This window comes from Nycticebus coucang, chromosome Y (assembly GCF_027406575.1).
Source record: "Nycticebus coucang isolate mNycCou1 chromosome Y, mNycCou1.pri, whole genome shotgun sequence".
Taxonomy (NCBI): domain Eukaryota; kingdom Metazoa; phylum Chordata; class Mammalia; order Primates; family Lorisidae; genus Nycticebus; species Nycticebus coucang.
In genome coordinates, this window is record NC_069805.1 from 22,015,092 (window position 1) to 22,159,270 (window position 144,179).

Below are 144,179 nucleotides of genomic sequence, written 5' to 3' on the forward strand. Positions count from 1 at the left end.
TACCCCCAACATAACTCTTCTACTTCTTATGTGATCAAGAGAAGCCAAAAATTTGGACACCCCTTCCACTGAGGTCAGAAATGTTACAAGTTTCCAGATAGTATGATATTTCCAATGGTATTCATAAATAACTGGAGCTTTGAGTACATATGTGGACACAGTGCCTATCCTGAGGTTAAGAGAAGATGTTCAGAGAGACACGTACATTTCATTTTTTTTTAATTTTTTTTATTAAATAATAGCTGTGTACATCAATATGATCATGGGGCACCAAACTACTTGGTTCATAGACCATTTGACACATTTTAATCACATTAGTTGACATAGCCCTCCTGGCATTTTCTTAGTTACTTTGCTAAGACATTTACATTCCACATTTACCAAGCTTAATCAAGGTTATTCTTGAGAAAGAAGAAAAACACCATGAAAGTAGAACTTAGAATTTTGTGACATAACTATCAGGTCTGTGAAATCACTGTCTGAACTGTGGGCTTGGGTTCTTTGGGCAGCAGTCATCCTAGGGCAGCATTAGGTTTAAACCACACTCTTCCATTTGCTTACAAATCCATGACTTGAAAAGGAAAGGAAGGGTTGTTGAATCCCTTGGACACAGATAGAAACTTTAGAAAGCAGGAATTAAGTGTGAAGAAAAGAATCCCACTGTTTTGTAAAAGTTTGAGACACAATAACAGAAACAATAACAACAAATGTGGACAGCCACTACATATGCTTAGCAGGAATAAGGTTAAGCTTGAAGATGGTAACCCAGGACAACACACATTGTGATATCATCCACGGTGAGCATGTAGTGACTTCATCCTGTAATGTCCTTGGACCCAGGACTCTGGTCAAAGATACTAAGTGGCTTTTTCTGCTCACTCCAGCTGGATGCCCCTCAAGTGTTTGGACCAGGACGCTTCTTATCCCTCCATCCACAGACAGAATGTTCTCACATTTGTGCATCATTGATTCTAATGACCGTTGAGTTTCCCAGCACTAGGCTGACACGACAGTTGAAATTTTGTATAGCAGTGTGACTCAAGCTTCACCACAGCTGACAAAACTGGATGGAATCACATAAGTGGGACTCTGTTTCAAGGACATGTTTTGACACCTACCCCAAATTTGGTCAATTTGGTCAAAGCTTCACAGGTCTTAAGCATGTTTACTTTGCTTGAACCATCAAGGTAATTCTGGTCTTTTCAGATGATAAAAATATTTGTGGGTTGGTTTCTTGGTTTGTTTGTACATGTGTGTGTGTATGGGTATTTTTGAGGTGCGGTTTCCATATGTGTCCCAGGCTAGTCTTTCATAGCTTGGACGATATAGCAACCTCAAATACCAGGATTCAAGAAATCCTCCTACCTCAGACACCCATGCGGTTAGGACTGCAGTTGGCTGTCTCAATTCCTAAATAATTTTTTACTTTTTAGTTGAGACAGGGTCTAACTCTTTCTCAGTTGGTTCTGAGAACCCCCTTGTTTAAGAACTCCACTCATATAAGCCTGCCAGATGGCTAGGATTAAAGGCATGTGCCAGCAAATTCGGTCATTTTCTTTTTCTTTCTTTTCCTCACTCCGTCCCTCCATTTGCCCCTCCCTCTCTTTCTCCTTCCTTCCTCCAATTCTCTCTTTCTAATTTATTTTCTTCATTCTTTTATTTCCTTCACCCTCGATTGCCACTCTCTCACTTTCTCTCTTCTATTCCTTAAAAGAAACTTCTCTCGTTACAAACAAACAAACTATACAAGTGATCCCTGAATGTGTCATAATGAACTCCATAATTGAAATGGGTGAATTGTGGAGTGTGTGAATTATATCTGAATAGAGTTGTTATCTTTTAATGTATGGGCTATTATCTATGATGCAAGTAGAGAAAAAACTTCACCAAAACATAAAGATGAATGAGCACCATAGATCACATGTATAATTCTAGCACTTTCAGAAACCGAGGCAGAAAGATCACTGGATGTTAGGGGTTTCATACCAGACTGAGCAACATAATGTGACCCTACCTGTCTATGAAATACGTGCAAAAGGTAACCAGCAGTGTTGGCATGAGCCTGTACTCTCAACTCCTGAGAAGGATAATTTCAGGGGGATCACTGGATGTCAGTATTTTGCATTGCCTTGAGCTATAATGGTGCCACTGTACTTTTCTTGGAGAAAGAGGGAAACACAGTCTCAAATTTATAAGAGATATAGTGTATAGGTGAGGAATATTCCAGTAGCATACATAATAGTTCATACGTGTATCACAAATGGGATTTATGACCAGGAATGCCTGTCTAGCTCACTATGGGAAAATAAACTAATAGAATACACTACATTAATAGAATCAATAAGAAAAACCACATGGTCACATCAACAGACTCAGAAGAGGCATTTTACAGAGGCAACATATCTTTTTGATGAAATTTTTTAAAAATGTTAGATGAGAAGGGCATGTCTTCAGTACTATTAATGGGATCTACAGATGACGGGATACATATAACGTGTTATATTCACATGATGGCATATTTTTCAACAATCAAAAGGACTGAGTGCACATAGATGTTACAATAGAAATGAACCTTACTATTATTATTTGTTTTTGTTTGTTTGTTTGTTTGTTTTTTAGCCGAGCCTGGGTTTGAACCCGCCACCTCTGGCATATGGGACTGGCGCCCTACCCCTTTGAGCCAGGGGCACTGCCCAGTAATGAACCCTGAAAACATTATGGTAAGGGAAAAGGCCAGTTACAAAGGGCCACATAGAGTGTGACTATACTTAGAAGAAAACATCAAGACAAGGCTAATTGTTTGCTAGGAGTAGGGGACAGGTGGGAGACAGTTGAGAGAAATATGAAAGTGACTACTAATAGTGTTTACTTACATTAGGTAGGGAAGAAGTAAAAGTTCTATAATTAGATTGTGATGATAGCTGTACTATTATGTGAATATACTAAGAAACACAGAATTGTACACTTTCTAAAAGTGAACTACTTATTTCAATGAAGCTACTTAACCATGTTTTCCAAAATATGAGGTGCTCAAAAGGCTCACAGCATAAGAAGTACCCCGATATTGACAGTGCCTGAGAGATAGTTAACCCTATCTCCCTACTCAAACACAGGCTACCATGAATTGACTTGGGAAGGCACATTGTTCCACACTACAGAATTTGTCATTTTCTTTTTCTTTGAGACAGAGTCTGACTCCTTCCCCCTGGGTAGAGTGCCCTGATGTCATCATAGCTAACCGCAATCTCAAACTCCTGGGCTCAACAGATCCTATCGCCTTAGCCTCCTGAACACCTGGGAGGAAAGGTGCTCCACCACAGTGCCCAGTTACTTTGAAAACACCCTCCTCTGCCTCCCAGAGTGTTAAGATTACAAGTGTGAGCCACAACTCCGCACCTTGAAGTTGGTATATTTTAAAAGTATGGTTTGTGGTCATCCGTGGTGCTTCATGCCTGTCATTTTGGCACTTCGGAAGGAACAGTCAGTTAGATTGTCTGAGCTTCTGAATTGGAAACCAGCTTGAGAGAGAGTGAAAGCCCCACCTGTGAAGAATAAAAATACAACTGGCCGTTGTGTGGGTGCCTGTAGTCCCAGCTGAGGAAATAGTTTCACTTGATGACAACACTTGAAGATTGCTGTGAGCTATGATAGCAGGGCACTCTACTGAGGGCAACTAAATGAGACTGTCTTAATACATAAATGGAGAAAACTGTTCTTAGGTGACTTAGCCCTCATTTTTACTTTTTACCACAGATGTGGTTTCAAAATTTTACCTCTAGATCAGTTGTCAATTAGAGACATTATTACCTCATAGGGAAATTGTTTTCCTAAAACCGGTACTAATCAAGCCTTTGGAATTTATGTAACTCTGACCCCTCTGATCCATTCTTATAGCCCTCTGGAAACTGCCCCTACAGTCAATTCTTGCCTAAAACCAGGCTTTTCATATGCACACTAAAAAATTCAGAGTATGACCTCCACCTCCATCTCCACTGTAGGGCTCTTTCTTCATTTTTTTTTTCTTTTTGCAGTTTTTGGCCTGGGCTGGGTTTGAACACACCACCTCTGACATATGGGACCATTGCCCTACTCCTTTGAGCCACAGGCACTGCCCACTCTAGGGCTCTTTCAATCTGGGCCAATATTTCTTTGCCCCAGTCATTCCAAGTCCAGAGACAAGACATCTCTGGACAACATCTACCCTTCACATCAATTGATAATATCCCAAGGAACTGATCCAAAACCTGCTTGTTCTGACTCACTTGTTCTTCCCCCACAGAGGCCACAATAAACTCTTCCTTTTTATAGTCCCCTATACCATCTGCCTACTGAACTATCCTTGAACGTTTTCTCTGGAAACTGTGCGTATTTTTTTTTCTTTCTTTTTTTTTTCCATGAGACAGACTCTCACTATTTGCCCAAGCATGCTATTGTGTAATGGCCTCAGCCTCTCACACTGTGACGTGCAACTCTTCGATTGAAGGACTCATGCTGCCTCAGCCTGTGAAGTAGCTGGAACTACAGGCAAGTAACACAAGGCTTGGCTATTTTTTCACATATCTGGGGTGAAGATTTCTCACTATTGCTCAGCCTTGCCTTCAACACGTGAGCTCAATAGATCAGCCCACCTTGGCCTGCCATAGCCTACAAACATTGTAGTCATGTGAGGCAAAAGCCGTTGAGCTCTACTTAAGAAATGACCTTATCAGGGGCATTAAAGAGTGTCCAATCCTGAGGTCCCTGTTACATAGGGATTTTGTCAGAACTGTTTTGCATATCTGTGGTGGCAGATATCACCACAATTATGCAGGGATCTCTCCTTTGCTTATCAGGTTTTATTAGTGTTTGTATATTGAATGTGTGGCCCAAAATAACTGTTCTACTTCCTATGTGGCAAGAGAAGCCAGAAGGTTGGACACTCCTGGCCCTGAGGTCAGGAATATAGGAACTTTCCAGATAGGCTGGTATTTCCCATGATCACCATAAATAACTGGAGATATGGAGTTCACTACTGGACACAGTGCCTAACCAGATGTCGAGAGGACTTTCAGTGAGACACCTACCTTGCCAAACATCCCTATTCTAAAGAAGGAAGTAAAAACCACGGAAGTAGAAACTAAGAACTGGGTGATTTACTTTGTCAGGTTTGTGAAATCACTGTCTCAAGTTTGGGCTCGGGTTCTTGGTCTACAACATCCCAGGGCAGCAGTAGGTGTCAACCACTCTCTTCCATTTGCTTACAAATCCATGACTTGAAAAGGAAAGGAAGGGTTGTTGAATCCACAGATACAAAGAAACCTCAGGAAGAAGGAATTGAGAGTGGAGAAAAAAAAAATCCCACTATTTGGTAACAGTTTGAGACCCTACAACAATAACAACAACAAAAAGAAAAACAACAATAAATTTTGACAGCCCTTACACATGCTTAGTACAAATAAGTCTAAGCTTGAAGTTGGTAACCAAGGGCAATATCCATTGCGATGTCATCGGTGACGATGTAGTGACTTCATCTTGTAATGTCCTGGGATCCAGCCTTCTTGTCAAAAATACTAAGTGGCCTTTTCTGCTCACAATAGCTTGTGTCTCTCAAGTGTTTAGACCAGGAAATTTTTTAGCCCTCCATCCACAGAGAAAAAATAGCTGTACCTTTTGTGTCTCTTTTCTTTCTTTCTTTCTTTCTTTCTTTCTTTCTTTCTTTCTTTCTTTCTTTCTTTCTTTCTTTCTTTCTTTCTTTCTTTCTTTCTTTCTTTCTTTCTTTCTTTCCTTCCTTCCTTCCTTCCTTCTTCCTTCCTTCCTTCCTTCCTTCCTTCCTTCCTTCCTTCCTTCCTTCCTTCCTTCCTTCCTTCCTTCCTTCCTTCCTTCCTTCCTTCCTTTCTTTCTTTCTTTCTTTCTTTCTTTCTTTCTTTCTTTCTTTCTTTCTTTCTTTTCTTCCTTCCTTCCTTCCTTCTTTCCTTTTTTCCTTCCTTCCCTCCCTCTCTCCCTCCTTTCTTTAATTCTTTCCTTCTTTCTTTATTCCTTCCCATTGTTTCCCATTAAAACATAGTTGTGTACATTAAAGCAATTATGGGGTACAATGTGATCGTTTTATGTACAATTTGAAATACTTTTGTCAAACTGGCTATCATAGCCTTCACTGCTGTTTCTTAGTTATTATGTTAAGAAATATGTATACTATACTTTGCAGTTTTAACATGAACCCATATAAAATGCACAATCAGTGTGCTTCCAAGAAGTACCTTCCCTACATTCATCCTCCCACTTCCTTCCCTCTCCTCGGGTTGTTGTTGGGTTAACCTTCCATATGGAAGTGTGGGTCCTTATATTTTGGTTTCACAGAACGGTTGAGTACATCGGATATTTTTCTTCCATTCTTGGGGTACTTTGATAAGAGGAATATGTTCCAAACTCATGTAGGTCTTTCTCCCTTCCTCTCTCCCTCCCTTTTTTCTTTCTTTCTTCCTTCCTTTCCTTCTTTCTTTCTTTAATTATTTTTCATGAGGCAGAATTTCACTATGTTGCCCAGGCTAGAGTGTCATGCATCAGCCTTGCACACAGCAACATCCAACTCGTGGAATGAAGCGATCTTCCTGCCTCAGCCTCTGGAGTAGCAGGAAATAAAGGCAAGGGCCACACCCTTGCCAATATTTTCTATTTATTACAAACCACGTGTGTTATTGGGGCTCAGAATATCTTTCTATGTTCAGTATTGTCTCCAACCCCTGAGCTCAGGGTATCAGCCCACATTGGCCTCCCTCAGCAACAAAATATTGTAGTCATGTGTGGCCAAGGTCTTTGAACTCTACATAAGAAATCACCATATCAGTTGCTTATATTATTGTCCAATACTCCGGCCCCGGTGACACATAGGGAATATGTCAGGACTATTTTGCATATCCATGGTGGCAGATATCAGAAGAATTATGCCCACATCTCTTTTTAGCTTGTAAAGTTTCTTTTATTTTTTTTTTGTAGAGACAGAGTTTCACTTTATTGCCCTCGGTAGAGTGCCGTGGCGTCACACAGCTCACAGCAACCTCCAACTCCTGGGCTTAGGCGATTCTCCTGCCTCAGCCTCCCGAGTAGCTGGGACTACAGGCGCTCGCCAGAACGCTCGGCTATTTTTTTTTTTTTGCAGTTTGGCCGGGGCCGGGTTTGAACCCGCCACCCTCAGTATATGGGGCCGGCGCCCTGCTCACTGAGCCACAGGTGCCGCCCATTAGCTTGTAAAGTTTCATTAGTGATTGTGTATTGAATGTGTGGCCCTAAACAACTCTTCTACTTCTTTTGTGTCCAATTAGCCAAAAGTTTGGACACACCTGGCCAGGAGGTCAGGAATGTTGGAACATTCTAGATGAGCTAATAATTCCCAGGATCAGAGAAAATAACTGCAGGTATGGTGAACACTACCTGACACATGGCCTAACAAGGTTTCGAGAGAGGACGTTCAGTAAGACACCTAACATCCAAAACAAGCCTATTCTATAGAAAGAAATAAAATCTCAGGAAAAGTAGAACTAAGAATTCTAAGACACACCTGTCGGGTCTCTGAAATCACTGTCTATATTTGGCCTTGGGTTCTTGGTGTGTAACATCCAAGGGGAACAGTAGGTAATACAGCGTACTCTTCCACTTGCTTACAAATCCATGACGTGAAAAGGGAAGGAAGGGCTGTTGAATCCCTTGGCCCGATATACAAACTTTTGAAAGCAGGAATTGAGTGTGGAGAACAGAACCCCACCCTTTTCTAACAGTTTGAACCCAACAACAAAACCGGATACCACTACACATGATTAGAAGGAATAAGGTTAAGCATAAACATGATAACACAAGGCAACAATCATTGTGATGTCATCCATGTTGACCATGTAGTGACTTCATCCTGTAATGTACTGGGATCCAGGCTTCTGTTCAAAAATACTAAGTGAATTTTTCTGGTCATTTCAGCTGGTAACCCTCAAGGGATTGAACCAGAACACTTCTTAGGCCTCCATCCAAAGACACAGAAGTGATCTCCCATTGGTGCCTTATTGATTCTATTGATGGTTGAGATTCTTGGCACTAGAGTCACACAACATTTGAGATTTTGTACTGCAGTTTGACTCAGGCAGCATCACAGCTGATATAATGTTATGGAATCACTTAAGTTGGACGCTTTGGTTATTTGCTTTTTTTTAAATTTTCTTTCTTAGACACAGGGTTTTGCTTTATCACCCTCAGCATAATGCCATGGCATCATAACTCACAGCAAGCTCCTAATACTGAGCTTAGGTGATTCATTTGCCTCAGCCTCCTGAGTAGCTGGGACTACAGGAGCTCACCACAACACCTGTGTATTTGTTTTTAAAGTTTGGCTGGGGCCCAGTTTGTAGTCACCACCCTCATCATATGGGGCCAGTGTCCTACCCACTTTGCCAAAATGTCCCTGGAAATCTATTTCAAAGACCTGGTTGACACATACCCCAAAACATCCATTTGAGAGAATCTTACAAGTTTACTATACCTGACTACAGCCTCAATTTTGTCACAAGTCTTAAGCATGTCTACTTTTCTTGAACCATCAAGATAATTCTGGTCTTTTTAGATGATGAAAATCTTTGTTTGTTGGTTTGTTGGTTTGTCTGTGACTGAATGTGTATCAGTACTTTTGAGATATGGTTTTTGTATGTGGACCAGGCTAGTTTTTTGTGGCCTCAGCCTAGATCATAGCAACCTCAAACTCCAGGATTAAGGCAATCCTCCTCCATGAGAATCCCATGTGGATATAACTATAGGTGCCTGTCACAAGGCCTAGAAGATTTTTCTCTTTTTAGTAGAGACAGAGTCAAATTGCTGCTCAGTCCATTCTCAGCAATCAGTCTTTAAGAACTCCACTCATCTCAGTATGCCAGATGGCTGGGATTATAGATTTGAGCCACCAAGTTTGGACATTTCTCTTTCTTTGTTTCCCTTCATCCATAGTTCCCTTCAAACCTCCCTCACTTTATTCTTCCTACCTCCAATTGTCTCTGTCTCATTCACTTGCTCTCCCCATTCCTTTCTTTACTTCATTCCTTTCTTTCCTGTATCTTTCTCCTCTACAACTTAAGGGAAAATTCTCCAGTGACAAATAAACAAACTATACAAGTGATCCCTGAATGTATAATCTTGAACTCTATACTTCACATGAGTGAAATGTCATATGTGTAAATTATGTCTAAATCGAATTGTTATTTTTTAATCTATGGGCTGTTATCTATGAGGATTATTGAGAAAAAACTTCATCAAAACATAAGCATGGATGAGCACGATAACTCACACCTACAATCCCAGCAATTTCAGGAATTAAAGCAGAAAGAACTCTGGATGATAAGGGGTTGCAGATAAGGCTCAGGGATACAGCAAGACATCACATGACAAAAAATAAGGGCAAAACTGCCCCAGCAGTGGTGGCTTGGGCCTATACTCTCAAATGCTCACAAGCATAAATTCAGGAGAATCACTTGAGCTTAGAATCTTGCATTTCATTGAGCTATCATGGTACCAATGTAGTTTTCTGCTGCAAAGGGGGAAATGAAATATCCAATTCAAAAGGAAGATAGTATATAGGAGCAGGAAAACTCCTCATACAAAATATTTTATACATGTATCCCAAAGGGATTTATTACCAAGATGGACAGTCCTGCTCAATATGGGAAAATCAAATAATAGAACACACTACATTAATGTAAGAAATAAGGAAAACTGCATGGTTGCCACAAGAGGAACAGAAAAGGCTTTTCACAGATGCAACATATATTTTTAATAACATTTAAAAAATATTAGCTGAGGGGAGGCACCTGTTGCTCAGGGAGTAGTGTGCCAGCCCTATATACCGAGGATGGTGGGTTTCAACTTTGCTCCAGCCAATCTGGAACAACAAGAAAAAAAATCTTAGATGAGGGGGAACGTCTTCAGGAATACTAATGGCATTTACAGTTGTGTGGATACATATAAGTTGCTATATTCACAGGATGGAATATTTTTCAGCAATCAAAAGGAATGAAGTGCACATTTTTTTTACAATATGAATGAACCTTAAAATCTATATGATAAGGGAACGCGGCCATATACAGAAGACCACACCTAGCATGACTGAACTCAGAAGAAAACATCAAGAGAAGGCCAATTGTCTGCTAGGAGAGAGGGCAGGTGGGGTGTGGTGGTGAGGAAGTGAAAGTGACTGATAGGAGAGGTTGACATTCTTTGTGTGGGGTGAGATGACAAAGCTCTAAAATAGATTGCGAACATAGCTTTACAATTCTGTGACTATACTAAGACACAGAATTGTATATATTTAAAAGTGGGAACTACTTGTTTCAATGAAGCTAATTGAAGATGTTTTTCAAAACATGAGGTGCTCAAAGGGCTCACAGCATAAAAAATACCCAGGTCGTGAGAGTACTTGAGAGACAGTCAATCCTACTTCCATGCTCACATACCGGTTACTATGAATTTACATGAAAGGCACTTAGTTCCATCCTACCAAAGTTGTCATTTTCTTTTCCCTTGAGACAGCCTCTGACAACTTTTCCCTTGGTATAGTGTCCTGAAGTTATCATAGCTAAACCGCAATCTCAAACTCTTGTGACAACAGATCCTATTACGTAAGGCCCCTGAGCATCTAGAGTTTAAGTGCTCCCTCACAGTGCGCAGTTACTTTGGATGACCCACTTCAGCCTCCCAGAGTGTTAGCATTGCAGGTGTGAGTCACCAGTCCAGACCTTGAATTGGAATATTTTTCAAACTATTTTTGATGTCAGTGGTGGTGCTTCATGCCTGTCATCTTGGCACTTTTGTAGACCCCATTTGTTGGATTGTCTGAGTTTGTGAATTTGAGATCAGCCTGACCAGTAATGAGACCCCTTGTCTGAAGAATAAACAATGTCCGGATATTATGCAGGGCCCAGAGTCCCAGCTGAAGGAATAGGTTCGATTGATGACAACACTTGAAGCTTGCTGTGAGCTATGATACCAGAGCACACTACTGTGGGATACAAAATGAACCTCTGTCTCAATACAGAAATGGAGAAAAGCATTGCTAGGGAACTTACCACTCATTTTCACTTTGACCAGAAATATAGTGTTGAAATTTATCCCCTAGATTAGACGTCAACTAGAGAAGCAATTCTCACATTGGGAATTAGTTTTTTGACGGCCTTTAGGAATCAAACATTTGGATTTTACATAACTCTGACCCTTTGATATCCTAGACTCTTGTAGTCACTAGAAACTTCCCACACAATGATTTTTTTTTTTCCTGTAGAGACAGAGTCTCACTTTTTTGCTCTAGATAGAGTGTCTTGGCCTCACCCAGCTCGCAGCAACCTCCAACTTCTCCAATGCTCTTCCCTCAGCCTCCTGAGTAGCTGGGCCTACAGGTGCTGGCCATATTGGCTGTCTATTCCTATGCTGCGGTTTGAATGTGGCTGGGCTTATAATTGCCACCCTCGTTATACGAACTGGTGCCCTACCTACTGCACCACAGGTACTGCCACATCACACAGTGAATTCTTGACTCAAATAAGGCTTTTTATATGCACACTAAAGGATCCAGAGTACACCCTCAACCTCTTGTGGTGGACTCCTTCAATCTTGGCCAATATTCCCTTTCCCAATCAGTTCGAGTCAAGAAACCAGACATCTCTAGAGAACTCCGACCGGTCAGATTACCTGGCAAAATTCTAATGAACCTGTTCCAAACAAGCTTGTCATGACACATTTCATACCCCCAGGGCCAAAATAAATGTCCTCCTTTATATAGTCCCATATTTCATCTGCCTACTGACCTCTCCTCCTATTTGGCTCTTGGACATGAGCCTAGCAAATTTTGTTTCTTCTTTCTTTTTTTAAATGATTTTTCATGAGACTGACTCTTACTATGTTGTCCAGGCTGGAGTTTCATGGCATCTGCCTAGGCTGCAGCAACATCCAAACCATGGGTTGAAAGAATCCTCCTGCCTCGGCCTCTAGAGTAGCTGGAACAAAAGGCAAGTGCCACAACCCTTGATAACCATTTCTATTTTAGTACAAACCACGTGTGTGATCGGGGCTGAGGGTATCTTGCTGTTGCTCAACGTTGTCTCCAAATCCTGAGCACAATAATTCAGCCCACCTTGGCCATCCATAGCAACCAAATATTGTAGTCATGTGTGGCCTATTCATTTAGCTGTGCTGAAGTTAAGACCTTATCAGGGCACTTGTGCATTGTCCAATCCTCAGACCTCATGGCAGATGGGGACATTCAACTCTTGGGATGAAGGGATCCTCTTGCTTCATCCTCTGGAGTATCTGGAACTAAGGGCAAGGCCCATTACCCTTGACAACCTTTGCTATTTAAATGCAAACCGGGTGTATGATCAGAGCAGAGGGTATCTTGCTGTTACTCAGCATTGCCTCGAAACCCTGAGCTAAGGGGATCAGCTCACTTTGGCCTCCCAGAGCAGCGAAATAATGTAACCATGTGGCAAAAGTCATTGAGCTCTACTTAAGAAATAACCTTTTAAGGGTCTTTGAGGAGTGTCCAATCCTCAGGCAACGGTTACATATAGGGATTATGTCAGGACTGTTTTGGATATCAGTGGTGGCAGTTATCACCACAATTATGCCCACATCTCTCTTTTGCTTATTAGGTTTCCTTAATAATTCTGCATTGAACATGTGGCCCACAATAAATCTTCTACTTTCTATGTGACCAAGAAGCCAAAAGTTTGGAAACACATGGCCCTGAGGTCAAGAATTTTGGAACTTTCAAATAGGCTGTCATTTCTCATGATCAGAAGAAATAACTGCAGATATGGAGTACACTACTGGACACATTGCCTTACCAGATTTTGAGCTAGGACCTTCAGTAGAACACCTATTGTCTAAAACAAGCCTATTCTAGAGAAATAAATAAAATCTCAGGAAAAGTAGAACTGAGAATTCTGTGATGTACCTGTCAGGTCTGAGAAATCACTGTCTGATCTTTGGGCTTGGGTTCTTGGTGTGTAACATCCCAGGGCAACAGGAGGTATACAGCATACTCTTCCACTTGCTTACAAAGTCATGACATGAAAAGGAAAGAAGGGTTGTTGAATACCTTGGCAGGATATACAAACACATTTTGGAAGAAGAAACTGTGTGTTGAGAACAGCAATCCACTCTCTTATAACAGTTTGAACCCAATAACACACCTGAATAGCCAGTACACATACTTAGCAGGAATAAGATCAAACATAAATATGGTAGCCCAGGACAACACACATTGTGATGTCATGCACAGTGACCATGTAGTGACTTCACTCTATAGTGTCCTGGGATCTAGGCTTCTGGTCAAAGATACTAAGTGGCCTTTTTTGCTCACATCAACTGGCACCCCTCAAAAGTTTGAACCAGGACACTTCTTAGCATTCCATCAACACACAGAGAAGTGCTTTATTGATTCTATTGATGGTTTAGATTCCTGGCACAAAGCTGACACAATACTTGAGATATTGTAGTGCAGTGTGACTCAGGATGCATAACAGCTGATATAACTTCATGGAGTCACTTAAGTAGGATGCTAATTGCTTTTTTCTTTTTTTTCTTTCTTGGAGACAGTTTTACTTTGTGACACTCGGTAGAGGGCCATGGAATCACAGCTCACACCAAGCTCATACTCCTGAGCTTAGGCGATTCTTGTGCCTCTGCCTTCTGAGTAGCTGGGACTACAGGGGCCCACATGACTATTTTTTTTTTTTTTTTGCAGTTTTGCGGGGGCTGGGTTAGGACTCACCACACTTGTTATATGAGACACACGCCCTATCCACTTTACCACAGGTAATGCTCCTGGAACCCTATTCAAGGACCTGTTTGACACCTACCACAAAATTTTCATTTGAGAGAAGCTTACATGTTTATTATGCTTGGCCACAACCTCAATTTGGTTATACTTTCACAGACCTAAAGCATGTCTATTTGCTTATACCATCAAGGTAATTCTGGTGTTTTAAGATGATGAAAATCTTTGTTGGTTTTTTGGTTTGTCTGTGCATGTGTGTGTGTATTGGTATTTTACGGATATGGTTTCCGTGTGTGGCCGAGGATAGTTTTTTCAGGGACTAATCCTAGATCATAGCAACTTCTAACTCTAGGATTCAGGCAATCCTCCTGCCTGAACCCCCATGTGGCTAGGACTACAGGTGCCTGTTGCAATGCCTAGATGATTTTTTCATTTTTTAGTAGAGACAGGGTCTGACACTTGCACAGACTGTTCTCAGCACCCTGTCTTTCAAAAGCTCCACTCATTTCAGCTTGCCAGTGGACTGGGGTTATAGGTGTGAGCCAGGCAGTTTCATCATTTTCTTTTTTATGCTTCCTTCCATTCCTTCCTCCCTTCCCCATCACTCACTTTATCCTTCCTTCCTCCAAATATCTCTCTCTCACTTGCTTGGTCTCTCCATTCTTTTTTTACCTTCATTCATTTCTTTCCTCTATCTCTTGCCTCTAGACATTAAGGGAAACTTCATTTGTAATAAACAAATGAACTATACAAGTTATCACTGTAATATGTAGTCTTGAACTCTATATTTGAAATGGGTGACTCGTGGAGTGTGTAAATTTTATCTGAATAGAGTTGTTAGTTTTTATTCCATTGGTTGTTATGTATGAGCAAAATAGAGGAAAACCTTCACCAAAACATAATCATGGATGAACACCATAGGTCACAACTATAATCCCAGCAATTTCAGAGGCCAATGTAGAAAGATTACTAAAAGCTAAGGGGTTTCAGACAAGATTGAGTAACAATGTAAGAATCCCATTTTCCAAAAAAAAAAAAAAAGTGGAAAATATCCCCATCAGTGGTTGCATGGGGCTGTAGTCTCTGTAACTGAGAAGCATAAACTCAACAGGATCACTTGATGTTACCAGCTTGCATTTCCTTGAGCTATCATGGTACCAATGTATTATTCTGGGGCAAAGGGGGAAACACAATATTTAATCTACAAGGTATGTAGTATACAGTACAAGTCCGGTCGCATACAAAATATTTTATCCATTTCTCCCAAATTTTATTTATTTATTCAGTTATTCTTTTTTTTTTTTTTTTGAGACAGAGCCTGAAGCTGTCACCACGGGTAGATATGCCATGGCATCAACGCTTGCAGCAAGCTCCAATTCCTGGGGTCAAGTGATTCTCCTGCCCTAGCCTCCCAAGTAGCTGGGACTACAGGCACCCACCACAATGCCTGGCTATTTTTTGGTTGCAGCCATCATTATTGTTTGGTGAGTCCAGGCTCACTCAGGTGTATGTGACTGGCGCCTAAGCCACTTGAGCCACAGGCAACACGCCTGTGGCTCAAGGATTGTAAGTCTACTTACATGTGTGATAATCAACTAATAGAACACAATACATCATTAGAACCAATAACAAAAGCGACACGGTCACCTTAAGAGACAAAGAAAAGGGTTTTGACGGAGGCAACATATCTTGTTGATAAAATCTTAGATAAAAGGTAACATCTTCAGGACTACTAATGGGATTTACAGATGATTGAATACATATAACTTGCTATATTCACGCGATGAAATATTTTTCAACAATCAAAAGGAATGAAGTGCACATTTATTTTACAATACAAATAAACTTTAAAATCATTATGATAAGGGAACAAGGCCACTTACAAAAGACAAAACAAGGGATGACTGAACTCAATACAAAACATCAAGACAAGTTCAATTGTCTGCTGCAAGTATGGGGCAGGTGGAGGAGGGTGGTGGGGAAGATGAAAGTGACTGCTAGTAGGTATTGACTTTCTTTGTGTGTGAGGAGAAGACAATGTTCTAAAATTAGATTGTGATGATAGCTGTGCAACTGTCTGACTATACTAAGAAAAACAGAATTGTACACTATGAAAGGGTGAACTGCTTATTTGAAAGAACCTACTTGATGATGTTCTCCAAAACTTGAGGCTCTTAAAAGGCACACAGCATAAGGATTACCCAGGAAATGAGAGGACTTGAGAGACAGTCAATCCTATCTTCCTGCTCACACACAGTTTACCATGAATTGACACAGAAGGCACATGGTTCCATCTTATCGAAGATGTCATTTTTTTTTCTTTTAGACAGAGTATGACTCCTTTCCCCTGGGTAGAGTGCCTTGACATCATCCTAGCTAACTGCAATTTAAAACTCCTGGGCTCAGGAGTTCCTATTGAGTCAGCCTCCTCAGCATCTGCGAGTCCAGTGGCTCCCCTACTGTGCCCAGCTTTTTGGACCAACTGCTTTTGCCTCCCAGAGTGTTAGAATAACAGATATGAGAAACCACTCCAATCTTTGAAGTTGGGATATTTTTTGAACTATGCTTGATGGCCAATGGTGTTGCTTCATGACTGTCATCTTGGCAATTTTGGAGGACCCATCTTTTGGATTCTCTGTGTTTCTGAATTGAAGACCAGCCTGAGCACTAGTGAGATCCCCATCTCTGAAGAATAAAAAACAGCAGGATGTTATGCAAGTGCTTAGAGTCCCAGCTAATGGAATAGTTTGGCATGATGACAACACTTGAAGTTTGCTGTGAGATAAGATACCAGGGCACTCTACCAAGGGCAACAAAATGAGACTCTGTCACATTACTTATATGGAGAAAACAATTGGTAGGGAAGTTACCCCTCATTGTTACTTTTGACCAAGGATCTAGTGTTGAAAATTTTCCCCTAGTTTAGACATCAACAAGAGAATTGATTCTCACATTCAGCAATGGTTTTCCTACAACCTCTATTAATCAAACATTTGGATTTTAAGTACCTCTGACCCTTTGATATCCTAGTATCTTATAGTCCCTGGAAAGTTCCCCAACAGTGAATTCTTTTGTGTGTATGTATGTGTGTGTGTGCATGTGTACACAGAGTCTCACATTATTGCCCTTGGTAGAGTGTTATGGCATCACACAGCTCACTGCAATCTCCAACTCCTGGGATTATGTCATTCTCTTCTCTCAGTCTCGAGCATAGCTGGGACTACAGCCACTGTCCAAAAAGCATAGTTTTTTTTTGTTGTGGTTTGTCCATGGCCGGCTTTGAACCCACCGCTCTTGTTATGGGGGGCCCATGCCCTACCCACTGAGCCACAGATGCCAATACATCGCATAGTAAATTCTAGACTCAACTATGGCTTTTCATATGTACACTAAAAAATTCAGAGTATACCCTTCACCTCTCCAGTCATGCTCCTTCAATTTGGGCCAAATTCCCTTCCCCCAATCAGTCTGAGCCCTGGAACCAGACATCTCTGGAAAATCCCTATGCAGCAGATAAACTGGCAATATCCTAATGAACTGATTCCACACACGCTTGGCCTGACACATTTCCCACTGCCATGGACCACAATAAATCCCCTCTTTATGTAGCCCCCTATTTTATCTGCCTGCTGATTTCTCCTCCTACTTTGGCTCTTGGACACTGTGCCTAACAAATTTTCTTTGTTCTTTCTTTTTTTATTGTTCATGAGACAGATTCTCAGTATATTGTCCTTGCTGGAGTGTCTTGGCATCAGCCTAGCACACAGCAACATCCAAAGCTCGGGTTGAAGTAATCCTCCTGCCTTGGCCTCTGGGTAGCTGTAACTAAATGGAAGGGCAACAATCATTGAGAACCTTTTTTATTATAGTAGAAACTGGGTGTGTGATCGGAGCTGGGGGTATCTTGCTGTTGCTGAGACTTGTCTCCAAACTCTGAGCACCTTGACCCACCTCGGCCTCCCAGAGAAACTAAATAGTGTAGTCATGTGTCGCTAAAGGCATTTAGTTGTGATTAAGATATTACCTTATCAGGGCATTTGAGGAGTGTCCAATCCTCAGGCCCCAGGGACACATAAGAATTGTCAGGATTGCTTTGTGTATCAGTGGTGGCAGATATTACAATTATGCACACATCTCTTTTTTGCTTATCAGGTTTCATTAGTGATTGTGTATTAAATGTGTGGCCCAAAATAACTCTTCTACTTCCACTGTGGCCAAGAAGCTAAAAGTGTGAATATACCTGGTATATAGAGGTCAGGAAAGGTGGAACTTAGAAATAGGCTGATATTTCCTATGAGCATTACAAATAATTGCAGCTATAGAATATACTACTGGACACATTGCCTGACTGGAGTTTGATAGAGGACGTTGACTGAGACACCTACTGGCCGAAACAAGCCTATTCTAGAGAACGAATTAAAATCTCATGAAAAGTACAACTGACAATTGTGTGATGTACATGTCAGGTCTGTGAAATCACTGATTTTTGGTCTCCCGTTCTTGGTCTATAACATGTCAGGGCAGCACTAGGTATAAAGCATACTCTTCCACTTTCTTAGAAATTCATGATGTGAAATGGAAAGGAAGGGTTTTTGAATCCCTTGGCCAGATATACAAACAAAGTTTTGGAAGCAGGAATTGAGTGTGGTATAAAGAACCCCACTCTTTTGCAACAGTTTGAACTGAACGACAAACCTGGACAGCCACTACACATAATTATCATGAATAAGGTGAAGCTTAAGGATGGTTACCCAGGGAAACCCCCATTGTGATGTCATCCACGGTGACCATGCAGAGACTTCATCCTGTAATGTCCTGGGATCCTGGCTTCTGGTCAAAGATACTAAGTGGCCTTTATTCTCACTGAGCTGATATTCTTCAAAGGTTCGATAAAGGACACTTCTTAGCCCTATATCCACAGACAGGGAAGTGTTCTTCCATTTGTGCCTTATTGATTCTATTAATGTTTGAGATTACTGGCACTAGGCTGACACAACAATGGAGATATTCTACAGAAGTTTGATTCAAGCTGAAACGCAACTGACAAAACTGCATGGAGTGGCTTAAGTAGGTCGCTCTTTATTTTTTTTTACTTCCTTGATGCCGAGTTTCACTTTGTCACGCTCCATAGAGTGCCATGACATCTCACAGCTCACATGAACCTCCAAGTCCTGGGCTTACGTGATTCTTTTGCCTCAGCCTCCAGAGTAGTTGGGTCTACAGGAGCCCACCACAACACCTGCAATATTTATTTGCAGTGTTTCCGGGGCCAGGTTCAAACTCACCACCCTTGTATTATGGGGACAGCACCCTACACACAGAGCCACAGTGACAGCCTGTGGGATGCTATTTCAAGGAATCTTTTGACACCTACCCCAAAACATTCCTTTGAGAGAAGCTTACAAATTCACTATGCATGAATGTAACCTCAATTTGTTCATAGCTTCATAGTTCGTAAGCATGCCTACTTTGATTGAACTATCAAGGTAATTCTGGGTCTTTTTAGATGAAAAAATGTTTCTTGGTTTATCATTTTTACGTTGCATGGGTGTGTGTATGAGTATTTTTGAGATACGGTTTCTGTATGTGGCGCAGGCTAGTCTTTCACGGCCTCAGCCTAGATCATAGTAACCTCAAACACCAGGATTCAGGCAATCCTCCTGCTTGAGACTCCCATGTGGCTAGAACTACAGGCGCTGCTGGCAATGACTAGATATTTTTTCACTTTTTATTAGAGACAGGGTCTGACACTTGTTCTCCGTTCTCAGCCCACCCTTGTTGATGAACTGCACTCATCTCAGCATTCCAGAAGGCTACGATTATACGTGTGAGTCACCAAATGTGGTCATTTTCTCTTTCTTTGTTTCCCTCCATCCCATCCGCCCTTCTATCCTCCCTCTCTTTATCCTTCCTTCCTCCAATTCTCCATCTCTCATTCACTTGCTGTCTCCTTTCTTGTAGTTCCTTCATTCCTTTCATTCCTATATCACTCCCCTCTACACCTTAAGAACTCTTCTACTTCCTATGTGGTCAAGAATCCAAAAGTTTGGACACAGCTAGCATGGAGGTCAGGAATGTTAAAACTTTCCATATGGTCTTTTATTTCTCTTGATCATCGTAAACAATGGCGGGTATGAAGTACACTACTGGACACATTGCATAACCAGATTTCGAGAGAGGAACTATAGTGAGACATCTACCCTACCAAAGAAACCTATTCCAGACAAAGAGTTTAAACACCATGAAAAGTAGAACTGAGAACTGTGTGATGTACCTGTCAGGTAGGTGAAATCACTGTCTGATCTTTGGCTTTGTGTACTTGTTCTTCAATATCCCAGGCAAGCACTAGGTATAAACCATACTCTTTTATTTGCTTACAATAGAAATAAAGGGTTTTTGAATACCGTGAGAAGAGACACAAAAAACTTTAGGAAGCAGTAATTGAGTTTGGAGAAAAGAAGCCCACTCTTTTTAACAGTTTGAACCCAATGACAAACCCAGACAGTTTGAACCTAATGACAAACCTGGATATCTCTGCTAAGCATTCCTACACATGCTTAGCAGTAATAAGGTTAATTTTAAAGAAGGTAAACCAGGGCAACACCCATTGTGATGTCATCCACGGTGACCATGTAGTGACTTCATCCTGTAATGTCCTGGGATCCAGGTTTCTGGCTAAAGATACTAAGTGGCCTTTTATGCTCAATTCAGCTCGTGTCCCTTACGATTTTGTAACCTGGACACTTCTTAGTCCTCCCTGCACAGACAGAGATGTGATATCCCTTTTTTCCTTACTGATTTTATTGATGGTTGATATTCCCAGCATAACTCTGACACAACAGTTGAGATTTTGTTCATCTGTTTGACTCAAGCTACATCACAGCTGACAAAACTGCTTGGAGTCACTTAAGTAGGACTCTATTTGTTATTTGTTTTTCTTTGAGTCAGAATTTCACTTTGTCACCCTTAGTAGAGTGCCTTGGCATCCCACCTCACAGCACCCTTCAACTCCTGGGCTTAGGTGATTCTTTTGTTTCAGCTTCCCGAGTAACTTGGACTATAGTCAACCTCCATGACACTAACTATTTTTTATTGCGTTTTTTCCCTGGCATGGTTTGAACACACCACCCTCATTATGTGGTGCTGGCACCCTAACCACTGAGGCACTGGCACAGCCCATGGGACACAATTTCAAGGACCTGTTTGACACTTACCCCAAAGTATCCACTTCAGAGAAGCTTAAAAATTTTCTATGCCTGGCTACAGCCTCAATTTCATCATAGTTTCCCAGGTCTTAAGCATGTATGCTTTGCTTCAGCAATCAAAGTAATTCTGGTCATTTGACATGATGAAAATCTTTATTGCTTAGTTTGTTGCTTTGTCCGTGCATGGGTGTTTGTATGGGTATTTTTGAGATACAGTTTCTGTATGTGGCCCAGGCTAGTCTTTGTGGCCTCAGCCTATATCACAGCAACCTCAAACTCCAGGATTCAGGAAATCCTCCTCCCTGAAATTCCCATGTGGCTAGGGTTACACCTGCCTGTCACCATGCCTAGATAATTTTTCACTTTTTATTATGGACAGGGTCTGAGTCTTGCTCTATTTGCTCTCAGCATCCCCTCCTTCAGGAACTCCACTCATCTAAGCCTTCCAGAGGTCTACGATTATAGGTGTGAGTCATCAAGTTTGGTCATTTTCTCTTCTTTGTTTCCCTTCATCCGCCCTCCCTTTGCTCCTCCCTCACTTCATCCTTCCTCCAATTCTTTCTCTCTTATTCACTTGTTTTCTCCATTCTTTTTTTGTCTTTTTTTTTTATTAAGTTATACATACATACATTTTGAATACCTTTATGTATTTGTGGGACTCAATGTGTTGATCATTTTTGTGAATTGCAGTGCTTACACCTAGTAATTCACATAGCTTTCACTTCATTTACTTAATCACCATGTTAAGATATTTGTGTACAATACTTGATATATTTGACTTGTACCCTTGTAGTAAGCTTAATAGATGAGGCCCCAACATTAAACCTCCCTTTGTAAAACCATCCTTTCCCTTGCTATAGTTGTGATTTATCTCTCATATGAAAGTGTGAGTGATTATAAATCTGTTCTATGGTAGTACTGAATATATTTGATATATTTTTCCCCATTCCTCAGATACTTTACTAAGAAGAATAGTTTCCAGTTCTATGCATGTCAACATCAAAGAGGTAAATTCTCCATTTTTTTAAAAATGCTGCATAGTGTTTTATGGTATAAATATACCACATTTTATTGATTCATTCATGGGTCCATAAGCACTTGGGCTTCTTCCAAGACTTGGCCATTATGAATAGAGCTACAATGAACAATCTGGTGCATAGGTCTCTGTTGCCAATTGATTTTTGGTCTTTTGGATATATACCTAGTAGAGGAATTGCAGGATCAAACTGCAGGCCTAAATTTAGATACCATGTACTAGTTTGCATTCCCACCAGCAGTGCAGAAATGTTTCTTTTTCTCCACATACACAGCAACATCTGTAGTTTGGGGATTTCATGATGTGGGCTACTCTCACTAGAATTAGAGGAAATCTCAATGTGGTTTTGGTTTGCATTTATCTGATGATTAAAGATGATGGGCATTTTTTCATGTGTCTTTATACCATGCCCCTGTCTTCATAAGAGAAGTTTCTGTTCATAACTCTTTCCCACAATGAAATGAGATCACTTGTTCTTTTCTTCTTCTTCTTCTTCTTCTTCTTCTTTTTTTTTTTTTTTTTTTTGGTAGAGACAGAGTCTCACTTTATGGCCTTCGGTAGAGTGCCATGGCATCACACAGCTCACAGCAACCTCCAACTCCTAGGCTAAAGCGATTCTCTTGCCTCAGCCTCCCGAGTAGCTGGGACTACAGGCGCCCACCACAACGCCCGTCTATTTTTTATTGTTGAAGTTTGGCTGGGGCCGGGTTTGAACCCGCCACCCTCGGTATATGGGGCTGGCGCCTTACAGACTGAGCCACAGGTACCGCCCTGTTCTTTTCTTATTAATAAATTTGGTTTCTCTGTGGATTCCACTTATTAGACCTTTGTCAGAAATATAACCGATAAAAATCCTCTCCTATTCTGATAGCTGTCTACTTGCTTTACTTACTGTGTTCTTGGCAATGGTGAAGCTTTTTAATTTGATCAGATCCCAGGAATGTATGTTTGATGTTGCTTCTATTGCCTGGGGATCCTTCTTATAAATTATTCTCCCAGGCCAATTTCTTCAAGTATTTCCCCTGCACTATCTCCAAGAACTTTTATAGTTTCATGTCTTAAGTCCTTTAACCAGTGTGAGTCAATTTTTGTTAGAGGAGAAAGGTGTGGGTCCAGTTTTAGTCTTCTACAACATAACAGCCAATTAACCCAGCACTATTTTTTGAATAGGGAATCTTTCCCCCAATTTGTATTTTTCATAAGCTTATTAAAGATCAAATGACAATTTGTGTCTAGATTCATCTATTGGTTTTTAATTCTGTTCCATACATCTACCTTTCTATTTTTGTGCCAGTTCCATGCTGATTTCATCACTATAAATTTATACTATTATCTGAAGTCTGGTTGTGTGATATCTCCTGTTTTGCTTTTTTATTTTTTTGTTTAATGTTTGCCTATTCGAGGGTTTTTTGTTTGTTTGTTTGTTTCCATATAAAACAAAGTACTAATTTTTTTATATCTTTAAAGTATGATGGAGGTACTTTAATAGGGATTGCAGTAGATCTGTAGATTGGGAAGCCAAGCATGATGGTGGATGGGATAGACTTTTAGCTCAGCTCTACAGGAACAACAGATGAGAGTGATTGGGCTAGATCTTTCCAAGCATGGAATATTAAAGAGGCAGTTTGGGGTAGGTAGTGTGAAGTGGTGGATTGCTGGACTGGGAATGTAATCTGGAGCTGTGAAGTCTTCCAGAAATATTTCTGGGAAGCTGATGAAACAGCAGCTGGTGGTGGCGGCTGTCAGCCCCTCCTCCATGGAGAACTACAATTCCCAGTTTATGGGGAAACTAGGTATCTTGTGGAAAGATTGCTGAAGTGTGGGCTCCTGAGGAGAAATTGGCAGCCAGAAACGGGAGCCATTTTGAGCGGCGCTGCTGGGGTTAGGCAGTCAGAAACATAATCAGGGGGAAAGGATCCACTTAGGAAGCAGACATAGTTTGCACTTTCAGAATGGCTACTGAAACAGGCAACTTTTCCTACAGGCCAGGTGTGGCAATATGAGTCTCACCTTCAGGCAGCCATCCTGAACCCAAAACTGGTCCAGGATATCCCTCACTTCATGGGAACTGCTGCAGGGAGACTTTGCGAAACCTGCCTGCGAATATTTTTTGAGATGGGTGAAACCAACACTTTGGCAGGATCTAGGAGTCAGAGCATGATAGTGGACAGAATAGACATCTAGCTCAGCTCTCCCAGAACAACAGCTTTTTGGTTTGTTTATTTATTCATTTTGTTTCAAAGTTTCTTGGGTTTTGCAAAATCCTTGGGTTGGCTATTTTCCTTAACTCCGATTTTTACATTCAATATGAAGGGGGAATGGGAGATGATTACTGACTGGAGCCAGCTTTCAACAGAAGCTCCAGTCCAGAGGGAGAGATTATGGTCAGAATGAACACAACAAAGCTGATGGTTGGGAGCGGAGTTGAGAGAAGAGATAGATAATTGCACGTCTTCTATATTGTGACAAGCTATGAGTCAAAGGAAACAAATTTCAGGTACATAACTCATCCCCCCCCCCAAAAAAAAATGTGTCCATCTCCTCCACCAAGAGAGTTGCTTGCTTGCTGTTGGATCTCTACTAGTGAACTGTGAAGTGAGGTTCTATTGCCCCACCCCACTGGAGTGACTTGCTGGAAGCTGGGACTCCAGAGAGTCCCTGCTGTGAGCCTAGGAAATCCCTTGTCTGGCAGAAGTTTGAATAAATATTTTCCCTGCCACCTTGAACTTCCACTGTACCATTCCTCCCTTGTCTAGTGGTCTAGAAGTCCAACCCCTGCAGCAACCAGAATATACACACTTCTATTCTAGGCCTGGATATTGCATAGATAGTTGCATCACAGCTACACTGTATCTGTGAAACCAGAAACAGTGCAGAAAGACACATAGAAGAAGGTGTCTAACCTGGCTCTGACAAAGTGTATCTCAGCAGAGGGCAGAGGCTTGGGACTCCACGCAATGGGTGGAGACTCAGGAATCATTGAGTTGCACGATCCAAAGTGGAGTCACCTCCCACCCAACATCAGCATTAATAGAGTCATCTTTCTGGGGTTAAAATTTGGAGAGTCACATCCCCAACTCTGTGGTCTGCCAGAGGGAATTAGACCTCATCCTATAGGGATACCAGAGCTGTAGAACTGTGGCAGAAACCATGTGGTGGCTGAGGGAGATATGTATCTTCTGTCTGGATAGCCACAGGTTTAGATTGAGCTCAGTTTGAACACTTCCCAGTTGCTATTGAGTACCTGAGGCAGGCATTCAGGTCCACCTGCCTCTAGTGACAGAGAGTGGTGGTTGAGAAGTGGAGGCATTGAATTTACTTTGACTCTGGCAGACACAAAGCCCTGGCACATTTGCTTACTTTACAGAACTGGGCACAGACTGGTTTAACGGAGATTACAGTGGAATTACTGGAGACTGGGGTTATCAGAGTTTGGTGGTGAAGGGGGAGCAAGGTTGGGAAAGAGGCTTCAGCTTCCTTATTCCAAACCTTCTACTAGATGAGCCTTTCTGACTCCTTGTACCACTGGAACGAGCCTCATTTGAGCTACAAGTAAACTGCTATTACTTGCTGGAGAAGGTTTGAATTCTCCAGCTAGGGAGTGAGTGATGATTGGGACATTGTTTTGGAATTCTTGAACAGGAAAAATCAACTGAGGACCCTCCAAGTTGGTACCCTAGTTCTGTTTTAGAGGGAAGGTTTGATTTTCTGCTTCCAACTTTTGCCTGTGGGGGGCAGATATCTTTTTTTTTTACTTTATTTATTTATTTATTTTTTATTAAACCATAGCTGTGTACATTGATATAATCATGGGGGCATCATTCACTAGCTTCACAGATCGTTTACCAAGTTTCACATATACCTTTGTAAGAGGCACTGCTGGTGTAATCCCACCAGTCCCCTTCCCTCTACCCACCTCCCCCCTCCCTCCCCTCTCTTTCCCCCTTCCCCCTATTCTTAGGTTGTAACTTGGTTATAGGTTTCATGTGAAAACTCTAAATTACTTTCATAGTAGGGCTGAGAATATCTTAATTGCTTGCATTTCTCCACTGCTGAGACATTCAACCCAGAGCCACTGGTTCCCTAGTATTGTACAGAAATCAGCTGAATATAAGAAAGAGCCACCTAGCCCCAACAATCCTAACAGATGTGTAGTGTCTCAGGCTGTAGTTCTGTAGGGGTCCTTTGAAAAGCTGTAGAGGAAAATCTGCAGTCACCAGTCTCAGCTCTTTGGTAAAGGGCTGGTCAGCCACTACCCAAGAAGCCCTCAAGCCGATTTCAAGTTACCAGCTAACCTAGCTATATGATCATTGAATAACAATCAAGAGGAAGAATATGTGTAAAAACACTGACATGAATAATGAGAACACATCAACTCTTGTATGGAATGACAAACCAGACACACCAGAGAATCTCATTCATAACAGATGGATGAGTTGTCAGAAATCGAATTTAGAATTTAGATGGCAAATAAGATTAACAGAATGGAAGTAAAGTTGGAATTGCAAATTCTAGGAATAATTCAAAAGTTGTCTCAAGAATTTAGTGTATTCAGCCCTCTCCCCTCCTCTGTTTCCATCTCTCCTTCTCTATCACTCCCCCCTCTCTCTTTCCCTCCCCCATTCTTCCCCTCTTTCCTCTCTCTCTTTTCTTTTCTCTCCTCCTTGCTGCTGCTCTGCAGCACCCTTGACTCACCAATAAAAACATTCATTAAAAAAAAATAATTCAGTGTATTCAAAAAGAAATTTGATGACTCCATACTGAACCTCAGAGTCAAGGCATTCTGTAATAGACATATTCTTATTTGACAATGTTAAGGCTTGTTTCTTTGCATTATTATTATTATTATTGCTTAATAAAAAATTATGAGATAATACTTGCCCTAAGAAAAAAAGAAGAAGAAAAAAGAAAGAAGATAGTAAAGCCAGAAAAAAAAATCTTTAAGAAAGAAAATGCTAAAACTTACATCAAGAAGTTAATAAACAAAACAAAACTGTGTACTTCAAAATTTACAAACTACTTCAACTATTCTGAATAAAAGAATGTAGTAAATGCAAAAAGCTAAGGCACAAAACTTAATAAATTTCAGTATTATGTGACATGTTAAATAGTTGTGCTGCCAAATATTGTAAAAATAAATAAGCCTTAGCTATCATAATGTACACTACATTTTTCAAAGGAACTATAATCTTCATAAGGTGGAGATTCTTATTGATCTGCTTATCTTAAAAACTCATTAAATGTCATTGGAATAAAACAAACAAACAAACAAAAAATCACCAAAGATTTTGACACATGGAGAAAAGAAGTTGCATCCTTCCAGGATATCAGACATACAGTATAATTCCTCAGTAACAGAATGGAAGAGGCAAAAGGGATGTCTGACATCAAAGAGAAAGCTTTTGAACACTCCCAAATGAACAAAGAGGAAGAGAAATTGAAAAGAAAAATGAATCAATCTCTCAGAGAGCTCTGAGATAATTCCAAGAAAACTAATATTCTCCTTATAGGAATCCCTAAAGGTGATGAAGTTGCTTTGAAAGTTACAGATGCTCTTCTCCAAGAGATAATCAAGCAGAACTTCTCAAACATGGCAAGACATGCTGAAATTCAGATGGCAGAGAATTTCCGAAGCCCAGCATGACTCAACCCAAATAAACCATCTCCCAGATACATTATAATTAACTTCACCAAAGTTAATATGAAGGAGGAAATACTGGAAGAAGTCAGATGTATGAAAACCATAACATACAAGGGGAAGAATATTAGAATGACTGCAGATCTCTCTGCTAAACTTTTTCAAGCTAGAAGTGGATGGTCATTTAGCTTCAACTTCCTAAAACAAAACAATTTTCAACCCAGGATCCTGTATCCAGCTAAACTGAGTTTCTTTGATTGAAAAATTAAATACCTTAATGATATTCACAAGAGGAAGAAATTTACCATAACTAAACCCGCTTTCTAGAATATTCTCAGACCCATCCTCCACAATGACAACCCAAATCCTTTACCACCAAAGTAAACTCACTCAGAAATTTTTGATCAAAACCCAACTTCCATAGTGGGGATAGGATGAAAAATGTCCACTGGACTTTTGAAGAATTCGACACTCAGAATAATACCAGGCTTATCAGTACTCTCAATTAGTGTGAATGGCTTGAATTTCCCTATGAAGAGGCACAGGCTATCTGACTGTATACAAAAACTCAAGCCAGATGTCCTGCTGCATACAAAAATTTCATCTTACCTTAAAAGATAAATACAGAATCATTATAAAGTGATGGTTATCTCTAATTCAGGCAAAAGGATATCAGAAAAAAGCAGGTGTTACAATTTTATTCACAGTTTCAATGGGCTTTAACCCAACAAAAGTAAGGAAAGATAAGCATGGCCACTTCATATTTGGTGTGGGTAATACTCAACATGATGAGATTTTAATTATTAATATTTATGCACCCAATCAGAATGCTCCTCAATTTATAAGGAAGACTCTAACTGACACAAGCAATTTGATTACCTCCAGCACTAGAATGCCAGAGATTTTTGTTTGATTGTTTGCTTGTTCCGTTTCTTTTTAGAGAGACAGTCTCATTTTTTCGTGCTCAGTAGAGTTCCATGGTGTCACATAGCTCACGGCAACCTCCAACTTTTGGGCTGTGGCAATTCTCTCGCCTCAGCCACCTGAGTAGCTGGGACTACAGGAGCCCACCACAATGCCCGGTTATTTTTTGTTGCAGTTTAGCCAGGACATGATTTGAACCCACGACCCTTGGTATATGGGGGTCACAGGCACCACACAAATTTCCAGAGATTTTAACATCCCTTTGGCTGTGTTGGATAGATCCTCCAATAAAAAGATAAGCAAAAAATTTTAGACTTCAAATTAACCATTTAGGGTGGCACTTGTGGCTCAAAGGAGTAGGGCGTGAGCCTCCTGTGCCATAGGTGGGGGGTTCGAACCCAGTCCTGGCTAAAAACTGAAAAAAAAAATAACCATTCAACATTTGGACTTAACAGACATATACAGAACATTTCATCCTAACAAAAATAAATACACATTATTCTCAACAGCCCATGCAGTATCTTCCAAAATTGATCTCATCTTAGGTTACAAGGCTAATCTCAACAAATTTAAAAAAATAAAAATAATTATTTGTATCTTCTGAAACCTTCATGGACTAAAGGTTGAACTCAGCAACATCGGGAATCTGCAAACTCCACAAAGACATGAAAACTAAATAATATTTTCCTAAATGATAGCTGGGTCATAGATGAGATTAAGAATGAATTTAACAAGTTTTTGGAATAGAATGATAATGAATACATGAATGAGCAAAACCTCTGGGATACTGCAAAGGCAGTCCTAAGAGGGAAATTCATAGCATTGCAAGGGTTCCTCAAGATAACTGAAATAGAGGAAATCAACAACTTAATGGAACCACTCAAGCAACTGATAAATGTAGAACATTCCACCTGCCAACCCAGAAGAAGAAAATAAATACCCCAAATTAGAGCAGAATTAAATGAAATTGAAACTAAAAGAATTATGCTATAAATCAATGAATCAAAAAGTTGGTTTTTGGAAAACATCAAAAAAATAGATAAACCTTTGGCTAACCTGACCAGAAATGAAAGAGTAAAATCTCTAATTTAAATCAATCAATAATGACAGAGATGAGAACACAACAGACATTACAGAAATTGAAATAATACTTTATGAATATTACAAAAAAATTCTATTTTCAGAAATATGAAAATCTGAAAAACATTGACCACTACTTGGAATCATGCCACCTGCATAGATTTAGCCAGGAAGAAATGGAAATGTACAACAGGCCTATATCAACTTCTAAATTAGCATCAACTATACAAAATTTTCCCAAAAAGAAAAGCCCGGGCCAGATGGCTTCACATCAGAATTCTACCAAACCTTAAAAGAGGAACTAGTATCCATATTACTTAACCTTTTCCCAAACATAGAAAAGGAAGGAATACTTCCCAAAAAATTCTGTGAAGCAAACATCACCCTGATCCCCAAACCAGGAAAAGACACAACAAGAAAAAAAAATTATAGACCAATATCTCTAATAAATATTGAAGAAAAAATATTCGATAAGATCACAGAAAATAGTATCCAGCAACACATCAAACACTTTATACACCACAACCAAGTGGGTTTTCTCCCAGACTCTCAAGGCTAGTTCAATATACGTAAATCTATAAATATAATACCTCACATAAAATAATTATTAAAAAAGACCATATGATTCTCTCAATAGATGTAGAAAATGTTTCTGATGATATCCAGCATCCTTTAATGATCAGAACACTTAAGAGCATAGGTTTAGAAGGGACATTTCTTAAACAGATAGAGGCCATCTACATCAAATCTACAGCCAATATTACATAGAATAGAGTAAAATTTAAAAACATTTCCACTCAAATCAGGAACCAGGCAAGGTTGCCCACTATCTCCACTGCTTTTTAGAATTGTAAATAAAAATCTTAGCCATTGCAATCAGGCAAGAGAAGGCAATCAAGGGTATCCAAATAGGGTCAGAGGAGATCAAGCTTTCCTCTTAGCAGATGATATGATCATATACCTGGAAAACCCCAAGGACTCAACCAAAAAACACTTAGAAGTGATCAAGGAATACAGCAGCGTCTCAGGTTTCAAAATCAATACTCACAAACCAGAAGCATTCATATATACCAACAATAGTCAAGCTGAGAAAACAGTCATGGACTCTATTCCCTTTGCAGTAGAGCTGAAGGAAATGAAATATCTGGGAGTGTATGTAACAAAGGACGTGAATGATCCCTATAAAGAGAACTACGAAACTGTGAGAAAATAAATAGCCAAAGATGTCAACAAATGGAACATACCATGCCCTTCCCAGTGGCTGAGAAGAATCACCATTGTCAAAATGTCCATACTACCCAAAGCAATCCAAAGATTTAATGCAATCCCCATTAAAGGACCTCTGTCATACTTTTAAGATCAGGAAAAACTAGTATTTCATTTTATATGGAAACAGAAAAAAACTCAAATTGCCAAGACATTACTTAGAAATAAAAACAAATCAGGTGGATTCACGCTACCAGACTTCAGACTATACTATAAATCCATAGTGATCCAAACAGTGTGGTATTGGCACAAAAATAGAGAGTTATATGTATAAAACCGAATTGAGAACCAATGAATGAATCCAGACACTTACCGTCATTTGATCTTTGATAAGCCTAACAAAAACTTAAATCGGGGGAAATACTTCCTATTTAACAAATGGGACTGGGTTAATTCGATGGCAACTTGTAGAAGACTGAAACTGGATCCACATTTTTCACCTCTAACAAAAATTGATTCTTAAACCCAAGACATGAAACCATAAAAGTTATTGGAGAGAGTGCAGGAAAACACTTGAAGATGTTGGCCTTGCAGAAAATTTATGAGGAGGACCCCCAGGGCAATTCAAGGAATAAAAAAAATACATTATTGGGATCTGATCAAACTAACATCTTCTACACTGCCAAGAACACAGTGAGTAAAGAAAGTAGACTGCCCTCAGAATGGGAGAGGATATTTGTTGTTTATATTTCCTACAAAGGTTTGATAACCAAAATCCATAGAGAACACAAACTTCTTACTAAGGAAAGAACAATTGATCTCATTTCGCTATGGGCAAGAGAACTGGACAGAAGCTTCTCTGAAGAAGACACGCGCATGGTCTACAGATACATGAAAAAAATGCTCATCATCTGTAATTGTTAGAGAAATGAAAATCAAAATGACTTTGAGACATCTTCTCACTCCAGTAAGAGTAGCCCACATAAAATCCAACAACTACAGATGTGGCCGTGGGTGTGGAGAAAATGGAACACTTCTCTACCTCTGGTTGTAATTCTAACTAATAGGCTCCTTTTGGAATGACGTTCAGAGAACACTCAGGAAACTAAAAATGGAGCTGCCATTTCATCTTGCAATTCATCTACTAGGTGTATATGCAAAAGACCAAGAATCGCTTTGCAAAAAAAGATATTTGCACCAGATTATTCAATGCAGCTTAATTCGTAAGAGCCAAGTCATGGAAGAAGCCCAAGTTCCCATGACCCATTAATGGATTAATAAATTGTGGTATATGTATACCATGGAATGCTATGAAGCCTTAAAAAAGGTGGAGACGTTACCTCTTTTATGCATGCAGGAACAGACCTGGAACATATTCTTCTGAGTAAAGTATCTCAAGAATGGGGGGGAAAGTATCATATGCACTCAGTATTTCTATAAAAAGACTTATATTTACTCACATTTTCTTATGATAGATAGAAGGCCACTATAGCCCAGGATGAAGAGAGAAATGGAGTGGGAATGGAGGGGAGGGGAAAGGCTTGGTAGAGGGAGGGTAAAAGGCAGGACCACACCTATGGACTATATTGCATGGGTCCAAGTCAAATCTGTCAAGTGTAGAAAATAAATGCCTTAACACGATAATCAAGAAAATGAGACAAAAATCTATGTTGATAGGTTTGATATAAGGAAATCAGATTGTATAAATAAATCAACACATTTTACCCCACCTATGCATAAATGTATTCATGATTTATGTGTGTATGACTTAATTAAAAAAACATAAACAAATCTGTAAATTGCTTTGGGAAGTATAGACATTTTATCAATGTTGATTCTTTCTAGCCATGAGCACGGCATATTTTTCCATTAGTTTACGTCTTCAGATATTTCTTTTTTCAGAGTTTCATATTTCTCTTCATAGAGATCTTTCACATTCTTTGTTAGATACACCCCCAGATATTTGATCTTCTTTGGCACTATTGTAAAGGGAATACAGACCCTGGGGACTCAAATACAAAACTCCTAGATGTGATCAAGGAATACCGCAGCGTCTCAGGATACAAAATCCTCATTCTTTCCTTCTTTCCTTTCTGTCTTCTATCACAGTCCTCTGAAACTTAAGGGAAACTTCTCTAGATATAAACAAACAAGCAATACAAGTGATCCCTGAATGTGTAGTCTTGAACTCTATACTTGAAATGGGTGAATTGTGGAGTGTGTGAATTATATCTGAATAGAGTAGTTATTGTTTTCTTCTTTTTTTATTAAATCATAGTTCTGTAAATTAATGCAATCATGTGATACAATGTGCTGCTTTTATATGCAATTTGAAATATTTTCATCAAACTGGTTAACATAGCCTTCATGGCATTTTCTTAGTTATTGTGTTAAGACATTTATATTCTACATTTGTTAAGTTTCACATGTACCCTTGTAAGATGCACTGTAGGTGTGGTCGCACCAATTACCCTCCCTCCACACATTCTCCACCCTCCACTCCACTCCCTTTCCCCATACCCTTTGTCTAAAATTGTGTTATATATTTTATATGAAAGGTATAAATTGGTTTCATAGTAGGGCTGAGTACATTGGATACTTTTTCTATCATTCTTGAGATACTTTGCTAAGACGAATATGTTCCAGCTTCATCCATGTAAACATGAAAGAGTTAAAGTCTCATCTTTCTTTAAGACTGCATAATATTCCATGGTTTACATATACCACAATTTATTAATCCATTCGTGGGTCAATGTGCACTTGAGTTTCTTCCATGACACAGCAATTATGAAATGGGCTTCAATAAACATTCTGGTACAAATATCTTTGCTGTAATGTGAATTTTGTTCTTGTGGTTATATAACCACTAGAGGAATTGTAAGATCTAATGGCAGGTCTATTTTTAGATCTCTAAGTGTTCTCCAAACATCTTTCCAAAAGGAATATATTTATTTGCATTCCTGCCAGCAATGTAGAAATGTTCCCTTTTCCGTACATCCATGCCAACATCTCTGGTTTTGGGATTTTGTGATGTGGGCTAATCTTACTGGAGTTAGATGATATCTCAAAAAGGTTTTGATTTTCATTTCACTGTTTATTAAAAATGATGAGCATTTTTTCATATATCTATAGGCTGTGCACCTTTCCTCAGAGAAGTGTCTCTTAAAGTCCCTTGCGCACACTCAGATGAGATCACTTACTCTTTTCTTGTTAATTTGTTTGAATTCTCTGTGGATTCTGGTCATTAAACCTTTGTCAGAGACATAACCTGGAAATATCCTCTCCCATTCCGAGGGCTTTCTGCTTGCTTTACTGTGTTCTTGGCTGTCCAGAAGCTTTTTAGTTTTATCTGGTCCCAGTAGTATATTTTTGATGCTGCTTCAATTGCCCAGAGGGTCCTTGTCATAAAATATTCATCCAGGCTGATTTCTTCAAGAGTTTTCCATGCACTTTCTTGCATATTTTTTAATGCATGTTATGTATGAGGAAAATAGAGAAAAAGCTTCACCAACATATAGACATTTATGAGCACCATCGCTCACACCTACAATCCAACCAATTTCAGAGTCCTAGGCAAATTTTCTTTTTTCTTTCTTTCTTTGTTTCTTTCTTTCTCTTCCTCTCTCTCTCTTTCTTTCTTTTTCTTTTCTTTTTTGGTTTCTTTCTCTCTTTCTTTCTTTCCTTCCTTCCTCTCCTCCTTCCTTCCTTCTTCAAGTATTTTTCATTAGACAGACTCACACTCTTTTGCCCAGGGTACAGTTTCATGGCATCAGCCTAGCACACAGAAAAATACATTGCTTGGGAAGAAGGGATCCTCCTTCCTCGGTCTCTGGAGTAGCTGGAAATAAAAGCAAGGGCCACAACACTTTACAACCTTTTCTATTTTAGTACAAAACCAGGTGTGTGAATGGTTCTGAGGGTATGTTCCTGTTGCTCAGCATGATCTCCAACCCATGAGCTCAGGTAATCAGCTCACCTTGGCTTCCCAGAGCAATGGAATGTTTTAGTCATATGTAACAAGATCATTGAGCTCTACTTAACAAATGACCTTATAAGAGGCTTGAGGAGTGTCCAATCATTAGGCAAAAATGACACAGAAAGAAGATATTTACAGGTTTATGTCTCTGACAAAGGTTTAATAACCAGAATCCACAGAGAACTCAAACACATTAGCAAGGAAAGAACAAGGGATCCCATCGAAGGCTGGGCACGGGACTTGAAGAGAAACTTCTCTGAAGAAGACAGGCGAGTGGCCTTCAGACATATGAAAAAATGCTCATCATCTTTAATCATCAGAGAAATGCAAATCAGAACTACTTTGAGATATTATCTAACTCCAGTGAGACTAGCCTATACCACAAAATCCCAAGACCAGAGATGTTGGTGTGGATGTGGAGAAAAGGGAACTCTTTTGCACTGCTGGTGGGAGTGCAAATTAATACATTCTTTTTGGAAAGATATATGGAGAACGCTGAGAGATCTAAAAATAGACCTACCATTCAATCGTGTAATTCCTCTACTGGGCATTTACTCAGAAGACCAAAAATAAAATCATAACAAAGATATTTGTACCAGAATGTTTATTGCAGCCCTATTCATAATTGCTAAGTCATGGAATAAGCCCAAATGCTCATCGATCCATGAATGGATTAATAAATTGTGGTATATGTACACCATGGAATACTATGGAGCCTTAAAGAAAGATGGAGACCTTCCCTCTTTCATGTTTACATGGATGGAGCTGGAACATATTCTTCTTAGTAAAGTGTCTCAAGAATGGAAGAAAAAGTACCCAATGTACTCACCCTTATTATGAAACTAATTTAGGACCTTCACATGAAAGCTATAATCCAGTTACAACCTAAGAATAGGGAGAAGGGGGAGAGGGAGGAGAGTGGGGGAAGGTAGGTGAAGGGAGGGGGATTAATGGGATTACACCTGCGGTGCATCTTACAAGGGTATATGTGAATCTTAGTAAATGTGGAATGTAAAGGTCTTAGCAAAATAACTAAGAAAATGCCAGGAAGGCTATGTTAACTAGTATGATGAAAATGTGTCAAACGGTCTATGAACCAAGTGTATGTTGCCCCATGATCAAACTAATATACACAGCTATGATTTAATAAAAAAAAAATAGATACCATCAATTATCATTAACAAAACAAAGAACCAATGTGCACAATGTTAGGGTGTTCTGCATGCCCCTTGGGTGAAGGGCTCAACTGTAAATGAAATTTACCTTAGAATTGAAAATAATGTAACCTAAAAATTTGTACCCTCATATTAATATGAAATAAAAAGAAAAAACAAAGAAGTATTAGTAAAGAAAAAAAAAAAAGAATATGTGAGGACTGTTTTGCATACACATTGTGGCAAATATCCCCACAGTTTTGACCCTATATCTTTTTTGCTCATCAGGTTTTATTAGTGATTGTGTATTGAACTTGTGTTCCAAAATAACTCTTCTACTTTCTATCTGACCAAGATGCCAAAAGTATGGAGACACCAGACCCAGAAGTCATATACATTGTACCTTTCAAGATAGGCTGATATTTCCCAGAATCAGAAGAAATAACTGTAGTTACGGAGTACACTACTGGACACATTGTCCTCCTCAAGAGAGGACCTTCAGGAGGACACCTACCATCTGAAACAAGGCTATTCTACAGACAGAACTAAAATCTCAGAAAAAGTAAAACTGAGAATTGTGTGACATACATGTCAGGTCTGTGAAACCACTATCTAATCTTTTGGCTTGGTTTCTTGGTGTGTAAAATTTGAGGGTAGCACTATGTATTAAACATACTATTCCACTTGCTTACAAATCCATAACATGAAAATGAAAGAAAGGGTTGTTGAATCCCTTGGTCAGATATACAAACATTTGGAAGCAGGAATTGAGTGTGGAGAAAAGAACCACAGTCTTTTGTAACAGTTTGAACCCATTAACAAAAATGGATAGCCACTACACGTGTTTAGCAGGAAAAAGGTTAACTGTAATCATGGTAACCCAGGGAAACACGCATTGTGATGTCATCCATGGTGACCATGTACTGACTTCTTCCTGTAATGTCCTGGGATCCAGTCTCCTGGTCTAAGATACTAAGTGGCCTTCTCTGCTCACTTCAGATGATATCCTTCAAGGGTTTGAATCAAGACAATTCTTAGCCCTTCTTCCAGAGACAGAAAAGTGATCTCCAATGTCTACTTATTGATTCTATTGACAGTTGAGATTCCCAGCACTAGGCTGACACAACAGTTGAGATTCTGTACTGCAGTGTACTCGGGCTACATCAAAGCTGATATAACTTCATGAAGTCCCTTAAGTGGGACGATATTTGTTTCATGGTTTTTTTTTCTTTCTTGGAGACAGGGTTTTGCTTTGTTACCCTCAGTATAATGCTGTGGCATCACAGCTCACAGCAGGCTCCTAATACTGAGCTTAGGTGATTCATTTGCCTCATCCTACTGAATAGCTGGGACTACAGGAGACCACTACAACACCTTGCATTTGTTGTTGCAGTTTGGCGGGGGCCAATTTTGAACACACCACCCTCATCTTATGGGTTCAGTGCCCTACTCACTTTGCCACAGGTAATGTAACTGGAACCCTATTTAAAGGATCCGTTTGACACCTACTCCAAAACATATATTTGAGAGTAACTCACAAGCTAGGCACAGATTTCAAGATCCGAGGTAAAAGAAGAGGTCAATATGTAGATGAAATCTAGGACTACATAAAGGAAGAGATTTATTGTTTTTTCTGGAGGATGGGGGACAATGAGTCAGGAAAAGCAGGTTAGGGATTGGTTCATTAGGATATTGGCAGTCCATCTGATGGGTAGGTGTTCTCCAGAGATGTGTGGAACCTTGTTTTGGACTGATTGGGGCAAGGGAATATTGGTGCAGATTGAAGGAGTTCAACAGAGAAGGTGGGGGGGTTTCCTTTGGATCTTGTAGTGTGCATAGGAATACCCTTAGGATTTGAGTCAAGAATTCATTGTGTGTGCAGTTTCCAGTGACTACAAGAATCTAGGATATCAAAGTGTCAGAGTTACATAAAATGCAAAGGGTTAATTAATAGAGGTTGTAGGAAGACAGTTTCCCTATGAGAGAATAATTTCTCCAGTTGATATCTAATTAGGGGAAATATTTCAACTCAAAATCCGTGGTCAAAAGGAAAAATGAGGGGTAATTCCCTACCAATGATTTTCTCCATTTACGGATTGAGCCAGAGCCTCATATTTTTGTCCCTGGTAGAGTGCCCTGGCATTGTATCTCACAGCAAACTTCAAGTGCTGTCATCAATCAAACCTATTCCTTCAGCTGGGAGCCAAGGAGCCTGCATAACATCCTACTCTTTTTCATTCTTCAGAGATGGGGAAGTCACTATTGCTTAGGTTCATCTCCAATTCAGAAATTCAGACAATCCAACTGACAGGGCCTCCCAAAGTGCCAAGATGACATACATGAAGCACCACCACTGACCTCCAATCATAGTTTAAAACATATCCCAATTGACAGTTCTGGAGTGATGGCTCACAGATATAATGCTAACATTCTGGGAAGCAGAAGTGCATGTCAAAAGTAACAAAAACTGTGGGGGAGCACCTAGACTCTCAGATGCTCAGGAGGCTGAGGCAATAGGATCTGTTCACCCACGAGTTTGAGATTGTGGTTAGCTAAGATGATTTCAGGACACTCTACCCAGAGGCAAGTATTCAGACACAGTCTCAAGGGAAAAGAAAATGACAAGTTTGCTAGGATGGAAAAATGTGCTTTCCAAGTCAATTCATGTTAACTTGTGTGTGAGCCGGGAGATAGGGTTGACTGTGTCTCAAGTACTCTCTCAATCTGGGTATTTCTCATGTTGTGAGTCTTTTGAGCACCTCACGTTATGGAAAACATCGTCAAGAATCTTCATTGAAATAAGTAGTTCACCTTTTGAATGTATACAATTCTCTGCTCCTTATTATAGTTACACAATTGTACAGCTTTCATGACAATCTAATTTTACAGCTTTGTCTTCTTCCCCCACACAAATTATGTCAATTCCTACTAGGAGTCACTTTCCCTTCCCCACCATCCTCCCCTGCCTGCCCCTTACTCCTAGCAGACGATTGGTCTTGTCTTGATATTTTTTTCTTTGTTCGGTTATGTTTGTGTGGTGTTTTGTAAGTGACCTTGTTCCCTTATAATAATTATTTTAAGGTTCATTCCTTTTGTAACATAAATGTGCACTTTATTCCTTTGATTCATGAAAAATATTCCATCATGTGCATATAGCACATTATATGTACCCACTCATCTTTAAATGCCATTAGTTGTCCTGAAGACGTTGCCTTCTCATCTAAGATATTTTTGTTGTTGTTGTTAAAGTTTGTTTTGGCTGGGGCCAAGATTAACCTGCCACCCTCAGTATATGGGTTCAGTGCCCTACTCACTGAGCAACAGGTGCCTCCTCCCCTTATGTAATATTTCTTAACGATTTTATCAAGAAGATATTTTGCCTCTATCAAAAGCCTTTTCTGTTTCACCTGAGGTGACTGTATGGTTTTCCTTATTAATTCTATTAATTTACCATTTTGTGGTGGTAGATTTTCCCATATTGAGATGGACTGGCAATCCTGATAATGAATCCATTTTGAGATACATGTACACGATATTTTGTATACTACCAGAGTTTTCCTGCACCGATACAGAATCTCCCTTTTAGATTGGATACTGCATTTCCCCTTTTGTCCCCCCAAAACTCACTGGTATCATCATGGATTAAGAAATGCAATATGCTAAGGTCAAGTGATCCTCCTGAGTTTATACTTCTGAGCAGTTGAGAGTACAGGCCTATGCCACCACTGCTGTGGAAGTTTTGGACTTATTTCTTGTAAAATAGGGTCTAACTCTGTTGCTCCTTTGGTCTGAAACCCTTTCATTTCCAGTGATCTTTCTGCCTCAGCCTCTGAAATTGCTGGGATGATAGGTTTAAGCTATGGTGCTTATCCATGCTTATGTTTTGTTGAAGGTTTCTCAGTAAACCACATAGATAACAGCCCATAGATTACAAAATAACAACTATATTCAGATATAATTTACACACTCCACAATCCACCCATTTCAAGTATAGAGTTCAAGAGTACACATTCAGAGATCACTTGTATATTTTCTTTGTTTGTTTCTAGAGAAATTTTCCTGAAGTTATATTGGAGAGAAATAGAAGAAAGTAAAGAATGAAGGAAAGAAAGGAATGGAGAAAGCAAGCAAATGAGAGAGACAATGGGAGGAAGGATAGAAAAAGTGAGGGAGGGGTGAAAAGATGGAGGAATGGAGGGGTAAAAAGAAGGAGAAAATGATGTAACTTGGTGGCTAACACCTATAATCTCAGCCCTCTTTCACGCTGAAATTAGTAAAGTTCTTCAACGAGGGGTTGCTGAGAATGGACTGAGCAAATATCAGACCCTGTCTCTACTATAAATTGAAAAATCATCTAGGCATTGCATGTGGCACCTGTAGTCCTAGCCACATGGGAGTCTCAGGTAGGAGCACTGTCTGAATCCTGGAGTTTGAGGTTGCTGTGATCTATGCTGAGGAAACAAAAAAATAGCCTGGTTCACAAATGGAAACCATATCTCAAAAATAACCATATGCACTCACATGCACAGACAAACCAACAAACCATTCAGAAAAGATTTTCATCATCTTAAAAGGCCAGAATTACCTTGATGCTTCAAGCAAAGTCGAAATGCTTAAGACCTGTGAAACTATGACTTTTTTTCTTTCTCTCTCTCTCTATCTTCCGTCTTTCATTATATTTCTTGAGGCAAAGTCTCACTATGTTTCCCCAGCTGGAGTGTCATGGCATTGGCTAGCACACAGCAACATCCAACTCTTGGGATGAAGGGTTCCTCATGCCTCAGCCTCTGGAGTAGCTGGAACTAAATGCAAGAGACATAACACTTGACAACCTTTTGTAATTTAGTACAAATTGGTTTGTGATTGGGGCTGAGGGTATCCTGGTGTTGTTCAGCCTTGTATCTAATCCCTGAGCCCAGGGGATTAGCCCACCTTGTATTCCAAGAGCAACAAAATATTGTAATCTTGTGTGCCAAAAGTCATTGATCTCTATTTAAGAAATGACCTTCTCGAGGCATTTAAGTACTGTCCAATACTCATACTCCAGTGACAAATAGGGATTGTGTCAGTCCTGTTTTGTATAACCGTGGTGGCAAATATCACAGTTATGTCCACACCTGTTTGTTGCTTCTCAATTTTCAATAGTGATTGTGCATTGAACACATGGCCCAAAACAACTTTTGTACTTCCTATGTGTCCAAGAAGCCAAAACTTTCGACACACATGGCCTGGAGGTCAGGAATTTTGGAAGTTTTCAGATGAGCTGTTATTTACCGTGAACAGAAGAAATAACTGTAGGTATGGAGTACACTACTAGACACATTGCCTAACCAGATTTCAAGAGTGGACCTTTAGTAATACACACACAAGTCTGAAACAAGCCTATTCTAGAGAAAGAAACAAAATCTCAGGAAAAGTTGAACTAAGAATTGTGTGACATACCTGTCAGATCTCTGAAATCAATCCGAGATCCTTGGGCTTGGGTTCTTGGTGTGTAACATCTCAGGGCAGTGCTAGGTAAAACCGTGTTCCTCCACTTGCTTACAAATTCATGACCTGAAAAGGAAAGGAAAGGTTGTTGAATCCCTTGGTCGCATATACAAACAAACTTTTGGAAGCAGGAATTAAGAGTGAACAACAGAACCTCACACTTTTGCAACAGTTTGAACCCACTGAAAAACCTGGATTGCCACGACACATGCTTAGCAAGAATAAGGTTAAGCATAAGCATGGTAACCCAGAGTGACACCCATTGTGTTGTCATCCACAGTGACCATGTAGTGACTTCATCCTGTAATGTCTTGGGATCCAGGCTTCTGGTCAAAGATACTAATTTGCCTTTTTAGCACACTACAGCTGCTATCCCTCAAGGGTTTGAACCAGGACACTTCTTAGCCCTCCAACCAGAGACGGAGAGGTTATCTCCCATTTGTGCCTTATTGATTATTTTGATGGTTGAGATTCCCGGCATTTGGCTCCTACAAAAGTTGAGATTTCATACAGCAGTGTGACTCAGGGTGCATCACAGCTGACATAACTTCATGGAGTCACTTAAATAGGACACTATTTGCTTTTTTTTTTTTTTCATTCTTGCAGACAGAGTTTCACTTTGTCACTCTGTGTACTGCAGTGGCATCACACCTCACAACAAGCTCCTACTCCTGAAGTTAGGCGATTCGTTTGCCTCAGCCTCAGGAGTAGTTGGGCCCACAGGCACCTAACAGAACACCCAGATTTTTTTTTTTTTGCAGTTTTGCCAGGGCCGTGTTCAAACTCACCACTGTCATTATTTGCAGCCAGTGTCCTACCCACTTTAACACAGGCAATACACCTGGAACACTATTTTAAGGAAAAGTTTGAATCCTACCACAAAACGTACATTTGAAAGAAGCTTACAAATATACTATGCCTGGCTACAGCCTCTATTTTGTCACAGTTTCACAGGTCTTAAGCATGTCTACATTACTTGAACTATCGGAGTAATTCTGGTCTTTTTAGATGATGAAAATCTTGTTGCTTGATTTGTTAGTTTGTCTGTGTATGTGTGTGTGTAGGGGTATATTTGACATACAGTTTCCTTATGTGGCCCAGGCTAGTTTTGCATGGCTTCAGCCTCCATCACAGCAACCTCAAACTCCAGGATTCATTCCTCTTGCCTGAGACTCCCATTTGCCTAGGACTATAGGTGCCTGTTTTAATGCCTAGATGATCTTTCACATTTTAGTAGAGACAGGGTCAGACACTTTGCTCAGTCCATTCTCAGCACACCCTTGTTAAGAACCTCACTCATCTCTGCATGCCAGAGGGCTGGGATTATAGGTGTGAGGCACCAAGTTTGGTCATTTTTTCTTTTGTTGTTTCCATCTGTCCTTCCCTTCCTTTGCCCCTCCTTCAATTTATCCTTCCTTCCATTGTCTCTGTCTCATTCGCTTGCTCTCTCCATTCCTTTATTTTATTTATTCCTTTCTTTCCTCTATCTTTATCCTCTACACCTTAACGTAAACTTTTCTAGTAGAAAACTAACCAACTATACAAGTGATCCTGGAATGTGTAGTCTTGAAGTCTATACTTAAATGCATGAATTGTGGAGTTTGTAAATTATGTCTGAATAGAGTTGTTATTTTGTAATCTACAGGCTGTTAGCTATATGGATTATTGATACAAAGATTCACCGAAACATAAGCCTGGATGAGCACCATAACTCACACACATAGTATCAGCAATTTTCAGAGGCTGAGGCAGAAAGATCACTGGAAGCTAAGGGGCTGCAGAACAGACTGAGCAACATAGTTAGCCCCCACTTGTACAAGAAATAAGTTAAAAACTTCCCTAGCAGTTGTGGCATTGGCCTCTACTCTCAGCTGCTGAAAAGCATAAACTCAGGATGATCACTTGAGTTTAGTACCTTGCATTTCCTTGAGCTGTTATGGTACAAATGTATTTTTCTGCAGCAAAATTGGAAAAGCAGTATCCAGTCTATAAGAGGAAAAAAAGGAAAAAAATGCAGTAACTTACAAAATACATTATACAGGTATCCAAAATGAGATTTATTACCAGGACTTATTATCAGCTTAATATGGGAAAATGAACTAACAGAACACACTACATTAACAAAATCAATAAGGAAAACAACACAGTCACCTCAAGGGACACAGAAAAAGCTTTTGAAAGAGGCAACATATCTTGTTGATAAAATCTTTAAAAAATATTTGATGAGGGGAAGCTCCTATTGCTCAGGGAGAAGGACACTGGCTCCATATACCAAGGGTGGATGGTTCATACTCGGCTCCAGATAAAATTCAATGACAACAATAACAAAAATATCTTAGATACTAAGGAACGTCTTCAGGACTACTAATTGGATTTACAGATGAGTGGATACATATAACATGTTATAGTCACACGATGGAATATTTTTAAATAATCAAAAGGAGTGAAGTGCACATCTATGTTACAATAAGAATGAACCTTAAAATAATTATCATAATGGAACAAGGACACTTACAAGAGATCACACAGTGAATGACTGAAATCAGATGAAAACATCAAGAACAGGCCAATTGTCTGCTAGGAGTAGGGGGTAAGTGGAGGATGGTGGTGGGAAAGTGAAAGTCAATGCTAGAAGGTATTGACATTGTTTGTGTGGGAGGAGCAGACAAAGTTCTAAAATTGATTGTGATAATAGCTGTACAATTGTGTGGGTATACTAAGAAACACAGAATTGTATGTATATTTTCAAAGTGTGAACTTCTTATTTCAATGAGGCTACTTGCAGATATTTGGTGCTCAAAAGGCCCACAGCATAAGAAATAACCCAGTCATGAGAGTACTTGAGAGACAGTCCACCCTATCTCCCTGCTCACACAGGTTACCATGAATTGACATGGAAGGCACATTGTTCCATCCTACCGAAGTTGTAATTTTCTTTTTCCTTCAGACAGGTCTGATAACTTCCCCGTGGGTAGAATGTCCTAAAGTCATCATAGCTAACCACAATCTCAATGTCCTGAGTGAACACATCCTATTGCCTCAACCTCCTTAACATCTGCGAGTCCATGTGCTCCACCGCAGTGGCCAGTTACTTTGGACCATCCTATTCTGCCTCACGGAGTGTTAGCATTACAGGTTTCCGCCACCACTCCACACCTTGAATTTGGGATTTTTTCAAACTATGGTTGGTGGCCATCAGTGGTGCTTCATGCCTGTCATCTTGGCAGTTTGGGAGGCCCTGTCAGTTGTATTGTCTGAGTTTCTGAAAGGAAGACCCACATGAGCACTAGTGAGATCCCCATCTCTGAAGAATAAAAAATGGCCAGATGTTCATTTGCCTAGTGTCCCAGCTGAGGGAATAGCTTTGCTTGATGTCAACACTTGAAGTTTGCTCTGAGATATGATACCAGGGCATTCTACTGAGGACAAAACAAAATGAGACTTTGTCACAATGAATAAATGGCAAAAAACATTGGTAGGTAACTTACCCCTCATTTTTATTTTGACCACAAATCTAGAGTTGAAATTTTTCCCCTAGATTAGATGTCAACTAGAGAAATTATTCTGTCATAGGAAAATTGTTTTCTTATAACCTCTACTAGTCAACCCCTTGAATTTTACATAACTCTGACACTCTGATATCCAAGATTCTTATAGTCACTGGAAAGTGCGCACACAATGAATTCTTGTCACAGATCAGGCTTATCCTATACACACTACAATATTCAGAGGATACCTTCCAAATCTTCTATTGAATATTTCAATCTTGGCCAATATGCCCTTGCTCCAGTCAGTCCGAACCCAGGGACCAGAAATCAATGGATGAAAACTACCCATCAGATCGACTGGCAATACCCTAATAAAGCAGTCACAAACCCACTTGTCCTGACTCATTTTCCCCCTTGGAGGTGCCACAGTAAATCTAATTCTTTATGTAATCCCATAATCCATCTATCTCCTGACCTCTCCTTGAACCTCAGCTCTTGGAAACTGTGCCTAGCAAATCTCATAGACAGAGAAGTGATCGTCCATTTTTGTCTTATTGATTCTATTGATAGTTGAGATTCCTGAGACTAGGCTGACACAACAGCTAACACTTGGGACAGCAGTGTGACCCAGGCTGCATCATAGCTGATATAACTTCATGGAGTCATTTAAGTAGGTCTCTCTCTCTCTCTTCCTTTCTTTCCTTATTTCTTTATTTCATTATTTTTCATGAGGTACACACTCACTATGTTGCCAGGCTAGAGTGTCACAGCATCAGACTAACACACAGCAACATCCAAATCTTGGGATAAAGGGATTTTCTTGCCTCAGCCTCTGGAGTAGTTGGAAATAAATGCAACGGCTACAGCCCTTGACAAACTTTTCTATATTAGTACAAATTGGGTGTGTGATTGGGTTGAGGGTATCTTGCTGTGTTCAGCATTGTCTCCACCCCCTAAGCTTAGGGGATCAGCCTACCTTGGCCTCCTGCAACAACCAAATATTGCAGTCAGGTGTGGCCAAATTCCTTGAGCTCTATTTAAGAAATGACTATATCAGCTGCTTAAAGTTATGTCCAATACCCAGGCTCCAGTGACACAAAGGGATTATGTCAGGACTGTTTTGCATATACATGGTGGCAGATATCAGAGCAATTATGCCCACAACCCACTTTTTCTTATCACGTTTCATTAGTGATGAACATGTTTCATTGGTGTACGGAACTTGTGGCCCCAAACAAACTATTCTGCTTCCTAGCCCCAAACAAACTATTCTGCTTCCTATGTCAGGCATCCTCAAACTTTTTAAAAAGGGGGCCAATTCACTGTCCCTCAGACCATTGGAGGGCCGGACAACAGTAAAACAAAACAAAACAAAAAAAAAACTATGAACAATTCCTATGCACACTGCACGTATCTTATTTTGAAATAAATAGCAAACGGGAACAAATACAATTCACACCGCGTCATGTGGAGTGGGGGCCACAGTTTGAGGACGCCTGTCCTATGTGGCCAAGAAGCCAAAAGGTTGGACACACCTGGCTGGAGGTCAGGAACGTTGGAAGTTTTAAACGGGCTGAATTTTCCAAGATCAGAAGAAATAACTGCAGGTATGAAGTACACTACTTGACACTTTGCCTAACCAGTTTTATAGAGAGGACCTTCAGTAGGACACCTACCATCCAAACAAGACTATTCTAGAGAAAGAAATAAAAACTCAGGAAAAGGAAAACTAAGAATAGTTTGATGTACCTTTCAGGTCTGTGAAATCACTGTCTGACCTTTGGGCTTGGGTTCTTGGCATGTAACATCCCTGGGCAGCACTATAAACCATACTCTTCCACTTACTTACAAATCCATGATGTGAAAAGGAAAGGAAGGGTTGTTGAATCCCTTGGCGGCATATACAAACTTTTGGAAGCAGGAATTAAGTGTGGACAACAGAACCCCACCCTTTTCTAACAGTTTGAACCCACCAAAAAACCTGGATAGCAACTACTCAAGATTAGCAGGAATAAGGTTAAGCATAAACATGGCAACCCAGGGTGACAACCATTGTGATGTCATCTATGGTGAACGTGTAGTGACTTCATCCTCTAATGTCCTGGGTTCCAGCCTCTGGTCAAAGATACTAAATGACCTTTTCTGCTCACTTCAGCTGGTACCCCTCAAGGGTTTGAATCAGGACACTTTTTAGCCCTCCATCAACTGACAGAGAAGTGATCTCCTATTTGTGCCCATTGATTCTATTGATGGTTAAGACTCCTGGCACTAGGCTGACACAACATTTGACATTTTTTACAGCAGTGTGACTCAGGCTGCATCACTGCTAACAAAACTTCATGGAATAAATTTAAGTAGGATGTTAATTTTTTTTTCTTTCTTAGACACAGAGTTTCACTTTCTCACATGAGGTAGAGTGCCGTGGCATCATACGTCTGAACAAGCTCCACTCATGAGCATAGGCGATTCATTTGCCTAAGCTCCCAAGTACCTGGGACTACAGAAACCCACCAAAACATCCTGCTCTTTTTTTTTTTTTGCCGTTTGCCTGGGCCAGGATCAAACTGATCACCACAGTAATTATATGAGGCCGGCGCCCTACGCACTTTGCCACAGGCAATTCCCCTGGAACACTCCATTTCAAGAACCTGTTTGACATGTACCCTAAACATCCATTTGAGAGAAGCTTACAAATTTACTATGCCTGGCACCAGCCTCAATTTGGTCATAGTTTCACAGGTTTTAAGCATGTCTACTTTGCTTGAACCATCAAGGTAATTCTTTTCTTTTTAGATGATGAAAATCTTTGCTGGTTGTGTTGTTAGTTTGTCTGTGCATGTGTGTGTGTACGGGTATTTTTGAGATACGGTTTTTGTATGTGGACCAGGGTAGTTTTTCGTGGCCTCAGCCTAGAACATAGCAACCTCAAACTGCAAGATTCAGGCAATCCTCCTGCCTGAGACTTCCATGTGGTTAGGAATACAGGCGCCTGTCTCAAGGCATAGATAATCGTTCTCTGTTTATTGGAGACAGGGTCAATTTGCTGCTCAGTCCATTCTCAGCACTTGGTTATTCAAGAACTCCACTCATCTCCGCATGCCAGAGGGCTGGGATTATAGTTGTAAGCCACCAAGTTTGGTGATTTTCTATTTCTTTATTTCCCTCCTTCTCTCACTCCCTTCAACCTTTCCTTACCTTATCATTCCTTCCTTTAATTCTCTCTCTCTCATTCACTTGCTCTCTCCATTCCTTTCTTTCTTTCATTCCTTTCTTCTATCTCTCTCGTCTACACCTTAATGGAAACTTCCCCAGTAACAATACAAGTGATCCCTGAATGTGTAGTCTTGAACTCTATACTTGAAATGGATGACTTGTGGAGTGTTTAAATTATATCTGAATAGAGTTGTTATTTTGTAATCTATAGGCTGTTTATCTAAGAGAATTATCAAGAAAAACTTTAACCAAAACATGGATGAGCACCATAGTTCACACCTATGATCCTAGCAATTTCAGAGGCTGAGGCAAAAGGATCACTGGTAGGTAATGGGATTCAGACCAGACTGATCAACATCGTAAGAACCCCTTGTCAAGTAAGTGCAAACCTTCCCCAGCAGTGGTGGCATGGGCCTGTACTCTCAGCTGTTTAGAAGCTTAAACTCAGGAGGATCACTGGAGCTTAGCATCTTGCATTTTTTTGAGCTATGGTGGTAGCAATTTAGTTTTCTGGGGTCATGAGGGGAAACGCAGTATTCAATCTATAGGAGAGATACTGTATAGGTGAGGGAAAACTCTGGTAGCACACAAAATATTTTATACGTGCAACCCAAATGGGACTTATTACCAGGATTGTCAGTCCAGCTCAATAGGAAAAAAATGAACTAATAGAACACACTACATTAATGGAATCAATAAGGAAAACTGCAGGTTCACCTCAAGAAACACAGAGAAGGCTTTAGACAGAGGCAACATATGTTGTTGATAAAATCTTGAAAAAATGTTTGATGAGGGGAGGTGCCCATTGTTCAGTGAGTAGGGCACCAGTAAATGTGCAACCACAGCAACAAAATCTTAGACGAGAAGGGAAAGTCTTCAGGATTACTAATGGGATCTACAGATGTGTGGATGCATATAACGCGCTACCTGCCTTGGTCTACCACAATTCTATGATTAAAAGCATGAGCCAAAAACCCAGTTAAATATATATATATATATATATATATTTTTTTTTTTTTTTTTGAGACACGTTCTCACTTTTTTGCTCCCGGTAGAGTGCTCTGGCATCATAGCTCACAGCAACCTCAAAATCTTGGGCTGAAATGATTCTCTTGCCTCAGCCTCCCGAGTAGCTGAGACTACAGATCCCCACCACAACCCTGGCTATAATTTTACTATTGTTTCATTATAAAGACCAACCATCTTTATAAGAACAAAGATAGGATGAAATCAATCAGCCTTTACCAGATATTAACACACCTATCTTCTCTCACACTCAACTGTACATTTGCCTTATATTATGCATAGAGTCACTGAAAACCAATCAGAATGACAAGAATGTGACTGTTGCTTGAAGGAGCTAAGGAAATTTTGCCCCCAAATGCGACTATTTGGTATAAAGAATGTTTCTAATTAAAGATCATTGGAGGCTCGTCCACTGGGGCTGAGTGGTTAGTGCACTGGGGCTGGTGGTTTCCAACCCGGCCAGGGCCTGATAAAAAACAATCACAACAATAACAAAAAAAGTAAAAACCAGGCAAGTGTTGTGGTAAGCACCTGTAGTCCCTGCTACTGGGAGGCTGAGGCATGAAAATTGCTTAAGCCCAAGAGTTTGAGGTTGCTACAAACTGTGACACCACGGTACTCTAATGAGAGCAACATAGTGAGACTCTGTCTCAAAAAAATTAAATAAATAAATAAGTAAATAAATAAATAAATATCACAGGAGATGAGAAAGCATTGGAAGGGTCTTTCCCTCTATCTAGTTAAAACCTCACTGACTGGATCAAAATATCTATGGCAGGCAACTGAATTCCTTTTCTCCCACTAAATGCTAGCAGACATGGACCAAATGATTTATTTATTTTTCTTTTTTAAAATTCAAATTAACACGAGGGTTCAATTTTTGGGCTACATTGTTCTCCCTTCCAAGGTAAAGTTCCATTTGTTAGAAGAGCCCCTTACCCATTTCTACACCCTCAAAAAGTGCACTTTAGGAGAGACCCCACCTCATGCCCTTCCTCTTTCTGCTTTACTTCCTACGCACTCCCTCTCCCAGTCCCCCAAACTGGACTATATTATATTAGTGTTTTATTGTTCCTATGAACATGTAATTGTTTATATATTGATTTCGTAATAGTATGGAGTGCATTGGATATTTATCTTTTAATTCTTTCAATCCTTTACTAAGAAGAATGTATTTCAACACCATCCAGGTAAATGTAAACAAGGTAAATTCTACATCATTTTAACTGCTAAATAATATTCCATGGTATAAATATACCACAGTTGATGGGCGCTGAGGTTGCTTCCACAACCTGGCAATTAGGACATGAGCTGCAATCAACATTTGAGTACAAATCTCTTTGTGGTAAAATAATTTTGTTCTTCTAGCTAGATACCCAGTAATGAGAATGCAGGGTCAAATGGAAGATCTACTTTTAGATCTTTGAGGATTCTCTAGACTTCTTTACAAAAAGGCTGTATTAGTTTTCAATATCACCAGTAGTGTAGAAGTGTTCCCTTCTATCCACACCCACACCAGCATCTGGTGTTTTGGGACTTTGTGATGTGGGCTAATCTTGCTGGGATTAGGTGATATTTTAGAGTGGTTTAAATTTGCATTTCTCTGATGACTAAAGATGATGAGCATTTTTTCATGTGTTTGTTCCTGGCTCAAATCATTTAAAACACAATACTGGTCTCTCTCTGACTTCATTTACAAGTCAACTTGTTTTCCACCATCTATTCATCCCCCTTAGCAAACACTTCCTGCATCTACACTTTGAGTTCTTTCCCCTCCCATCTAAAAGACATGTATAAAGTTATCTGACTATCACTGGGACATTGGTTAACCACTCTTGTGGTTCTCCATGAACATGGTATTTGGAAATAAACACTTTTCTCATTAATCTGTCTTAATTGTGAGGTGATCTTTCAGTCAACTTCTGGGGTGAAAAGGGCAAGTTTCCCTTTGTCTTTATGTGCTACCTGCTTCTCCCACCTTCTGAGCCATACATATCCCAACTCCGCTCTCCCCGACCCCCTGTTATAAAGTGGATATATACTGTGCCTCATATAACCTATTTCCAGTTACAATCTCTATCTGTACTGAGTCAATCTGTGTTCCCAGAGTTATGTTCTCAAATTTGGCTCAGAATAAGTTTACCCATGATTTCTTGAAGTTCTAGAGAATTGTTATTTCATCTTTTGGTAGACAGTCTTAAGTATCAATTCATTGAAGTTTTACTGGTATGTGAACTTGTAAACAGTTCCGAAAAGATATTTTTGAGCAAGGCTCAGGAAAGCTTTATTTCTGTTGCTTATTCCAGAATATGAATCTCGAGATTACAGATCATGCAGAGAATGTTTAGGTATGTACTTTGAAAATGCACCTTTTACCTTTTGCTCATAAGGCCGGAGGCATTGTATGAGTGTCATGGAATATTCGGTCACATCAGATTTTACTAGAGTAGAATGTGGGGTTGGAAGTGAAATTCCCATGAGGCCGGGTTCGGTGGCTCATGTCTTTAATCCCAGAGCTCTGTGAGGCTGATGGAGGATTGCTTGAGCTCAGGAGTTGTTCTCTCAGGAGAACAGCCTGAGCAAGAGTGAGATGCAGCCTCTCCTAAAAATAGAAAAATTGGCTGGATGTGGTGTCGGGAGCCTGTAGTCTAAGCAACTGGGAAGGCTGAGGCAAAAGGATCTCTTGACAACAAGAATTTGAGATTGCTGTGAGCTATAATGACAGCATGGCACTCATAGCTGGGCAAGAGTGAGATTCTGTCTCAAAAAATAATTCCCAAATGCACGCGGCAGCCATACCATAGGAGATTGCCATAGGAGAATACCTGCGGATCCTTCAGAGTTTTAGCTTATAGTCAACAGGGCTAATGGAAGTTTTTTGGGGCCTGAGAATTCCAAGGTTTTTTGAAGGATTTTTATAATTATGATATGAAAATTCTATTAATTGTTTCATGAATTTGAACATGGGAAAAATCAAGGAATTTCTGAATAAAATGTAATATACAAAAAGACTTAAAAATAATATTACAAGCAAAATGTGTGTTCATTTCTGAATCATAAAATCAAGCAATTAAAAAAATCACCTTCAGCTCTCCAGCAAGGAGAGGCCTCAACTTACCCTAATAGTGGACAATGATAACCAGAACACAGCCTTAGCCCATTTGGAGAAGTCTAAAAAGTGCCTTGAGGCTGTGGATCCTGTTCATGCCCTACTGTTAATGGAAGATAAGCCACATTCTATAGAGTAATTTTTTTTTTTGAGACAAACTCTCAATATGCGCCCCAGCTAGAGTGATGTTGCTTCAGTCTAGCTCACAACAACCTCAAATATCTGGGCTTCAGCAATCCTCTTGCCTCAGCCTCCCAAATATCTGGAACTATAGGCAGGCACCACTTTGCCAGGTTACTTTTTCTATTTTTTAGTAGAAATGGGGTCATGCTCTTGCTCAAGCTGTTCTCCAGCTCCTAAGATGACAGGATCCTCCCTCTTCATCTGTAAGCCCAACATTCTGAAGAATGTTGGGCTTACAGATAGGATCCACCATACCTGGCCCCCAGAAACATTGTGAACAAAAAGGAACATGGTTTGTGATTCTAGAATCCTGGAAAACATTTTGGCAAACAGTCATTGCGTGAGTCTTTGTGTTTAAACATGAGTATTTTTGTTGTAACTTGAAAAATATTCAACCATCGAAAGATACTTAATTACCACATTTTCTTTGTATATAACTAACTTTGGAAGTTAAACTTTAAAATATGTCAAGAATTTTATTGTCATCATCATCATTATTACCAAGTTTGTCAGACAAAAGCTCTCTCAAATGTTCGTTTTGACATAAAATTTGGAGAATCACAGGATAGAAGGGGCAAAATAAAAGAAAATAATGTAGAAATATACTTACTGTCTTTTCTAGGATTTAGGATCAAATTTTTGTGTTATTGTCTTAATGAGGGCTGCTATAACAAACTACAATGAACTGGGTCATTTATAAACAGAAGAAATTTATTTCTCACAGTTCTGGAGGTTGAGGTTCAAGATTAAGTGCTGGTATGGTTGGTTCAGGTGAAGTTTTCTGGTGTGCATTATGCTGACATATATTGTAATCACATGGCAGAAAGAGGATAAGAGAGTTCTCAGAAGGGGGAACTCTTTAATAAGGGCACATATACTTGAGGGCTCCAACCACAAGTCCAAATTCCCTATGCCATCATATTGAGGTTAGGAGTACAAAATAAAATTTGGGGGTACACAAGCATTCAGTTCACTGCTATTAGCAATTGCTGTTTTGGGAATGCCAAATATAGTTTAGTATAGGCTAGGCCAGGTGGCTAAAACCTGTAATACTAGAACTCTGGGAAGCCACGGCAGATGGATTTCTTTTTTTTTCTTTTTTTTTTTTTTTTTATTGTTGGGGATTCATTGAGGACACATTAAGCCAGGTTACACTGATTGCCTTTGTTAGGTAAAGTCCCTCTTGCAATCCTGTCTTGACCCCAAATGGTGTGGTACACACCAGGGCCCCACCTCCCTTCCTCCCTCTTTCTCTCTACTATTCCCTTCCTCACCACTCCCTCCTTCTTTCTCTCTCTGCTCTCCCCTTCACCCACCCACACTGTGACCTTAATTGTCATTAATTATCCTCATATCAAAATTGAGTACATAGGATTCATGCTTCTGATTCTTGTGATGCTTTACTAAGAATAATGTCTTCCACTTCCATCCAGGTTAATAAGAAGGATGTAATAGATTCCTTATTCAGTGTGTCTAAGTCTTTGGTGGTTTTGTCTTTAATGTAAAGTCTTCATTTTTTTAATGATTGAATAGTATTCCATGGTGTGTATATAACACAGCTTGTTAATCCATTCCCTGGTTGGTAGGCATTTAGGCTTTTTCCACATTTTCGCAATTGTACACTGAGCTGTAATAAACAGTACAAGCGTTCTTATAATAAAAGGAGTTTTTCCTTCTGGGTAGATGCTCAGTAATGGGACTGCAGGATCAAAAGGGAGGTCTAGCTTGAGTGCTTTGAGTTTTCTCCATACTTCCTTCCAAAAAGGTGTATTAGTTTGTAGTCCCACCAGCAGTGTAATAGTGTTTCCTTCTCTCCACATCCACGCCAGCTTCTGCAGTTTTGAGCTTTTGTGATGTGGGCCATTCTTCGTGGGGTTAGATGGTATCTCAGAGTGGTTTTGATTTGCATTTCTCTAATACATAGGGATGATGAACATTTTTCATATGTTTATTAGCCATTCTGTCTGTCTTCTTTAGAGAATGTTTTATTCATGTCTCTTGCCCATTGATATATGGGATTGTTGGCTTTTTTTCATGTGGATTAATCTGAGTTCTCTATAGATCCTAGTTATCAAGATTTTGTCTGATTCAAAATATGCAAATACCCTTTCCCATTAGGTAGGTTGTCTATTTGCTTTTGTTGTTGTCTCCTTAGCTGTACAGAAGCTTTTCAGTTTAATGAAGTCCCATTTGTTTATGTTTGTTGTTGTTGCAATTGCCATGGCAGTCTTCATCATGAAGTCTTTCCCCAGGCCAATATCTTCCAGTGTTATTCCTATCTTTTTTTGAGGATTTTTTTTTGTTTCATGCCTTAAATTTAAGTCCTTTATCCATCTTGAATCAATTTTCTGAGTGGAGAAAGGTGTGGGTCTAGTTTCAGTCTTTTACATGTGGATATCCAGTTCTCCCAACACCGTTTAATGCATAGGGAGTCTTTCCCCAAGGTATATTCTTGTTTGTTTTATCAAAGATTACATGGTTTTAAGATGTTATTTTCATTTCCTGCATCTCTATTCAATTCCAAGTGTCTACGTCTCTATTTTTGTGCCAGTACCATGTTGTCTTGACCACTATGGCTTTGTAGTACAGTCAAAAATCTGGTATGCTGATGCCCCCAGATTTATTTTTATTACTGAGAACTGCCTTAGTTGTAAGGGTTTTTTTCTGATTTCATACAGCATGCACAATTATTTTTATTCTAATCTTGAAAGTAAGATGTTGATATTTTAATAGGAAAGGCATTGAATAGGTAGATTGCCTTAGGAAGTATAGACATTTTAACAATGTTGATTCTTCCCAGCCATGAGCATGGTATGTTTTTCCATTTGTTAATATCCTCTGCTATTTCCTTTCTGAGGATTTCATCATTTTCGTTATAGAGGTCCTTCACCTCCTTCACTAGGTATATTCCTAGGTATTTCATTTTCTTTGAAACTATGATGAAGGGAGTTGTGTGCTTAATTAGCTTCTCATCTTGACTGTTATCGGCATATACAAAGGCTACTGACTTGTGGACATTGATTTTATATCCTGAAACATTACTGTATTTTTTGATGACTTCTAGGAGTCTTGTGGTTCAGTCTTTGGGATTCTCTAAGTATACGATCATGTTGTCAGCAAAGAGGGAGAGTTTGACCTTCTCTGCTCTCATTTGGATTTTCTTGATTTCCTTGTCTTCCCTAATTGTATTGGCTAGAACTTCCAGCACTATGTTGAATAGTAAAGGTGACAGAGGACGACCTTGTCTGGTTCCAGTTCTAAGAGGAAAAGCTTTCAGTTTTACTCCATTCAGTAAAATATTAGCTGTGGGTTTGTCATAGATAGCTTCAATCAGTTTTAGAAATGTGCCACCTATGCCTATACTCTTGAGGGTTCTAATTAGAAAAGGATGCTGGATTTTATCGAATGCTTTTACTGCGTCTATTGAGAGGATCATATGATCTTTATTTTTGCCTCTGTTAATATGATGGATAATGTTTATTGACTTGTGCATGTTAAAGCAGCCTTGCATCTCTGGAATGAATCCTACTTGATCATGATGTATGACTTTTTTAAGGATAATCCATAATATATTGGCTAGGAGTTTGTTGAGAATTCTTGCATCTATATTCATTAATGAAATTGGTCTGAAATTCTCACTTTTAGTTCGTTCTTTTCCTGGTTTTGGTATCAGGGTGATGTTTGCTTCATAGAACGTCTTGGGGAAGATTCCTTCCTCCTCAATTTTTTGGAATAATTTCTGTAGCGGGGGAATAAGCTCTTCCTTGAAGGTTTGATGGAATTCTGGTGTGAAGCCATCTGGACCAGTGCATTTTTTTGGTTGGAAGCTTTTTTTATTTTTTTCTTTAATGTTAGTGCTTTAAATTTGTCTTTTCAAGAGCTCAATTTATTTCTGGCTAAATCTAGGGAGAGGGTGTGATTCCAAATATTAATCCATTTCCTTCACATTGTCAAATTTCTGGGCATAGAGTTTCTGGTAGTATTCAGAGATGATCTCTTGTATCTCTGTGGGATCAGTTGTTATTTACCCTTTATCATTTCTGATTGAGATTACTAGAGATTTTGATTTTCTGTTTCTAGTTAGTCTGGCAAATGGTTTATCTATTTTATTTATTTTTTCAAAAAAACAGCCCCTTGTTTCATTAATTTTCTGAATGATTATTTTGTTTTTAATTTCCTTGATCTCTGATTTGATTTTGGATATTTCTTTTAGGCTTAGATCGCTCTTGTTTTTCCAATTCCATAAGATGGCTTGTGAGTTTGTCGATGCACGCTCTTTCTGGTTTTTGAATTTTGTTTTGAACTAAAGTGATCAATTTTCCTCTCAAAACTGCTTTGGCAGTATTTCATTGGTTTTGGTAGCTTGTGTCTTCACTGTTGTTACATTCAAGATAGTTAATGATTTCCTGTTTTATTTCTTTCTGCACCCATCTGTTATTCAACAGAAGGTTGTTTAATTTCTATGCCTTTGTGAGGGGTTGAACATTTTTGTTAGAGTTGAGTTCCACCTTTGTTGCCTTATGGTCTGAGAAGATACAAGGTAAAATTTCAATTCTTTTGATTCTGTTGATATTTGTTTTGTTTCCCAGGATATGATCAATTTTGGAGACTGTTCCATGGGGTAATGAGAAGAATGTATATTCTTTGTCTTTGGGATGGAGTGTTCTATATGCGTCTATCAAGCACAGTTGTTCTAGGGTCTCATGTAAATCTCTTATATCTTTGTTTAATTTCTGTTTAGAGGATCTGTCCAGCTGTGTAAGAGGAGTGTTAAATTCCCCTGGTAGTATGGTATTATTGGATATCATATTGCTCAGACTGAGTAAGGTCTGTTTCAAAAATCTGGAAGCATTTAAATTGGGTGCATAAATATTTAGAGTTGAAAGGTCTTCTTGTTGTATTTTTTCCTTGACCAATATAAAGTGACCATCTTTGTCTTTTTCAACTGTAGTTGCTTTAAATCCACATGTATTTGAAAATAAGATTGCAACTCCTTATTTCTTTTGAATTCCATTTGCCTTAAAAATTGTCTTCCAACTCTTTTCTCAGAGTTTTTTTTCCTTCATTAAATGATAGCTGTGTACATTGATATGATCATGGGGCATCATTCACTAGCTTCACAGACCATTTGACACACTTTAATCACACTAGTTAACATAGTCTTCCTGGCATTCTCTCAGTTACTGTGCCAAGACACTTACATTCCACACTTACAAAGTTTCACATATATCGTTTTGAAGCCAGGGGTGTTTTTTGCAGACAGCAAATGGATGGTTTGTGGTTTTTAATCCAGTTAGCCTATCTATGTCTCTTCAGTGAGGAATTCGAGTCATTAACATTTATTGAGATAATTGATTAGTTTTGTAGTATTCTATTCATCTTATTTTGTGAGAGTCCATTGCTTAGTTTTATCTTTTGCATCATTGTAAAAGTTAGGTTCTGTTTTTTAATTTCTGAGTTCTTACTTTGCTGCTGATCCATTGTGATGGTCAGTGTATAGAACAGGTTGAAGTATTTCCTGTAGAGCTGGTCTTGTTGTGGCGAATTTCCTCAATGTTTGTATATCCCGTAAATGATTTGATTTCTCCATCAATTTTAAAGCTTAGCTTAGCACGTATAGAATTCTGGGGAAGAAATTGTTCTGTTAAAGTAGATTAAATGTAGGTGACCATTGTCTTCTTGCTTGGACAGTTTCATTAGAGAAGTTGGTAGTCACTCTGTTGGATTTGCCCCTGGAGGTTAACTGGTGCTTACACCTAGCAGCTTACAGAATCTTTTCTTTTGTCTTGACTTTGGACAGGTTCATCACAATGTGTCTTGTAGAAGCTCGGTTAGAGTTTAGGTGACCTGAGGTATGATATCCCTCTGAAAGCAGTGTGTCAGAATCTTTGGTGATATTTGGGAATTTTTCATTTGTAATATTCTCTCGTATAGGTTCTATAACTCTGGGGTATTCTTCCCCTTCTGGGATTCCTATATCTTGTATGTTGGAATGCTTCATAAAGTCCCATAATTCTGCCAGTGAATGTTGTGCTTTCTCTCTCTTTTTTCTGCCTCTTTAATTATTTGAGTTATCTGAAGAACTTGTCCTCTAGCTCCAAACTTCTTTCTTCTGCATGGTCTAACCTGTTGCTGATACTTTCCATTGAATCTTTAAGTTCCCTAATTGACTGCTTCAGTTTCTTCCGCTCTGCAATATCCTTTCTATATTCTTCATACGGTTCATCTTTTATTTGATTCTGTTTTTTGTATTTCCTTTTGGTTATTTTCCACTTTATTAGCAGTTTCCTTCATTGTTTCCATCATTTCCTTCATTGTTTTCATTATGTGTATTCTAAATTCCCTTTTTGTCATTCCCAGTATTTCTTTATAGGTGGAATCCTCTGCAGTAGCTACCTCATGATCCCTTGGAGGGGTTACTATGGACTGGTTCTTCATGTTGCCAGGAGTTTTCTGCTGATTCTTTCTCATGAGTTATTTCTTTTATCTATTGCCTTGCCCCAATTTTTCTTTCACTTTCTCTTGCTCTTTAAGTTCCTGTGCTTGTGGACTAATGTTTCGATTAGTCCTTTTGGTACAGAACCAGAAGGATGAGAAGGTTGAAGAGCAAGACGGGATAAAAGAAAAAAAAGAAAGATAGAAAGAAAAGAAAATATAGAAAGTAGAAGGGGTGGGTAAAAAGGAATATTGACAAAAAAAAGAGAGGTATGGAAAGAGGGAGACAGAGCAATATAGGGGTACAGTAGGGTACTTTGACACAACCTTAAGAAAACCCCAACTTCTGGGAGTGCCCGGTTGGGTGGTTCCCTTGAGGTCAGTAGCTCTTTGCTAAAATGATCGAACACAGTACTCCACATTCACCAAGTAGAGAAGAAAGACAAAAATGCTGTAAATCAAACCAAAACTAGCAAACAGAAAACTTTATGGGTAAAATTGGGTGAAAAAACAAATAATAGGGGTAGAAACACTAGCAAAAATGAATTTTTAATTAGTGAAAATGGGAGCAATTGGAAATTGTATTTAAACTAAAAAATTGGAGAAAGAAAAGAAAAAATCTGTACAAAAAAGGTTCAAATTAAAAAAACAAAACAAAATAAACAAAAAACAAACAACAACAACAAAAACAAAAACAAAGCAGTATATATATCTTATTGAATATTGTGTGCACAACAGGTGGTCTTCTTGGGTATGAGATGTTAATCACAATGCTGATACAACTGGTGGCCTCCATTGAGTTTTCTAACCCCACAGGGTGTAGACCCTAAATGTCTCTTTTGCCATTTTAATAGGCACTTTAAACTTCTAAACTTGGCTAAGCAGAAGCTTTCCCAGGAAAGTCCTTGTCGCTGGGCTCACTGCTAAAGTGGCTATCCACTTAATCAGTGTGCCCAAACTGGTCTCCCTCTGCCCCTGAGGGTTAAGGCTGTAAGGTGGCTTAGACCCTGCCTTTAGGCTGCTCAGTCACTAGGTTACTAGCTCCCAACTTATACTTGCTTTGCAACCCTGAGGGCAGAGCTGGCTGGGGAAGTTCTCTCACAGTGGCTCCCTTCGGTCTACAGCCAAACACTATTAGCTCCATCTGGTTCAGTGGCTCTGTCTGGGGCCCTAGAAATGCCCAAAGTTCTCCGCCCTCCTGCTGAAGCTCTCCCTCAAGAAGTTCAACTGAGTGCCAAGTACAAAAACACCAAAACAGTTCACAGGTAAGTCCTTTTTGGTTTGCAGTCTCACTGTTGCTGTACTTACAGCTGCCGGCAGGATTAGACCGAACAAACATGCCCCACTACTTTCCAGTTTTCCACTGTTTTTGTCTTCCTCTTGGGGTTCAGAAGTCTCTCACTGAGTACCTGTGTCCTCAATGGGATGATTATAGGCAGATCCCACCAGCCACAGATGCCTGGAGTCTTATCTCCCCAGAATCATGCTGCCCAGTTGCAGGGAAGCTGTTACTCGGCTCCCATCTTGCTCCCAGAAGTCCCAAAACAGATTCTAAATTTATATGGTAAAAGAGCAGGACCCATACTTGGTGTATGAAACCTCAAAGTCCTTCTCTGGACTGTGAAACTCTGCTGAGTAAAGGCACTGACAAACATATTACAGGCCTCTTTGAAGAGAAACAGGGAAGTCTGGCAGATGGATTTCTTGAGCTCAGCAGTACAAGAACAGCCTGAGAAAAAGCCAAGCTCCATCTCTACTAAAAATAGAAGAATTAGGCATGCCCTATAATCTTACCTTCCTGGGAGGCTGAGGCAAGAGGATCACTGGCAAGCAAGAGTATGAGCTTGCTGTGAGCTCTGAAGCCAGAGCACTCTACAAGGGCGCAAGAATGATACTCTGCCTCAAACAAACAAACAAACCAAAAATAAAGTTTAGGTATAAAGATAACTTTTTCTTTTTCTTTCTTTTCTTTTCTTATCTTATCTTTTCTTTTTTTTTTTTTTTTTTGAGACAGTCTCCCTTGATCACCCTCGGTAGAGTGCTGTGGCGTTATAGCTCACAGCAACCTCCAACTCCTGGGCTTAGGCAATTCTCTTGCCTCAGCCTCCTGAGGAGTTGAGAGACTACATCCACCCACCACAACCACTGGCTATATTTGGTTGCAGGTGAGCCAGGGCCAGGATCAAACCTGACACCCTCGGTATATGGGGCCAGCACCCTACCCACTGAGCCACAGGCGCTACCCATAATAGATATCTTTGTAGTCTTATAATTCAAAATTTAGGTCCTGAATTTGGGAAAGGCAAAATCAAAAATGTGTGTCACAGTAGACATGGTATAAGTCAGAAAAGCCAGAAATTTTTAAAATCAATGCTGTAAAACCATAACAGATAACACTGAGGCTAAACCTTTACTTCACACACACACACTATAATTCAGAGGCCCACGATAAAAACAACGGTAAAAAGCAATAGCTATTACTCATATTAGCCAGGAGAGCAGGATGTTTGTTCAGTTCTGTGGCTTGGATAATGTTTGTGTTTTGTCTGTGTTCAGACCTGATAAAGCAGTGTCTTTGCTTTTTCTCTCATATAACTGTTGATGAGGGACCTTGTCAGAGTTTGGCACTCTGTGAGACAGATTGCCAGGTCAGCTCCCATGTGCCTTGGTTTATTTTTCCCTTTCTCACCACTATTACTGGGCTATGGTAGGGCAACATATTGATGATGTTTCAATAAACGTTATTGAATATACGTTATATATATATATCCAGTATAATCTGTCAGGCCTTAAAAAGAAGCCCCATCCATGAAATCTAATGAATACAGCACAATTTTAGAATTGAATTTTGAAACCAGGTAACAAACCAGCCTCAAATCTGGACATAAAGAAAAATTCTGTCTGCCCAGCTTGTTGTGTCACACCTGTAATGACAGAACCTTGGGAGGCCTAGGAGGAGGCTCACTTGAGGTCAGGAGTCCAAGACAATCCTGAAGAACATAGCAAGACCCAAATCTCTACAAAAAAATAAGAACATTTGACCAGGCCTGGCAAGGTGTCTCACACCTGTAATCTGGGAGGCCAAGGTGGGTACATTGCCTAAGCTCAGCGTTTGAGACCAGCCTGAACAAGAGTGAGACCTTCTCTCTAAAATAGCCAGGCATTGTGGTGGGCACCTGTAGTCCCAGCTATTAAGGAGGTTGAGACAATAAGATAGGTTGAGCCCAAGAGTTTGCAGTTGTTGTGATCTATGATCCCATGGAACTCTACCGAGGGCGACAAAGTAAGACACTTTCTAAACAAAAGGAAAAAAATCTAACCAAGAGTGGAGATGTGCACCTGTAGTCCCAGCTATTTGCAAGGCTGAGGTGGGAGGATCACTTGAGCCCAGGAGTTGAAGACTGCCAGGAACTATGATGATGCCACCATAATCTAGCTTGGGTTGCAGAGTGAGACCTTGCCTCAATAAATAAATAAGTCAAACAGCTGCAGGAATTGTTTCAACCTCGTTATTGGGTCTTATTAGCTCCAGTAAAAGTTGTGATATACTTAATCACCATCTAATGCAACACTTTGCATTGACAATTTTGCTAATCTCCTCTCACTTCATCCCACATACATTTTGTCTACCACTGTCAAGATCTACCCTTTCTGACTTTGTGCCCCTAACCAATACAATCCCTATTGAAAAATAATGAGTTAAGCTCCTGCCAACACACACGGCTAATTTTTCAGTTGCAGTTGTCATTGTTGTTTGGCAGACGCGGACTGGGTTCAAACCCACTAGCTGCAGTGTATGTGACTGGCTCTTTAGCCACCGAACTGCAGGCGCCAAGCCATAATCAATTAATTATTAATAAAACATGACTTAATAGAAGTGAGATCCTGACTCTACTAAAATAGAAAATCCAGCTGGGTGTTGTGGTGGATGCCTGAAGTCCAAGCTACTTAGGAGGCTGAGGCAAGACAATCAATTGAGCCCAAGAGTTTGAGGTTGCTGTGAGCCATGATATCACAACACTGTACCCCACGTGACTGAATGAGACTCTGTCTGAACTACAAAAAATAAGTAAAAAGAAAATTTCTTCATCCACATGAAATATGTTAAATAAAAAATGGCAAGAGAGGAAGAAGACGGAAGTCATGAGTTCTTCACTTACAAACATTTTATAAAATGAACAAAAGTTGATAAATTTCTCATGAGTCATAGCAAAATTCCAGATCTGATATTTAAAAGATTAATTAAAATGAAAATTTAATTAATTAGTATGATTAGTATGAAAATTTATCACAAACGCTTTGTTTTCCAGTAAGTGATTTTCATTTCATTTTTTTGCCTCCACTCTCCTCTTTTTGTGAGACAGGTTTGCACTCACTCTGTCACTCACCTGGAGTGCAGTGTCCCAATCATAGCAAACTGCAAACTTAATCTTCAGTGTTCAAGTTATCCTCTAGCCTTAGCCTCCCAAGTAGCTGGGACTACAGATATGCACCACCATATCTGGTTAATTTTTAAAAATTTTTGTAGAGACAAGTTCTCACTATATTGCTCAGGCTGGTCTTGAACGGTCTCAGCCTCCCAAAGTGCTGAGATTACAGGTGTGAGCATTTGGCCTGGACCCATTTTCTATACCTTTGCCTGCTGTCTTTCCAGGAAGGTACATACAAATATATAAAGGACAGAGGACCAATTTCCATTTACACAACCAATGATTACTTTTGTTCTATTGCTAATAGGCTGAATATATTTTCTTACTCTTGAAAAAGTATAACTTTTAAAAAGATCTCTCACTCCATCACTTGGAAGTAACTAATAGAGATATTTTGGTTTATCTTCTTCCTGGCCTTTCTTCCTGGCCATGTACCCGAAGACATACACAGACTTATAGCAAAACCTCTTTTCTCATTCAGTTGGCCATGGCCATAAGAACACTTGTTCTATTCTAAGTGGAACCCTCATCATTCACAGCAAATGCTAGTAAGTGTTCACTCAGGGATTTCTTCTGTGATTCCAGCTACTAAAGCCATAAAGAAGAGGAATGTAGAGTTCAAATCCACCTCAGGGGCGCAGGAATATTAAAAGCAAAGAAGGGAAGATAAATGGAAATTTAATTCAGCTGGTTACTAGCCCCAAATCAAATGTCTTATAGATCTTTGGGTACCGTTTGAATTATTTCAACACATATTTATTACTATGTGGGTAGTATTTATTTATTTTTTTTCAGAGGGGGGGTCTCACTATATTGCACTGGCTGGAGTGCAGTGTTGATTCACAGTCATAATCATAGCACACTGCAGCCTCAAGCTTCTAAACCCAAGTGATCTTCCCCCACCTCAGTCTCCTGTGTATCTTGGACTACAGGCATGTGCCACTGTGCCTGGCTTAAATTTCTAGTATTTCCTTTTATGAACTTCCTGAATGATAAAATTAGTTCTATAAGAAAATTTTAAGTCAGCTGAAAACGTGGCATGTCTCAAAAGATGCCCCTAAAGGTGCCTTTCATAGAAAAATGGGTAATTGTTGCTAAATATACCTTCATTTGCAAAGTATTCATTACAACATTTTACAAAATATTCTCTGTGTATTGGCCACTTTTTTGCAAAATTTCCTGAAGAAAGGGAAACAAATATATGAAAATATATCTGAGGGTGGATTCTGGGTGGAGGGAGGGTAATTCGTGGGACCTCAGCTATTGTACATATTGCAAGGGTACATGTCAAATCTATTAAGAGCATCTCTCTCTTTTTTTTTTTCTTGCCCTTGGTACAGTGCTGTGATATCACAGCTCACAGCAACCTCAAACTCTTGGGCTTAAGCAATTCTCTTCCCTCAGCCTAGAATGGTGGGTCAGGAGGTTTGGACTTGGCTGCTTGGCAGAGGTGCTGAGTTGCTGAGCTGCTAGCTGGCCCCAGGTGGGCAGCAGACATCAAAGTTTTGTCTTTATTTGATGTGCGACATTAACTTCCGTTGAATAACAATAGGTCCTCTCTCTTAATCTTTTGGAGACAGAGATTCACTTTGTCTCCTTGGTACAGTGCTTTGGCGTCATAGCTCACAGCAACCTCAAACTCCTGAACTCAAGTGATTCCTTTCCTCAGCCTCCCAATTAGCTGGGACTACAGGAGTGTGCACAAAGCACAGTTATTTTTTAGAGATAATGTCTCTCTCTGGCTCAGATTGGTCTAGAACCTGTGAGTTCAGGAAATCCACCCACCTCAGCCTCCCAGAGGTAAGATTACAAACATGAGCCACCTCACTTGGTCCTGGACTTCTCTTAAAAGGTCTGTGATGCTGGACTTGGTGGCTCATGCCTGTGATCCTAGCACATAGGGAGGTCAAGGAGGGTGAATTACTTGAGCCCCAGAGTTTGAGACAAGCCTGAGCAAGAGTAAGACTCTATTTCTACTAAAATTATAGAAAATAAGCTGGTTGTTGTGGTGGGTGTATAGTAAGGAAGGATGGAAGGAAGGAAGGAACGAAGGAAAAAAGAAAGAAAGAAAGAAAGAAAGAAAGAAAGAAAGAAAGAAAGAAAGAAAGAAAGAAAGAAAGAAAGAAAGAAAGAAAGAAAGAAGAGAGAGAGAGAGAGAGAGAGAGAGAGAGAGAGAGGGAGGGAGGGAGGGAGGGAGGGAGGGAGGGAGGGAGGGAGGGAGGAAGGAAGGAAGGAAGGAAGGAAGAAAGAGAAAGAAAGGAAGAAAGAAAGAAGAAAGAAAAGAAAAGAAAAAGACAAGGAGGTAGAATGTAGTCTTCTCAGCAAAGTATCTCAATAATGGAAGAAAATATCCAGTGTACTCAGCCCTATTGTAAAACCAACATATAAGCACCTACACTTGAATATGAATACTGTAACCCGACAACAGCCCCACATGAAGAGAAAAGAGGAACAGGAAGGTACTGGGGAAGATGGGTAAAGGGAGGTTAATTTGTGGCACCACATTGATGGTGCATTTTACAAGGATACATGTTAAAGATGCGAATTGTAGAATATGAATGTCTTATCACAAAAACTAAGAAACAGTGGTGAAGAGTTTGATGTATTTCAATACATCAAATATAAAACCAGCATATTGTACCTCATAATTGCATTAATGTACACACCTGCCTTTAAGATAAACAGAAAGAATGAAAGAAAGAAATGATGAAAGAGAGCGAGAGAGAGAAGGAAAGAATGAAGGAAAGAGAGAAAGAAAGAAGGAAAAAAAGAAGGAAAGAAATAAAGAAACAAGGACATACATTGAGTTGGAACATATTCCTCTTATCAAAGTACCACAAGAATAGAAGAAAAATGTCCAATGTACTCAGCCCTTCTGTGAAACAAAGATACAAAGACCTACACTTTTATATGGAAGGTATAACCCAACAACAACCCAAGGTGAAAGGGGAAAGAGGAAAGGGAGGGGAGGAGAACATGGGTGGAGGGAGGATACTTTGTGGAAGCACACTGATGGTGTATTTTACATGAGTACGTGTTAAATCTGTGAAGTGTAGGATATAAATTTCTTAACACAATGACTAAGAAACAGCAGTGAAGGCCATGTTAATCAGTTCGATGAAAGTATTTCAAATTATATATAAAACCACCATATTGTACCCCATAATCACTTTAATGTACACAGCTATGAATGAATGAAAAATAAGGAAAGGAAGAAAGAAATAAGAAAAGAAATAAAGTAGGGAAGGAGGGAGGGAGGAAAGAGGGAGGGAAGAAAGGAGGAAGGTAGAAAGGAAGAAGGGAGGAAGGAAGGAAGGAAGGGGAAAGAAGGAAGGAAAGGAAAGGAAAGAAAGGAGAGAGAGAGAGAGAAAGAGAAAGAGAGAGAGAGAAAGAAAGAAAAGGCACAAATGGGACAAGTTTTTTCTCTCTGTGGATGGAAGGCTAAGAAGTTTCCTGGTCCAAACCCTTGAGGAAAACCAGCTGAAGTGAGTAGAAAAGGCCACTTAGTAGCTTTGACCACAAGCCTGGATCCCAGGACATTACAAGATAAAGTCACTACATTGTCACCGATGGCACTGCAATGGTGTTGCCCTTGGTTACTAACTTCAAGGTTAGCCTTATTCGTGCTAAGCATGTGTAGGGGTTGTCAAAATTTATTGTTGTTTTTGTGCTTCTTGTTGTTGTAGGGTCTCAAACTGTTACCAAATAATGGAATTTTTTTCTCCACTCTCAATTCCTTCTTCCTGAAGTTTCTTTGTATCTGTGGCCAAGATACAACCCTTTCTTTCCAAGTCATGGGTATGTAAGCAAATGGAGGAGTGTGGTTTACATCTACTGCTGCCCTGGGATGTTGTAGATAAAGAATCAGAACTCAAACATGAGACAGACCTGACAGGTAGGTCACCCAGTACTTAGTTTCTACTTTTGTGGTTTTTACTTCTTTCTTTAGAATAGGCATGTTTGGCAAGATAGGTGTCTCGCTGAACGTTCTCTCTCCACATCAGGTTACATACTGTGTCAAGTAGTGAACTCCATAGCTCCAGTTCTTTGTGGTGATCATGGGAAATATCTGCCTATCTGGAAAGTTCCAATATTCCTGACCGCTGTTCCCGCAGTGTCCAACCTTTTGGGTTCTCTTGCCACACAGGAAGTAGAAGAGTTATGTTGGGCCACACATTCAATATACAAACACTAATGAAACCTGATAAGCAAAAGAGAAATTAGTGCATAATTGTGGTTATATCTTCCACCACAGATATGCAAAACAGTTCTGACATAATGTCTATGTGTAACAGGGACCTCAGGATTGAACATTCTTTAATGCCCCTGATAAGGTCCTTTCTTAAGTAGAGCTTGATGACTTTTGCATCGCGTGACTACAGTATTTGTAGGTTCTGGCAGGCCAAGGTGGGCTGATCCATTGAGCTCAGGTGTTGAAGGCAAGGCTGAGCAACAGTGAGACACCGTCACCCTAGATATCCCACCGGGTTTATACGAAAATAGAAAAAGTAGCCAAGCCTTGTGTTACTTGCCTGTAGTTTCAGCTACTTCACAGGCTGAGGCAGGAGGATCCCTTCAATCCAAGAGTTGCATGTCACTGAGTGCCAGGCTGAGGCCATTACACTCTAGCCTGGGCAAAATAGTGGGAAACTGACTCATAAAAAAAAAAGAAAGAAAGGTAATTAGGCACAGTTTCCAGGAGCCAAAGTACAAGGACGGGTCAGTAGACAGATGGTATAGGGGACTACATAAAGGAGGAGCTATATTGTGGCCTCTGTGTGGAAGAACAAATGAGTCAGGACAAGCGGGTTTGGGATTGGTGCTTGGGATATTATCAATTGATCTGAAAGGTAGGGGTTTTCCAGAGATGTCTTGTCTCTGGACTTGGAATGCCTGGGGCAAAGGAATATTGGCCCAGATTGAAAGAGCCCTACAGTGGGCAGCCACTGTGGCTCAAAGGAGTAGGACACCAGCACCATATGTGGAGGTGGTGGGTTCAAACCCAGCTCCAGCCAAAAATGGTGAAAAGAAAAGAAAGAAAGAAAGAAAGAAAGAAAGAAAGAAAGAAAGAAAGAAAGAAAGAAAGAAAGAAAGAAAGAAAGAAAGAAAGAAAGAAAGAAAGAAAGAAAGAAAGAGCCCTATAGTGAAGGTGTAGGGTATACTCTGGATATTTTAGTGTGCATATGAAAAGTCTGATTTTACGCAAGAATTCACTGTGGGGCAGTTTCCAGGGAACTATAAAAATCTAATTTGTCAATGTGCAAGTCTTACGTCAAATCAAAAGGCTTGATTAATATAGGTTTTAGGGAAACAATTCCCTTATATACAATTTTGTCTAATTGACATTCAGTCTAGGGCTAAAATTTCCAAACTAGATCCATAGAAAAAAGTAAAAATGAAGGTGAAGTCCCATCAAAATGGTTTTCTTCATTTCTATATTGAGACAGTGTCTCATTTTGTTTCCCTCATTAGAGTGTTCTGGTATCACAGCTCACAGCGAACTGATTTTTTTTTGTCTTTTTTGAAACAGAGTTTCTCTATGTCACCCTCGGTAGAGTGCCATAGCATCAAAGCTCACAGCAACCTTAAACCCTTGGGCTCAAGTGATTCTCTTGCATCAGCCACCCAAGTAGCTGGGACTATAGGCACCCAACACAACACCCAGCTATTTTTTGTTGCAGTTGTCATTGCTGTTTAGCTGACCTGGGCTGGTTTGTAACCTGCAACCCTCAGTGTATGTGGCTATTTTTTGTTGCAGTTGTCATTGCTGTTTAGCTGACCTGGGCTGGTTTCTAACCTGCAACCCTCAATGTATGTGGCAATGGGTGCCAAGCCAACTTGCAGAAATCTTCAAGTGCTGTCATCAAGTGAACCTATTCCTTCAGCTGGGAGTACAGGTGCATATAGGTGCTGAACCAATGAGTGGAATTCTTGAAATAGGGGGAGCTGAGGACCAACTGTCCAAGAGTCAGACCCTGTCTCTACTACAAAATTGAAAAATTATATAGGCATTGTGGCAAGCACCTGTAGTCCTAGCTACTTGGGATCCTGAGGCAGGAATATTCATTGAATCCTAGGGTTTGAGGTTGCTATTATCTAGGCTGAGGCCACATAAGTCTAGGCTGGGCAACATAAGAAAACACATTTGAAAAATAACCATGTACATGCATGCGTGCGCACACACACACTCATAGACAAACAAACAAACAAACATTTTCATCATCTATAAAAACAAGAAGTATCTTGGTGGTTCAATCAAAGTAGACACGTTTTAAGACCTATGAAGCTTTGACCAAATGTAGACCATTGCCAGGCATGGTAATTTTGTAGGCTTCTATAAAATGGACCTTTTTGATATGTGTCAAAATGGGTCCTTGAAATAGCTTTTCACTTATGTGATGCCATCCACTTTTGTCAAGTCTGTTGCTGCTTGAGTCACAGTGCTGTACAAAATCTCAACTCTTGTGTCAACCCAGTGCTGGGAAACCCATCTGTGATTAGAATCAACAAGACACAAATGGGAGAACATTTGTACTTTTTTGGATGGAGGGCTAACAATTTTCCTGCACAAAACACTTCCTGGACACCAGCTGAAGTGAGCTTAAAAGGCCAGTTAGTATCTTTGACCACAAGTCTGGATCCCAGGCCATTACAGGATGAAGTTACTACATGGTCATAGTTGATGACATCACAATGGGTGTTGTCCTGTGAGGTCCAGACCATCCTGAAGCTTAGCCTTGTTCCTGCTAATCATGGGTAGTGACTGCCAGGGTTTCTTATTGTTCTTCTTGTGTTTCTAATTGTTTCAAAAGAGGGGGTTATTTTTTCCACACTCAATTTCTGCTTCCTAAAGTTTATCTGTATCTGTGGCAAAGGTATGCAACAAACCTTTCTTTCCTTTTCAAGTCATGGTTTTGGAAGAAAATGGAAGAGTGCAGTTTGCACCTACTGCTTCCCTGGAATTTTGTAGACCAAGAACACAAGCACAAATATAATACAGTGATTTCAAAGACCTGACAGGTATGTCACACAAACCAATTTCTACTTTCGTGGTGATTGAGGTTCCTTTATAAGAGGCTCGTTTGGGAAGGTAGGGGTCTGACTTATTGTTCTCTCTTAACATCCGATTAGGCAGTGTGTCAAGTGGTTTACTCAATAGCTCCAGTTATTTATGATTAACATGGGGAATATCAGCCTATTTTCACAGTTCCAACATTCCTGACCTCAGTACCTGGAGTGTCCAATAGCTGGGTGTTGTTTCTGGTGAGTGTAGTCCCAACATTTGAGGAGGGTGAGACAAGAAAATCACCTGAGCATACCAGTTTTATGTTGCTGTGAGCTGTGATGCCAGAGAACTCTACAGAGGGCAAGAAGGGAGACTCTGTCTCTAAAAAAAGACTCAGCTTGATGCTCAGAGGTGAGGACTCTTGCCACATACCAGGGCTTCCAGGTTTGAACCTGGTCTGGGCCTGCCAACCAATGACAACTACAACCTAAAAAAAAAAAAAAAAAGAAAAATATAGCCAGGTGTTGCGTTGGGTGACTGTATTCTTAGCTAGTTGGGGTGCTGGGGCAAGAGAATTGCTTAAGCCCAACTTTTTTTTTTTTCAGGTTGCTGTGAGTTATGACACCATGCTACTCTACCGAGGACATAGTGAGACTCTGTCTATATATATATATATAACTTCCCACGCCTCTTTTGCAGGTGTGATTCTGTGACAGAGCCCTGGGCTATGAATGTCAACTGCCCCTTTCTGAATTCATCCCTTTTTTTCTCTTCCTTCACTTCAGGGAGTATGGCCATTCCTTCTTGGAGAGAACCAATTCACAGCCTTTTTTGTGTCCCTTCCCTAGACAGACACAGATTCAGTCAGTACTCATTGTGCCAGGAATCTGAGGTCCACAGAGGATAAATGGCTTTGCCAAAGAGGACCAGGGTAGCCCAGATGGAAGTCACATATGCAGGGATCTCATACTGTAAATCCTTTTCTCTCTGTCCATGCTATAAGTGATTTTATAATTCTCCCTTAGCCTGGCACTCTGGGAGGCGAAAGTGGGAAGATCACTAGAGTTCAGGAATTCAATACTAGGCCTAGCAAAAGGGAGAGCCTATCTCTACTAAAAACAGGAAAACTAGCTGGGTGCTGTGGTGGGCCCCTCTAATAACAGCTACTCACGAGGCTGATGCAGGAGCATCATTTGAACCCAGGAATTTGAGTTTGCTGTGAGCTGGGTTGAAGACATAGCACTGTTGCCTGATGAACAGAATCACACACACACACACACACACACACACACACACACACACACACTTTACCTTAGAATGATATCTTCATTTGTTTTATGCTGCTTTAAACATATATCATCCAGGGGTCCTCATACTATTTAAACAGGGGGCCAGTTCACTGTCCCTCAGTCAGTTGTAAGGCCAGACTATAGTTTAAAAAAAAAAAAACTGTGAACAAATTCCTATGCACACTTCACATATATTATTTTGAAGTAAAAAAACAAAATGGGAACAAATAAAACCACACGGCCTCATGTGGCCCATTGGCCGTAGTTTGAGGACCCCTGCTAGACTGTTATCAATGAAAAAGAAGTGATATTCTGTGTAATATCAATAATTTAAAGAGTTTTATTCTCTTTCAAATTTGAGGACCATGGCCCAGAGGCACACCTGAGAAGCCTTGAGCAAGCCTTGTGAGGTAAGTTTACAGGTTTTTTTTTTTTTTTTTTTTTTTGAGGAAGAGTCTCACTCTGTTTCCTAGGCTAGAGTATAATACCGACATAGCTTACAGCACCTCAAACTCCTGGGTTCAGAAGATCCTTCTGCCTCAGCCTCTCAAATAGCTGGAACTACATGTGTGCACCACAATGCCCAGCTAATTTGTCTATTCATAGTTCAAACAAAGTCTCACTCTTACTCTGCCTCTGTCTCCCAGAATGCTTGGATTACAGGCACAGTCTACAGTTTGGTTTTGTACATTTCAAAAAGACAGGAATTAAAGGTAAAGTAATAATCAATACATGTAAGACATACGTTTGTTTGGCTCAAAAAAGTGGGACACCTCAAAGCAGACGCCCAGGAGTTATACACCAGTTTAAAGATTCTTTAGCTGACAATTGGCTAAAAGAGTTAGGCTCTGTGTAATATAACAGTGTTACCAGACAAAGAGGGTCTGGCTGCCTGTCACTGTTAGGCAATATGCAGAGATGGGATAGGTCCACCAATCTTCATGCAGAAGGCTGGCAATTTTAGAAATGTTGGAGAACAGGGAAAATAGTCTCTCTAAGATCGTTCTGTTCTGGCATTTTCAAAATTACAGTCTTATGCATAAAAATTCAAAGTAAAAATCATGTCAATCTTTATCCTTTTTTTTTGCATTAAGTTCATCTTTATTATGTAACATAAACTATATCCTGGTATTAATATTTAGGCTTAGAGTTATAAACACGTTAGGAATGACTGAACAAGAATTTTTCAGGTAATTTCAAACTATTTTTTGTTCATGGGATAATTATTCTTGGAATGTTTTGCAATGTTCTCTGGAGATCACCAGCAGTTAGAGGTGTCCAACCTTTTGGCTTCTCTGCATTATGTTGGAGATGGAAGAGTTGTCTTGTGTATTAAATACACAAAACTAGCAAAGGCTGGTAACAACAACAATAACACCAAAAAGTCCATACACTTCATCTGCCACCATAGATAATCAAAACAGTCCTCACATAATCCACATGCAGTCCCCAGACTCTGGTTTAGACATGCACTAAAATAAACATATTCAGCAATGTGAAAAAATGCTATTGTACTACACAATTGCTCACTTTTAATCAACAAGATTCTCAAATTTTTCGTTGTGCTATATTCTCCTTTGGACAAGTTTATATCAAGTGCAAATGAACATCATTAGAAAATTCAAAATTTGCAATACTTCTGAAATACATTCAACACATGAGAAAAGAAATTAACTCATATCAAATTACATTTTAACATAACCTTCTAAATCCATGGAAATGCCCATTAACAAGCACTCATTAAAAATACAAAATCCAGGTATGAAGAATAAAGTAAAATAAAGACCCAAACTCAATTTTTTTTTTTTTTTTAATTTGGAGGAGACAAGGTCTTGCTGTGTTGCCCAGGCTGGTTTTAAATTCCTGGTGCAAGCAATCCTCCCAAATCAGTCTGCCAAAGTGCTTGGTGTTTCAAGTGTGAGCCACTGCTAAAGGCAAGAAATCTAAACCCATTTAAATATCCTATATGCAAAAGTATCAAACTCATTGTTTCTGGGTAAAAATACCATGAGAATTTGTCTTTAACAATCAAGTATAAATAATCATATTTATCTAAGTATTAGATTAGCACCCTCTACACACTGTCAGTGCCTACAGTATAAAGCGGTAGCAAATTGAAAATATTATCCGTAATGAGGTTAAAAAATAGTTGTGACAGTTTAATTATTAATTATTGCTCTCAACATAGTTCTTTGAAAAATTATATCATTTCCAATGGTCAGAGTTTTTTTTATAAATTATTAAATGTCCTTACTATGGATGGCTAGTGAAGTAATGTATATTCACAAGGTTGTTAATTTTTTTAAAATAAATAACCATAGGAAATAGTACTAATGAAGATAGAAATATTTGTGATATACCATTTGAAAATAAATGTGGCTCTGACCCTTAAACAATTAAAACACTCTTAGCTACTATTCCAATTCCTCAGACTTCACAAAACGGCTTTTCTTAAATATTATTATTTTTCTTCTTTTTAAATTTTGATTGTTGAGGATTCATCAAGGGTACAAAGAAACAGGTTACAATGATTGCTTGTCTTATATAAAGAACCTCTTACAATAGTGTTCCTCCCCCAAAATGTGAACTACCTCCTGTAATCCTCCCACCCCTTCCTGCCTTCCCTCTCTCTGCTCTGCCCATCCCCCACCCCCACAGTGTGCTAGGTTATTCATTGTCCTCATATCAGAATTGAATATGTAGGATGCTTGTTTCTCCATTCTTGTGATGCTTTGCTAAGAATAATGTGTTCCAATAGCCGGGCATTGTGCTGGGCACCTATAGTCCCAGCTACTTGGGAGACAGAGGCAGGATAATCTCTTTAGCCCAGGAGTTGGAGGTTGCTGTGAACTGTGATGCCACAGCACTCTACCCAGAACATCAGCTTGAGCCTCTGTCTCAAAAAAAAAAAAAAAAAAAAAAAGAATAATGTGTTCGACGTCCATCCAGGTTAATACAAAAGATGTAAAGTCTCCATCTTTTTTAGTGACTGAATCATATTCCACACATACCTCAGCTCATTAAGCCATTCCTGGGTTAATGGGCATTCGTCTGCTTCCACATTTTGGCGATTGTAAATTGAACTGTGATAAACAGTCTAGTGAAAGTGTTTCTATGGTAAAAGGGATTTTTATTTTCTTCTGGGTAGATGCCCAGTAATGGGTTTGCCGGATCAAACAGCAGTCTTGTTTCAGTTCTTTGAGGGTTCTCCATACTTTTCTCCAAAAAGGTTGTACTACTCTGCATTCCCACGAGCAGTGTAAAAGTGTTCCCTTCTCTCCACATCCATGCCAGCATTTGCAGTTTTGAGACATTTTGATGTGAGGCATTCTCACTAGGGTTAGATGATATCTCAGGGTAGTTTTGATTTGCATTTCTCTAATAATTAGGGATGATGAACATTTTTTGTTATGTTTGTTAGCCATAGTTCTGTCTTTAGATAAGGTTCTATTCATCTCTGTTGCCCAGTGGTATAAGGGATTTTTGCCCTTTTTTATGTTGCTTAATTTGATTTCTCTGTAGATCCTAGTTATCAAGCTTTGGTCTGATTTAAAATATGCAAATATCCTTTCCCATTGGGTAGGTTGTCCATTTGCTCTGGTTGTTTTCCCCTTAGCTGTACAGAAGCTTTTAAGTTTCATTAAGTCCTATTTGTTTATTTTTGTTGTCGCAATTGCCATGGGAGTCTTCCTCACAAAGTCTTTCCCCAGGCTGAAAGCTTCAAGCATTTTCTGCACACTTTCTTTGAGGATTTTCATGGTTTTGTACCTTAAAAGTCTTTTATCCATCTTGAATCAATTTTATTGAGTGGAGAAAGGTGTGGGTCCAGTTTCAATTTTTTACATGTGGATATCCAGTTTTTCTAGCACATTTATTGAATGGGAATTCTTTCCCCCAGTGTATGTTCGGGATTGGTTTATCAAAAATAATTTGGCTGTAAGATTTCCGTTTCATATCCTTGTTTTCTATGAGGTTCCAGTTTTCCATGTCTCTATTTTTGTGTCAATACCATACTGTTTGAATCACTATGGCTTTGTAGTACAGCTTAAAATCTAGCAGGCTGACACCTCCAGCTTTTTTCTTTCTTTCTTTTCTTCTTCTTCTTTTTTTTTTTTTTTCTGACAGGTAGTCTGATTATGTCATCCTCCATAGAGTGACCTGGAGTCACTGCACAGCAACCTTGAACTCTTGATCTTAAGTGAGTCTTTTGCCTCAGCCTCCCAAGTAGCTGGGACTGCAGGTGCCCACCACAATGACTGGCTATATTTTGGTTGTAGTATTGTACCTGTTGCAGCCTGTAAAGATAGACTCAGACCCCACTTATGTAAAATCAAATGGTGAGCAGGGGATCACTGCTGTCAAAGGCAGGCGGCCCCAAAGTGAGGAGCAGGCAGATTTTTATACCTCCTTTTGTGCTGCGTGGCAAGCAAGCAAGTACAGAAGCAGAACGTGAGGGTTATCTTGGGGCGGGGTTATAGTGTGGTGGTTGCTTAGGTGGTTAGAGCATGGCATTTGGCACAGGGACAGCTTGAGGAAGTTTTCAGTATTGTTTGTTCACCGAGAACTGGGGGGTTGGGATTGGGAACTTGGGGTTTGGGAATTTTCCGTGCTTTCTCATTCTGAAGCCGTTTCTCAGAATCTACCTGGGGCAGGGGACTGGGGTTTGGGGAGCTAACAGGCTTTTCCAGTAGTTGTTTTTGCTGTTTGGCAGGTCCAGGGTGGATTTGAATCCGTCAGTGTTGGTGTATGTGGCTGGCACCCTAGCTGCTGAGCAAGTAGCACTAGGCCAACCCCCACCTTTGTTTTTATTATGAAGAACTGCCTTGGCTATATGGGGTCTTTTCTGATTCCATACAAAATAAAGAATTATTTTTTTCTAAGACTTGAAAGTGTAAGTATGATATTGGCATTTGAAAATGGATGGCATTTAATCTGTAGATTGCTCTGGGAAGTATAGACATTTTAACAATATTGATTCTTCCCAGGCATGAGCATGGGATGTTCTTCCATTTGTTAATATCTTCTGCTATTTCTTTTCTTAGGGGTGCATAGTTTTGTGGACAGAGGTTCTTAACTTCTTTTGTGCAGTATATTCCTGGGTATTTCATTTTCTTTGGAGCTGCTGATAAGGGACTTGTTCGCTTGATTACATCCTCATCTTGCTTGTTATTGGTATATACCAAGACTACTTGTTTTCTTTTTCTTTTCTTTTTTTTTTTTCTTTTTTCCAGTTTTTGGCCAAGGCTTGGTTTGAACCCACCCCTGCAGAATATGGGGGCCAGCATCTTACTCCATTGAGCCACAGGAGGGTGGCTACTGTTTTTTTGACATTGATTTTATATCTTCGGATGTTATGGTATTTTTTCATTGCTTCCAGGCATCCTGTGGTTGAGTCTTTGGGGTTCTCTAAGTGTAAGATCATATCATCAGCAAAGAGGGTGAGTTTCACTTCCCCTGCCCCCAAATGGATGCCCTTTATTTTCTTCTCTTGCCTGATTATATGGGCTATAATTTCCAGCACTATGTTGAATAGCAGTGGTGATAGAGGACAGCCGTGTCTTATTCCAGATCTGCATGGAAAAGGTTTCACTTTTACTCAATTCACTTTAATATTAGCTGTGTGTTTCTCATACATGGCTTAAATCAGTGTGAGAAATGTGCCACAATTCTATATTCTTCAGAATTCTAATTAGAAAGGGATGCTGAATTTTATCGAATGCTTTTTCTGCATCTATTGAGAGGATCATATGGTACTGTTGATATGGTGAATTAGGATTACAGATTTGCATATGTTAAACCAACCTCACATCTCTGGGAGAAAACCTACTTGGTGGTTGTCTATGACTTTTTTAATGATGAGCTGTAATCTACTGGCTAGATTTTATTGAGTATTTTTGTATGTATGTTCATTAGTGAAATTGGTCTGTACTTCTCCTTTTCTAGTTGGACGTTTTCCTGGTTTTGGTATCATAGTGCCTTTACCTTCATAGAACATGTTTGGGAAGATTACTTCCTCCTAAATTTTTTGAAATAATTTCTGGCCATATGGAAATATGCTCTGTCTTGAAGTTTTCATAGAATTCTTGTATGAAGCCATCTGGACCAGGGATTTTTTGTTGTTGTTGATGGGAGGTTTTTAAATATTTTTAAAATATTATTCCTTGAAATTGGTCTATTCAGATTTATTTCTTCTTTATTAAGATTAGATAGAGGGTGTAATTCCAAGTATTGATCAATTTCTTCTATATAGTCAAATATCTGCGTGTAGAATTTCTTGCTATATTCAGAGAAAATTATTGAATCTCTGTGGTATCTGTTATGTCCCCATTAGCATTCCTGATTGAAGTGACTAGAGCTTTTACTTTTCTGTTTCTACATAGTTTGGCCAAAAGTTTATCTATTTTATTTACTTTTTCAAAACACCAACTTTTTGTTCCATTAATTTTCTGAATGATGTAGCATAAGAGGTTCAGAGACAAGATGGCGGACTGAAGCCAGCTTTCCACAGAGGCTCGATCCAGAAGGAGAATTAAGGCATGAAAATTTAGCAAGAAACCTGGTGGATTTGAGCTGCACCAAGAGAGAAGTTTGAAGAATGCACATCAACCCCGCTGAGGTGAGCTGTGACCACAAGGATGCAAACAAAAGGTACAAAATCCATCACCAAGTGGGATACCCCCCCCACAGAACCAGTTCAAGAGCCCAACAAACAAACAAACAAACAAACAAACAGGCAAAAATCAAAGGCCCTGGCACTACACTCCACGGGAGAGACATTCTAAAAAATGGACCTACCTCCCTTACTAGGGTCCCATGGCATCCTCCTGCCAGGCATAAAACTGTATAAAACTGTAAATATCCTTTATCTGCAACCCTGAACTTCCAGCAACCCCCTCCACTCACACTGATGTCTGGAGGCCTGTCCCAAAGGAGTTCAGATTTTTGGGTGATTTCTTGAGGGGTGTGGACAGTGCCCGAGCTGCAGATGGTCAGCACTGACTGTAGGGAACTGGAGTGAGGAGAGGGCAATTGGCTGAGGGGGAGCCACGCCAGGGCGGTACTTCCCCGAAACGTGTTGCAACAGCCCTCCTTGGGAAGCAACATGGCCAGGCATAAAACTGAGTGAAACTGTGTATCTTCCCTGCTCACCAGGCTGAGTTCCCAGTGACCCCCTCTGCTCTCACTCTGGGGTCTGGGGGCCTGTCCCCCAGGAGACTGGATTCTTGGGTGACTTCTTGTGGGGTGTGGACAGTGCCTGAGCTGCACTGACTCTGGGGCATGGGAGCGAGGAGAGGATTGTCAGCTGGAAGAGAACCTCTCCAGACTGGTGGTTCCCTAGGACATGGAGCGGTGGCTGTCTTCTGACAGTGGTGCGGCCAGGCATAAAACTGTGTGGAAAAGTGTGTGATCACTACCTGCAGATCTGGGCTCCCAGCACTTCCCTTTGCCCTCACCCTCCTTCGTCCTCACTCTGAGATCTGTAGGACTGTCCCCCAGGAGTCTGGATTTTTGAGTGATCTCTCGAGGGGTGTGGACAGAGCATAAACTGTGACTGGTGACTGCTGACTCTGGGGCAGGGGAGAGAGGAGAGAAGGGTCAGCTGGGTGTGAGCCACACCAGGATGTGGTTCCCAGAGGCGGATCAACAGCCATTCTTTTTTAATAGCAAAACGCCTCACTCCTGGATATTCTGAAGCCACACACTCTGTGGCAACCAGAGGGGCCCACCCATGAGTAAAGGATTTACCTGAGGCTACTCACAAACCCGGGAAGCTTCCAGGGCAGGGCCAACTCAGAGTGGTAACCAAATACAAACCTCCAGCAGCAAAGAGGTTGAAACTCAGAACAGCTTATCTTCTGCAGGCGATTTTAGCAGGAACAGACTAAATCCCACATAGTTGTTCTGTTCTGTTCTGCTGCGTTCTGTCAGTAACATCAATCAGGGGCAGGGCTGAGCCTGAGTGAATGCCCCCTGACCTTCATCAAGTGCCCGAGGATGTCAGGCCTCACCTCCTCCTCCTAGATAGTGGCAGAGTGCAGAGGCCTGGCAGATTTCCTTGGGATTCAGGCAGATGCAAACCCCTGGAGTATCTGTTCACTACAGGAAACTGGGTCAGCCATCTTCAGTGATATCAGTGACTGGGTCTGATGAAGGGGCAAGGTGGGGAAGAAGGCATCAACCTTCCCAGACTGATCTATTTGCTAGGTGGCTCCTCCTGACTCCACGCAGCACTGGAGAAAGCCATATCAGAGTAGTCACCAGACCCCTGTGACCAAGCTCCCAAAGACCTCTTGAATTCTCCCACCCAAGACAGGTGCAGACTGAGACAATCGATTTGGACCTTTTGAACTGAACCAATAGACTGAGGACATTTCAGGTGGTTCCCTGGGTGTGCGGTTGTAGGAAGGTTTGATTTTCTTTTTTCAACTGGTGCCAGAGGGGGGCAGAGTGACTTAATAGCTGGTTTTTCTCAATAGCTGGGACTTCAACCGAGATGAAATGTTTCACTAGGGTCAAACAGAAACCAGCTGAAAACAAGACAGAACCACTTAGCCCCACCAAACCAGACAGGGCCCGAGTTTTTCAGGCCAGAGCACTGTACGGACCCTCGACAAAACCTCAGGGGAAAAACCAAAGGGAATAAAACAAGCATGGGGTGGAATCAGCGGAAAAACTCTGGTAACATGAATAATCAGAATAGATCAACCCTCCTCAAGGAAAGACATGGCAGATGTAATTGAAGATCCCAGTCATAAACAACTGGCTGAGATGTCAGAAATCGAATTCAGAATTTGGATGGCAGACAAGATTCATAAAGTGGAATTAAAAATTTGAGAAGAAATTCAAAAGTTGTCTCAAGAATTTAACGAATTTAAAGACAAAACCACCAAAGACTTAGACACACTGAAGCAAAACTTTGCAGCCCTCAAAATGTGAAAAGTACAGTAGAATCCCTCAGCAACAGAATGGACCAAGCAGAAAAAAGGATTTCTGACATTGAAGATAAAGCCTTTGAACGCTCTCAAACTCTCAAAGAGGAAGAGAAATGGAGAGCAAAAACAGATCATTCTCTCAGAGAGCTCTGGGATAATTCGAAGAAGGCTAATATAACAATAATTGGAATTCCTGAAAACTATGAAGTGACCTTGATGGGCACAGAGGCCCTTCTGCATGAAATTATGAAAGAGAATTTTCCAGACATACCTAGAGATTCTAAAATTCAGATAGCAGACAGCTACAGAACCCCAACGCAACTCAATGCCAAAAAGACATCCTCCAGACGTATCATAATTAACTTCACTAAAATTAATATGAAGGAGAAAATTCTCAAAGCATCCAGGCGAAAGAAGGCCATTACATACAAAGGGAAGACTATTAGAATGACTGAAGTTCTCTCTGCTAAATTTTCAAGCTAAAAGAGGGTGGTCATTGACTTTTAATCTCCTAAATCAAAATGACTTTCAACCCAGGAACTTGTATCCAGCTAAACTGAGTTTCATTTATGATGGAGAAATTAAATACTTTCATGACATTCATATGTTGAAGAAATTTGCCATAACCAAACCAGCTCTTCAGGACATTCTCAGACCTATCCTCAATAATGACCAACCCAATTCTATACCACAAAAGTAAACTCACTCAGAAATGTCGGACCAAACTCCAAATTCCACACTGGTGAAAGGATTAAAAATGTACACTAGAGCTTTGAAAAACTTGATATCCAAAATTTCACCAGACTTACCAATACTCTCCATCAATTTGAATGGCCTAAACTTTCCTCTAAAGAGGCATAGGTTGGCTGACTGGATACAAAACTCAGGCCAGATATTTGTTGCATACAAGACTCACATCTTAACTTAAAAGACAAATACAGACTCAGGGTGAAAGGATGGTCATCCACATTTTAGGCAAATGGTAATGAGAAAAAAGCAAGTGTTGCAATTTTATTTGCAGATACAATAGGCTTTAAACCAACAAAAGTAAGGAAGGACAAGAATAGTCACTCCATATTTGTTAAGGGTAATACACAATATGATGAGAGTTCAATTATTAATATCTATGCACCCAACCAGAATGCACCTCAATTTATAAGAGAAACTCTACCTGACACGAGAAACTTGATTTCCTCCAGCTCCATAATAGTTGGAGATTTCAACACTCCTTTGGCAGTGTTGGATTGATCCTCAAATAAAAGCTGAACAAAGAAATTTTAGATTTAATTTTAACCATCCAATATCTGGATTTAGCAGACATCTACAGAACATTTCATCCCAACAAAACTGAATACATATACTTCTCATCAGCCCACGGAACCTACTCCAAAATCGATCTCATATTAGGTCACAAGACTAACCTCAATAAATTTGAAGGAATAGAAATTGTTCCTTGCATCTTCTCGGACCATCATGGAATAAAACTTGAGCTGAGTAACAACAGGAACCTGCATACTAATACAAAAACATGGAAGTTAAATAACCTTAGGCTGAATGATAGCTAGCTCAGAGATGAGATTAAGAAAGAAATTGCCAATTTTTTGGAACAAAATGACAATGAAGACACGAAGTATCACAACCTCTGAGACACCACAAGGGCAGTTCTAAGAGGGAAATTTATAACACTGCAAGCCTTCCTCAAAGAAAAGAAAGAGAGGAAGTTATCTTAATGGGACATCTCAAGCAACTGGAAAAAAAAGAACATTCCAAAACTAAACCCAGTAGAAGAAAAGAAATAACAAAAATTAGAGCTGAATTAAATAAAATTGAAAAGAAAAGAATAATACAACAGATCAATAAATCAAAAAGCTGCTTCTTTGAAAAGGTCAATAAAATACATAAATATTTGGCCAATCTAATCAGAACAAAAAAGAGTAAAATCTCTAATCTCATCAATCGGAAACGACAAAGAGAAATAACAACAGACTCCTCAGAAATCTAAAAAATCTTTAATGAATATTACAAGAAATTTTATTCACAGAAATATGAAAATCTGAAAGAAATTGACCCACACTTTGAAGCACGTCACCTTCAAAGACTTACCCAGAATCAAGTGGAAATGTTGAACAGGCCTATATTAAGTTCAAAAATAGCATCTACCATACAAAACCTCCCTAAAAAGAAAAGCCCGGGACCAGATGGTTTCACGTCAGAATTCTACCAAACCTTTAAAGAGGAATTAGTACCTATATTACTCTACCTGTTCCAAAAGGTAGAAAAAGAAGGAAGACTACCCAAAACATTATATGAAGCAAACATCACCCTGATCCCCAAACCAGGGAAAGACCCAACAAGAAAAGAAAATTATAGACCAATATCACTAATGAATATAAATGCAAAAATATTCAACAAGATCCTAACAAACAGAATCCAGAAACACATCAAACAAATTATACATCATGACCAAGTCGGTTTTATCCCAGGGTCTCAAAGCCGGTTCAATATCCGTAAATCTATAAATGTAATTCAGCACACAAACAAATTAAGAAACAAAGACCATATGATTTTCTCAATCGATGCAGAAAAAGCTTTTTATAATATCCAGCATTCCTTAATTATCAGAACACTAATGAAAATTGGTATAGAAGGGACATTTCTTAAACTGATAGAGGCCATCTGCAGCAAACCCACAACCAATATCACATTGAATGGAGTTAAATTGGAATCATTTCCACTCAGATCAGAAACTAGACAAGTCTGTTCATTGTGTCCATTGCTTTTTAACATTGTAATGGAAGTATTAGCCACCGCAATTAGGAGAGTGCAGGGAAAACCCTTGAAGAAATCAGTCTGGGTTAGTATTTTATGAGGAGGACCCCATGACAATTGAAGCAGCTTTAAAAATACACTACTGGGACTTGATCAAACTAAAAAGCTTCTGCACAGCCAAGAACACAGTAAGTAAAGCAAGCAAACAGCCCTCAGAATGGGATAAGAAGAGACGATCAAGGTTATCCATATTGGGTCAGAAGAGATCAAACTTTCGCTCTTTGCGGATGATATGATTGTATATCTGGAAAACACTAGGGACTCTACTACAAAACTCTTAGAAGTGATCAAGGACTACAACAGGGTCTCATGTTACAAAATCAACATTCATAAATCAGTAGCCTTTATATATACCAACAATAGTAAAGTTGAAAAAAACAGTTAAGGACTCTATCCCATTCACAGTAGTGCCAAATAAGATGAAATATTTGGGTATTTATCTAATAAAGGATGCGAAAGATCTCTATAAAGACAAGAATGAAACTCTAAGAAAAGAAATAGCTGAAAATGTCAACAAATGGAAAAACATACCATGCTCATGGCTGGGAAGAATCAACATTGTTAAAATGTCCATACTACCCAAAGCAATATATAATTTCAACGCAATCCCTATTAAAGCTCCACTGACATACTTTAAAGATCTTGAAAAAAGAATACTTCATTTTACATAGAATTAGAAAAAACCTTGAATAGCCAAGACATTACTCAGAAATAAAAACAAAACAGGAGGAATCACACTACCAGACCTCAGACTTTACTGCAAATTGATAGTGATCAAAACAGCATGGTATTGGTAGAAAGTCAGATAAGTAGATGTCTGGAACAGAATAGAGAACCAGGAGATGAATCCAGCTACTTACCGTTATTTAATCTTTGACAAGCCAGTTAAAAATATTCAGTGGGGAACAGATTCCCTATTTAACAAATGGTGCTGGGTGAACTGGCTGGCAACCTGCCGAAGACTGAAATTGGGCCCACACCTTTCACCATTAACTAAGATAGACTCTCACTGCATAAAGATTTAAACTTAAGACATGAAACTATAAAAATTCTAGAGGAGACTGCAGGGAAAACCCTTGAAGAAATCGGTCTGGGTTAGTATTTTATGAGGAGGACCCCGGGGCAATTGAAGCAGCTTTAAAAATACACTACTGGGACTTGATCAAACTAAAAAGCTTCTGCACAGCCAAGAACATAGTAAGTAAAGCAAGCAAACAGCCCTCAGAATGGGAGAAGATATTTGCAGGTTATGTCTCTGACAAAGGTTTAATAAGGAGAATCCACAGAGAACTCAATTGTGTTAGCAAGAAAAGAACAAGGGATCCCATCGCAGGCTGGGCAAAGGATTTGAACAGAAATTTCTCTGAAGAAGACAGGTGCATGGCCTTCAGACATATGAAAAAATGCTCATCATCTTTAATCATCAGAGAAATGAAAATCAAAACTACTTTGAGATATCATCTAACTCCAATGAGACTAGCCTATATCACGAAGTCTCCAAACCAGAGATGTTGGCTTCGATGTGGAGAAAAGGGAACACTTTTTCACTGCTGGTGGGAATGCAAATGAATACATTCCTTTTGGAAAGATATATGGAGAACACTTAGAGATCTAAAAATAGAGCTGCCATTCAATCCTGCATTTCCTGTACTGGGCATATACCCAGAAGACCAAAAATCACATCTTAACAAAGATATTTGTACCATAATGTTTATTGCAGCCCTATTCATAATTTCTAAGTGTTGGAAAAGGCCCAAGTGCCCATCGATCCACTAATGGATTAATAAATTGTGGTATATGTACACCATAGAATATTATGCAGGCTTAAAGAAAGATGGAGACCTTACCTTTTTCATGTTTACATGGATGGAGCTGGAACATATTCTTCTTAGTAAAGTATCTCAAGAATGGAAGAAAAAGTACCCAATGTACTCAGCCCTACTATGAAACTAATTTAGGGCTTTCACATGAAAGCTATAATCCAGTTACAACCTAAGAATAAGGGGAAGGGGAAAGGCAATGGAGGGAGGGGGTAGGGGGATAGAAGGAGGGGAATTGGTGGGATTACACCTGCAGTGCATCTTACAAGGGTATATGTGAAACTTAGTAAATGTGGAATGTGAATGTCTTAGCACAATAACTAAGAAAATGCCAGGAAGGCTATGTTAACCATTGTGATGAAAATACGTCAAACGGTCTATGAATCTAGTGTATGATGCCCCATGATCATATCTATGTACCCAGCTATTATTTAATTTAAAAAAATTCTGTTAATGGCCCATGTGCTCATCGATCCATGAATGGATTAATAAATTGTGGTACATGTACACCATGGAATATTATGCAGCCTTAAAGAAAGATGGAGAATTTACCTCTTTCATGTTTACATGGATGGAGCTGGAACATATTCTCCTTAGTAAAGTATCTCAAGAATGGAAGAAAAAGTACCCAATGTACTCAGCCCTACTATGAAACTAATTTAGGGTTTGCACATGAAAACTATAACCCAGTTACAACCTAAGAATAGGGGGAAGGGGGAAAGGGAGGGGAGGGAGGGGGGAGGTGGGTAGAGGGAAGGGGATTGGTGGGATTACACCAGCAGTGCATCTTACAAGGGTATATGTGAAACTTGGTAAACGGTCTGTAAAGCTAGTGAATGATGCCCCATGATCATATCAATGTACACAGCTATGATTTAATAATAAAAAAAAAATTCTGAATGATTTATTTGTTTTCAATTTCATTAATCTCTGTTTTAATTTTGGCTATTTCTTTTCTTCTGCTGGATTTAGGGTTAGATTGATCTTCTTTTTCCAGTTCTCTAAGATGGTTTGTGAGTGTACTGAAGCACTCTCTGTTTTTCAAAGGCAGGCATCTACCTCAATAAATTTTTCTCTCAGGACTGCTTTTTCTGTATTTCAAAGGATTTGGTAAATTGTGTCTTCATTGTTGTTATGTTTGAGGAAATTAATAAATTCCTCTTTTATCTCTTCCTGAACCCAACTATCATTCCTCAAAATGTTGTTTATTATCCGAGACTGTGCAGGGATGAACATTATTGTTGGTCAACTCCATTTTAGCCTTGTGGTCTGAGACAAGACATGAAATAATTTCTGCACCTTTGATTTTGCTGAGGTTTGATTTGTATCCTGGGATGTGATGATGCATTTCTGAGTATGTGCCATGAGCTGATGAGAAAATAGCATATTCTTCTGCTTTGGAATGGTTTGTTCAGTATCTGTCCACTAATTCCATTTGTTCTAGGGTCACATTTAAATCCTTTGTATCTTTGTTTAGTTTCTATTTAGAGGATCTCTCTGGTTCTGTCAGAGGGGTGTTGAAGTCCCTGACTATTAAGGGGTTATAGGATATCTCATTGTTCGTCCCCTCAAGGTCTGTTTCATGAATTTGGGAGCATTTAAGTTAGGCGCATAAATGTTTAAAATTGAAATGTCTTCTTCTTGTATTGTTTCTTTAACTACTAAGAAGTGTCCATCTTTGTCTTTCTTACAGTTTCTTTGAATGTGCTTGTATCTAGAAATAAGATTGCAACCCCTGCTTTCTTCTGATTTCCATTTGCTTGAAACACTGTTTTCCACCCCTTCACCCTGAGTCTTGATTTGTCTTTTAGGGCAATGTGTGTCTCCTGCAGACAGCATATGAATGGCTTGTTTTTTTGTGTGTGTTTGTGTGTGTGTGTGTGTGGTTATTTATTTATTTTTTTTGAGACATAGTCTCACTATGGCCCCCTCAGTAGTGTACCATATATCAGAGCTCACATTTACTTCAAAGCTGTGAGCTAAGTGATTCCCTTTTATCAACCTCCCAAGTAGCTGGGACTGTAGGCACCCACCACAATGCCTGGCTATTTTTTGGTTGTAGTTGTCATTGTTATTTGGCTGGCCTGGGCCAAATTGGAACCTGCCAGTTTCAGTGTATGAGACTGGTGACCTTGCTGCTGAGCTACAGATGCTGAGCTTGCTTAGTATTTTTTTTTTTTTTTTAATCCTGTTAGCCAGCCTTTGCCTCTTCAGTGGGGAATTCAAACAATTGACATTTATTGAGAGTAGCAATAAGTGTGGTATAATTCTATTCATGTTATTAAGAGATAGTTTGTTATGTGCTGTTTATCCTTTGTGCCACTGTGAAAGCTAAGCTCCGGCCTTTGACTTCTAGTTGTTAACAATGGTGGTATTCTACTGTGGTGTTCAGAATTGAGAATAGGTCTAAGTATTTCCTGTAGAGCTGCTCTTGTTATGATGAATTTCCAGAGTTCTTGTATATCTGCAAAGAATTTTATTTCTCTGTTGATTTGAAGCTATGTTTAGCAGGGTATAGAATTCAGGGATGAAAATTATTTGGTTTAAGAATGTTGAAGTTGGATGACCATGCCCTTCTGGCTTGGAAATGTTCAGTTGAACAGTCTGCTGTCATCCTAATGGCTCTACCCTTGTAGTTATTTGGCATTACTTCCTAGCTGCTTGTAGAATTTTCTCCTTCATCTTGACTTTGGACAGTTTCATTAAAATATGCCTTAGAGAGGATTTGTTGGAGTTGAGATGACTCAGGGTTTGGTATCCATCTGAAAGGAATGTGTCTGAATCCTTAATAAAAGTTGGGAAGTTCTTATTTATGATAAACTCCAGTAGCACTTCCATACCTTTGGGACAATCTTCTTCCTCTTCAGAAATACATATTATCTATATATTTGAACACTTATGGTATCTCATAGTTCTCTAAGTTACTGCTCTGTTTTCTCTCTCCTATGTTGTGACTCTGCAAATACCTTTATTAACTCAAAGACTTCATCCTCAAACTCTGACGTTCTTCCCTCTCTGTGGTCTAATCTATTTTTGATATTTCCTACAGCTTCTTTACAATCCTTGATTGTCTCCTTCATTTCTTTCAGCTCATCCATATCTTTTCTATATTCTTCATATCTCTCATTTCACTTTTGATTTTGCCATTCATTTTCTCATCCAATGCCTGTATTGTCTTAACCATCCATATTGTAAATTCCATTTCTGTCAGATCCATTATTTTTTTTTAGGAAGAAACTTCTGTTAAAATTGTCTTGTGTTCCCTTGGAGGAGTTGCACTACTTTTGCTCTTCATGGTTACTAAATTATTCTATTGGTTCCTCCTCAAAAGTGCTTTCTTCTTGTTCTTTTTCATTTTTTTCTTTTATATTTACTTATTTATTTATTTATTTATTTTTTATTGTTGGGGATTCATTGAGGGTACAATAAGCCAGGTTACACTGATTGCAATTGTTAGGTAAAGTCCCTCTTGCAATCATGTCTTGCCCCCATAAAGTGTGACACAAACCAAGGCCCCACCCACCTCCCTCCTTCCCTCTTTCTGTTTCCCCCCCATAACCATAATTGTCATTAATTGTCCTCATATCAAAATTGAGTACATAGGATTCATGCTTCTCCATTCTTGTGATGCTTTACGAAGAATAATGTCTTCCATGTCCATCCAGGTTAATACAAAGGATGTAAAGTCTCCATTTTTTTTAATGGCTGAACAGTATTCCATGGTATACATATACCACAGTTTGTTAATCCATTCCTGGGTTGGTGGGCATTTAGGCTGTTTCCACATTTTGGCAATTGTAAATTGAGCTGCAATAAACAGTCTAGTACAAGTGTCCTTATGATAAAAGGATTTCTTTCCTTCTGGGTAGATGCCCAGTAATGGGATTGCAGGATCAAATGGGAGGTCTAGCTTGAGTGCTTTGAGGTTTCTCCATACTTCCTTCCAGAAAGGTTATACTAGTTTGCAGCCCCATCAGCAGTGTAAAAGTGTTCCCTTCTCTCCACATCCACAACAGCATCTGCAGTTTTGAGATTTTGTGATGTGGGCCATTCTCACTGGGGTTAGATGATATCTCAGGGTTGTTTTGATTTGCATTTCTCTAATATATAGAGATGATGAACATTTTTTCATGTGTTTGTTAGCCATTCGTCTGTCGTCTTTAGAGAAAGTTCTATTCATGTCTCTTGCCCATTGATATAAGGGATTGTTGGCTTTTTTCATGTGGATTAATTTGAGTTCTCTATAGATCCTAGTTATCAAGCTTTTGTCTGATTGAAAATATGCAAATATCCTTTCCCATTGTGTAGGTTGTCTCTTTGCTTTGGTTATTGTCTCCTTAGCTGTACAGAAGCTTTTCAGTTTAATGAAGTCTCATTTTTTTTTTGTTGTTGTTGCAATTGCCATGACAGTCTTCTTCATGAAGTCTTTCCCCAGGCCAATATCTTCCAGTGTTTTTCCTATGCTTTCTTGGAGGATTTTTATTGTTTCATGCCTTAAATTTAAGTCCTTTATCCATCTTGAATCAATTTTTGTGAGTGGGGAAAGGTGTGGGTCAAGTTTCAGTCTTTTACATGTAGACATCCAGTTCTCCCAACACCATTTATTGAATAGGGAGTCTTTCCCCCAAGGTATGTTCTTGTTTGGTTTATCAAAGATTAGGTGGTTGTAAGATGTTAGTTTCATTTCTTGGTTTTCAATTCGATTCCAAGTGTCTATGTCTCTGTTTTTGTGCCAGTACCATGCTGTCTTGAGCACTATGGCTTTGTAGTACAGACTAAAATCTGGTATGCTGATGCCCCCAGCTTTATTTTTGTTACAGAGAACTGCCTTAGCTATACGGGTTTTTTTCCGGTTCCATACAAAACACAGAATCATTTTTTTAAATATTGAATGTACAATGTTGGTATTTTAATAGAAAGGGCATTGAATAGGTAGATTGTTTTGGGAAGTATAGACATTTTAACAATGTTGATTCTTCCCATCCATGAGCATGGTTTGTTCTTCCATTTGTTAATATCCTCTGCTATTTCCTTTCTGAGGATTTCAAAGTTTTCTTTATAGAGGTCCTTCACCTCCTTCGTTAGGTATATTCCTAGGTATTTCATTTTCTTTGAGACTATGGTGAAGGGAGTTGTGTCCTTAATTAGCTTCTCATCTTGACTGTTATTGGTGTACACAAAGTCTACTGACTTGTGGAATTTGATTTTATATCTTGAAACATTACTGTATTTTTTGATGACTTCTAGGAGTCTTGTGGTTCAGTCTTTGGGGTTCTCTAAGTATAAGATCATGTCATCAGCCAAGAGGGAGAGTTTGACCTCCTCTGCTCCCATTTGGATTCCCTTTATCACCTTGTCTTGCCTAACTGTATTGGCTAGAACTTCCAGCACTACGTTGAATAGTAAAGGTGACAGAGGACAACCTTGTCTGGTTCCAGTTCTAAGAGGAAAAGCTTTCAGTTTTACTCCATTCAGTAAAATATTTCCTGTGGGTTTGTCATAGATAGCTTTAATCAGTTTTAGAAATGTGCCACCTATGCCTATACTCTTCAGTGTTCTAATTAGAAAAGGATGCTGGATTTTATCAAATGCTTTTTCTGCATCTATTGAGAGGATCATGTGATCTTTATTTTTGCCTCTGTTAATATGGTGGATAACGTTTATAGACTTTCGTATGTTAAACCAGCCTTGCATCCCTGGGATGAAGCCTACTTGATCATGATGAATGACTTTTTTGATGATAAGCTGTAATCTATTGGCTAGGATTTTGTTGAGAATTTTTGAGTCTATGTTCATGAGTGAGACTGGTCTGAAATTCTCCTTTTTGTTTGGGTCTTTTCCTGGTTTTGGTATCAGGGTGATGTTTGCTTCATAGAATGTGTTGGGGAAGATTCCTTCTTCCTCAGTTTTTTGGAATAATTTCTGCAGTACAGGAATAAGCTCTTCCTTGAAGGTTTGATAGAATTCTGGAGTGAAGCCATCTGGACCAGGGCATTTTTTGGTTGGAAGCTTTTTTATTGTTTCTTTGATCTCAGTGCTTGAAATTGGTCTGTTCAGGAGCTCTATTTCTTCCTGGCTGGGTCTAGGGAGAGGCTGTGATTCAAAATATTGATCCATTTCTTTCACATTGTCAAATTTCTGGGCATAGAGTTTCTGGAAGTATTCAGAGATGATCTCTTGTATCTCTGTGGGATCAGTTGTTATTTCCCCTTTATCATTTCTGATTGAGGTTACTAGAGATTTTACTTTTCTATTCCTCATTAGTCTGGCCAATGGTTTATCTATTTCATTTATTTTTTCAAAAAACCAACTCCTTTTTTCATTAATTTTCTGAATGCTTCTTTTGTTTTCAATTTCATTGATCTCTGATTTGATTTTGGATATTTCTTTTCTTCTACTGAGTTTAGACTTAGATTGTTCTTCTTTTTTTAATTCCATAAGATCTCTTGTGAGATTGTTGATGTGCTCTCTTTCTGTTTTTCAAATGTAGGCATCTAAAGCGATGAATTTTCCTCTCAAAACTGCTTTTGCAGTATCCCACAGGTTTTGGTAGCTTGTGTCTTCATTGTTGTTATGCTCAAGAAAGTTAATGATTTCCTGTTTTATTTCTTCCTGCACCCATCTGTTATTCAACCGAAGATTGTTTAGTTTCCATGCCTTTGGGTGGGGTCGAGCATTTTTTTTAGAGTTGAGTTCCATCTTTAGTGCCTTATGGTCTGAGAAGATACAAGGTAAAATTTCAATTCTTTTGATTCTGTTGATATTTGTTTTGTGTCCCAGGATATGATCAATTTTGGAGAATGTTCCATGGGGTGATGAGAAGAATGTATATTCTTTATCTTTGGGATGAAGTGTTCTATATGCGTCTATCAAGCACAGTTGTTCTAGGGTCTCATTTTAGTCTCTTATATCCTTGTTTAATTTCTGTTTAGAGGATCTGTCCAGCTCTGTAAGAGGAGTGTTAAGGTCCCCTGTTATTATGGTATTATCAGATATCATATTGCTCAGACTGAGTAAGGTCTGTTTCAAGAATCTGGGAGCATTTAAATTGGGTGCGTAGATATTTAGAATTGAAATTTCTTCTTGTTGTATTTTTCCCTGGACCAATATAAAGTGACCATCTTTGTCTTTCTTGACTTTAGTTGCTTTAAATCCACATGTATCTGAAAATAAGATTGCAACTCCTCTTTTCTTCTGAATTCCATTTGCCTGAAGAATTGTCTTCCAACCCTTGACTCGGAGCTTTAATTTGTCTTTTGAAGCCAGGTGTGTTTCTTGCAGACAGCCAATGGATGGCTTGTGTTTTTTAATCCAGTCAACCAATCTATGTCTGTTCAGTGGGGAATTCAAGCCATTAACATTTATGGAGATAATTGATAAGTGTGGTAGTTTTCTATTTGTGTTATTTTGTGAGAGTACATTGCTTAGTTTTATCTTTTGGATCAGTGTGGAGGTTTGGTTCTGTCCTTTAATTTTTGAGTTCTTACTTTGCTGCTGATCCATTGTGGTGGTCAGTGTGCAGAACAGGTTCAAATATTTCCTGTAGAGCTGGTCTTGTGGCGAATTTCCTCAATGTTTGTATATCTGTAAATGATTTGATTTCTCTGTCAATTTTTAAGCTTAGCTTAGCAGGGTACAGAATTCTGGGCTGAATATTGTTCTGTTTAAGTAGATTAAAGGTAGATGACCATTGTCTTCTTGCTTGGAAAGTTTCATTAGAGAAGTCTGCGGTCACTCTGATGGATTTGCCCCTGTAGGTCAACTGGCGCTTACTCCTGGCAGATTGCAGAATCTTTTCTTTTGTCTTCACTTTGGACAGGTTCATCACAATGTGTCTTGGAGAAGCTCTGTTAGAGTTGAGGCGACCTGGGGTCCGATAGCCCTCTGAAAGCAGTGTGTCAGAATCTTTGGTGATATTTAGGAAATTTTCTTTTATAATATTCTCTAGTATGGCTTCCATTCCACTGGGGCATTCTTCTTCCCCTTCTGGGATTCCTATAACTCGTATGTTGGAACGCTTCATAAAGTCGCATAATTCTGACAGTGAACGTTCTGCTTTCTCTCTCTTCTTTTCTGCCTCTTTTACTATCTGATTTATCTCAAAAACTTTTTCTTCTACCTCTGAAATTCTTTCTTCTGCATGGTCTTAGCTGTTGCTGATACTTTCCATTGCATCTTTAAGTTCCCTGATTGACTGTTTGATTTCCTTCAGCTCTGCTATATTCTTTTTATATTCTTCATATCGTTCATCTCTTATTTGATTCTGTTTTTGGATTTCCTTTTGGTTAATTTCCACTTTATTAGCAGTTTCCTTCATTGTTTCCATCATTTCTTTCATTGTTTTCAACATGTGTATTCTAAATTTCCTTTCTGTCATTCCTAACATTTCTGTATAGGTGGAATCCTCTGCAGTAGCTACTTCATGGTCCCTTGGTTTGGTTGTTCTGGACTGGTTCTTCATGTTGCCTGGAGCTTTGTGCTGATTCTTCCTCATGGGTGATTTCTTTTATCTGTTTCCTTGCCCTAATTTTCCTTTCACTTCCTCTTGCTCTTTAAGTTCTCATGCCTGTGGACTAAGGGTTACAGGACCAGAAGGGTGAGAAGGTTGAAGAGCAAAAAAGGTATGAAAGAAAGGAGGACCGAGTGATAAGGAAAAAAAAAGAAAAATAGAGAAAGGAGAGTGGGTGGGGAAATGGAATATTGACAAAAAGAAGAGAGGCACAGAAAGAGGGAGACAGAGCAATATAGGTGTACAATAGGGTACTTTGATACAACCTTAAAAAAATACCACCTTCTGGGGGTGCCCAGTTGGGTGGTTCCCTTTAGGTCAGCATCTCTTTGCTAACCTGATCAGACACAGTACCCCACCTCCACCAACCAGAGAGGAAAGACAAAAATGCTATAAATCAAACCAAAACAAGCAAACAGAAAACTTTACGGGATAAAATTGGCTGGAAAAAACAAATAATAGCGGTAGAAACACTAACAAAAATGAAGTTCTAATTATTGAAATAGGCAGCAATGGGAAATTATAATTAAACTAGAAAAATTGAGAAAGAAAAAGGATCTGTATGGAAAAGGTTGAACTTAAAAAACAAAACTACAATCCACAACATCAAAATAAACAAACAAAAAAAAAAACCAAACCCCAAAAAAAAAATCCACAACCAAAAACAAAGCAGTATGTACATGTTATTGAATATTGTCTGGGCAACACGTGGTCTTCTGGGGTAAGAGATGTTAATCACAGTTCTGATACGACTGGAGGCTGCTAGTTTCTCAAACCCCAGCAGGTAGACACCCTAAATCTCTCTTCAGCCCAATTAAAAGGCACTTTTAACTTCTTCACTTACTGAGCAGAAGCTTTCTCAAGGAAGTGCTTGTCGCTGGAATCACTGCTGAAGTGGCTATCCACTTACCCAGTGTGTCAAAACTGGTCTCCCTCTGCCCCCGAGGGTTAGGGCTGCAAGGCGGCTCAGACACCGCCCTTAGGCTACTTGGTCGCTGGGTTACCAGCTCCCACCCAATTCCAGCTCTGCGACCCTGAGGGCAGAGCTTGCCAGGGCAGATCGCTCACAGTATCTGCCTGTCACCCATAGCCAAACACTATTAGCTCCGTCTGGCTCAGCAGCTCAGACTGGGGCCCTAGACAAAGGCCAAAGTTCTCCGCACTCCCGCTCAGGATCTCCCCAAGGCAGTTCAGCTGAGTGCCAAGTCCAAAGACACCAAAACAGTTCACAGGTAAGGCCTTTCTGGTTTGCAGTCTCGCTGCTACTGAACTTATAGTTGCGGGGGGGTTTAGACGGATTGAATACACGCGACCACTTGCCAGTTTTCCACTGTTTTAGTCCTCCTCTTGGGGTCCAGAAGTCTCTCGCTGACTCCCTGTATCCTCTCAGGGGTGATGATAGGCAGATCCCACCAGCCAGAGATGCCTGGAGTCCTATCTCCCCAGACTCACGGTGCCCAGATGCAAGGAAGCTGTTACCCGTCTGCCATCTTGCTCCGCCTCTCTCCTTGTTCTTTTTCTTGTGCACATTTTTCCTTCTCACTTCCTCCTTTCTTTCAAGTTACCTTGCCTCATAGTTTAGTTGATAAAGATGCATCTTGGGATGGGGTTAGAAGATGTAGAAGTGTTGGAGCAAGTTAGGTGAAGCAAGCAGAAAGGAAACAAAAGTAGGAGACAAAGAGTAACGAAAAAGGAAAAGAAACAGGAGAAAAGAAAAATGGGGGCGGGAGAGTGGCAGAAGAAAATTGAAGAATAAGGGATAAAAAGGAGGGGAAGGAAGATGAGAGTGATAGAAGAAATCTTACTTTTCAGCCAAGTGCTAAAGTCATGTCTATAGCTCAAGGGTTTTGTGGAGCTGCACCAAGTGGGTTCCTCTAAATCAGGCACTCCTAACCAGCCTGAACACATTAAGACTCTTCCTCTGTCAAAATTGGCAAGAGAAGAAAAAGAGCAAACACAAAACACAAGAAGAGAAACTCGAGTGTGGATAGAGAAAAAGAAAGAAAAATAGAAAAGATCTGTACAGTGGTATTCCTAATATTTTCTTCCTTGTGCCAACGGAGTAGAAATCTCCTGGCCTACTTGAACCTCTGATCTGGAATGGCAGAGTATCTCTTTGATAAGAACACCCTGTCAGAGAGGGATGATGAGAGCTAAGCCTTAGGCAAATTTCCCCATAGCCATGGGTTGACTTCCGTGATCATCAAGGCAGTGCATGCTGCTTGGGGTTTTCTTAACCTTTTCCAGAAGTTGTATCAAAACATCCACTAAAGTTCTTCCATTTGTACTATTCTTTCAAATAAAGAAATTTGGAGCCCGCCTAAAATAGAGTGAAACCACAGACCATATGGAAAGCAACAGGATAGGGTTTATTGACGGGAAAGACTGATGGAAAGAATGATAAGCAAAGGGGGGAACAGAACCTCTGGCAGCAAAGACGGTGAAGCCAAATGGAAAGCCCCCAACGTCTTCCGTCTAGGAGTTTTAAATCCTATCATTCAGGCAGAGATTTGGGGGAAGTTTTCCACAATTGGCCAGAGGTCTGCCAGCAGAAAATAATCCTAGACTTAGTACAGGATTGCAAGTCCTGCAGTTTTTGCCTCAGGCAAGTAATTAGGGTATGTGGTCCCTACTTCAGGAGGAATCTCTCAGAAAAGATGGCCTGTTTGTGCCTAGAAATGGGGGTCTGTTATGAGACTCATTTCTGAGTTCAACCAGACCTAGAAAAAGGGGGTCCCCTGTCCAGCCCTGAGAAGAAGAGCTCTGTATAACTGGGAGTATAAGTATCATTAATTAAAGGAGGGGAAAGCTGTTTTTTTGTGTCCCTAGAGGTAGACAAATTTTTGAGTAGTGTTAAATAGTTCAATAAAATAGGATGATGTGTTTCTGAAGAGAATAATCTGACTATATGGCCCAAACTCCTCAATATTAATTGTCTACTTCTAACTGGCTAGATCTTACTAATACCATAATATCCTTAGTAGGAGTATTCCGATAATGCGAGGTCAAAGTCCATTTTCAAGAGGCTGAAGGTTGAGATTTAACAATATGAGGGGAGTTTAAGGAGGAAAGGAGACTCTCTGCTATGAGAAGTGTTTAAAGGAATTGCTGGCTTGGTGGCCATAGTGCAATTGTTATGGCAGCAGCCACATACACTGAAGCTGGCTGGTTAAAACACAGCCTGGGCCAGATAAGCAAAAATGACAACTGCAACAGAAAAATAGCTGGCCATTGTGGTGGATGCCTGCAGTCCCACCTACTTGGGAGGCTGAGGTAAGAGAATCACATAAGCCCAAGAGTTTGAAGCTGCTGTGAGCTGTGAGGCAATGGCACTCCACCTAGGGAGACATTGTGAGACTATTTTTTGTATTACAAAAAAAAAGAACAAGTAAAAAAAAATAAAGGAATTGTTATTAAATTATTATCATCAGGTCTTGGTAGATGTTAGATCCAGCAGTCAGTGAAAGTCAGAGCAGTATGTAGGACCTGTGAAAAAGTAAAAGGTAAATTTTGTTTTTACTTAACTGACAGGAGGCAGTCATAGAGGTTCAAAATAATAAGATGAGGATAAGGGTGATCATATTGTTACTGAAAGTTCAGCACTTGTTTTGGAGGTCAAATAAAAAAAAGAACAAACGGTTTTTGAGAAGGATAAATAAATTTATTACTTTGCTGGAAAAGGAAGAAAAATGACAGACTATCCCTCTCAAAATACCGATTTTTCCTGCACATAAGCACAAACACAGTGTTTGTTTGTTACTTTGTTTGTTTAAACAGAGTCTTACACAGTCGCACTGTGTAGAGTGCATTGGCATCATAGCTCATAGCAACTTCAAACTCTTGGGCTTCTGGGAAATTATGGAGAGAACGAAAACAGGTAGCATGGAAAGCCACAGATGCTAGAATGAGGAGGTACATGATCTCAAAAGCAGTAAAATAAATCATCTGGTCATTGAATGCAAAGAAATGATGAAAACAACATTTAACAGCGTTTATCCCAAAAGAACAAACAAGAGTAAATATTAGTTGCTGAAGAAAAACCCTGGAAAACACGACCTGAAACAGAAAAAACACCTTTCTCTTCTCATACTTCTCTTTCCCCTTCTATACAATAGAAATTTATGATACAATAAAAGTTTTATTGTCAGGCACTTATCAATATAGCAACCTCATAAGAGGAACTGTCATTAGCCCCACTGAGCACATTAAGAAATGGAGCCTTGGGGAGTAGGTCACATAACTCAAACTCAAATCTTTCTCAGAGCTCTGTTAACTACCATCTATAACACGGAATCTTCAAAGGTAAGATCCCATTTGTAAGCTTACTGGGAGAAGATGCCACTTATAAAAGGCAAACATGTAACATTATAATAGATTTCCGGACACAGAAGCCTGAAATGAAAATGCTGTATTTATATGCTTCCCTAACAGAAGGCAGTCTAAGTGTATCATGAGGCATTTGATGAACTATTGAGTGAAGGATTTAAAAATGAGGCAAACCTGAATTTTAATCACAGCTCTACTAGATTCAGGGGCTGTGATCTTGAACCTCACTTAGCCTCAGCTGCTGCATCTGTAAAATTGGGATGACACTAGTGCTATGATAAAGAAGATGTAGTGAAGATTAAGAAATCTGCCACTTCAAAGGACAGAAACATCAACTCTAAAATCGGATGGATCTGTATCCAAACCTAGCTCAACAATTAACTATCTGCATGACCCTGGGCAGGATACTTTGCCTTTTGCAGTACTGATTGCTTTATGTACAAAATGGGAAAAATCGCACTTAAACTCATTCATTCTGCTGGGCGCTCATAGCATAGTGGTTATGGTGCCAGCCATGTACACCAAGGTTGGAGGGGTTCCAACCTGGTCCCAACCAGCTAAACAATGACAACTGCAACAAAAAATAGCCAGGTGTTGCGGCAGGCGCCTTTAATCTCAGCTACTGGTTGGCCGAGGCCAGAGAATCGCTTAAGCCTGGGAGTTTGAGGTTGCTGTGAGGTGTGACCCCATGACACTCTATCACTGGTGACATAGTGATACTGAGTTTCAAACAAGCAAAAAAACAAACAAAAAACTCATTCATCCAAGAAGTATTTTGTTGAATGCCTGTGGTGCTAGTCGCTATACTCAGCTTTGAGGTAAAAAAGACAAATAATGCTTTCCAGAGAGTGGGAAGGGTAGCAGGGAGGGAGGGATAAGGCTGTTAATGGGTGCAAAACTACAGTTAGTTAGAACTAACAATATTGTATAACACAACAAAGTGACTATAATTAACAATAAGTCAGGCAATACTCCAAATTACAATAACTAAACGAGTGGAACTGGAATGTTCCTAACACAAATACATGATAAATGCCTCAGATGATAGATAGTCCAGTTATTTTGATTTGATTAATATACATTGTGTGCCTGTATCGAAATATCACATATACCCAATAAATATATATAACTAGTATGTACCACTAATTAAAAATAAAACGTTTTAGAAAGACTTAAAAGACTTACTTTGGTAATAGAAGGTAACAAACAAAAGTAATGCATTATTACACCTACCATGATACAATAGGGGCCCAAAGAAGAGAGTCAACAATTCTGTTTGTGAGAGTTAGGAAAGTCATCATAGAAGAAGTGGGAAGTAGTGAGATGTTAATTAGGTATATTCTAGAGTGTCAAGTGAATACTTGTGTTGAGTTAAGGTAGGTTAGAGAATGGAAAATAGTGTATGGAGGTTTTTTTATTATTAAGTATAATACATATGGAAAAGTGCATAGAAAGTAAATGTACAATTTAATGTATCATCACAAATTCACTACAAACAAATTCATAACCGCCACCCAGGGCCTCACCAGCATGACAGATATTCCTCAATGCCTTTTCCCAATTATTACCTTTTTCTTTTTCACCAAAGGCCACTATCATTCTTTTTTAAAATTTCAGATTAGGAATACACATTTTGTTTACATACTTTGTTTTTGCAACAATTGAATCCAGCTTACAAGCGGTCCCTACCCAGACTGTATTCACCCTTCCTTTCAAAAGCAGAGATTAGTTTCACCTGTCCATATGAATGGAATCAAACCATATACGCTCTTTTTCTATCTGGTTTCTTTGGTTTCACCTTGTAATGGTGAGATTCACTCATGTAGTTATGTGCATAGTACATGGGCATATGATGCTATTGTTCTGAAGATTGCACATTTATTTTTTTATTCCACTCTTCATGGAATTTTGGATGGCTTTCATTTTGACACGTTACAGATAATACTGCACTGAATATTCTTGGTGCACATATACATACAGATCTGTTCGGTATATGCTTAAGTTTAAAATAACTAGGTCACAGGGCATGTACATATGCTCAACTTTAGTAGATAATGCCAACCTGTTTTCTACAGTGGTTGTACCAAAATACTATTTCACAAGCAGTGCTTGAGATTTCCTGTTGCCCTTCATCCTTTACCAAAACTTGGTATTGTGCATCTTTTTAGTTTTAGCTATCCTGAGGAGTATGTGTAGCATTGCATGGTTTTGATTTGCATATTCCTAGTTACAAATGGGGCTGAGCATTTGTTCACATGCTTATGGTCTATGTGAGTATCTTCTTTGGTGAAGCATGTGTTTGTCTCTTGTCCAATTTCCAGTTATTTTTTTAATTCCCAGTCCTACGTTTTATCTCTTCAAGCACATGAAGGATAGTTGTTTTGAAGTTCAGGTTTGATACCTCCATTAATTGGAGTGCTTATCAGACTATTTATATTTTCTATTGCTTTTCTTAGTTTTTGTTCACAACATTTTGTGTTCTCTTGTATGTTGTTATTTCTGAGTGAGTGATGAACACTGTATATGAACAATGCAAAAATAATTAGAGGGATGGAATGAAGTCGCATTACTCAGAGAGCCTTCTTGCAAGTGGCTAGAGCCCCTAGCAATCTGGAATTATCTTAACCTAATTTCAATGACTGAGATTATGAAAAATAGGACTTTAATTACTATGAGAGATTATGTTAAAGGATTAATACTATTATGAAATCAGAATATAATCGCCTACACATTCATAGGAATGGCAAAACATAACTATCGTCCAGAAAGAAGAATGGATGAGAAAAGAGAGGGGAGCAGAGGAGGGAGGTCAGCAGGAGGGAGGGTATTTTTGAGGGGGATACAACCTAATGTGCATAATGCAGTGAAACATTTCTATACTATTAAGAATAGAGTATGAATGTTTTAGCCATAACAAATAAGTAAGCAAGGATATGGTTATGGTAATCAGTTAGATGTAAGCATTCCACATTGTACATCAAATCAGCACATTGTAGTGCATTGTGTGCAGTTATGATTTAATAAAGAATTAAAAAAAGAAATTCTATACTTTATATGATTTCATCCATAAATATTGAAACATGTATCTCTAGAATATAAACTCTTAACAAAGTAAAGATAATCACAACAATATTATAACATCAGGAAGAATTTGTAATTCTTTAATATTTAAGATCATTGAATCTCCAGTGCTCCCAGTTTCCCTGATTTTTCAACAATTTGTTTGAATCAGGACTCAAGGCCTATATATTGAAATTAATTAATGTTTCTCATCTATCTTTTAATTGATAGGCTTCCCCCTCCGTCTTGTTTCCCTTGTAAGTTTTTTAGTGAAGAATTTATTTGTCCTGTTGAGTTTCATGGAGTATGGATTTTGCAGATTGCATCCTTTTGGTTTCATTTTACTTAACCTCAGCCAAACTAGCTCTGTACAATCCTGAACCAAAGAACATACATATTGACTAGACCATCAAAATTCATGCTTTTTTTTCTTTCAGAGGTATGTAAACAAGGATGGCATCCTCTTCATCAAATGTGAAGTGCTAGGAATCAGGTATCCTTTGTGCTTACTTAAGGTTCCTTTATGTCTTTTATTAATTTAGATATATACCAAATATTAATTTAACTTACAACTTTTAAAATAAAAGTTTCAGATATCATAACTGATGGTCAATTTAATGAAAAAGTGTGAATAACATTAAATATTTTGAGAATGTTTTAACATGTGGAAGGGTAGGTGGAGAATTTTAAATAATTAATTGAAATATAATTCAGAAATTGAGGGAAAGTAAATTGTTAAATTCCATTGCTACAAATGGTGGTGTTTTAAATGATATGCTAAAATACTTAACCTGAATTTTCTTAGGCTTTTAAAAGGTCATATTCGCAGTGTAAATAACTCTTCTCGTAACTATCTTAGACACACTCATAGTACACTGACGTCATGGCAATTTTCTGAATGTACATGAGATGAATGGAGTTAATACCACTAAGCATACAAAATGTTTTTGTTGTACTGTGATAATAAATGCATCACAAGATATAACGGTTAATCACAAATCAATGTTAGTAGGCTCACTGAAAGGCTATTCTTCCCTTCCAAGGCAGTTAGAAGCTCTAAATTTATAAGCTAATGAGTTTATTCTAAGCTATAAGTAGACATAGGCATCAGAGTGTAGAAGGAAATTATGGGCAAATAGACTAATGCGATGACCCCTTATATATATTTTGGCACATTTTCATCCTATGGGTATTGTGAAAATATGCAAAATGACCATGTATTCCAGATACGTTTTGGACAATGTAATACTAAGAGAACTAGAATTTGAATACATGTCAGTGAGGTATTTAAAATTCATGAATTGTCCTTATTTCATCAGCCTTTAAATAGCTTTCCTTTATTTTACAATGGCTAGAAATTGTACCTTTAATTAGGGCCATTACTATGATCTAAATAATTTTGGGTTTTTTAAATTATTTTTTCTCTTGGAATTTTTCAAAAATACAATATGTATATTTTTTTTTATTGTTGGGCATTCATTGAAAGTAGAAGAAACCAGGTTACACTGATTACATTTGTTAGGTAAAATTCCTCTTATAATCAATCGTGTCTTGCCCCCAAGAGGTGTGGCACACACCAAGGTCCCACCCCCTCCCTCCTTCCCTCTCTCTTATCTTCCTTTCCCCACTCCTCCCTCCTTCTTTCTCTCTCTGTTCTTCCTTTCCCCCACCCCCACTATGTCCTTAATTGTCCTCATATTAAAATTGAGTACACAAAATTCATGCTTTTCCATTCTTGTGAAGCTTTACTAAGAACAATGTGTTCCACTTCCATCCAGGTTAATACAAAGCATGTAAAGTCTCCATTTTCTTTTTTTCAATGGCTAAATAGTATTCTGTGGTGTACATATACCACAGCTTGTTAATCCATTCCTGTGTTGGTGGGCATTTAGGATCTTTCCGCATTTTGGCAATTATAAATTGAGCTGCAATAAAAAGTCTAATGCAAGTGTCCTTATGATAAAAGATTGTTTTCCTTCTCGGTAGATGAATAACAATGGAATTGAAGGATCAAATGGGAGGTCTAGCTTGAGTTTTTTGAGATTTCCCTATACTTCCTTCCAAAAAGATTGTATTAGTTTGCAGTCTCAACAGCAGTAAAAGAATGTTCCCTTCTCTCCACATCCACGTCAGCATCTGCAGTTTTGAGATTTTGTGATGTGGGCCATTCTCACTGGGGATAGATGGTATCTCAGGGTGGTTTTGATTTGTATTTGTCTAGTAATTAAGGATGATGAGAATTTTTTCATATGTTTGTTAGCCATTCATCTGTCTTCTTTAGAGAAGGTTCTAGTCATGTTTCTTGCCCATTGATATATAGGATTGTTGGCTTCTTTCATATAGATTAATTTGAGTTCTGTATAGATTCTAGTTATCAAGCTTTTGTCTGATTCAACATATGCAAATATCCTTTCCCATGATGTAAGTTGTCTATTTGCTTTGGTTGTTGTCTCCTTAGCTGTAAAAAAGCTTTTCTGTTTAATGAAGTCCCATTTGTTTATTTTTACTGTTCTCGCAATTGCCACGGCAGTCTTCTTCATGAAGTCTTTCACAGGCCAATAACTTCCAGTGTTTTTCCTATGCTTTCTTTGAGGATTTTTATTGTTTCATGCCTTAAATTTAAGTTCTTTATCCATCTCGAATCAATTTTTGTGAGTGGAGAAAGGTGTGGGTCCAGTTTCAATCGTTTACATGTGGATATCCAATTCTACCAGCACCATTTATTGAATAGGGACTCTTTCCACCAAGGTATGATCTTGTTAGGTTTATCAAAGATCAGGTGGTTGTTACGTGTTAGTTTCATTTCCTGGTTTTCTATTTGTTTCCATATGTCTATGTCTCTATTTTTGTGCCAGTACCATGCTGTCTTGACCACTATGGCTTTGTAGTACAGACTAAAATCTGGTATACTGATGCCCCCAGCTTCATTTTTTTTTTTTTACCAAGACCTGTCTTAGCTATACAGATTTTTTTTCTGGTTGCATAAAAAATGCAGAAACATTTTTTCCAAATCTTGAAAGTATGACGTTAGTATTTTAATAGGAATGGCATTGAATAGGTAGATTGCTTTGGGAAGTATAGACATTTTAACAATATTGATTTTTCCCAGCCACGAACATATGTTCTTCAATTTGTTAATATCCTCTGCTATTTCCTTTCTGAAGATTTCATAATTTTTTTTTATAGAAGTTCTTCACCTTTTTTATTAGGTATATTCCTAGGTATTTCATTTTCATTGAAGCTATGGTGAAGGGAGTTATGTCCTTAATTAGCCTCTCATCTTGACTGTTATTGGCGTATACAAAGGCACTGATTTGTGAAAATTGATTTTATATCCTGAGACATTACTGCATTTTTTGATGACTTCCAGGAGGCTTGTGATTGAGTCCTTGGGGTTCTCTAAGTATAAGATCATGTCATTAGCAACGTGGGAGAATTTGACCTCCTCTACTCCTATTTGTATTCCTTTTATTTGTCTTGCTTACTTGTATTGGCTAGAACTTCCAGCAGTATGTTGAAAAGTAATGGTGACAGAGGACAACCTTGTCTGGTTCCAGTTCTAAGAGGAAAAGCTTTCAGTTTTACTCCCTTCAATATAATTTTAGCTGTGAGTTCATCATAGATAGCTTCAATCAGTTTCAGAAATGTGCCAACTGTGCCTATACTCTTCAGTGTTCTAGTTAAAAATGGACGCTGGATTTTATGGAATGCTTTTTCTGCATCTATTGAGAGGAACATATGATCTTTATTTTTCCTTCTTTTATTATGGTGGATAACATTTGTGGACTTGCCTATGTTAAACCAGACTTGCCTCCCTGGGATGAAACTTACTTGATCATGTTGTATGACTTTTTTGATGTTAAGGTGTAATCTATTGGCTAGGATTTTGTTGAGAATTTTTGCATCTATATTCATTAATGTAATTTTTCTGAAATTCTCTTTTTTAGTTGGCTCTTTTCCTGGTTTTGGTATCAGGGTGATGTTTGGTTCATAGAATCTGTTGGGGGAAGATTCTTTCTCCTCAATTTTTTTTTTAATTTTTTTATTAAATCATAACTGTATACAATGATATGATTATGGGGCATCATACACTCACTTCATAAACCATTTGACACATTTTTATCACAGTGGTTAACATAGCCTTTCCGGCGTTATCTCAGTTACTGTGCCAAAACATTTATATTCTACATTTACCAAGTTTCGCAAATACCCCTGTAATATGCACCACAGGTGTGATCCCACCGATTCCCCTCCCTCTACCCACCCTCCCCTTTCCCACTTCCCCCTATTGTTAAGTTGTAGCTGGGTTATATCTTTCATGTGAGAGTCCCAAATTAGTTTCATAGTAGGGCTGTGTACATTGGGTATTTTTTCTTCCATTCTTGGGATACTTTACTAAGAAGAATATGTTCCAGCTCCATCCATGTAAACATGAAAGAGGTAAAGTCTCCATCTTTCTTTAAGGCTGCATAGTATTCCATGGTATACATATACCACAATTTATTAATCCATTCGTGGATTGATGGGCACTTCGGCTTTTTCCATGACTTAGCAAATATGAATTGGGCTGCAATAAACATTTTGGTACAAATATCTTTGTTATGTTGTGATTTTTGGTCTTCTGGGTATATGCCCAGCAGAGGAATTACAGGATTGAATGGCAGATCTATTTTTAGATCTCTGAGTGTTCTCCATATATCTTTCCAAAAGGAATGTATTAATTTGCATTCCCACCAGCAGTGCAGAAGTGTTCCCTTTTCTCCGCATCCACGCCAACATCTCTGGTCTTGAGATTTTGTGATATAGGCTAGTCTCATTGGAGTTAGATGATATCTCAAAGTAGTTTTGATTTGCATTTCTCTGATGATTAAAGATGATGAGCATTTTTTCATATGTCTGAAGGCCGTGCGCCTGTCTTCTTCAGAGAAGTTTCTCTTCAAATCCCTTGCCCAGCCTGCGATGGGAGCCCTTGTTTTTTTCTTGCTGATGCGTTTGAGTTCTCTGTGGATTCTGGTTATTAAACCTTTGTCAGAGATATACCCTGCAAATATCTTCTCCCATTCTGAGGGCTGTCTGCTTGCTCTGCTTACTGTGTTCTTAGCTGTGCAGAAGCTTTTTAGTTTGATCAAGTCCCAGTAGTGTATTTTTGAAGCTGCTTCAATTGCCCGGGGGGTTCTCCTCATGAAATACTCACCCAGACCAATTTCTTCAAGGGTTTTCCCTGCATTCTCCTCTAGTATTTTTATAGTTTCATGTCTTAAGTTTAAATCTTTAATCCAATGAGAGTCTATCTTAGTTAATGGTGAAAGGTGTGGGTCCAATTTCAGTCTTCTGCAGATTGCCAGCCAGTTCACCCAGCACCATTTGTTAAATAGGGAATCTTTTCCCCACTGAATGTTTTTAATTGGCTTGTCAAAAATCAAATAGCGGTAAGTAGCTGGATTCATCTCTTGGTTCTCTATTCTGTTCCAGATATCTACTTCTCTGTTTTTGTGCCAATACCATGCTGTTTTGATCACTATCGATTTGTAGTAAAGTCTGAGGTCTGGTAGTGTGATTCCTCCTGTTTTGTTTTTATTTCTGAGTAATGTCTTGGCTATTCGAGGTTTTTTCTGATTCCATATAAAACGAAGTAATGTTTTTTCAAGATCTTTAAAATATGACAGTGGAGCTTTAATAGGGAGTGCGTTGAAAGTATATATTGCTTTGGGTAGTATGGACATTTTGATAATGTTGATTCTTCCTAGCCATGAGCATGGTATGTTTTTCCATTTGTTAACATTTTCAGCTATTTCTTTTCTTAGAGTTTCATAGTTCTCTTTATAGAGATCTTTCACGTCTTTTGTTAGGTAAATTCCCAAATATTTCATCTTCTTTGGCACTACTGTGAATGGGATAGAGTCCTTAACTGCTTTTTCAATTTGACTGTTGTTGGTGTATATAAAGGCTACCGATTTATGAATGTTGATTTTGTAACCTGAGACGCTGCTGTATTCCTTGATCACTTCTAGGAGTTTTGTAGTAGAGTCCCTAGTGTTTTCCAGATACACAATCATATCATCTGCAAAGAGCGAGAGTTTGATCTCTTCTGACCCTATATGGATACCCTTGATCGCCTTTTCTTCCCTAATTGCGGTGGCTAAAACTTCCATTACAATGTTGAAAAGCAATGGAGACAATGGGCAGCCTTGTCTGGTTCCTGATCTGAGTGGAAATGATTCCAATTTAACTCCATTCAATATGATATTGGCTGTGGGTTTGCTGTAGATAGCCTCTATCAGTTTAAGAAAAGTCCCTTCTAGACCAATTTTTTTGAGTGTTCTGATCATGAAGGGATGCTGGATATTATCAAAAGCTTTTTCTGCATCAATTGAGAGAATCATATGGTCTTTGTTTTTTAATTTGTTTAGGTGCTGAATTACATTTATAGATTTACGTATATTGAACCAGCCTTGAGACCCTGGGATAAAACCAACTTGGTCATGATGTATAATTTGTTTGATGTGTTGCTGGATTCTGTTTGTTAGGATCTTGTTGAATATTTTTGCTTCTATATTCATTAGTGATATTGGTCTATAATTTTCTTTTCTTGTTGGGTCTTTTCCTGGTTTGGGGATCAGGGTGATATTTGCTTCATAGAACGTGTTGGGTAGTCTTCCTTCTTTTTCTACATTTTGGAACAGGTTGAGTAATATAGGTACTAATTCCTCTTTAAAGGTTTGGTAGAATTCTGACGTGAAACCATCTGGTCCCGGGCTTTTCTTTTTAGGGAGGTTTTGTATAGTTGATGCTATTTCTGAACTTGATATGGGTCTGTTCAACATTTCCACTTGATTCTGGTTAAGTCTTGGAAGGTGGCGTGCTTCCAAGTATCGGTCTATTTCCTTCAGATTTTCATATTTCTGAGAATGAAGTTTCTTGTAATATTCATTAAGGATTTTTTGGATTTCTGATGAGTCTGTGGTTATTTTGTCTTTGTTGTTTCTGATTGATGATATTAGAGATTTTACTCTTTATTTCCTGATTAGGTTGGCCAGAGGTTTATCTATTTTATTGACCTTTTCAAAAAACCAGCTTTTTGATTTATTGATCTGTTATATTATTCTTTTGTTTTCAATTTCATTTAATTCTGCTCTAATTTTTGTTATTTCTTTTCTTCTACTGGGTTTGGGGTTGGAATGTTCTTCCATTTCCAGTTGCTTGAGATGTCCCATTAAGTTGTTAACTTCCTCTCTTTCCATTCTCTTGAGGAAGGCTTGCAGTGCTATAAATTTCCCTCTTAGAACTGCCTTTGCAGTATCCCAGAGGTTCTGACAGCTTGTGCCTTCATTGTCACTTTGTTCCAAAAAATTGGTGATTTCTTTCTTAATCTCATCTCTGACCCAGCTATCATTCAGCATAATTTTATTTAACTTCCATGTTTTTGTATGGGTATGCAGATTCCTGTTGTTACTCAATTCAAGTTTTATTCCATGATGGTCCGAGAAGATGCATGGAATAATTTCTATTCCTTTAAATTTACTGAGGTTAGACTTGTGACCTAAAATGTGATCAATTTTGGAGTAAGTTCCGTGGGCTGATGAGAAGTATGTGTATTCAGTTTTGTTGGGATGAAATGTTCTGTAGATGTCTGCTAAATGTAAATATTGGATGGTTAGGTTTAAATCTAAGATTTCTTTGCTCAGCTTCTTTCTGGAGGATCGATCCAACACTGCCAAGGGAGTGCTGAAATCTCCAACGATTATGGAGCTGGAGGAAATCAAGTTACTCATGTCTGTTAGAGTTTCTCTTATAAATTGAGGTGCATTCTGGTTGGGTGCATAGATATTAATAATTGAGATCTCATCATATTGAGTATTACCCTTAACAAATATGAAGTGACCATTCTTGTCCTTCCTTACTTTTGATGGTTTAAAGCCTACTGTATCTGCAAATAAAATTGCAACACCTGCTTTTTTCTGATTACCATTTGCCTGAAATATGGATGACCATCCTTTCACCCTGAGTCTGTATTTGTCTTTTAAGTTGAGATGTGACTCTTGTATGCAACAAATATCTGGCTTGAGTTTTTGTATCCAGTCAGCTAACCTATGCCTCTTTAGAGGACAGTTTAAGCCATTCACATTGATGGAGAGTAAGGATAAGTCTGGTGGAATTTTGGGTATCGAGTTTTTCAAAGGTCCAGTGGACATTTTTAATCCTTTCGCCAGTGTGGAAGTTGGAGTTTGATCCGAAGTTTCTGAGTGAGTTTACTTTTGTGGTATAGGATTGGGTTGGTCATTGTGGAGGATAGGTCTGAGAACATACTGAAGAGCTGGTTTACTTATGGCAAATTTTTTCAACATATGAATGTCATTGAAGTATTTAATTTCTCCATCATAGATGAAACTCAGTTTAGCTGGATACAAGATCCTGGGTTGAAAGGTTTTTGCTTTAGGAGATTAAAAGTTGATGACCAGCCTCTTCTTGCTTGAAAAGTTTCAGCAGAGAGATCTGCAGTTATTCTAATATTCTTACCTTTGTACGTTATAGTTTTCTTTCGCCGGGCTGCTTTGAGAATCTTCTCTTTCATGTTAACTTTAGTGAAGCTAATTATGATATGTCTGGGAGATGGCTTTTTGGGGTTGAATCGTGCTGGGGTTCTGAAGCTGTCTGCTATCTGAATTTCAGATTCTCTAGGCATGTCTGGAAAATTTTCTTTCATAATTTCATGTAGAAGGGCCTCTGTGCCCTTGGCTGCCACTTCATCAGTCTCCGAAATTCCTATAACCCTTATGTTATTTTTTTTCGAATTATCTGAGAGCTCTCTGAGTGAGTGATCCGTTTTTGCTCTCCATTTCTCTTCCTCTTTGAGAGATTGGGAGTGTTCGAAGACTTTATCTTCAATGTCAGAAATCCTTTCTTCTGCTTGCTCCATTCTGTTACTGAGGGATTCTACTGTATTTTTCATATCTTTGAGGGCTGTAAGTTCTTGTTTCAGTGTGTCTAAGTCTTTGGTGGTTTTGTCTTTAAATTCGTTAAATTCTTGAGACAGTTTTTGAATTTCTCCTCGAATTCCTAATTCCATTTTATTAATCTTGTCTGCAAACCAAATTCTGAATTCGACTTCTGACATCTCAGCCAGTTGTTTATGAATGGGATCTTCAATCACATCTGCCGTATCTTTTCTTGGGGGGGTTGATCTATTCTGGTTATTCATGTTACCAGAGTTTTTCCGCTGATTCCGCCCCATGGTTTACTGCCTTTGGTTTTTCCCCTGGGGTTTTATCGAGGGCCCGTACAGTGTTGTGGCCTGAGAAACTGGGGCCCTGTCTGGTGTGGTGGAGCAAAGTGGTTCTGTCTTGTTTTCAGCTGGTTTCTGTTCGATCCTATTGCAACTTCTACTCTGGCTTGAAGTCTCAGCTGTGTGGAAAAATCAGCAATTAAGTCACCCCGCCTGCCCACCTCTGGCCCCAGTTGGAAAAGGAGAATCAAACCTTCCTACAATCGCACACCCAGGGCACCACCTGAAAAGTCCTCAGTCTATTAGCCCAGTTCAAAAGGTCTGAATCAACTGTCTCAATCGGCACTTGTCTCAGGTGGAAGGGTTCAAGAGGTCTCTGGGAACTGGATCACAGGGGCCTGGTGACTCCTCTGACACAGCTCACCCCAGTGCAGCGTGGAGTCAGGAGGAGCCACCCCGCAAACAGAGCAGTCTGGGAAGGTTGACGTCTCCTTCCCCACTTTGCCCCTCCGTCGGACCCAGTCACTGGTATCTCTGCAGATGGCTAACCCAGTTGCCTGCAGTGAACAGACACTCCAGGGGTTTGCACCTGCCTGAATCGCAAGGAAGTCTGCCAGGCCCCCGCAGACTGCCGCTATCTAGCAGGAGGAGATGGGGCCTGACATCTTTGAGTGTTTGATGCAGGTGATGGGAAGGAGGTGTTCACTCAGGCTTAGCCCCGTCCCTGATGGATGCTGCTAACAGAACAGAACAGAACAGACAACTTTGTGAGGTTCTGTCTCTGTTCCTGTCGTCGCCTACAGGAGACGGGCTGTTTTGAGTTCAAACGTCTTTGCTGCTGGAGAATTTCGTCTGAACACCTCTCTGGGTTGGCCCCGCCCTGGAGGCTTCTGGGTTTGTGAGCCGTGTCACCGGTGGCCTCCTCTGGTTGCCCAGGGAGACAGGGGGTGTGGCCTCAGAATATCCAGAAGTGAGCGTTCTGCCGTTAAAGAAAAAACGGCTGTTGATCTACCTCCAGGGAACTGCTGCTCTGGTGTGGGCACTCAGGCGACCCTTTTCTCCTCTGTCCCGCGCCCCAGAGTCAGCACTGAGCGGCCGCAGTTTGTGCTGGGTCCACACCCCTCAAGAGATCCCCCAAGAATCAGAACTCTTGGGGGATGGGCCCCCAGACCCGGATTGGGAGTGGGGCGGGGGGAAGCTAGAGTTTCATTCAGTTTCACGCTATACTATGGTCCGGGGAGGGCTCCTGCACTGCACCGCAGGGAAGTGCCGCCAAGGCTTGATTTCCCCTCAGCGGAGTGCCCTCTCCTCGCTCAAGTGTCCCAGAGTCAGCGCTGACCTGACGCAGCTCAGGCACTGTGCACTCCCGTCGAGAAATCACCCAAGGAGCCGAACTCCTGGGCTATAGGCCCTCAGACCCCGAGTGAGAGTAGGGGTTCTCAGCTCTCAGCGGGGAGGCCAGAGTCTTATTCAGTCTTGGGCCCCGTATGCCCGGGGAGGGTTGGTGCACTGCACCGCAGGGAAGTGCCGCGAGGCGTGACTCCCCCTCAGCCCGGTGCCCTCTCCTCACTCGGCGCGCCTCAGAGTCAATGCTGACCAGTCGCAACTCGGGGACTGTCCACTCCCCTTGAGAAATCACCCAAGGATCCGAAGTCCTGGGGGACAGGCCTCCAGACCTCAGTGGGCGGGAGGGGAGCGCCGGGGATTCAGGGTTGCCGGCAAAGGATTCCCAAAGTTTTATTCAGCCCTATGTCCGGCAGGAGAACGCCACGGCACCCCAGTAGGGGAGGTAGGTCCAGTTTTTAGAAGGTCTCTCCCGTGGAGTGTAGTGGGAGGGGCTTTAATTTCTGCCCGCTTGTTCAATTGTGGGGCTCTAGAGCCGGTCTCATGGGGGAGGGGGACTCCCGTCCGCTTGGTGGTGGATTTTGTACCTTTTGTTTGCGTCCTTGTGATCACAACTTGCCTCAGCGGTGTTGATGTGCGTTCTTCAGCCTTCTCTCTTGGTGAGGCTCAAGTCCACCAGGATACTTACTAAATTCCTGTCCCTTAACTCTCCTTCTGGACGGGAGCCTTTGTTGAAAGCTGGCTTCAGTCCGCCATCTTGTCTCCCCTCCTGTCTTGGAGATTCTTATTCTTTTGTTCTTTCCAATCAAGTTTAGAATCAGCTTAAACTCAGTGTGGAACCCAATTGTAATTCTCACTTGATTCTTCTGATGTCTTGAAAAACTCTGGCAAAATTAAAATGAAGACCATCACTATTGCCACAAATAATTTAAGGAGGGCCGTTTGGGTCATGTCTGTTCACATGACCCAAATGTGTTGCCATGCGGTACATGGATGTTATGTTGCTTCCTGCTTTAAGGTTCGCCTCTGCTGTGCTTCAAGTTAACGCAGTTTACCTCATACTCATTTCCTTCTGGGTAAGGCTTTTTTTAAAGGATGACAAAAATAAAACCATGGCAGGCGGTCATGTCCAAGTTGTATGGACATCAGATGTTCATTTACTGTTTGATCCCTTTTTAGTGGCAGGTACTGTGCTGAATTCTGGTGTTCTGAAAAAAACTTGTGCTTTGAACTTTTTTTTGAAAATAATTAGTGATCTTTAAAAGTTTTTGCAGTACACCTAAGATCCTCTCATGGCACACTGCGCTGCAGCCCATCGGTTGAAAATCACAGCGTTAGATGATGAAGGACCTTATAACCATGCGAAGGTGTTTGAACTTTACCTTGAAGGCACTGGAGAGTCACTAAAGTGAGTTAAGCAGGGTCAGGATTGAGAACTGCTGCTCCTCGAGACGCACTCAAGGGAAGTAATGAAACAATTTTCCCGGCCCACGAACCAATTCCTGACTCCTTTTAAACACCGTGCCTTTTTTCTCTGAACTTCTCAGCGCCCCCTGCGGCCACCATTGACTCCTTGGTCACTGCCTCCTCCTCAATTTTTTGGAATAATTTCTGCAGTGCGGGAATAAGCTATTCCCTGAAGGTTTGATAGAATTCTGGTGTGAAGCCATCTGGACCAGGGCATGTTTTTCTTGTAAGCCTTTTCATTGTTTCTTTAATCTCAGGGCTTGAAATTGGTCTATTCGGAAGCTCTATTACACATTTTTATAGGGTACATGTGATATTTCCATACAGACACACAATGCATCTTAATCAAATAAGAATAACTGGAATATCTATCACCTAAAGCATTTATCATGTATTTATGTTAGGAACATTCCAGTTCCACTCCTTTAGTTATTGAACTTTAGAGCACTGCCTTACTTATTGTTGATTATAGTCACTTTGTTATCCAATATTGTTCATTCTAACTAACCGTAGTTTTGAACCCATTAACCCACCTTATCCCTCCTCCCTTCTTCCCTCCCCTCTCCCTGGGAAGCATTATTTACTTTTTTATCTCAAAGCTGAGTACAGCGCCTAGCACCACAGGCATTTAAAAAATATTTGTTGGATGAATGAGTTTTTTGTTTGTTTGTTTGTTTTGAGATGCAGTCTCACTACGTCACCGTCCATAGAGTGTCATGGGGTCACAACTCACAGCAACCTCAAACTCCCAGGCTTAAATTGTTCTCTGGCCTCGGCCTCCCCATAACTGCAATTACAGGCACCTGCCACAACACCAGGCTATTATTTGTTGCAGTTGTCATTGTTTGGCTGGTCGGTGCCAGGTTGGAACCTGCCAGCCTTGGTGTACGTGGCTGGCGCCATAACCACTATGCTATGAGCACCCACCAGGATGAATGAGTTTAAGTGCGATTTTTCCCATTTCGTACATAAAGCAATCAGTACTGCAAAAGGCAAAGTATCCTGCCCAGGGTCATGCAGATAGTTAATTGTTGAGCTAGGTTTGGATACAGATCCATCCGATTTTAGAGTTGATGTTTCTGTCCTTTGAAGTGGCAGATTTCTTAATCTTCACTACATCTTCTTTATCGTAGCACTAGTGTCATCCCAATTTTACAGATGCAGCAGCTGAGGCTAAGTGAGGTTCAAGATCACAGCCCCTGAAACTAGTGGAGCTGTGATTAAAATTCAGGTTTGCCTCATTTTTAAATCCTTCACTCAATAGTACATCAAAATGCCTCATGATACACTTAGACTGCCTTCTGTTAGGGAAGCATATAAATACATCATTTTCATTTCAGGCTTCTGTGTCCAGAAATCTATTATAATGTTATATGTTTGCCTTTTATAAGTGGCATCTTCTCCCAGTAAGCTTACAAATGGGATTTTACCTTTGAAGATTCCGTGTTATAGATGGTAATTAAGAGACCTCTGGGGAAGATTTGAGTCTGAGTTATGTGACCTCCACCCCAAGGCTCCATTTCTTAATGTGCTCAATGGGGCTAATGATAGTCTCTACCCTACCTGTTTTGAGGTTGCTGTATTGATAAGTGCCTGACAATAAAACTTTTATTGTATCATAAATTTGTATTGTATAAAAGGGGAAAGAGAAGCATGAGAAGAGGAAGGTGTTTTTCTGTTCCATGTTGTGTTTTCCAGGGTTTTTCTTCAGCAACAAATATTTACCTTTGCCTATTTTTGGGAGGCAACCTCTGTTATATGTTGTTTTCATCATTTCTTTGCATTCAATAACCAGATGATTTATTTCACTGATTCTTAGATCATGTACATCCTCATCCTAGCATCTGTGGCTTTCCTTGCTCCCTGCATTTGTTCCCTCCATACTTTCCGACCCTTCTAATGAGAGCACTTAACTGGTGTCTAAACTGGCCCCTGGGCTATGAGCTGGCTGTTCCCCACAGAGCTGCAGAACACATACGTCATTAACTATTCTACTCTACTCTCCTTATCTGCAAAGCCATTTCTTCTTTTGATTTAAGCTATGTATTTTAACACCTGGTTAAATATTCCTAATCTCCTCAGCTCGGTGCCCTCAGCACAGGGGTTATGGTGCCAGGAACATGCATGGTGGCTGGTGGGTTTGAGCCTGCCCCATGCCGGCTAAGTAACAATGACAACTACAATAACAACAACAAAATAGCTGGGTGCAGTCATGGGTTCCTGTAGTCCCAGCTAATTGGGAGGTGGAGGGAAGAGAATCTCTTAAGTCCAAGAGTTAGAAATTGATGTGAGCTGTGAAGCCACAACACTTTAACAAGGGTGACATTGTGAGACTCTGTCTCAAATAAAAAAAAAAAAAAGGAAAAATGATTCCTATCTTCTGAGTGTCTTACTCATTTATTCCACAGATGCTTATTGGATGGCTACTCACTGGATCACCTGGGATATAGAAATGAGCAAGGCAGACGAGAAAAGCTTTCTTAATAGAGCTTATATTAAAGGGAGTGGGAAGGAGAGTGAGAGACAGAAAGAAGGAGACCGATAGAAAGAAAGAGAACAAATATGATAACTTCAGCTACTCAAAAACATTATGATGAAGATAAAAACGGGTAATGTGATGGGGAATGATTGGTAAATGTGTCACGTAAAAATGGGGAATACTGAGGAGTGAAAACTTAAGCTTTGTCTTAAAAGACAAGAGTAGGAGGCAGCCATCAATTGCTAGCAATGGGACCTGCTAGGACAAAGAGACACAGCACAGAGCCCAATACTGCATACAAAATAGGTGCTTTGTCGATTCTTGTTGAACACATAAGGATGGCTGACCATTTCTATCGCTTTTCAAGTTCAAAATGTCATTATCCTTCCTTAAGGCAGAACTGTGGTTTTCTTTTATACAATTATAGCAGTGTATATTAATGCATTTATGGGGTATATGCTGGTTTTACATACAGTTTGAAATATTTTCATTAAACTGGTTAACATAGCCTTCATAGCTTTTTTTTAGTTATTGTGTTAGGATATTTATAGTCTACATTTCTTAAGTTTCACACGTACCCTTATAAGACGCACAGTAGGTGTGTTCCCACTAATTATTCTCCCTCCACCCATCCTCCCCACACCCCTCCCTTTCCCCTCTCAACATATTCTTTAAGAAAAACCTTATCCAAACTCTCTCATTGGTCAGGCTAGATTTAACATAATACCCAGAGAGACAAGAGAAGGAAGAATTCCTAAGGCCACAAATAGATCTGGCCAACCAGTAGCTACTTCCATTGGATTTTCTAACCAAGCCTTGTGGCCTTGCCAAGGTCCAGCTGGATTCCTGGAGTTAGAATTTTATCCATAGAGCAGTTTATAGGGGCATCCACTTCTCAGAAACAAGATGCTCTTTAGAGCAGAGTTTTTAGACTAAACAATAAACAATAAAGACCCACTGGTATATGAAGAGGATTGTTCCCAGGAAACAGTACAGAGATTGAGTTCTTTTATAGGCAAGCTGCCAACAAGACATATCGGCAGAATTGTTACAATTTTCCTTTATCTCCTCTCGCCATGTCCCTACATCTCAGTAGCATCCTCTCCTTTTTTCCAGTCTGCCACAAGATTGAAATTCTTTAATAGGTCATTCCTACATTTAACATTTATTTCCTAAAGTCTCTGTTTAAAAGATTGTAGCCTCTTTTCAGCACTTCTCAGGAAGGGTCCATGCAGCTTGGTTTTGGAGTCCCACGATGACTCAAAGGGAAACTTTCACAATGTCCAGAACACTTTAGTTTTGCAAATGAAGGAGGAAGTACTCAAATATCTTGCAGTAGGAACCCACTTAGGTGGCATCAACCTTCACTTCCAAATGAAACAGTACATCTACAAAAGGGAAAGTGATGGCATCTCCATCAAAAATCTAAAGGGGACCTGGGAAAAGCTTCTGTTGGCAGCCCGTGCCATTGTTGCCATTGAAAACCCGGCTAATGTCAATATCGTATCCACCAGGCATACTGGCCAGCAGCTGTGCAGATGCTTGCTGCTGCCACTGGAGACACTCCTATTGATGATTGCTTCACTCATGGATACTTCACCAGCCAGGTCCAGGCAGTGTTTCAGGAGCCACATCTTCTAGTGGTTACGGATCCAAGAAGCTATAATGATCAAGATACAAAAGAAAAAAAGTAATGTGAACAGAGGCACCTAAAGTGAATAGTAACAGCTTGAAGCTTTCAGAGCTTTGCTTCTTGTTTCTTCACAGAATAAATTTATAAATAATCATAGTTATCAATTTAAATTACTTACAGCTAGTGCCACTTTTCAGGGCCTGTCAGACATCACGCTGCTCTATCAGATGTCTTTTGGGTTTACAAAAGAAATTACTGTGGATACAAAAAAATTGTAATTTAGACCAGTTTACCAGGGTATATTTTCATGCCATACAACTGGTTTTAAATTAAATGGTTTTAATTACACGTATAAAGTGTGAAGAAAATTTTTCTCAAAAGAAATTTGGAGGAAAGAGATGTTCTCCCAGTAAGTTTGTAAGATGGAGCCTTTGGTGAATTTCAGAGGACAAAGGGATGGTTGAGGTCTTAATGCAAGAGATCTTACCTGGGTTTTGAATCAGGTCATTTTCTGCTAATGAAATGTACACATATATCCCAAAGGTCGCCATACACAGGAAAAGTGGGAAGTTGTAGGTAATTCTACGTTTGTTTATAAAACGTTCGTTTCAAAATTTTACAAAATAGGCTCGGCACCCATAGCACAGAGGTTAAGGTGCCAGCCACATACACTAAGGCTGGTGGGTTTGAACCCTGGGCCCAGGCCAGATAAAACAGCAATGACAACTGCAATAAAATAGCCATGTGCTGTGGCGGGTGACTGTAGTTTCTACTACTTGGGAAGCTGAGGGAAGAGAATCGCTTAAGTCCACGAATTGGCGGTTTCTGTGAGCAGTGGTGCCGCAACAGTCTACCAAGGGCGACATAGGAAGACCCTTTAAAAAAAAATTACAGAATATTCTCTAAGTGTTGACTTCCTTCTACTTTCTCTTCCACACATGGCAAAGAAGTTCCAATATATCCACTGTTAGAATTTCACCGGCTGCTTTGGAAGGCACAAACACCAAGGTTCAACCTATCCTCCCATCTAACCCTAACATCACTGGTGATTTCTGATTGGTTGACTCAAGTGAGCTCTGATTGGGTGGCTCAAATGAGCTCTGATTGGTTTACTCTGGTGAGGTCTGACTGGTTGACTCTGGCGATGTCTAATTGGTTTGCTCCAGTGAGCTCTAATTGGTAGATTCTGGTGATTTCTGATTGGTGGGCTCCTATAAGCCCTGATTGTTTGACTTTGGGAATTTCTGGTTGACTCTGGCGATTCCTGATTGGTTGACTCTGGTGATTTCTGATTGGATGACTCCGGTGATTTCCGATTGGTTGACTCATGTGAGCTCTGATTGGTTGGCTCCAGTGACCTCTGACTGGTTGACTCTGGTGATTTCTAATAGGTTGAGTGAAGTGAGCTCTGATTGGGGGCTTTAATGAGCTCCAATTGGTTGACTCTGGTGATTTCTGTTTTGTTGACTCGTGTCCAATGAGCTCTGATTCGTTCATTCTGGTGATTTCTGGTAGCCTCTGGTGATTTCTCATCGGTTGTTTGGTTGACTTTGGTGATTTCTAAATGCTTTACTCAAGAGAGATGTTATTGGTTGGCTTTGGTGATTTCTGATTGGTTGAGTCATGCAAGCTATGATTGTTTTTTTCCAAGGACCTCTGATTGGTTGACTCTGGTGATTTATGATTGGCTGACTCAAGTTAGCTCTGATTGATTGGTGCTGGTAACTTCTGATTGTTTCGCTCAGGAGAGCTCTAGATGTCCCTACATTGAAGAGAAAGGTGGGTTTCTGAGTCAGTTCAGTGTACATGTGTCACGTCTAGTCAGAAAATGTCCACTTGGCTTTATATTAAATTTAGGCCCAAGTGAGCCAATCAAGATCAATCTTGAAGGATTAGCTGTTTCCAATTTCACATATAGTACATGGATTTCTACATAGACAGGTTTTATAAAAAGAAAGATGATCCCACAACAGTCACAGCTCTGTTGCACTACTGCAGAGACTGAGCAGAGAAGGTGCAGGGCAAAAAGGTGGGGAAGCTGAAGAACAGATTGTCTCAGTAGTTCAATGGGGCAAAAAGTACATTGGCAATTTCACATGTCTCAGTACAGAGCTAGTCCACTGTCAAAATTGACCAACAAGCAGGCAAAGAAAAAGGAGGAATCCTACAATAAAATGGTGTCATGAAGGTAAGGCAGAGAAAGTGTGAAGAATGCATTTCTATGGCCTATAATGATTTTAACACATAACATGCGAGATAAGCACTAGGAGAGGTCATTGCCATGCAATGCCCTTCCAATACATTTGGGTTGTTTGAGAGCCGAGTAACAGCTTCCTTGCATCTGGGCACCGTGATTCTGGGGATATAGGACTCCAGGCTTCTCTGGCTGGTGGGATCTGCCTATCATCACTCCTGAGAGGATACAGGGAGTCAGCGAGAGACTTCTGGACCCCAAGAGGAGGACTAAAACAGTGGAAAACCGGCAAGTGGTCGCGTGTGTTCAATCCGTCTAAACCCGCCCACAACTTCCACAGGCATGAGAACATAAAGAGCAAGAGGAAGTGAAAGGAAAATTAGGGCAAGGAAACAAATAAAAGAAATCACCCATGAGGAAGAATCAGCAGAAAACTCCAGGCAACATGAAGAACCAGTCCAGAACAACCCCACCAAGGGACCATGAGGTAGCTACTGCAGAGGATTCCACCTATACAGAAATGTGAGGAATGACAGAAAGGGAATTTAGAATGCACATGTTGAAAACAATGAAAGAAATGATGGAAATAATGAAGGAAACTGCTAATAAAGTGGAAAATAACCAAAAGGAAATCCAAAAACAGAATCAAATCAGAGACGAACGATATGAAGAATATAAAAAGGAAATAGCAGAGCTGAAGGAAATGAAACAGTCAATCAGGGAACTTAAAGATGCAATGGAAAGTATCAGCAACCGGTTAGACCATGCAGAAGAAAGAATTTCAGAGGTAGAAGACAAAGTTTTTGAGATAACTCAGATAGTAAAAGAGGTCGAAAAGAAGACAGAGAAAGCAGAACGTTCACTGTCAGAATTATGGGACTTTATGAAGCGTTCCAACATACGAGTTACAGGAATTCCAGAAGGGGAAGAAGAATGCCCCAGAGGAACGGAAGCCATACTAGAGAATATTATAAAAGAAAATTTCCCAAATATCACCAAAGATTCTGACACACTGCTTTCAGAGGGCTATCGGACCCCAGGTGGCCTCAACTCTAACAGAGCTTCTCCAAGACACATTGTGATGAACCTGTCCAAAGTGAAGACAAAAGAAAAGATTCTGCAAGCTGCCAGGAGTAAGAGCCAGTTGACCTACAAGGGCAAATCCATCAGATTGACTGCAGACTTCTCTAATGAAACTTTCCAAGCCAGAAGACGATGGTCATCTACCTTTAATCTACTTAAACAGAACAATTTCCAGCCCAGAATTCTGTACCCTGCTAAGCTAAGCTTCAAAATTGACAGAGAAATCAAATCATTTACGGATATAAAAACATTGAGGAAATTCGCCACAACAAGAAGAGCTCTACAGGAAATACTTCAACCTGTTCTGCACACTGACCACCACAATGGATCAACAGCAAAGTAAGAACTCAGAAATAAAAGGACAGAACCAAACCTCCACACTGATGCAAAAGATAAAACTAAGCAATGGATTCTCACAAAATAAGATGAATAGAATACTACCACACTTATAAATTATCTCAATAAATGTTAATGGCTTGAATTCCCCACTGAAGAGACATAGATTGGTTGACTGGATTAAAAAACACAAGCCATCCATTTGCTGTCTGCAAGAAACACACCTGGCTTCAAAAGACAAATTAAAGCTCCGAGTCAAGGGTTGGAAGACAATTTTTCAGGCAAATGGAATTCAGAAGAAAAGAGGAGTTGCAATTTTATTTTCAGATACATGTGGATTTAAAGCAACTAAAGTCAAAAAAGACAAAGTTGGTCACTTTATATTGGTCAAGGGAAAAAAACAACAAGAAGACATTTCAAATCTAAATATCTATGCACCCAATTTAAATACTCCCAGATTCTTGAAACAGACTTTACTCAGTCTGAGCAAAATGATATCTGATAATACCATAATAACAGGGGACCTTAACACTCCTCTTACAGAGCTGGACAGATCCTCTAAACAGAAATTAAACAAGGATATAAGAGACTAAAATGAGACCCTAGAACAACTGTGCTTGATAGACGCATATAGAACACTCCATCCCAAAGATAAAGAATATACATTCTTCTCATCACCCCATGGAACATTCTCCAAAATTGATCATATCCTGGGACACAAAACAAATATCAACAGAATCAAAAGCATTGAAATTTTACCTTGTATCTTCTCAGACCATAAGGCACTAAAGGTGGAACTCAACTCTAACAAAAATGCTCGACCCCACCCAAAGGCATGGAAATTAAACAATCTTCTGTTGAATAACAGATGGGTGAAGGAAGAAATAAAACAGGAAATCATTAACTTCCTTGAGAATAACAACAATGAAGACACAAGCTACCAAAACCTGTGGGATACTGCAAAAGCAGTTTTGAGAGGAAAATTCATCACTTTAGATGCCTACATTTGAAAAACAGAAAGAGAAAACATCAACAATCTCAGAAGAGATCTTATGGAATTGGAAAAAAAGAACAATCTAAGCCTAAACTCAGTAGAAGAAAAGAAATATCCAAAATCAAATCAGAGATCAATGAAATTGAAAACAAAAGAATCATTCAGAAAATTAATGAAACAAGGAGTTGGTTTTTTGAAAAAATAAATAAAATAGATAAACCATTGGCCAGACTAACGAGGAATAGAAAAGTAAAATCTCTAGTAACCTCAATCAGAAATGATAAAGGGGAAATAACAACTGATCCCACAGAGATACAAGAGATCATCTCTGAATACTACCAGAAACTCTATGCCCAGAAATTTGACAATGTGAAAGAAATGGATCAATATTTGGAATCACGCCCTCTCCCTAGACTTAGCCATGAAGAAATAGAGCTCCTGAACAGACCAATTTCAAGCACTGAGATCAAAGAAACAATAAAAAAGCTTCCAACCAAAAAATGCCCTGGTCCAGATGGCTTCACTCCAGAATTCTATCAAACCTTCAAGGTAGAGCTTATTCCTGTATGGCAGAAATTATTCCAAAAAACTGAGGAAGAAAGAATCTTTCCCAACACATTCTATGAAGCAAACATTACCCTGATACCAAAACCAGGAAAAGACCCAAACAAAAAGGAGAATTTCAGAACAATCTCACTCATGAACATAGACGCAAAAATTCTCAACAAAATCCTAGCCAATAGATTACAGATTATCATCAAAAAAGTCATTCATCATGATCAAGTAGGCTTCATCCCAGGGATGCAAGGCTCGTTTAACATACGCAAGTCTATAAACGTTATCCACCATATTAACAGAGGCAAAAATAAAGATCACATGATCCTCTCAATAGATGCAGAAAAAGCATTTGATAAAATCCAGCATCCTTTTCTAATTAGAACACTGAAGAGTATAGGCATAGGTGGCACATTTCTAAAACTGATTGAAGCTATCTATGACAAACCCACAGCCAATATTTTACTGAATGGAGTAAAACTGAAAGCTTTTCCTCTTAGAACTGGAACCAGACAAGGTTGTCCTCTGTCACCTTTACTATGCAACGTAGTGCTGGAAGTTCTAGCCAATACAATTAGGCAAGACAAGGAAATAAAGGGAATCCAAATGGGAGCAGAGGAGGTCAAACTCTCCCTCTTTCCTGACGACATGATCTTATACTTAGAGAACCCCAAAGACTCAACCACAAGACTCCTAGAAGTCATCAAAAAATACAGTAATGTTTCAGGATATAAAATCAATTTCCACAAGTCAGTAGCCTTTGTGTACACCAGTAACAATCAAGATGAGAAGCTAATTAAGGACACAACTCCGTTCACAATAGTCCCAAAGAAAATGAAATACCTAGGAATATACCTAACGAAGGAGGTGAAGGACCTCTATAAAGAAAACTATGAAATCCTCAGAAAGGAAATAGCAGAGGATATTAACAAATGGAAGAACATACCATGCACATGGATGGGAAGAATCAACATTGTTAAAATGTCTATACTTCCCAAAGCAATCTACCTATTCAATGCCATTCCTATCAAAATACCAACATCGTACTTTCAAGATTTGGAAAAAATGATTCTGCGTTTTGTATGGAACTGGAAAAAAACCCGTATAGCTAAGGCAGTTCTATGTAACAAAAATAAAGCTGGGGGCATCAGCATACCAGATTTTAGTCTGTACTACAAAGCCATAGTGCTCAAGACAGCATGGTACTGGCACAAAAACAGAGACATAGACACTTGGAATCGAATTGAAAACCAAGAAATGAAACTAACATTTTACAACTACCTAATCTTTGATAAACCAAACAAGAACATACCTCGGGGAAAATACTCCCTATTCAATAAATGGTGTTGGGAGAACTGGATGTCTACATGTAAAAGACTGAAACTGGACCCACACCTTTCCCCACTCACAAAAATTGATTCAAGATGGATAAAGGACTTAAACTTAAGGCATGAAACAATAAAAATCCTCCAAGAACGCATAGGAAAAACACTGGAAGATATTGGCCTGGGGAAAGACTTCATGAAGAAGACTGCCATGGCAATTGGAACAACAACAAAAATAAACAAATGGGACTTCATTAAACTGAAAAGCTTCTGTACAGCTAAGGAGACAATAACCAAAGCAAAGAGACAACCTACACAATGGGAAAGGATATTTGCATATTTTCAATCAGACAAAAGCTTGATAACTAGGATCTATAGAGAACTCAAATTAATCCACATGAAAAAAGCCAACAATCCCTTATATCAATGGGCAAGAGACATGAATAGAACTTTCTCTAAAGACGACAGACGAATGGCTAACAAACACATGAAAAAATGTTCATCATCTCTATATATTAGAGAAATGCAAATCAAAACATCCCTGAGATATCATCTAACTCCAGTGAGAATGGCCCACATCACAAAATCTCAAAACTGCAGATGCTGGCATGGATGTGTAGAGAAGGGAACACTTTAACACTGCTGGTGGGACTGCAAACTAGTACAACCTTTCTGGAAGGAAGTATGGAGAAACCTCAAAGCACTCAAGCTAGACCTCCCATTTGATCCTGCAATTCCATTACTGGGCATCTACCCAGAAAGAAAGAAATTCTTTTATCATAAGGACACTTGTACTAGACTGTTTATTGCAGCTCAATTTACAATCGCCAAAATGTGGAAACAGCCTAAATGCCCACCAACCCAGGAATGGATTAACAAGCTGTGGTATATGCATACCATGGAATACTATTCAGCCATTAAAAAAAAATGGAGACTTTACATCCTTCGTATTAACCTGCATGGACGTGGAAGACATTTTTCTTAGTAAGGCATCAGAAGAATGGAAAAGCATGAATCCTATGTACTCAATTTTGATATGAGGACAATTAATGACAGTTATGGTTATGTGGGGGCAACAGAAAGAGGGAAGGAGGGAGGTGGGTGGGGCCTTGGTGTGTGTCACACTTTATGGGGGCAAGACATGATTGCAAGAGGGACTTTACCTAACAATTGCAATCAGTGTAACCTGGCTTATTGTACCCTCAGTGAATCCCCAACAATAAAAAAAAAAAGAAAAACAATATCTGACAAAATGCAACCCCCCCAAAAAAAAAAATTTGGGTTGTTTGATTCCATATGTCTTACAGCACATAGTCCAGTATTTCTCGGAACATGTTCTAGGAACCAACAGCATCAGTGTCAAGGATGGAGAGAACCCTTTTGGAAATATGGATTTCTTAATTCCCACATTCCACTCCAGATCTACAAAAATAGAATCTTGTTTTTGAGACGAAATTACATACATTTTTATGAGGTGATTTGAATGTGTACCAAAGTTTGATAAATACTTCAGAAATCTGTGTGGTGTACCATCATGTCGGGTGCAGTAATTGGCACCATGGTGCGTAGTGAATTTAAACAGGCATAACAAATGATCGGCTCTTGTATTACTTTCTCAAACCCAAGCATAGTCTTTTCTTTTCCTTCATAGTTCTACAGTATCTACGAACTGTATCAGAGTGACAGGCTAAAAACTGGGCATAGACAGAAAACATCACCTCCTTCACAGAGAAAATTAGTACTATAGGTTCAGCTCCCTCAACTTACTCATTGCCCTGTGTCTGCACGTAAGGAAAAAAACATTATTATCTTTTGTCTATTATCTATTCTGATGTTAACTGTATATTTTCTAGAGTTGTCCCCTAATAGATAAAAAAATATGTAATCTATTCCTTGATCTCGTGATTGCTAAGAACTTCAGAAAGCAAAACTGGAGGTTAGTGTTTGTCAAATGATATTTGTGCAACATAAACCCATGCACTTGTTGGTAAAAGTTGACATGCATGGGAGCTCACACTTATGAGAGAAAACATTCAGTATTAGTTTTTCTGCGTCTGAGTTGTTTCACTTATGATAATGGCCTACAGTTCAATCTGTGTTGCTTCAAAAGACGTAAGTTCTTTCTTTTCTAAGCTGAATATTATTCCAGTTATGTATACACCACCTCACCTTTATCCAGTTCTCTGTCCATGGACACTTAAGTTGATCATATATCTTAGCTATTGTGAATAGTGCTTTTATAAACATACAACTGCAGATATCTTTTTTCTTTTTCTTATTAAATCATAACTGTGTACATTACTGCATGTATGGGGTACAATGTGCTGATTTTATATACAATTTGGAATGCTTACATCAAACTGGTTAACATAACATTCATGGTATTTTATTAGTTGTTGTGTTAAGACATTTATATTCTACATTACTAAGTTTCAGTTGTACCCTTGTAAGATGCACCATAGGTATGATCCCACCAATTACCATTACTCCACCCATCCTTTGCCCTTCCATCCGTTTCCACTTTCTCTATATTCTTTAAGAAAAATCTCATCCAAACACTCTTATTGATCATGCCAGATTTAACTTAATACCCAGAGAAACAAAAGAGTAAAGAATTGCTAAGGCCACTAATAGATCAGACCAACCAGTAGCTACTTCCATGCAGATTTCTAACCAAGACTTGTGGCCTTGCCGAGGTCCATCTGGACTCCTGGATTCACAGTTATATCCATAGAGCACTTTACAGGGGCATCCACTTCTCAGGAACAAGATGCTTTTTAGGACAGATGTTTTACACTAAACAATAAACAATAAAGACTCCTAGGAGTACCCAGTGGTGTCTTAGAAGGTTATTTCCTGGAAACAATACAGAGATTGGATTTCCTTTATTGGCTAGTTGCCAATAAGACATATCGGCAGAATTGTTATAATTTTCCTTTATCTCCTCTCTCCAAGTCCCTACATCTCAGTACCTTCCTCTCTTTTCTTCCAGTCTGCCACGGGAATGAAATTCTATCATAGGTTATTTCTACATTTAACATTTATTTCCTACAGTCCAAGTTTAAAAGATTGTGGACTCCTTTTAGCACTGCCGAGGGAGGGTACATGCACCTTTGTTTTGGAGTATCACGATAACTCAAAGGGAAACTTTCACAATGTCCGGAATGCTTCATGTCCTGAGAATGAAGGAGGATAATGTCCTCAAATTCCTTGCTTCAGGAACCCACTTAGGTGGCATCAACCTTGACTTCCAAATAAAACAGTACATTTACAAAAGGAAAATGGATGGCATCTCCATTGTAAATCTGAAGAGGACCTGGGAAAAGCTTCTGTTGGCAGCTCGTGCCATTGTTGCCATTGAAAACCTTGCTGAGGTCAGTGTCATATCCACCAGGAATACTGGCCAGCAGCTGTCCAGAAGTTTGCTGCTGCCACTGGAGCCACTCCTATTGATGGTCGCTTCAGGACCAGAACCTTCAGCAACCAGGTCCAGGCAGCATTTCAGGAGCCACATCTAATGGTTACTGATCCAAGAAGTAATAATGACGAAGATACAAATGAAAAAAAGTACATTTACATAGGCACCCAAAGTGAGTAGCAACAGCTTGAATCTTTCAGGCCTTTGCTTCTTGTTTCTTCACAGAATAAATCTGTAAATAATAATAGTGATCGATTTATATTACTTACAGCAAGTGCCACCTTTCAGGGCCTGTCACAGATCATGCTGCTCTTTCAGATGCCTTTTGAGTGTACAAAGGAAATTACTGTGGATACAAACAATTGTAATTTAGGCCAGTTTACCAGTGTAACTTTTCACAGCACACAACCGGTTTTAACTTAAATGGTTTTAATTACACAGATAACGTGTGTGAAGAAAAACTTTCTGAAAAGAAATTTGTAGGAAAGAGATGTTCTCCCAATAAGTTTGTGAGATGGAGCCTTTGGTGAATTGCAGAGGACAAAGGGATGCTTGGGTTTTTGTAGCAAAAGTTCTTACCTGGGTTCCTAATCAGGTCCTTTCTGCTAGTGAAATATACATATATACTCCAAAGGTCATCATACACAGGAAAAATGAGAAATTGTAGCTAAATCTATCTTTGTTAAGAAATCGTTCATTACAAAATTTTACAAAATCGGCTCAGCAGCCGTAGCACAGTGGTTAAGGTGCCAGCCACATACACTGATTCTGGTGGGTTCAAACCCTGGGTCCAGGGTTTGGTCCAGTTATTGATAACTGCAACAATAAAAAGCCGTGTGTTGGGCGGCACCTGTGGCTTAGTGAGTAGGGCGCCAGCCCCATATGCCGAGGGTGGCGGGTTCAAACCCAGCCCCGGCCAAACTGCAACCAAAAAATAGCCGGGCGTTGTGGCGGGCGCCTGTAGTCCCAGCTGCTCCGGAGGCTGAGGCAAGAGAATCGTGTAAGCCCAAGAGTTAAGAGGTTGCTGTGAGCCGTGTGACGCCACGGCACTCTACCTGAGGGCGGTACAGTAAGACTCTGTCTCTACAAAAAAAAAAAAAAAGCCGTGTGTTGTTGCGGGTGACTTTAGTCCCAACTACCTGGGAGGTTGAGGCAAGAGAATTGAGTAAGCCCAAGAGTTGGAGGTTGTTGTGAGCTGTGGTGCCACAACACTGTACTGGAGGCGACATAGTAAGACCATGTCTTAAAACAAACAAAAAAAAAAACTACAGAATATTCTCTAAGCTTTGATCTCCGTCTATCTTCTCTCCCACTTATGGCAAACAATTTCCAGTATACACACTGTTAGAATTTCACCACGTATGGCTGTTTGGGGAAGTATGAACACCAGGGTCCAACCTATCATCCCAATTGGAACCAGAATCACCACTGGTGATTTCTAATTGGTTGAGTCAAATGAGCTCTGATTGGTTGGCTTCAATGACCTCTGTTTGGTTGACTCAGGTGAGCTCTGGCTGGTTGACTCTAGTGATTTTTGATTATAGGCTTCAGTGAGCTCTCGTTGGTGGATTATGGTGATTTCTGATTGGTTGGCTCCAGTGCGCTGTGATTGGTTGACTCTGGGTATTTCTGGTTTACTTTGGTGATTTCTGAATGATTGGCTCTGATGATTTCTGATTGGTTGACTCATGAGAGCTCTCATTGGTTGGATCTATTGGATTCTGACTGGTTGACTCTGGTAATTTCTGATTGGTTTACTCAAGTGAGCTCTGATTGGTGGGCTCCAAAGAGCTTTGATTGGTTGACTCTAGTTATTTCTGGTTGCCTCTTCATTTCACATTGGTTTATTGGTTGGCTCTGGTGATTTTGATTGGTTGACTTAAGTGAGCAGGTTTTGGTTGGCTCCGTTTAGCTCTTATGGTTTGACTCTGATGATTTCTGATTACTTGGCTCCAGTAAACTCTGACTGGTTGACTCTGGTGATTTCTGATTTGTGGGCTCAAGTGAACTCTCAATGTTGGGCTCCAATAAGCTCTGATTGGTTGACTTTGGTGCTTTTTGATTGGTTGACGCAGGTCCAATGAGCTCTGATTGGTTGATTCTGGTGATTTCTGGTTTCCTCTGGTGATTTCTCATTGGTTGTTTAGTTTCCTTTGGGATTTCTAATTGGTTGGTTCAAGTGAGATCTTATTGGTTGGCTCTGGTGATTTTTGATTGGTTGACTCAACTGAGCTCTGATTGATTGGTGCTGGTGAGCTCTGATTTTTTAGCTCAGGTCAGGTCTAGACATTCCAGCATTGAAGAGAGACGTGGATTTCCAAGTCAATTTGGAGTACATGTGTCACCCGTAGTCAGAAAATGGCCACTGGCTTTATTTTTAATTAAGGCCCAGTGAACCAATCAAGATCCACCTTGAAGTATTAGCTGTTTCCAGGTACACATTTAGTACATGGTTTTCTAGATATACAGACTTGCTAAAAAGGAAGATGATTCCCACAACAGGCTTAGCTCTGTTACACTACTACAGAGACTGAGCAGAGAAGGTGCAGGCCAAAAAGGTGAGGAAGCTAAAGAAAGTATAATATCAGTATTTGAATGTGCCACAAAATGCCCCTTGTACTGGCAATTTCACATGTCTCAGTACAGAGCTGATTCACTGTCAAAATAGTCCAAGAAGCTTCCAGAGAAAATGGAGGAAGTCTACAATAAAATAGTGTCATGAAGATAAGGCAAAGAAAGGGTGAAGAGTGCATTTCTGTGGCCTATAATGATTTTAACACGTAACCTGGCAGCTTGAGCACTAGGAAACAGCATTACTATGCAATGCCCTTCCAGAAAATTTGGGTTGTTTGATTCCAGTTGTCTTACAGCACTTGGTCCAGTATTTCTCTGAACATGGTCTAGGAACCACCTGCATCAATGTCAGGGATAAAAGGAAGCTTTTTCAAAATATGGATTCCTTAAATCCAACATTCCGCTCCAGACCTACCAAAATAGAATCTTGGGGTTGGGGCGAAGTTACATACATTTTCATGAGGTGATTTGAATGTGTTAAAAAGTTTGATAAGTACTTCAGAAATCTGTGTGGTGTACCATCATGTCATGCATAGTACTTGGCACCATGGTGCTTAGTGAATTTAAACATGTATAACAAATGATTCTCTCTTGTATTACTTGCAACCCCCCAAGCATTATGTCTTCTTTTCCTTCATAGTTCTGCAGTATCTATAAAGTGTATCAGAGTGACAGACTGAAAAGTGGACATAGGCAGAGGACATCACCCCCTTCACAGAGAAAATTAAAACTATAGCTTCAGCACCCTCAACTTACTCATTATCTTGTGCCTGTACTTAAAGGAAAGACATGACGTCTATTATCATTCTGATGTTAGCTGTATGTTTTCGAGAGTTGTACTCTAATAGATTAAACAAAGTCGCATCTATTCCTTGATCTCTTGATTGCTAAGAACTTTTAGAAATCAAACCTGGGGGTTAGGTTTTGTCACATGATATTTCTGCATCAGACACCCATGCACTTATTCGTAAAAGTTGACATGCATGGGAGCCAATATTTATAAGTGAAAACATTCAGTATTACTTTTTCTGTGTCTGAGTTGTTTCACTTATGATAATGGCCTATAGTTCTATCTGTGTTGCTTCAAAAGACATGAGTTCTTTCTTTTTTAAAGCTGAATAGTGTTTCAGTTGTGTCTACACCACCTCAACTTTATCCAGTTCTCTGTTCATGGACAATTAAGTTGATGGTATATCTTAGCTATTGTGAATACTGCTTTGATAAAAATACAACTGCAGACATATTTTTCTTTTTATTATCAAATCATAACTGTGTACATTAATGACTATGGGTACAAAGTGCTGATTTTATATACAATTTAGAATGCTTACATCAAACTGGTTAACATAGCCTTCATGGCATTTTCTTAGTTAATGTGTTAAGATGTTTATATTCTACATTTGGTAAGTTTCACATGTTCCCTTGTAAGATGAACCATAGTGTAGTCTCAACAATTACCCTCCTTCCACCATAGTTCCCCCTCCCCTCTCTTTCCCCTTTCGCTATATTCTTTAAGAAATATCTAATCCAAACACTCTCATTGGTCACACAAGATTTAACTTAATACTCAGAGAGACAAAAGAAGTAAGAATTGTTAAGGCCACAAATAGATCTGGCCAAACAGTAGCTCCTTCCATATGATTTTCTAACCAAGTCAGTGACCTTGCCAAGGTCCAGCTGTACTCCTGGAGGCACATTTATATCCATAGAGCACTTTAAAGGAGCTTCCACTTCTCAGCAACAAGATGCTCTTTAGACCAGAGGTTTTAGACTAAATGATAAACAATAAAGGCTCCCCAGCACCACCCACTTGGTTTCTTAAGAGGGTTGTTTCCAGGCAACAATACAGAGATTGAGCTAGCCTTTATAGGCTAGCTGCCAAGAAGACATATTGGCAGAATTTTTACAATTTTCCTTTATCTCCACTCTCCGTGTCCCTACATCTCAGTATCTTCCTCATCTTTCCCCAGTCTGCCACAGGATTGAAATTCTATCATAGTTCATTTTTACATTTAACATTTATTACCTACAGTCTATGTTTAAAAGAGTGTAGCCTCGTTTCAGCACTACTCTGGAGGGTTCATGCACGGTTATTTTGGAGTCCCAAGGTAACTCAAAGGGTAACTTTTACAATGTCCAGATCGCTTCATGTCCTGCAAATAAAGATGAGGATGTCCTCAAATTCCTTGCAGTAGAAACCCCCTTAGGTTGCACCAACCTTGACATCCAAATGAAACAGGACATCTAAAAAAGGAAAAGTAATGGCATCTCCATCATAAATCTGAAGAGGACCTGGGAAAAGCATCTGTTGGCAGCTCATGATATTGTAGCCATTGAAAACTCTGCTGATGTCAGTGTCATATCCATGAGGAATACTCGCCAGCAGCTGTGCATAAGTTTGCTGCTGCCACTGTAGCCACTCCTATTGATGGTCCGTTCACACCCAGAACGTTCACCATCCAGGTCCAGGAAGCATTTCAAGAGCCACGTCTTCTAGTGGTTACTGATCCAAGAAGCTATAATGACCAAGATACAAATGAGAAAAAGTACGTTTACACAGGCACCCAAAGTGAAGAGCAACAGCTTGATGTTTTCAGGCCTTTGCTTTTTGTTTCTTCACAGAACCAATCTGTAAATAATAGTTCTCAATGTAAATTACTTATAGCAAGTGCCACTTTCAGGGCCTGTCAGACATCATGCTGCTCTTTCAGGTGCCTTTTGGGTGTACAAAGGTCACTACTGTGGATACAAACAATTTTAATTTAGGCCAGTTTACCAGTGTATCTTTTCACGACCCACAACCGCTTTTAACTTAAGTGGTTTTAATTAAAGATATAATGTATGTGAAGAAAAGTTTTTGGAAAAGAAATTTGGAGGAAAGAGATGTTCTCCCAGTAAGTTTTTATAAGATGGAGCCTTTGGTGAATTTCAGAGAACCAAGGGGTGGTTGGGATTTTATACCATAAGTTCTTAGCTGAGTTCTCAATCAGGTTCTTTTCTGCTAATGAAATATACACATATATCCCAAAGGTCGCTACACACAGGAAAAATGGGAAATTGTAGCTAAATCTACCTTTGTTTATAAAACATTCATGAAAAAATTTTACAAAATAGGCTCAGCACCCGTAGCACGGTGGTTAAGGCACCAGCCACATACACTGAGACTGGTGGGTTTGAATAACGGGTATGGGCTAACTGAAACAGCAATGACAACTGCAACAAAAATAGCCATGTGTTGTGGCGGGTGACTGTAGTCCCAACTATCTGGGAGGCTGAGGCAAGACAATCGCTTAAGCTCAAGAGTTGGAGGTTGCTATGAGCTGTAATGCCACAACACTCTACCGAGGATGAAATACTAAGACCTTGTCTCAAAAAAAAAAAAAAAAGTATATATATATATATATATATATATGTGACAGAAAATTCTCTAAGTGTTGACCTCCTGTTATTTTCTCTCCCACTCATGGCAAACAAGTTTCAATATATCCACTGTTAGAATTTCACTGTGTATGGCTGCTTTGGGAAGTGCAAATACCAGGATTCAACCTATCCTCCCATCTGGAACTGCAAACACCACTGGTGATATCTGATTTGTTGACGCAAGTCAACTCTGATTGGTTTGATCAAATGAACTCCCAGTGGTTGACATTGACACTGGTGAGCTCTTACTGGTTGACACTGGTATTTTCTGATTGTTTGGCTCCAGTGAGATCTGATTGGTAGATTCTGCTGATTTCTGATTGGTTGGCTCCAGTGAGCTCTGATTAGTTCACTCTGGAGATTCCTGGTTCACTCTGGTGATTTCTGATGGGTCGACTCAGGTCCGAAGAGTTCTGATTGGTTGATTCTGGTGATTTCTCATCGGTTGATTTGTTGACTCAAGTAAGTTCTTATTGGTTGGCTCTCGTGATTACTTACTGTTTGACTCATGTGAGATCTGATTGGTCTGTTCTGATGACCTCTGATTGGTTGTCTCAATTGAATACCTTTTGGTTGGCTCCAATGACCTCTTATTGGTTGTCCTTGGTGATTTTTGCTTGGTTGACTAAAGTGAACTCTTATTGGTCTTTTCCAATGCACTCTGATTGGTTGACTCTGGTGATTTCTGATTGGTTGACTCAAATGAGCTCTGATTGGTGCTCGTGAGCTCTGATTGGTCCATTCTGGTGAGGTCTAGATGTCCCAATGTTGAAGAGAATTTTGGGTTTTAGAGTCAATTCAGAGTACATGTGTCTCCCCTAGTCAGAAAATGGCCACTTGGCTTTATTTCAAATTTAGGCCTGGTGAGCCAATCAAGATCCATCATGAAGGATTAGCCATTTCCTGGTTGACATTTAGTACATGATTTTCTACATAGACAGCCTTGTTAAAAAAAGGAAGATTATCCCCACAACAGGCACATCTCTGTTGCACTACTCCAGAGACTGAGCAGAGAAGGTGCAGGCCCAAAAGTTGGAGAAGCTGTAGAAAGAATCATCTCAGTAGTTGAATGGGCCACAAAATGCTCCTTACATTGGCAATTACACATGTCTCAGTACAGAGCTAGTCAACTGTCAATATAGTCTAACAAGCAGCCAGAGAAACAGGACATAGCCTACAATAAAATGGTATCATGAAGGTAAGGCAGAGAAAGTGTGAAAAGTGCATTTCTGTAGTCTATAATGATTTCAACACATAACATGGCAGCTTGAGCACTAGGAGACAGCATTGCCATGCAATGCCCTTCCATAAAATTTGGGTTGTTTGATTTCAGTTGTCTTACAGCACTTAGTCCAGTATTTTTCTGAACATGGTCTAGGAACCACCTGCATCCGTGTCAGGGATGGAAGGAAGCTTTTTGGAAATATGGAATCCTTAATTCCACTCCAGACCTACCAAAATAGAATCTTGGGGTAGGGGTCAAGTTACATACATTTTCATAAGGTGATTTAAATGTGTACCAAGTTTGATAAGTACTTCAGAAATCTGTGTGGTGTACTATCATGTCATGTGTAGTACTTGGCACCATGGTGCTTAGAGAATTTAAACAGGTAAAACAAATGATTGGCTCATGTATTTCTTGCTCAAACCCAAGCATTATCTTTTATTTTACTTCATAGTTCTGCAGGATCAATGAACTTTCTGAGTGACAGACTGAAAAGTGGGCGTTGGCAGGGGACATCACCTATTTGACAGAGAAAATTAAAACTATATGTTCAGCACCCTCAACTTACTCCTTTCCTTTTGTCTGTATTTAAGAGAAAGGCTTTATGTCTATTATCATTCTGATGTTAACTGTATGTTTTCCAGAGTTGTACCCTCATAGATTAAGCAAAGTCCAATCTATTTCTTAACCTCTTGATTTCTAGGAACTTTTAGAAATCAAAAGTGGAGGTTAGATTTTGTCACATGATATTTCTGCATCATATTCCAACGCACTTACTGGTAGAAGTTGACCATGCATGGGAGCTCTCACATATAAGTGAAAACATTCAGTATCAGTTTTTCTGCGTCTGAGTTGTTTCACTTATGGTAATGGTCTGTAGTTCTATTTCTGTTGCTTCAAAAGACATGAGTTTTTTCTTTGGTACAGGTTAATAGCATTTCAATTGTGTATGCACCAGCTCACCTTCATCTGGTTCTCTTTTCATGGACACTTAAGTGGATGCTATATCTTAGTTATTGTGAATAGTGCTTTGATACACATACAAATGCAGATATTTTTTTCTATTCCTTATCAAATCATGTGTACATTAATGCATTTATGGGGTACAATGTGCTGATTTTATATAAAATTTGGAATGCTTACATCAAGTTTGTTAACCTAGCCTTCATAGAATTTTCGTATTTATTGTGTTACTATGTTTACATTCCACATTTAGTAAGTTTTACAAGTACTCTTTTATGATGACTGTAGGTGTAGTCCCACTAATTACCCTCCTTGCACCCATCTTCTTCCCTCCCCTCCCGTCACCCTTTCCTTATATTCTTTAAGAAAAAATCTCATTCAAACACTCTCATTTATCACACTAGATAACTTAATACCCAGAGAGACAAGAGAAGAAAGAATTGCTAAGGCCACAAATAGATGTTGCCAACCAGTAACTACTTCCATCGTATTTTCTAAGTAAAACTTGTGGCCTTGTCAAGGTCCAACTAGACTCCTGGAGGCACAGTTATACCCATAGAATACTTTGTGCGGGCATCCACTTCTCAGGAACAAGATGCTCTTTAGACCAGAGGTTTTAGACTAAATGATAAACAATAAAGGCTACCCAGCAGCACCCAGTGATGTCTTAAGAGAGTTGTTCCCAGGAAACAATACAGAGATTGAGCTCCTTTATAGGTTAGCTGACAAAAATACATATTGACAGAATTGTTGCAACTTTTCTTTATCTCCTCTCTCAGTGTCCTTATATCTCAGTAGCTTCTTCCTTTTTATTTTCGAGTCTGCCTCAGGGTTGAAATTCTATCATAGGTCATTCCTACATTTAATATTTATTTCCTACATTCTCTGTTTCAAAGACTATAGCCTCCATCAGCACTGCTCAGGCAGGGTCCATGCAGCATTGTTTTCGATTCCCACGGTAACTCAAAAGTAAATTTTACAATGTCCAGATTGGTTCATGTCCTGCAAATAAAGGAGGAGGATGTCCTCCAATTCCTTGTTGTATAAACCCCCTAAGATGGAGCCAACCTTGACTTCAAAGTGATACAGTAGATCTATAAAAGAAAAAGTGATAGCATCTCCATCGCAAATCTAAAAGGATCTGGGAAAAGTTTCTGTTGGTAGCTTGTGCCATTGTTGCCATTGAAAACCCTACTGATGTCAGTGTCATATCCACCAGGAATACTGGCCAGCAGCTGTGAAGAAGTTTGCCGCTGCCACTGGAGCCACTCCTATTGATGGTCGCTTCACTCCCGGAACCTTCATCAGCCAGGTCCAGGCAGCATTTCAGGAGCCACGTCTTCTAGTGTTTAGTGATCCAAGAAGCTATAATGACCAAGATACAAATGAAAAACAGTACGTAAGCACAGGCATCCAAAGTGAATAGTAACAGCTTGAAGCTTTCAGATTTTTCTTCTTGTTTCTTCACAGAATAAATCTGTACATAATAATAGTGCTCAATTAAAATTACTTACAGCAAGTGCCACTTTTCAGGGCCTGTCAGACATCATGCTGCTCTTTCAGATGTCTTTTGGGTGTACAAAAAAAATTACTGTGGATACAACCAATTGTAATTTAGTCCAGTTTACCAGTGTATCTTTTCATGGCACACAACCGGTTTTAACGTAAGTGGTTTTAATTACACGTATAATGTGTGTGAAGAAAAGTTTTATGAAAAGGAATTTGGAGGAAAGAGATGGTCTCCCAGTAAAATTGTAAGATGGAGCTTTTGCTGAATTTCAGAGGAGAAAAGGATGGTTGAGGGTTTGTAGCAAAAGTTTTACCTGGATTCCCAATCAGGTCCTTTTCTGCTAATGAAATATACAGATATATGCCAAAGGTCACCATACACAGGAAAAATGGGAAATGGTAGCTAAATCTACCTTTGTTTATAAAACATTCATTACAAAATTTTACATAATAGGCTTAGCACCCGTAGCACAGTGGTTAAGGCACCAGCCACATACACTGAGGCTGGTGGGTTCGAACTCCGGGTGCGGGCCAGCTGAAACGGTGATGACAACTGCAAGAAAAAAATCTCCGTGTGTTGTGGCGGGTGACTGCAGTCACAACTCCCTGGGAGGCTGAGGCAAGAGAATCCCTTAAGCCCAAGAGTCGAAGGTTGGTGTGAGCTCTGGTTCCACAACACTCCAACGAGGGTGACATAGTAAGACCCTGTCTCAAAAAAATAAAAAATACTACAGAATATTCCCTACATGTTGACCTCCTTCTATCTTCTGTCCAACTCCTGGCAAAAAAAGTTCCAGTATATCCACTGTTAGAATTGCACCGCGTATGGCTGTTTGGGAAGCACAAACACCAGAATTCAACCTATCCTCCCATCTGGAACCACGATCACCACTGACGATTTCTGATAGGTAGACTCAAGTGAGCGCTGATTGGTTGCTCCAATGAGCCCTGATTGGTTGAATCTGGTGAGCTCTGACAGGTTAATTCTAGCGATTTCTGATCGATTGGCTCTGGTGAGCACTGATTGGTGGACTCTGGGTATTCTGGATGACTCTGGTGATTTCTGATTCGTTGGCTCTGGTCATTTCAGATTGCTTGACTCATGTGAGCTGTGATTGGTGCCTCCAGTGACATCTGACTTGCTGACTCAGCTGTTTTCTGATAGGTTGCCTCAAGTGACCTCTGATTGGTGGGCTCCAATGAGCTCTGACTTTTTCACTCTTGTGATTTCTCATTTTTTGACTCAGGTCCAATGAGCTCTGATTGGTTGAATCTGGTGATTTCTGGTTGCCACTGGTGGTTTCTTATTGGTTGATTGGTTGACTTTGGGATTCTAATTGGTTGACTCAAGTGAGATCTTCATGGTTTGCTATGGTGGTTTCTGATTGGTTGACTAAAGTGAACTCTGATTGGTCTTATCCAATGAGCTCTGATTGGTTGACTCTGGTGATTTCTGATTGGTTTTCTCAAGTGAGCTCTGAATGATTGGTGCTGGTTAGTTCTTATTTATTTGCTCAGGTCAAGTCTAGACGTCCCAACCTTGAGGAGAAAAGTGGGTTTCTGAGTCAATTCAGAGTACATGTGTCACCCCTAGCCAGCAAATGGCCACTTGGCTTTATTTTAAATTTAGGCCTGGTGAGCCAATCAAGTTCCATCTTGAAGGATTAGCTGTTTCCATGATCACATTTAGTACATGGTTTTTTACATAGACAGCCTTGTTAGAAAAGGAAGATGATTCCCACAAAAGGCACAGCTCCGTTGCACTACTACAGAGACTGAGCAGAAAAGGTGCAGGCCAAACAAGTGAGGAAGCTGAAGAAAGGATCATCCCAGTAGTTGAATGGGCCAATAAATACCCCTTGCGTTGGCATTTTCACATGTCTCAGTACACAGCTAGTCCACTGTCAAAATAGTCCAACAAACAGCCAGAGAAAAGGGAGTAAGCCTACAATACAATGGTGTCATGAAGGTAAGGCAAAGAAAGTGTGAAGAGTTCATTTCTGTGGCCTATAATGATTTCAACACATAACTTGGCAGCTTGAGGACTGGGAAACAGCATTGCTATGCAATGCCCTTCCAGAAAATTTGGGTTGTTTGATTCCAGATCTACAAAAGGAAAAGTGATGGCATCTCCATCGTAAATCTGAAGAGGACCTTGGGAAAGCTTCTGTTGGCAGCTCGTGCCATTGTTGTCATAGAAAACCCTGCTGATGTCAGTGTCATATCCACCAGGAATACTGGCCAGCAGCTGTGCAAAGTTTGCTGCTGCCATTAAAGCCACTCCTATTGATAGTCACTTCAGTCCCGTAACCTTCACCAGCCAGGTCCAGACAGTGTTTCAGGAGCCACGTCTTCTAGTGGTTACTGATCCAAGAAGCTATAATGACCAAGATAAAAATGAAAAAAAGGACGCAAACACAGGCACCCAAAGTGAATAGCAGCAGTTTGAAGCTTTCAGGCCTTTGCTTCTTGTTTCTTAACAGAATATATCTGTAAATAATTATATTGCTCAATTTAAATTACAGCAAGTGCCACTTTTCAGGGACTGTCAGACATCATGCTGCTCTTTCAGATGCCTTTGGGGTGTACAAAGGAAATTACTGTGGATACAAACAATTGTAATTTAGGCCAGTTTACTAGTATATATTTTCATGACACACAACCAGTTTTAACTGAAATGGTTTTAATTACACATATGATGTGTGTGAAGAAAAGTTTTCTAAAAAAAATTTGGAGGAAAGAGATTTTCACCCAGTAAGGTTGTAAGATGGAGCATTTGGTTAATTTCAGAGGACAAAGGGATGGGTGGGTTTTATAGCCAAAGTTCTTACCTGGGTTCCCAATCAGGTGCTTTTCTGTTAAAGAAATATACACATATATCCCAAAGTTCGCCATACACAGGAAAAATGGGGAATTGTAGCTAAATATACCTTTGTTTATAAATCATTCAATGATTTATAAATCAGTCAACAAAATTTTTCAAAATAGGCTTGGCATCAGTGGCACAGTGATTAAGGCGCTAGTCACATAAATCTAGGCTGGTGCGTTCGAACCCCGGGTAAGGATCAGATAGAACAGTGATGACAAGTGCAAAAAAAATAGCCTTGTGTTATGGCGACTGACTCTAGTCCCAACTACCTGGGAGGCTGAGGAAAGAGAATCACTTAAGCACAAGAGTTGCAGGTTGCTGTCAACTGTGGTGCCACAGCACTCTCCTGAAGGCCACATAGTAAGATCCTATCTCAAAAAAAAAAAAAATTACAGAATATTTTCTAAATATTGACCTCCTTTTATCTTCTCTCCGACTCACGGTAAACAAGTTCCAATATATCAACTGTTAGAATTTCACAGTATGGCTGCTTTGGGAAGTGCAAACACTAGGGTTAATCCTATCCTCCCATGAGGAACCACAAACATAACTGGTGATTTTTGATTGCCTGACTCAAGTGAGCTCTGATTGGTTGGCTCTAATGAGCTCTGAATCACAGACTCGGGTGAGTGCTGACTGGTTGACTCTGGCAATGTCTGTGTGGTTGGCTCCAGTGAGCTCTGATTGGTAGATTCTGGTGATTTCTGATTGGTTGGCTCCACTGACCTCTGATTGGTTGACTTTGAGGATTTCTGGTTGACTCTGGTGATGACTTATTGGTTGGCTCTGGTGATTTCTGATTGGTTGACTCATGTGAGCTCTGATTTGTGGGCTTCTGTGACCTCTGACTGGTTGACTCTCGTGATTTGTGATTGGTTGACTCAAGTGAGCTCTGATTGGTGGTATCCAATGAGCTCTGGTTGACTCTGGTGATTTCTCATGGGATGATTTGTTGACTTTGGTGATTTCTGATTTTTTGACTCAAATGAGCAGATATTAGTTGGCTCTATTGAGCTCTTATTGGTTGACTCTGGTGAATTCTGATTAGTAGACTAATGTGAACTCTCATTGGTCTTTTGCAATGAACTGTGATTGGTTGACTCTGGTGTTTTCTGATTGGTTGACTCAAGTGAGCTCTGATTGATTGGTGCTGGTAAGGTCTGATTGGTTCGCACAGGTGAGGTCTAGACATCCCAATGTTGAAGAGAAATGTGGTTTTCTGAGTCAATTCGGAGTACATGTGTTACCCCTGGTCAGAAAGTGGCCACTTGGCTTTATTTCAAATTTAGGCCCAGTGAGTCAATCAAGATTTATCTTGAAGGATTAGCTCTTTTCAGGTTCACATTTAGTACATGGTTTTCTACATAGACAGCCTTGTTAAAAGAGGAAGATGACCCCACAACAGGCACAACTCTGTTGCACTACTCCAGAGACTGAGCAGAGAAGGTGCAGGCCAAAAAGGCGGGTTAGCTGAAGAAAAGATCATGTCAGTAGTTGAATGAGCCACAAAATGGCCCTTTCATTGGCAATTTTATATGTCTCAGTGCAGAGCTAGTCCACCTTTAAAATAGTCCAACAAGCAGCAAGAGAAAATGGAAAAAAATCTACAGTAAAATGGTGTCATGAAGGTAAGGCATAGAAAGTGTGAAGAATGCATTTCTGTGGCCTATAATGATTTCAACCCATAGCATGGCAGCTTGAGCACTAGGAGACAGCATTGCCATACAATGCCTTTCCATAAAATTTGGGTTGTTTGATTCCAGTTGTCTTACAGCACTTAGTCCAGTATTTCTCTGAACATGGTCTAGGAACCACCTGCACCAGTGTCAGGGATAAAGGGAAGCTTTTTGGAAATATGGATTCCTTAATTCCCACATTCCACTCCAGACCTACCAAACTAGCGTCTTGGGATTGGCGCAAAGTTACATACATTTTCATGAGGTGATTTGAATATGTACCAAAGTTTGACAAGTACTTCAGAAATCAGTGTCATGTACCATCATGTCATGCATAGTACTTGGCACCATGGTGCTTAGCGAATATAAACATGTAGAACAAACATGGCTCTTGTAATACTTGCTCAAACTCAAGAATTTTCTTTTCTTTTCTTTCATAGTTCTGAAGGATCTATGAACTGTATCTGAGTGACAGACTGAAAACTGGGCATAGGCAAAGGACATCACCTCCTTCACAGAGAAAATTAAAACTATAGGTTCAGCGCCCCAAATTTGCTCATTGCCTTGTGTCTGTACTTAAGGGAAAGACATTATGTCTATTATCATTCTGATGTTAACTGTATGTTTTCCAGATTTGTCCCCTAATACATTAAACAAAGTCCCATCTATTTCTTGATCTCTTCATTACTAAAATTTTTAGAAATCAAAACTGGAGGTTAGATTTTGTCACATGATATTTCTGGAACATACACCCCTGTAGTTATTGGTAAAAGTTTACATGCATGGGAGCTCACACTTATAAGTGAAAATATTCAGTATTATTTTTTCTGAGTCTGAGTTGTTTGACTTACGATAATGGCCTATAATTCTCTCTGTGTTGCTTCAAAAGACATGATTTCTTTCTTTTTTCAATGAATAGTATTTCAGTTGTTTATACATCAACTCACCTTTATCCACTTCTCTGTTTATGAAACCTTAAGTTGATCCTATATCTTAGGTATTGCAAATAGTGGTTTGATAAGCATAAAAGTGCAGGTATATTTTTTCTTTTTCTTATCAAAACATAACTGGGTACATTAATGCATTTATGGGGTACAATGTGCTCATTTTATATACAATTTGGAATGCTTACATCAAACTGGTTAACATAGCGATCGTGGTATTTTCTTAGTTATAGTATTAAGACATTAATATTTTACATTTAGTAAGTTTCACATGTACCCTTGTAAGATGCACCATAGGTGTGGTCTCACCAATTACCCACCCACCACCTTTCCTCTCCCTCCCCTCCTTTCCCCATATTCTTTCAGAAAAATCTCATCCAAACCCTCTCAGTGATCACACTAGTTTGAAATTAATACCCAGAGAGACAAGAGAAGGAAGAATTGCTAAGGCCACAAATAGATCTGGCCAACGAATAGCTACTTCCATCAGATTTTCTAACTGAGTCGTGTGGCCTTGCCAAAGTCCAGCTGGACTCCAGGAGGCACAGTTATATCCATAGAGCACTTTAAAGGGGCTTCCACTTCTCAGCAATAAGACGCTCTTTATACCAGAGGTTTTAGACTAAACGATAAACAATAAAGCCTCCCCAGCACCACCCACTGGTGTCTTAAGAGGGTTGTTTCCATGAAACAATACAGACATTGAGTTCCTTTACAGGCTAGCTGCCAAAAAGATATATCGGCAGAATTCTTACAATTTTTCTTTATCTCCTCTCTTCGTATCCCTACATCTCAGTAGCTTCCTCTCCTTTCCCCTAGTCTGCCACAGGATTGAAATTCTATCATAGGTCATTGCTACATTTAACATTTATTTCCTGAAATCTCTGTTTACCAGATTTTAGCCTTCTTTCAGCACTGCACAGGGAGGGTCCATGCAACATTTTGGAGTCCCATGGTAACTCAAAGGGAAACTATCACCATGTGCAGAATACTTCATGTCCTGCAAATGAAGGAGGAGGATGTCCTTAAATTCATTGCAGTAGAAACCCACTTAGGTGGCACTAAACTCGACTTCCAAATGAAACAGTACATCTACAAAAGGAAAAGTGATGGTATCTCCATCATAAATCTGAAGAGGACCTGGGAAAAGCTTCTGTTGGCAGCTCATGCCATTGTTCCCATTGAAAACCCTGCTGATGTCAGTGTCATATCAACTAGGAATAGTGGCCATCAACTGTGCAGAAGTTTGCTGCTGCCACTGGAGCCACTCCTAGTCACTCCACTCCCAGAATCTTCAACAGCCATGTCCAGCCAGTGTTTCAGGAGCCACGTCTCCTAGTGGTTACTGATCTAAAAAGCTATAATGACCAAGATACAAAAGAGAAAACGTTCGAAAAGACAGGCACCCAAAGTGAATAGCAACAGCTTGAATCTTTCAGGCCTTTGCTTCTTGTTGCTTCACAGAATAAATCTGTAAATAATCATAGTGCTCAATTTAAATTACAGCGAGTGCCACTGTTCGGGGCCTGTCAGACATCATGCAGCTCCTTCAGACGCCTTTTTGGTGTACAAAGGAAATTACTGTGGATACAAACAATTGTAATTTAGGCCAGTTTACCAGTGTATCTTTTCATGGCACACAACCAGTTTTATCTTAAATGGTTTTAATTACACATATCATGTGTGTGAAGTTAAGTTTTCTGAAAAGAATTTTGGAGGAAAGAGATGTTCTTTGAGTAAGCTTGTAAGATGGAGCTTTTGGTGAATTTCAGAGGAGAACGTGATGGTTGGGGTTTTATAGCAAAT